This window comes from Schistocerca piceifrons, chromosome 5 (genome assembly GCF_021461385.2).
Source record: "Schistocerca piceifrons isolate TAMUIC-IGC-003096 chromosome 5, iqSchPice1.1, whole genome shotgun sequence".
Taxonomy (NCBI): domain Eukaryota; kingdom Metazoa; phylum Arthropoda; class Insecta; order Orthoptera; family Acrididae; genus Schistocerca; species Schistocerca piceifrons.
The window spans coordinates 347720776-347864954 of NC_060142.1; positions in this window are offsets into that span (position 1 = coordinate 347720776).

Consider the following 144179-nt stretch of genomic DNA (forward strand, 5'->3'; position numbering starts at 1 on the left):
ACTAATACTTCTTACGTCCATACATATAAATCTTATCATCAATATCATTTACCTTACCTCTTGTCCACAAAAACTCCAATAATCATGAACTTCATATAATCTCTATACCTCAATAATACCTCTTTAATACGTCGATAAATATGAACCTTATTGCCAATATCATCTCACTTCCAACACAACTCTGTCCTCTAGTCAGTCTCCTCGAACAAGTACAGATAAAATCCTAATGCAAACCTCATCATCCCATACAATCCGAAGACACATTGTCAACACACAACCTCTGTGTAATCCATCTGAGCCCAATCTTCTACTCATTATGAATTATAAACAAAAGAAATGCATACATGACCTCTAACAGACTTAGTTCGAATAACTCTCAGTAATTAAGTACGATTACGGAGTGTAAATGATCATAATATTTCACAGTGTGTACACCACTTCAAGAATTACGGCAAACAGAAGCAAACATGTGGAGTATTTTTTGTGTCAAGTGTCACTTACTATTTCAATTGCTCACGAAAAATGCAGTGTAATAACTGTCAATGGTCTAAACCTAGTTTTGGTATGTCATGTCGTTAGCTTCCTTCCTATTAGCATACATTTATACAGCTTCCATAAAACCTCAGCTCATGTCACTTCTATGAAGTTTCTTGTACCAATGTCGTTCGTCGAATTATAGCAGTTCATTTTCTTATCTTAAAATATAAGGCACTGAGCGTAAGCAAAACATGCAATAGCGAGTAAATATACCAGTAGAGAACAGAATATCAACAAGTGTATGCAGCACAATTCTTACAACGAGGCTCTGCCAAGCGAACAATCTATAATTAATACCATAGTGTGACCTAAACTCTATGTTTGTACACCTTATATCAGCATTTCTATATACCAAATTAAAGAGCAGTTATGACAACAAAACAGAAATGTGTAAATATGCAATCCATACGCATAGCAGTAAACATATGTTATCTAACATAATAAACACGTCATTAGCATCATATCAGCATAAGCAAATAAATGTTCATATGTAATCTTAATAAGTAAACATGAAGGCGCAAGCAGATAAATCACAAAGTATAACTTACATACCTAAACACATCAGCACAATAAATCAGGTTACAATTATAATTTAAATAAATAAGCACAGCAGGAACAAAATTAAAAAATATGACATCAGTGAAAAAGCAGTGCAGCTAAGCGATGCGTAATATATACAAATAACAATCCTCTTCATTAATAAAACATTGACAAAAATCAGAAAATGTACGCAAGCACGTCACTTCACAAGTAAATTCATAGAACATGAAAGTAGCATAAAGTATGAATCACGTAATCGCGAGCAGCAAATTACGTCTAAAGTACGTACCTAAGTGGAAATATGTTACCTGAAAAATGAACTCAATTAATAGTTACCCTTTTTAGTTTATTAGTTTCTTCTTTGAAATTACATTCTTCCTGAAAATTTCTCGATAGCAAGTCCTCTTAACGTCGGAGACACACAGAATTTACCTGAAGTTCTTAAATATTTTATAGAACCGTATCCTGAAAAATACTGAATGTTAATAACATAATTCATCAAGTCACTATAGCTTTATACTGAATTTAATCGGAGAAATTAAACTGTGTATTTGTTTACGGCTGTCAGTGCATTCGCACTGAGCACTCGATCAGCTGTAGGCGCGTGACGTAGGAAGCAATTGTTCGCGGTCAACGACTGCCTTGTGCGGCGCGCAGACTTGACTGTTGCTTTGAGTATGTGCCGCCGCCAAAACACAGCGCGGTATCCTTGTACTCTCCGCATGTTTACATCTAGCTGTTGGTTTCTCAAAAGTATGTCATTCCACAAAAATTTTGACGTTTGATATATGATGTATTCCCTTAGAGCGTCGTGATTTAAGAGTTTCTACTTCAACAGTGTTATCATGTATAATTTTGCGAATTCTATATGGACCGTTATAAAGCAGAAAAAATTTGCGACACAAGCCTTTTCCTTTGTGAGACAAACGGTGGGACTTAATTAACACCTTCTGACCAACTGACAAGATTTTTGAACGACCAGGACGCTTAGCTGATTTCTCTCTTCTAGCAGCCGCAGAGGCAATATTTTGTAGAGCCAGGTTGACAACTTCAGAATGTCACAGTTTCCGTAAAGGCGGAAAAGGAACGATTTCAGATATGCGATTTGTCGGAGCTTTATTTTTTAATACCAGTATAGGCGGTAAAGAAGTTGAATCATTAGAGAGTTCATTCAGAATGTTTTGAAAAATATGAAGATACTGATCCCAAGTTCTGTGATTCTGATGACAATAAACACGACACAATTTATTGATTTCCTTCATCCATCTCTCTGAAGCGTTAGATTGAGGGTGAAAAAGTCAAATGAAGATTGGTTTAATTTTACGACGCTGTAGAGTACGAAGCCAAATTTTAGAACGAAACTGTGATCCATTATCTGATATAACCTTATCAACATGACCAACTTCTTTAAGAAAATGTTTGATGAAAGCGTTAGATACTGAACGAGCTGTTGCTTTGCGTAAAGGTGTAAAACACACATATTTTGACGTCAGTTCCACTGCTACGAAAATGTACGCAAAACCATTAGTAGATCGAACCACTGGACCGAACAAATCGACTGCAGCCATCTCCTTTAATTTCGCTGGAATGATAGGAAACAACGGTGCTCTGTGAGAAACTGTTGGCGGCTTAGCCTTTTGACATAATTTGCATTTGGCCAGAACAGATCGAATACGTTTTTCCATATTACTAAAATAACAATTTTCTCGTAATTTGTGAAAGCATTTTCTGGGCCCAAAGTGTGCATAACTGAAATGCGTATACCAAATCAATTTATTGACCCACTCATCAGGAATACAAACTAACCAAACGGAGTTGTCGACCGATTTTCGTTTAAAAAGAATGTCATTGCGGACTAAATAATGCTGTCTAATCGCTACGCTTTCTTTTCTCCTCCACTTCTCCTTAATGTCCTTCCAGATTGGATCCTTATTTTGCTCCTTAGCGATGTCCTGGAGCGAAGACGAAATAAAGTTCTCAAACGCAACACCTTGAATATACATCAAACAATAATTGTTTCCTATGCAATCCTCTTCAGCACTTTGTTTCAAATCCATAGGTGCACGTGATAAAGCATCAGCAACAATGTTTGAAGAACCCTGTATGTAAACAATACTAAAATCAAATTCCTGTAGATACAACGCCCATCGTGACAATCTGCCGTGAGTTAATTTTGTTGACATAAGAAATTCCAGAGCTCGATGATCGGTGTAAACCTTAGTATGTCTGCCAAACAAAAATGTCCGAAATTTTGTAAAAGCCCATACAACAGCCAAAGCTTCAAGTTCCGTAATCGAATAATTCTTTTCTGATTTAGAAAGAACACGACTTCCAAATGCAATAGTTTTCTGTACTACAACGCCGTTTTCTTCTATCTCTTGAAATAAGTGTGCCCCTAGGCCCTTGTATGATGAGTCCGTTGCCAAACCAAATTCTTTAGATAAATCCGGATGTGAAAGAAGTGGAGCAGCAACTAAAGCATCACGGAGTTGTTCAAATTCTAACTGAGCTTCCTCATCCCAACACCAATTAGATTTCTTTCCGGATAGTTCACATAAACGAGGTGTGGCCAAATCGTCCAATCTAACAAAGCGTCGAAGAAAATTACAGACACCAAGGAAACTACGAACATCACGTTTTGTAGTAGGAACAGCATAATTACGAATAGCGTCTAATTTCTCTGGATCTGGAAGAATACCTTCTGTAGAAATAATGTGGCCGAGAAATTTCACCTGAGAACGACCAAATTCAGATTTTTCCAAGTTCACAGTAATGCCAACTCTTGCAAAAATACGTAACAATGAATCCAAAATTTTGTTGTGCTCACCCCAAGAATGTTTAGCAATAAGAATATCGTCAACATATGAAGTAATGTTGTCACGAAGATAAACAGGTAAAATTTCATTTAAACTACGAATGAATGCTGCTGAAGATACAATAAGTCCAAATGGTAATTTCCGAAGTCACTTTTGGGTAAAATCGTCATATCCGGTTATTGTTTACTTACTCACTAGATAGATTGATAGTCGAAGAGTTGGTTTGACAGATGCAAAGAATAGTAAAAGAGTAGGCAGCGGTGCAGAAAACTAAAAGGGAAATAGCACCACTACAGCTCGGGGCCCTATGCTCGCTACGGCACATATTCACTTAGAGTAGTGAATCCCCTGAGGACATTAATAGCCGCACATAATTTCTAGTTTGTGACTTAATGGCAACTTTGGCGGGATTGCGTACATAAATTTATCTAACCATGCACATGGATGTATGTCATTCTTAGAATTGCGGAAGATCTTAAATTTCCGGACAGTCAAAAAGTGTTTATAGTCAAAACTTTCGCCTCGTGGCGACAAAGACCTACCGCGTCTGTCCCAGTCCGAATGACGATTATTGTTAAGTTCACGCGCCAGGCGCTCTCTTATTGCATCCCGTAAATGAAACAAATTATTTTCTGCAAACCCCTCTGCTAAACTAACACTTGTCAATTTATCTGAGATCTCCTCAACTCTTTCCGATGAGTCACTTAATTGTTCTTTCTGTTTATTTATGTCTTCTGTAAGTGTCGCGACTCGGGTTTCGGTATTGTCACATTTAGTAGTTAACTGTTCACACTGTTGCGTTAAGTTATTTATTCTGTCATTTGGTACGGATTCCTCGATTCTTTCAAATATTTCCTCCTTACCGTGTGCACATTGTAAATTTAACTCTGAAAATTTTTGTACTATCACGCGATCTTTTTCTTCCTGTTCTCGGTCCTCTTCCTCTTGTCTAATCTCTGTTGACATTAAGGTATTATTGTGAGCCTTCAAAATCGGTTGTATTTCTTCTCTAATCTCTTTATTTGATTCGTCTTTCATGTATTTGCAACATGTCCCTGTTCGTGAGCCTAACCGTGTTTCCATTGTTCCCATATCAGTTTCTAATTCAGATCGTAACTGTGTTTCCATTGTTTCCATCTCGGTTTTACTTGTTCCTATTTGTGAGCCTAACCCTCTTATCACTGCTTTCATCTCAGTTCTAAGTGTTCCTAACTCTGTTTTTAATTCAGATCTTAACTGTGATCCCAATGAGTCTAACCGTGATTCCATTGTTCCCATCCGTGTTTCCATTGTTCCCATCTGTGTTTTTAATTCAGATCCAAACCGTGTTTCCATTTTTAATATAGCACTCATCAACTGCCCCATAGTAACTGATTCGAAACTCCTTTCGCCCCTAACATTTCCCACAAAACCAGTTTCCTTCGTCATAGCTGTAAAGCTATCTGTGTTCGATACTATTTCAGAATCTTCTATCGTTAATCTCGTATTCTGTGAATTTTCTGATTGAGAAAAATTTTGAAATGGTTCCGGACTATTTTCCCGACTTATTACATTGTTTTCCACTTCATTATTCATCGCACTGTTTTCCTCTGTTGGCGAGTTCGCCATATTAACAATTTCGTCATTCTCACTATTCATCATTTTTGCCTTTTTCATTGATCGCGTAATCATTTACAAAACATTAAAAAAATTCGTCACTGTACGAAAATTACACACAATGACTCCTTATCTCCAACAATACCATTCACATGAAATGTTTCCCTCAAACACGATTAACAAACAATTGACATAATTGCACTAAATTGTCAAACCCGTAGACAAGACAACAAATCAAATTCTGAGAAAAAAATACCATTAGAAGAATGACAATTACCAAATCTACACATGCAAAATAGACTACAATTACTAACTACAAATTACTACAACAATACTACTGTCTACTATTTTTACAATCAGAAAAATTCCAAGGGACGATCCGAAGCAGCGGTCGCCACGTGCATGGGGGGCTTAATTAAATATGATGAAATTATTTTTAGTAGCTGTTATGTCCGATTACACTGTTTCGTAAACGGCTGGCCCTGACTAGTATTATTACGCTATCTGACTGCAAAGAACAACAACAAAGAATGAAATGAAAATTTTCATAAACACAGTTAATTAATTAAGTCCCCAGCAACTATAAAACCTACAAAACCCAAGCACAAATGTAACTGTTCTGTGTGTGGGAGTGTGACTCAACGTACACATCTGGCACGGTTCTTCTTCAACAAGACAAGAATTTTTAAATACCAATTATACTGACGTGATAAAAGAAAATTAGAAATACCATAATTGCTGAAGAAAACCAGAATTACACTCTAATACAAGATCACAAGCCAGATGCTTTGTTGACTGAACCTGTCATGACGCATTATTTAAAACATGGAAATAATGAAAAAACACGCAATATTTTACCTTCATATACACTCCTGGAAATGGAAAAAAGAACACATTGACACCGGTGTGTCAGACCCACCATACTTGCTCCGGACACTGCGAGAGGGCTGTACAAGCAATGATCACACGCACGGCACAGCGGACACACCAGGAACCGCGGTGTTGGCCGTCGAATGGCGCTAGCTGCGCAGCATTTGTGCACCGCCGCCGTCATTGTCAGCCAGTTTGCCGTGGCATACGGAGCTCCATCGCAGTCTTTAACACTGGTAGCATGCCGCGACAGCGTGGACGTGAACCGTATGTGCAGTTGACGGACTTTGAGCGAGTGCGTATAGTGGGCATGCGGGAGGCCGGGTGGACGCACAGCCGAATTGCTCAACACGTGGGGCGTGAGGTCTCCACAGTACATCGATGTTGTCGCCAGTGGTCGGCGGAAGGTGCACGTGCCCGTCGACCTGGGACCGGACCGCAGCGACGCACGGATGCATGCCAAGACCGTAGGATCCTACGCAGTGCCGTAGGGGACCGCACCGCCACTTCCCAGCAAATTAGGGACACTGTTGCTCCTGGGGTATCGGCGAGGACCATTCGCAACCGTCTCCATGAAGCTGGGCTACGGTCCCGCACACCGTTAGGCCGTCTCCCGCTCACGCCCCAACATCGTGCAGCCTGCCTCCAGTGGTGTCGCGACAGGCGTGAATGGAGGGACGAATGGAGACGTGTCGTCTTCAGCGATGAGAGTCGCTTCTGCCTTGGTGCCAATGATGATCGTATGCGTGTTTGGCGCCGTGCAGGTGAGCGCCACAATCAGGACTGCATACGACCGAGGCACACAGGGCCAACACCCGGCATCATGGTGTGGGGAGCGATCTCCTACACTGGCCGTACACCACTGGTGATCGTCGACGGGACACTGAATAGTGCACGGTACATCCAAACCGTCATCAAACCCATCGTTCTACCATTCCTAGACCGGCAAGGGAACTTGCTGTTCCAACAGGACAATGCACGTCCGCATGTATCCCGTGCCACCCAACGTGCTCTAGAAGGTGTAAGTCAACTACCCTGGCCAGCAAGATCTCCGGATCTGTCCCCTATTGAGCATGTTTGGGACTGGATGAAGCGTCGTCTCACGCGGTCTGCACGTCCAGCACGAACGCTGGTCCAACTGAGACGCCAGGTGGAAATGGCATGGCAAGCCGTTCCACAGGACTACATACAGCATCTCTCCGATCGTCTCCATGGGAGAATAGCAGCCTGCATTGCTGCGAAAGGTGGTTATACACTGTACTAGTGCCGACATTGTGCATGCTCTGTTGCCTGTGTCTATGTGCCTGTGGTTCTGTCAGTGTGATCATGTGATGTATCTGACCCCAGGAATGTGTCAATAAAGTTTCCCCTTCCTGGGACAATGAATTCACGGTGTTCTTATTTCAATTTCCAGGAGTGTATATTGACGAAAAGCACTCTGATCGTTACAATATCTTCATTAGAATAACATCTGCTATCTCTCCCATCAAATAACTGGATAAAACATGGAACAAGCACTCCTTACTACAACATCTCGATAAGCCTTGCCCACTCGCACATCTCAACACGAACTGTCTTCTACGAGCTCTCGACAAGCACTCACTCTACGAGCTCTCAACAAGCACTGACTTCAACGAGTTCTTAACAGGCACTCACTTCTACGAGCTCTGCCCACGCACTGACTTCTACGAGCTCTCGACAAGCACTGTGGAGGCGGCTTAATAATACTCTTTGGCGCAATCTCTGGCGCAGTGGCTCAGTGTAGCCACCTTTCAGTGTGAGGTGGGCTCCGACAGAGTTAATGCCTTCCAGCAACAAGGCTACTGCAGTATAATGAGGAATATGCTTTTTTTTTTATATATGTTACATTCTAGCATCACCGGTCTATTGCGGTCTAACTGTGTTGGTGAGGCAGTAAGTTTCCACAGGGCAGTGACTGCATCACTGCAATTCACTTTGGAGGTGTGGCGGTGGGACTTGTAGTCCCGTACCACCCTCTGACGGTGACAGTACTACATGAGTCAGGCAGAAAAATTTAGCCTAACATGGGCAGGTATGATTGGAAAGTATTGGACGTAGAATGGGGGCTAGTCCCGCCAAAGGATGCGTCCGTGGTGGACGTGCCAGACCTATCGTTAGCCATGGTCGGAATCCGTTTCCTCTAGGATGGTTAGGGGAACCGGATGTCGATGCCAGCGGCGTGGAAGTGTGGTCCCAGCGTGGCGTAACCCATGGACAGTGTCCCGCAAGGCATCCACTTTCTCATAGAGCCGCCGCGCGTTGTTGCGTATGGTCGTCTTTAGGGGGACGATATCCGCTTCCTCGTGGAGAGTGACAATTCTCGTGAGTGGCGGGGCGTGCAGGCTCCACCTGAGCACCTTGTTCTGCAGGCGCTGCAACGTCCGCATCCTGGCGACACTAATCGTGGCCCGTGCAGCAGATCCATACGTGAGGGCAGGCAGGATAACTGTTCGGTAAATGCGGAGCTTGGTATGCAGGTTAAGTTCCCTACTGCGAAAGAGCGGGTACAAGGCCCTGGTTAGCTTTTGCCCCTTGTTGGTGACATACTCCGCGTGACAGTGGAGGAGCAACTTGTGGTCCATCTGGGCCCCGAGATGGGTGGTTGTCGGGGACCAGGGCACCTGCACACCTGCAATCGAGATATTGCGGCGGAGGACTGGGTGCCGTTTCGTGAAGTAAACCGCCGTAGCATAGCATAGCATAGCATTGAGAGCTAATTTGTCTGGCGCCAGGTGATAGTGACGTCCACCTGTCGCTAGAGGCGGGCGACGACGGCGTCAGTATTGCGGCCAGTACTGTATAGCGCTGTGTCGTCAGCGTATTGTGCAAGTGTTACATGTTGTACAATGTCTGATTTGTGGCTGCGAGAGAGAAGTTGTGCGGTCTGCGGAGCGGAGCGCTTCTCTGGAATTTGCAAATAAGCTACGAAGGAAGGGAAATAATTCACTCTGGTGTTAATTATCCCTCTAGTAGGAAGTGTAATGAATTACATGTGACGCTAATTGAATCTATTCTTGTAAATCAGTCATTTTGTGAATTTCTGAAATTCAGGAAGATTAATGATTGGAGAAAGTCGAAATAAGTTAAATGCTAAAGATAATTATTAGTGTATGATGAAAAAATATATCACTGTATAATTTGAAAAGGTAATTGCTATAATTTCTTTTTAAAGTGAAACTGTGCATATGACTCTCGACGTGTTGCTCATCGGAATAGACGTTCGGCCGGATGGACTTCGGTGGAAAACACGAGTCTGGGCACGCTTAGAACAATGCTGGGAGAAATTTTGTTCACCGCGGAAGTGTTTCCATTCTTTTGGAGATTTTTCTAGGATGAATAGTACTACCAGCTCCCACTCTTGAATGGCGTCATTATATAAACAACTTCAGAACACTATACTGCGAAGAACAATTTCTTTTGGAGTTGTAGCCTACAGCGAGCTTAGCAGCGAACTGTTAAGGAGCAGAAGACTTAAATATTTAGCCATGTTTCAGTAAGCAAATACCAGACGGAAGTGTCAATAAGGACACTGATAATGACACGGACTTTACCTGAATACTTCGAACACTATCACTGATATTACAGTAAATTTAAAAAAATTAAAAATAAAAGAAATTTGCCGCATTATGGAAACAACAGTGTCCATATGAGAGGATAAAAGCTAGGAAAAACAGAGAGGTGTTGTGTTGATTGTAAAAAATGGTGTGTGATACAGCTTCTTTGTTATCAGTTCTGCATTCCACACGAAACCACAAGAATAAGCCGCTTCATTAAAAAAAAAAGATTTTTCAGCTGTGCCCTCGCAAGCTGTCAGGCAACCGCGACCCTTTGAAATCCGCGCCACCGGCGCGGTATTGATGTTAAGGTAACTCAATGACGGCCCTGCACCGCGTCCTTCGCGACATGGGCACGCTGGAGAAGAGGGAGTGGGATGGAGTCTTGAAGAGCGAGCGAGCACCAGGCAGCGAGCGGATACTGATAGAGAAACCAATCGTTCGATTTTATTTCACGCCATGGCTGCTTGTGGTTGAACAGCGGCACAGGGAAGAGTGCACTAGCCGGACACTTGCGACACGGCAAGGCTGGGCGCAGTTTGATTCTGGGCAATCTGACTGGTCATTACCGTAGCAGAACCTGGGTACATCGAGTTTTTCGGTATGAGTGTGTTGTAGGACGGGGATGTTATCGGCTGGTTAGATGTCTGCAAGTGTTGTAAATTAGTATGAGCTGCTGTATAGACTGTGTGTAATTCAGCCTGATTAACATACATTGTACGCTACTGGCCATTAAAATTGCAACACCAAGAAGAAAAGCAGATGATAAACGGGTATTCATTGGACAAATATATTATACTGGAACTGACATGTTATTACATTTTCACGCAATTTGGGTACATAGATCCTGAGAAAAGAGTACCAAGTACAACCACCTCTGGCCGTAATAAATAACGGCCTTGATAGGCCTGGGCTTTGAGTCAAATGGTTCAAATGGCTCTGAGTACTATGGGACTTAACTGCTGTGGTCATCAGTCCCCTAGAACTTAGAACTACTTAAACCTAACTAACCTAAGGACATCACACACATCCATGCCCGAGGCAGGATTCGAACCTGCGACCGTAGCAGTCGTGCAGTTCCGGACTGAGCGCCTGAACCGCTAGACCACCGCGGCCGGCAACTTTGAGTCAAACAGAGCTTGGGTGGTGTGTACAGCTACAGCTGCCCATGCAGCTTCAACACGATACCACAGTTCATCAAGAGTAGTGACTGGCGTAATGTTACGAGCCAGTTGCTCGGCCACCATTGACCAGACGTTTTCAATTGGTGAGAGATCTGGAGAATGTGCTGGCCAGGACAGCAGTCGAACATTTTCTGTATCCAGAAAGGCCCGTACAGGACCTGCAACATGTGGTAGTGCATTATCCTGCTGAAATGTAGGGTTTCGCAGGTATCGAATGAAGGTTAGAACCACGGGTCGTAACGCATCTGAAATGAAACGTTCACTGTTCAAAGTGCTGTCAATGCGAACAAGAGGTGACCGAAACGTGTATCCAATGGCACCCCATACCATCACGCCGGGTGATTCGCCAGTATGGCTTGCAATGTGCGTACACCGCGATGTCGCCAAACACGGATGCGACCATCATGATGCTGTAAACAGAACCTGGATTCATCCGAAAAAATGACGTTTTGCCAATCGTGCACCCAGGTTCATCGTTGAGTACACCACCGCAGGCACTCCTGACTGTGATGCAGCGTCAAGGGTAACCGCAGCCATGGCCTCCGAGCTGATAGTCTATGCTGCTGCAAACGTCGTCGAACTGTTCGTGCAGATGGTTGTTGTCTTTCAAACGTCCCCATCTGTTGACTCAGGGATCGAGACGTGGGTGCACTATCCGTTACAGCCATGCGGATAAGATGCCTGTCATCTCGACTGCTAGTGATACGAGGCCGTTGGGATCCAGCACGGCGTTCCGTATTATCCTCCTGGACCCACCGATTCCATAGTCTGCTAACAGTCATTGGATCTCGATCACCGGGAGCAGCAATGTCGCGATACGATAAACAGCAATCGCGATAGGCTACAATCCGACCTATATCAAAGTCGGAAACGTGATGGTACGCATTTCTGCTCCTTACACGAGGCATCACAACAACGTTTCACCAGACAATGCCGGTCAAGTGCTGTTTGTCTATGAGAAATCGGTTGGAAACTTTCCTCATGTCAGCACGTTGTAGGTGTCGCCACCGGCGCCAACCTTGTGTGAATGCTCTGAAAAGCTAATCATTTGCATATCACAGTATCTTCTTCCTGTCGGTTAAATTTCGCGTCTGTAGCACGTCATCTTCGTGGTGTAGCAATTTTAATGACCAGTAGTGTATTACCGGTACTCGCTGTGTGACTCACGTTCTCTTCCAGATATCGTCATTTACAGAACAGCCAAAACATCATGGCCACTGCCCACGGCGACGTTGGGTATTGTTCCGGTGGCGTTGCGCGCACATGATGCAATACTAAAAGTATGCAAGCGGAGCAGACGCAGACGGGGGATCAACCTAGCGAAGATATGGGCTGCAAATAGGAAAATCCTTTGAGATAAGCCACTTCGACATGGGGCAGATTATTACTACGCAGAGCCTGCGGACGAGCATCTCGAAAACGACGAAGCTGGTCGAACGTTCACGTGCTACTGTCGTGAGCATCTACGTAAAGAGGTAGAAGGAGAGTGAATCTGCCACTAGGTGCTAAATATTTGAACGTCCACGGCTCTTCACAGAACGGGGAGTCAAGCGGTTTGTCTGCTCTGTGAAACAGGACAGATGGTGATCTGTGGCCTCTCTGGCGAAAGAGCACAACGCTGTTGCACACACAAGTGTTTCGGAATACACCGTTCGTCGTTCGTTGTTGAACATAGAGCTCCGATGTAGACCACCTCTACGTTGACCCAGCGACATCGTCAGTTACGATTGTAGTGGGCACGGAACCATCGAGAATCGACTGTCGATCAATAAAAACGCGTCGGCTCTTCGGGTGAATCACGATTTTGCTACTCTAGATCGTCTCAACAAACGCCGTCGTCGAGGTGAACGGCGACTCGAAACGTGCAGCGCGCCACCGATGCAGGCTGCTGGGAGCAGCATTACACTGTGGGAGACGTTCTCCTGCGCTTGCATGGGACCTGTGATAGTAATCGAAGACACGCTGACAGCTGCGAACCACCTGCATCCCTTCATACTTGGCGTCTTCCTCGACGGTGATGTCTCCGTGTCACTTACCCAGAACCGTGCTACAATGGTTTAAGGAGAATTATAGTGAACTCACGTTGATGCCTCGGCGAGCAAATTGGCCGGGTGTATATCCTACGGGACCCATGTGGGTCACTATCGGGTGCCGTCACCGCGTACGCACGCCAGCGGCGCATTATTTACGCAAACTATGTGACCTGTGCGTAGACATCTAACGCCATATACCTCCACAAACCTACCAACATACTGTCGGACCCCTGATAAGTAGGATCGGTCCAAAGGCAGACAAACACCCTATTAAGAGGTGGTCATAGTGTTTTGGCTCATCAGTGCGTATATTGTTTAAAGTTGTCAGATGCCTGTTCAGTTGGTAACTCTCAGTTTGACGTCATTTGAGCTTGATTTATGTTTCTGTAACCAATTAGTTTGTTATTTATTGTGTATTTCCCTTTAAGATTCGAAGCAGAATTGGCCCCTTTGCATACTGGTTTCAGTGCCTGATAAAAATTACCGACAATTTGTGAGCAAGTTACTAGGTGAAATCATTTAATTCTTTGCAGTCTACTTTGTTTTAATTGATTTTAATTGCGAAGCTGCACTGTTGTTTCATGTACGATATTTTCCAATGTAAATGGTTTTTACGCTGTTTATCGCGCATCTAGTTGTTTTTGTAAATTTTTTCTATTCACTTTACTCGTTATTTCATGATGCACTAGGTTTTTTTCCTGAAGATACAAATGCCTTAAAATAAGCTTGAAACTGTACTGTAAATTTGAGCAAATAAATGTCTAGAGTTTATTTTGCTGGCCGCGCGGGATTAGCCGAGCGGTCTAGGGCGCTACAGTCATGGACTGTGCGGCTGGTCCCGGCGGAGGTTCGAGTCCTCCCTCGGGCATGGGTGCGTGTGTTTGTCCTTACGATAATTTATGTTAAGTAGTGTGTAAGCTTAGGGACTGATGACCTTAGCAGTTAAGTCTCATAGGATTTCACACACATCTGGACATTTTTTTTTTTAAGTTTGTTTAGCTCAAATAAAAATAATTTTAGCAAGGGACAAGAACCATTCACAGCTCAACTCAATGTTGCGACACCGTCTAGCGATATATGATCGCTGGCTTTGTAATTGGACACAATAGTCAGGAACTCTTATCAACTCACTCTTCAAATCTAAGGAGTTTCGACATAACCGCTTACATTAAATTGTAATAAACACACTAAGAACCTTGTTATAAGTGGAACTGGAGCACGGATGTGGCAGTAAACTGCAACGGTGATACCTTCTACTAGATGCCGGAAGTTGCGGAGAATATCCCGCTGACTGCCCGGGGCGTACGACACTGACTGCTGACTGCCCAGTCAGCACCGGCATCGGCACGGCGTCGCCGCGGGCCACCAACTCGAGACTCCTTTCACGTGCTGGAGCGCGGCGCATAACGAACACACAGCCGGCGGCGAGCAGCGCGCGCCAGTTTGAATTATGAAAGAGGCGCAAGCCGTAGCGCCTGAATACGCAATCTGCGTTGCAAATACGAGCTCGGTGGGCAGGTTAAGTGGCGGCTGACACGTGGGACCACGGCCGCCGGCGAGGGAGCGGTTGTGCTTGTGGTTAGCCTTCCCAGTCACACCAGAGTCCTCCTCTGAGGAACAGTTAACACGTTGCGTACTGGAAAACAACGCACCAAAACCGCCGTGTATGGGGTCGCTACACGCGCACGATATCTGGTGATTGTTATCCAGCAAGACAAACAGGCAATCTCACCTTAAGACATCCAACTTGCAAACAGTACTGCACCAAAATTACAGAAACTACCAACGAGAACAACATAGCGATTACTACCTTCCACTATGTCCCAAAGATAAAAGTCATAATATTATCTGTGTGTTACCTTTTCTGGCTGATATATTTCGATGAAAGTGAATTTCATTGAAAGATTGCTCATTTTCAAAGAACTTAGTTTGTTAAGTAGTTCTTTTTTTTTTTTTTTTTTTTTTGAGCATGTTCGTAATGAACGGCATGAAAAGTTTCAGTTGTACATCTACATCTACATTTATACTCCGCAAGCCACCCAACGGTGTGTGGCGGAGGGTACTTTACGTGCCGCCGTCATTACCTCCCTTTTCTGTTCCAGTCGCGTATGGTTCGCGGGAAGAACAACTGCCGGAAAGCCTCCGTGCGCGCTCGAATCTCTATAATTTTACATTCATGATCTCCTCGGGAGGTATAAGTAGGGGGAAGCAATATATTCGATACCTCATCCAGAAACGCACCCTCTCGAAACCTGGCGAGCAAGCTACATCGCGATGCAGAGCGCCTCTCTTGCAGAGTCTGGTACTTGAGTATGCTAAACAAAAAAAGTTTGCAGACAAGATACCTGCGGGGTATTTCAGTTAAAGTATTTTTCTCTGAATTACAATATATTGGGTTTGTACATAGCTTCGTAGCGTTTTTCCACGGACTTATAAACACAACAGATGCACGTAACACAGACGTTAGTCATCAATAATACGTTATCCTTCATCATTCGCAAGAGTCTGCCAACCCTGGGGTAACTTTTCCATTCCGCGACTGTAGGAATTACGTTTTCAGGTGAAGAACTCATAGAGCTATATTCGGAACGCGTTTTCATCCGGAAAGGAAGTTCCTTGATGGTTCTTCCAAAGAGAGGAGAAAAGGTGAAAAACCGAGAGCGCAAGATCGGGTGGATAAGGTGGGTGCGGAATGACTTCCCAATCCAACTCCTGTATAGAGTTTTTTTGTCAGTGTAGCAGGATGCAGGCAAGATGTTGTCGTGGAGTAGCACCACTTCACGAAGCCTACCTGGTCACTGTTCATGGACTGCGTCTGCGAGATGTCTCAGTTGTTAACAATAAATGCCAGCAGTGATTGTCACACCTCGGGGGAGCGACTTGTAATATAACACACCGTCGCTGTTGCACCAGATGAATCACATCTTTTTTGTACACGCGAGCAGGTCTTTGTACAGAGAGTTGCTACTTTGTTTGGGCTGAATCATTCCTTTTTTTTCCTTATGTTAGCATGAAGCCACCAGTTTTCGTTACCAGTAACGATATAGGGTAGGAATAACCAGTGTTTTTCCCGAATTAGTTGATGATGAGCAGGCAGAGATTTATCCTCATTGCATACATATTACGCACGATGGCGGAATGATCATGTCTCATCACATATGCCAGTTCCCGAGTACACTGATGTGGATCATTGTGGATTAGTGCGTTTAAACCACATTCATCAAAACCCGAAGGTCTTCCTGAATGTGCAGAGTCACTAATGTCAAAACGATCCTCCTTAAACGAGAAAACCATTTTCTTGCCGTACTCAGTCCAATGGCATTATCCCCATTCAAGGCGCTAATGCTTCTGGCTGCCTCCCCTGCTGTCACTCGTCTACTGAACTTAAACACAAGAATATAATGAAAATGTTCCGACTTTCCCGCTTGGTACTCCATTTTCTAGCGTCCGCGGCTCCAGTCATTATCTCTAAATAACAAAATTTCAAAATAGCAACAGTGAACTATAAAAATTACAATCGATAAATAAACCCATAGCAGCCGGAATAGCAACGTGCAAACCAAACACACTACGAACTAATAGACCAACCTAAATTAAGTGAATGGAATATTTATTTAGACACATAAATGTAAGAAACGTTGCTCTTCCTGTGGAGTTCTGAACACAGTTTGTTTAAATTTATTCCTGAAATTCAGCGTATGTGTAATAGGTATAGAGGTACTTACCTAGAGCGACATATGTAAATTTATGCCGATTTGGGTCGGTTCGGGGAGCGTACTCCGATAGCTTACAGTGGTAAGGCGAAGAACGCTCGCGATAAGGGGGGAAACCGGAGTTCCCATGCGACACAAAATTCCGTATATCGCTTTAGATAATGTACCTATTACAGTTAACTTATATCTCAGGAATAAATAAAATCCCCAGCAGGCTCTGAAGAGAACGCGGTAGTCGACCGACTGCCGTGGTGTCATCCTGAGTCATTCAGCATCAGATGTGGAACGGAGAGGCATAGGGTAAACACACAACACTCCCGGCTGTAGTCAACGTTTTGACGTTGGAGCTGTTATCTCTCAATCACGTAGCACCTCAGTTGGCCCCCGAGCCAGAATACACTGCAGTGCAGTCATCCAACCAAGGAAGAAAAATTCCGTGCGAGCACTTTGAGTCGAACCCGGGGCCCCAGCATGAGTGTCTGCCGCGTTGATCACTTCTTTTTCATTTATTTACTGACAAAAAATTAATCCGTCTTTTCCGTGACTTGTCCTTTATTTCACTTATTTATTGACAAAAAATAAATCCACCTTTTCCATGACTTGTCTCTGTCGCCAAGATTTTGTAAGAAGGGTACGTACTACATGCGTGAAAAAAAGAAAAATAATTGTAGCCCTTCTGGAAAACGCGCTTACGACGTCTATACTGCACGGACGCCGTCGCCCCATTTTCACTGCATTTCTTCTCGTAGTGTTGTGTAGGTACTATTATCTGTTTAATCTCCTACGCGTGAATGTATCAAATTTATCTCCTGGCATGAATGATCCGGCTACGGGGCGGATCAAGGAAGATGTTCGCAAGAAGTTCGAAAAGTGTTAGCTGAGAGTTCTCCACAATACGGCAATGACGATCGTTTAAACAGTTCCAAAAATCCGTGAGTCCTCTCACACCACCTCCGAACAAATAATGATTCGCTTGACCTCTGATCCAAGTGACAGCGTGGTGTTTCGTCCTCGGATAACAATCAGTGTCCGGTTAGAGAACAGTGTGTGAGTCCACATAAGCGGGCGACATCCGCAAAAAGAGAGCCAAAATTTGACGCACAAAATACCATATCCCTTCCGCCGACCCACAATGTAGCTGGTGTTCGTCTGTATCTGAACGTTGCAGTTCACACATAGAGGCTAATTCGCAAGATGGATCCAATGAAGAGCTGCCGGACGGGGTAGCCGCGCGGTCAGAGGCGTCTTGTCATGGTCCGCGCGGCACCCCCACGTCGGAGGTTTGAGTCCTCTCTCGGTCATGTGTGTGTGTGTGTGTGTGTGTGTGTGTGTGTGTCGTCCTTAGCAATGGTTAGTTTAAGTTAGATTAAGTAGTGCGTAAGCTTAGGAACCGATGACATCAGCAGTTTTGTCCCATAAGACCTTACCACAAATTTCCAATGAAGACTCTCTCGAGGTATCTGTTTTTTGTTCACCGTCACGTGCCAGGTAGAACGTACGTCAGAATCTGGCGTTACCGCGTTGACAATGCGTCATACTACCTTCCAGTGCACGGTGGGATACATCAGTTCAACGGCATAAGGCGACCGTCGACGAAGTCGGGTGCGATAGATGCCACTGGCCGATGGTAAGCAAGAGGCAGGGATATCGTTCCGTAGGTAGCTATACTCCAGATGACACCTGATGTGAGAAAATGGCACCAGCCTGTCAGTAAACTCACGGTCATAAACCCGAGATTCCCACTGCGTAGGCATAAATTAGTTCTGCGTACTTCAATAGATACTGCTCATGGCAAATAATGTACAAATAAAATACAATGACAAAATCGACACGCGATATAAGATGAACTTTCGGCCTACAGAATTGGTAACTACTATAAATTAACAGAGTTCAGTAACATCCTAAAGCGAGTCTTTATAGGGTCGAAGCTCGCGCCATATTCGGGCATTCTGTTCATTTCGCTTTCAGTTTTCTGCTGGTACAGCCAGTCTCTGATGAAAAAGGTGATTAAAGACTAGTCATTTTTGAGAACATTTCTCGTGGAGAACAGCAGTTTCTCTTAGTACTTGAAGATGAAAATAAACAATCTCGACTGCAAGAAACCTTTATTTTTGTTTCTACCGATATCGGTCAGTTACTGACTATCTTCAGACTTCATTCTGAAATATGAACGTAGAATGGACTTAGAGGGATATTTGAAAATAGTAGTAACGTGTAAAATATATCTTATATAAGAAACAATAAAAGAGGAAGTTATACCCGCGATGGTCGGCGGTGGCGCAGAACGGAGCAGGATTTACAAACTCCACGAACGTCAACCGCTAAGGAGAGCATTGCAGCTGTTGCGATGGTCCGCCCACTGGACACAGAATAACATCAACAATAGCAATCAAGAGTACAGGACGTAAAACAATTGTTATGATAAGGTATGTACAGAATGATAACACAAAAGCTAATAACAAATGAAGAAATAGGTGCCTCACATTACATAAAGTGACTGACATAAATAGCAAATGGCTCTGAGCACTATGGGACTTAACATCTATGGTCATCAGTCCCCTAGAACTTAGAACTACTTAAACGTAACTAACCTAAGGATATCACACAACACCCAGTCATCACGAGGCCGAGAAAATCCCCGACCCCGCCGGGAATCGAACCCGGGATCCGTGCGCGGGAAGCGAGAACGCTACCGCACGACCACGAGCTGCGGACACATAAATAGCATATATCAGTCTGTGATAAATATGTATATAAAAGAGATGTCGTCGTTGTTGTTGAGGTCTTCAGTCCAGAGACTGGTTTGATGCAGCTCTCCATGCCACTCTATCCTGTGCAAGCTTCTTCATCTTCAGGTAACTAATGAAACCTACATCCTTCTGAAACCGCTTAGTGTATCATCTCTTGGTCTCCCTCCACAATTTTTACGATCCACGTTTCCCTCCATTACTAAATTAGTGATCCCTTAATTCCTCAGAACGTGTCCTACCAAACGATCCCTTCTTTTAGGTTGCGCCACAAATTCTTCTTCTCCCCAGTTTAGCTCAGTGCCCCCTCATTAGTTACGTGATCTACCCATATAATCTTCAGCAGTTTTCTGTAGCACCACATTTCGAAAGCTTCTATTCTCTTCTTGTGCAAACTATTTATCGCCCATGTTTCACTTCCATACATGGCTACACTATAATACAAATAGTTTCAAAAAAGATTTCGTGACACATCTATTCACGATGTTAACAAATTTCTCTTCTTCACAAACGCTTTCCTTGTCATAGCGAGTCTACATTTTATATTCTCTCTACTTCAACCATCTTCAGTTATTTTGCTCTCCAAATAGAGAAACTTGTCTACTACTTTAAGTGTCTCATTTCCTAATCTGATTCCCTCAGCATCACTTGATTTAATTCGACTACATTCCATTATCCTCGTTTTACTTTTATTGATGTTCATCTTATATCCTCCTTTCAAGACACTGTCCATTCCTTTCAGCGGCTCTTCCAGGTCCTTTGTTGTCTCTGAGAAAATTACAATGTCGTCGGCAATTCTCAAGGTTTTTATTTCTTCTCCATGGATTTTAATTCCTACTCCAAATTTTACTTTTGTTTCCTTTACTGCTTGCTCAGTATACAGACTGAACAACATCGGGGATAGGCTACAACCCTCTCTTACTCCCTTCTCAACTACTGCTTCCCTTTCATGCCCTCGACTCTTATAACTGCCATCTGGTTTTAGTACAAATTATAAATAGCCTTTCGCTCCATGTATTTTACGCCTGTCAACTTCAGAATTTTCAAGAGAGTATTCCAGTCAACATTGTCAGAAGCTTTCTCTAAATCTACAAATGACAGAAACGTAGGTTTCCTTTCCTTAGTCTATCTTCTAAGGTAAATCGTAGGGTCAGTATTGCCTCGCGTTTTCCAACGTTTCTACGGAATCCAAACTGATCTTCCCCGAGGTCGGCTTCTACCAGTTTTTCCATTCCCTTCTAACAGCCGTGTACCGCAAGTCTCTAGAGGAACGGAAGGTTCCAAATGTTTGGAAAAGAGCACAGGTAGTCCCAGTCTTCAAGAAGGGTCGTCGAGCAGATGCGCAAAACTATAGACCTGTATCTCTGACGTCGATCTGTTGTAGAATTTTAGAACATGTTTTTTGATCGAGTATCATGTCGTTTTTGGAAACACACAATCTACTATGTAGGAATCAACATGGATTCCGGAAACAGCGATCGTGTGAGACCCAACTGGCTTTATTTGTTCATGAGACCCAGAAAATATTAGATACAGGCTCCCAGGTAGATGCTATTTTTCTTGACTTCCGGAAGGCGTTCGATACAGTTCCGCACTGTCGCCTGATAAACAAAGTAAGAGCCTACGGAATATCAGACCAGCTGTGTGGCTGGATTGAAGAGTTTTTAGCAAACAGAACACAGCATGTTGTTATCAATGGAGAGACGTCTACAGACGTTAAAGTAACCTCTGGTGTGCCACAGGGGAGTGTTATGGGACCATTGCTTTTCACAATATATATAAATGACCTAGTAGATAGTGTCTGAAGTCCCATGCGGCTTTTCGCGGATGATGCTGTAGTATACAGAGAAGTTGCAGCATTAGAAAATTGTAGCGAAATGCAGGAAGATCTGCAGCGGATAGGCACTTGGTGCAGGGAGTGGCAACTGACCCTTAACATAGACAAATGTAATGTATTGCGAATACATAGAAAGAAGGATCCTTTATTGTATGATTATATGATAGCGGAACAAACACTGGTAGCAGTTACTTCTGTAAAATATCTGGGAGTATGCGTGCGGAACGATTTGAAGTGGAATGATCATATAAAATTAATTGTTGGTAAGGCGGGTACCAGGTTGAGATTCATTGGGAGAGTGCTTAGAAAATGTAGTCCATCAACAAAGGAGGTGGCTTACAAAACACTCGTTCGACCTATACTTGAGTATTGCTCATCAGTGTGGGATCCGTACCAGATCGGGTTGACGGAGGAGATAGAGAAGATCCAAAGAAGAGCGGCGCGTTTCATCACAGGGTTATTTGGTAACCGTGATAGCGTTACGGAGCTGTTTAGCAAGCTCAAGTGGCAGACTGCAAGAGAGGCGCTCTGCATCGCGGTGTAGCTTGCTCGCCAGGTTTCGAGAGGGTGCGTTTCTGGATGAGGTATCGAATATATTGCTTCCCCCTACTTATACCTCCAGAGGAGATCACGAATGTAAAATTAGAGAGATTAGAGCGCGCACGGAGGCTTTCAGACAGTCGTTCTTCCCGCGAACCATACGCGACTGGAACAGGAAAGGGAGGTAAAGACAGTGGCACGTAAAGGGCCCTCCGCCACACACCGTTGGGTGGCTTGCGGAGTATAAATGTTTTTGGAAACACACAATCTACTATGTAGGAATCAACATGGATTCCGGAAACAGCGATCGTGTGAGACCCAACTGGCTTTATTTGTTCATGAGACCCAGAAAATATTAGATACAGGCTCCCAGGTAGATGCTATTTTTCTTGACTTCCGGAAGGCGTCAAGAATTCGTGGTAATATTTTGAAACTGTGATTTATTAAACTGATAGTGCCGTAATTTTCACACTTGTCAACACCTGCTTACGTTGGGATTGGAATTATTATATTCTTCTTGAAGTCTGAGGGTATTTCACTGTCCCATACATGCTGCTTACCAGATGGAACAGTTTTGTCGTGCCTGGCTCTTCAGTAGTTCCAATGGAATGTTGTCTATATTCTTCTTGAAGTCTGAGGGTATTTCACCCATACATGCTGCTCACCAGATGGAACAGTTTTGTCGTGCCTGGCTCTTCAGTAGTTCCAATGGAATGTTGTCTACTCCCAGGGCCTTGTTTAGACTTGGGTCTTTCAGTGCTCAGTCAAATTCTTTACGCAGTAACATACCTCCCATTTCATCTTCATCTACGTCCTCTTCACGTTCAATAATACTGCCCTCAGATACATCGCCCTTGTGTAGATCCTCTATGTACTCTGAGCCGTGTGGCTCGATCAGCGATGTTCCCGCCGCCGGTATGGGTCATCTTCCGGTGTTGTGCGCAGAGCGCGCGGTGGCGCCACCAACCAGGCCGATCGGAGAGCGAGGGGTAAGTAGCGAGGATTTTGCTTTGGGGCGCCTGGCGGACAGTACAGACACCGTGCGAGGCAGCAGGAAGAGCACATCTAAAAGGGGCCGTATACCCGGGTGACAGCGCCGTAGCAATTATCGCCGGCGTGGAGCATTCACGTTATTGGGAAGCCGTTGGTGTATTTCGCTTCCTGCATGCTTCCTGGCACCGGGATCTGCGGCGGCTGGCTTCGTCGAACAAGCAAGGGGGTCTTGCATGTGATGTAAATTGTGGCCGGAATCGACTACTGGGTTCAGTGCTGTTGACTTCATTTTCTTGGCCAACCGTTGCTACTCCTACTGAGTCTGTCCTCGAATGTGTTAATTTTAACTTGCTTAGAACGCAAGGTTCTAGTGAGAGCTGTATGTGACGTGAGGATTAGCATTTACTAGGGCCTGGAGTGCTGATACATTCTGTTTGTAAATTGCTACTGTCAGTGTTGGCCGCCATTGAAAACAGTTTGGCTGGTCTTTGTCTAAGTGCCGCCTGGTTACTGTATTTATATTACACGACGGAGTTAAGCTGCCCAATTGCCATAGATATACATGGATAAAATTTTCCCTGGATATATTTTGCTGCGAATTGAAATAACATTACTGTTACGTTTCTATATGAAGTGACAGTGTGTCTGGGATACACGTATCTAACTCTAAATGAGTAGTTTCATAAATGCTTACAAGTTAATGTGAGGCCAGTTGTTATTGTGTGTTTAAATAGTTTGAAACTGATTCTATTAATTAAAGTACAAGAATTCCTTCAATGACAGTATGTGGATATGGTAATTAATTCTTATTTAATCACAAATTTAAGTGTGGCTATTTACTGTAAGTCGCCTTGTGTTTTGCATCGGGGGGGGGGGGGGGGGGGAGGGAGGTCTCGATGTACCGTTAGACTTCTCGCTAGTTACGTTCATTTGATTTCGTTTTGTCGGGACTTCTGCTGTTTGTCTCGGTAGCGGGTGCGGTATCCTGGATTGCGTCCTGCTTGTGCTGCTGTGTATTCTCCGCCCCCTTTGCCCGCACGTGCCGGCTTAATGTATAATTGGCCTTACACACATAAGATAATAGATTTGTACTGCTTAGGTAATGGTCATTAACAGGTTGATTAATTCTAAAAATGTGCGCTGTAATGAATTATTGTGTTTCTAGTTACTTAAGGCAGATGTCAGTCTGTTGTAGATACCCAGTAGTTCTGGGATCTTTCGTGCCTATTAGTGACCGTTGCTGCTCCTGTTTGGGAGTCCATGCCGAGTCTGTATTGGAAACAGCTGAGTGGGCGGGCGTCGGCTTCTGGGCGTAGTTTGTTGAATCCCACGATGTTGCTTGCTCACATGAAATTTTATATTTTATATCCTACACGGTAGGATGTCTGCCATTTAAGTAACGTGGTTGTGTGCCGTGGTATCCGACATGTTGTTGCCTGTACTCTGAATTACTTTTGGTAATACCAATCACTGCAGTAAAGAAGGACTACATTTCCTCATTAAATTTTAGTAAACTGTTCTTCAGGTTGATCATAGTTTTTCAGTAAATAATTTTTGACTCATTTCACTAAATGTGTAATTGGCCATAAGTGCCGTCGTTTATGAATGTTTAAATTTTGAAGTTCTAACATTCTGCGTGGTGTCTGTTTGTTCTAAGTCGTGTCTCCCTACCACTTTCGCGCAGCGACGCTCTGAGCGTGTTTTTTAGGGAATTGACTAGTTTGAACCTGGGACCTGTTGCTGGTGAGGAGACGCCAGACCACACATGACATGTAGAGTTCAGAAGAGTTCAGTGAGACTAGCTATGATATAATCAAATACTTAATGATTTCAGCGTCAGATCCACTGCACTTCCTGTAAAAGAATCTTAATACTAACTAAATTTAGTGGAAAGGGTTCAGGGCTTTCCTATTTTTAGTTAGCTGGTAATATAACGTCGAAAAAGCAGTTAAGTTTACCATTGGAAATTTTATTCTACTCACAAAACATTGTTTATAAATTGCACTATTGATAAAAGGAAATATTTTAATACAGGATGGTATAAACCAACTGCGTTCAACAAAAATGTGAACGAATATTCCCCGAATGGGTTTCCAAGTTCTACAATGGAGCGAAGGATGACCTATGCCATATCACATCAATAATCTAGGTTTAAAGTAAGTTTCACAAAAGAGAAAACTATCAAAATGGTCTACAGTGACCCTCAATTATCTTTAATTACTTATTTAACTTGTCGTAAATTACAGTGGCTGATGTGGCTTCTCAATAACTATATAACAGAAAAATCATCACGTTTCAGATTTTTGCTTCAAGTGGCAAATGTGAACACCATGAGCTTTAATTGACGATCGACACTAGTATTACGCAAAAAGGGGTTGTAACAGATGAGACTTCTGCAGTTCTGAGTGAAGCTTTATGCGCTGTTATGCGGCATCGCGTGCGTTCATTACCTTGTCGTTGGTTAGGCGGCGTCAGTCAGCACAGCTCCACGCACCTCGCCGACTCGGAAGCAACTCTCTCCTAACTTCTCCTTACTACAATTTATCGAAGTTGGTTTAAAAAAAACTATCTGGCTGTGTTTTCATCAGACCAATCAGGGTCTCAATGTTAACCTTAAGCTCCACCTACAAAAATTCTGTCTAACCAATGAGAAACGTTATACTTTTCATGGTGGGGCAATGTTTTTAAAGTTTGCGACGTAACAGAGACGCGAAAAAGTCTCACGCTAAAACTTGCAGCTAGTGTGGTGCTTTAGTGTTATCTTAAGATCTATACTGTTCTTCTGGAGGGCTCTAGCTTTTAACATGGGCTGGGGGTGGTTCTGGTGGTTAGCTGGAGACGTGGGTGTCCGTCCCTTATCGTAGGGCCTTCTAGCTTAACACGGTTCTGCTCTCGGCTTCTGTTCTCGTTTCTCCCCTCGGAACTGTGTCTGTCTCACGGTGGGAAGGTATGACATGCATTTAGGCATTCTTGTGTTAGTCTGTGGTATTCCATTTGCTCACTCGTTACTCGTATTACTTTGGTTAATTTAATGTCACGATTTATTCGGAGGCTATGTGACATACTACTGGATTTGCTTATGTCAGGGTTTTCATGGAAGGTGTTTTATTTGCCTGACACCTTACAAAGTAACTTGCTCTCACCTAAATGGTAATTTTAAAAATGTGTTGATGGTTTTATTTATTTGTCTTGTTTAAATGAGCCAAATAAATGTTCAGTGCAACTGTCAATGGTGATTGCCTGATGTGTCACCACTTGGTCCAGTCCTACCCCCCCCCCCCCCCCCCCCCCCACAGCCTATTGTGCTGAGCTTGTCGCTGTGTTGAATTCCATGCTGTGCTGACACATCATACTCCTTCCACCTGCCTGCTTTCCCTTGTTTTCTTAGGACTGGTTTTACATCTGAAATCTTGATATTCATACAGATGGTTCTCTTTTCTCCAAAGGTCTCTCCGATTTTCCTGCAGGTAGTATCTATCTTGCCCCCTAGTGACATATGCCTCTACATCATTACATTTGTCCTCTAGCCTTTCTTGCTTAGCCATTTTGCACTTCCTGTAGATCTCATTTTTGAGGCGTTTGTGTCCCTTTTCGCCTGCTTCATTAACTGCATTTTTATATTTTCTCCTTTCATCAATTAAATTCAATATCTCTTCTGTTACCCAAGGTTTTCTACTAGCCCTCTTTACCTACTTGATTCTCTGCTGCCTTCACTATTCCATCTCTCAAAGCTACACATTCTTCTTCTACTGTATTTCTTTCCCCTGTATTTATCAGTCGTCTCCTAATTCTCTCTCTGAAACTCTATGACCTCTGATTCTTTCAGTTTATCTAGGTCCCATCTGCTTAACTTCCTACCTCTTTGCAGTTTCTTCAGTTTTAATCTACAATTCATAACAAGAAATTGTGGTCAGAGTCCACATCTGCCCCTGGAAGTGACTTACAATTAAAACCTGGTTCCTAAATCTGTCTAACCATTATATAATCTATCTGAAATCTTCCAATGTCTCCAGGCCCCTTCCACGTATACAACCTTCTTTCATGATTCTTAAATCAAGCGTTAGCTATGATTAAGTTATGCTCTGCGCAAAATTCTACCAGGCGACTTCCTCTTTCATTCCTTACCCCCAGTTCATATTCACCTAGTACTTTCCCTACTATCGAATTCCAGTCCACCATAAATACTACATTTTCGTCTCCCTTAACTATGTGAATAATTTCTTTTATCGCATTATACATTTCTCCAATCTCTTAATCATCTTTGGAGCTAGTTTGCATATAAACTTGTACTACTGTAGTAGGTGTGGGCTTCGTATCTGTCTTGGATACAACAATGCGTTCATTAATATTTATAACCCTGCATTCGCCTGATCATCTTGCCACCTAGCTTAACTAATTCCCACTATATCTAACTTTAACGTATTAATTTCTCTTTTTAAATTTTCTAACCTACCTGCCCGATTACAGGATCTGATATTCCACGCTCCAATCCGCAGAACGTCAGCTTTCTTTCTCCTGATAACGACGTCGTCCTGAATAGTTCCCGCCCGGAGATCTGAATGGGGACTATTTCACCTCCGGAATATTTTGCCCAAATGGACGCCATCACTATTTTAGCATACAGTAAAGCTGCATGTCCTCGGGAAAAATTACGGCTGTAATTTCCCTTTGCTTTCAACCGTTCGTAGTACCAGTACAGCAAGGCCGTTTTGGTTAATGTTACAAGGCCAGATCAGTCAATCATCCAGACTGTTACCCCTGCAACAATTGAAAAGGCTGCTGCCCCTCTTCAGGGACCACAAGTTTGTCTGTCCTCTCAAGATATACCCCTCCGTTGTGGTTGCACCCTACGGTACGGATATCTGTATCACTGAGGCACGCAAGCCACCCCAGCAACGACAAGGTCCATGGTTCATGGAGAGGATAAGAGATAACCAATCATAATCGGTTATGAAAACACTGATAGCCATCTGTGTGGAGTTTATCGAAAACTCATAGATTGCATGGCAGCAAAGTTGGCGGTTAAACGACGATAATGGTTGCCACGGAGATGCCGTGGTTACATCATTGTGCGCCATACAGCAGAAGACGATTTCAGAGCTGCGACAGCGGTTGGATGTCAGATACGTACTGGCCTGCTGGTCGACATTCAGAAATGTATGCCAAGTGTTGCGTATTGCTCTTAGATAATATGTTGGTGAAAATACTGTTACGCGCTGCTACCAGTGTCAGCGTTTCAATCACACACGACAGTCTTGTTCCAATGCGGCTAAATGTGTCACTTGTGGCAGGGATGCCCATGAGGTGACTGTCCATCTCCGTCTCCTCGTTGTGTGAACTGTCAGGGTGACCATGCCGCATCCTCCCGCGACTGTCCTGTCTATAAGGACGAACGCTGTATCCAAGAAATTCGGGTCAAAGAAAAAGTGTCCACCTCGGCTGCTCGCAAGCTATTGGCTAGTAGGAAGCCCACGCTGCTCCCAGCGGGGAAATACAGTATTGTCCTCGCCTCTCCTCGGACTACCAGGGAGGTGGCAACCCAGACATGCGATCTGACCTTCAGCACCACGGTCGTCCGTTCGGCCAGTGCTAAGATCGCGCGGTCGACGTCTCCTCTTCCTTCCATCACCCCACAGACACCAGCCCCTTCATCAGCTTCTGCTAAGACGAAGACCCAGAAGTCAGATGCACAGGCCTTCAAGAAGGAACCGTCCAGTGCCGACTTCCTACGTACCTCGACCTCCCAGCCTTCGACCGGTACTTCCACCAAACGACCTTCCAAGAAGGCTCATAGGAAGCACAGTTCTCCTTCTCCGCCACGGCGCATTTCTTCTCCTGCGCCACCCAGCGGTTGCCGCCCCAGGCCGTCATCCGTTTCGCCTGGCCACACCGCTGGTAGCGGAACATCTGGCCGTTCACCGGCGGAGGAAGCTCCCCCTCCCGGCCATCTTACCAAGATGGCCGATGAACCTATAGACCCAATGGACGATGACTGTCCGCCTACTGATAGCGGCGGCAGTGCTCTCTCGAAGCCAGGCCCTCAGCGGCCTTCGAGGTGATCCCTTCTTTCATCTTCCTTTTCTTCTTACGACGGCACTTATTCACTGGAATATTCGCAGCATTCGCTCCAACCGAGAGGACTTGAAGTTGCTGCTCCGCTTGCACCGTCCGCTCGTCGTAGCCCTCCAGGAAACGAAGCTATGCCCATGCGATCAAATTGCCTTGGCACACTACACCTCTGTGCGTTTTGACCTACCCCCTGTGGTAGGTATTCCGGCTCATGGAAGGGTTATGTTGCTGGTCCGGGATGATATTTACTACGACCCCATCACATTGCACACCGGCCTGCAGGCAGTTGCCATCCGCATTACTCTCCCCGCTTTTACATTTTCCATTTGTACCGTCTACACTCCATCGTCATCTGCCATTACCAGGGCAGACATGATGCAGCTTATTGCTCAGCTACCTGCCCCATTTTTGTTAACTGGAGACTTCAATGCCCACCATCCCCTTTGGGGCTCTCCGGCATCCTGCCCGAGGGGCTCCCTGTTAGCAGACCTTTTCAACCAGCTCAATCTTGTCTGCCTCAATACTGGCGCCCCTACTTTTCTTTCGGACACATCTCACACCTATTCCCATTTAGACCTCTCTATATGTACTACCCAACTTGCACGCCGGTTTGAGTGGTATGCACTTTCTGATACATATTCGAGCGACCACTTCCCGTGTGTTATCCATCTCCTGCAGCATACCCCCTCCCCGTGCTCATCTAGTTGGAACATCTCCAAAGCAGACTGGGGGCTCTTCTCTTCCAGGGCGACCTTTCAGGGTCAAACCTTCACAAGCTGCGATAGTCAGGTCGCCCATCTCACGGAAGTCATTCTCACTGCTGCTGAATATTCCATCCCTCACCCTACTTCTTCTCCACGTCGCGTACCGGTCCCCTGGTGGACCGCAGCATGTAGAGACGCTTTACGTGCTCGTCGACGTGCTTTACGCACCTTTAAACGCCACCCTACAGTGGCGAATTGTATCACTTATAAACGAGTCCGTGCACAGTGTCGTCGTATTATTAAAGAAAGCAAGAAAGCCAGCTGGGCTGCTTTTACAAGCACCTTCAACAGTTTTACTCCTTCTGTTGTCTGGGGTAGCCTGCGCCGGCTATCTGGCACTAAGGTCCACTCACCAGTTTCTGGCTTGATGGTCGCGAATGACGTCCTTGTGGCCCCGGAGGATGTCTCCAATGCCTTCGGCCGCTTTTTCGCAGAGGTTTCGAGCTCCGCTCATTACCACCCTGCCTTCCTCCCCCACAAACAGGCAGAGGAGGCTAGGCCACCTAACTTCCGCTCCTCGAATCGTGAAAGTTATAATGCCCCATTCACCATGCGGGAACTCGAAAACGCACTTGCCCGGTCACGGTCCTCCGCTCCAGGGCCTGATTCTATTCATATTCAGATGCTGAAGAACCTTTCTCCTGCGGGTAAAGGTTTTCTTCTTCGTACTTACAATCGCATCTGGACTGAGGGACATGTTCCCGCATGCTGGCGCGAGTCTATTGTCCCGATTCCTAAACCGGGGAAGGACAAGCACTTGCCTTCCAGTTATCGACCCATCTCGCTTACCAGCTGTGTCTGTAAAGTGATGGAGCGAATGGTTAACTCTCGTTTGGTTTGGCTGCTCGAGTCTCGACGCCTACTTACCAATGTACAATGTGGATTTCGTAGGCGCCGCTCTGCTGTTGACCATCTGGTTACCTTGTCGACCTTCGTTATGAATAACTTCTTGCGGAAGCGCCCGACCGTGGCTGTGTTCTTTGATTTGGAGAAGGCTTACGACACCTGTTGGAGGGCGAGCATTCTCCTCACCATGCATACATGGGGTCTTCGCGGTCGCCTCCCTCTTTTTATTCGTTCCTTTTTAATGGATCGACAGTTCAGGATACGTGTGGGTTCTGTTCTGTCAGACACCTTTCACCATGAGAATGGGGTGCCACAGGGCTCAGTTTTGAGCGTCGCTCTCTTCGCCATAGCGATCAATCCAATAATGGATTGCCTCCCAGCTGATGTATCAGGCTCCCTTTTCGTGGACGATTTTACCATCTATTGCAGCGCGCAGTGTACACGTGTCCTGGAGCGCTGTCTTCAGCGTTCTCTTGACCGTCTTTACTCCTGGAGTGTCACCAGTGGCTTCCGTTTTTCTGCCGAGAAGACTGTCTGTATTAACTTCTGGCGCTACAAAGAGTTTCTCCCACCGTCCTTACGACTCGGTCCCGTTGCTCTCCCAATCGTGGAGACAACAAAATTTTTAGGTCTTACATTTAACAGGAAACTTAGCTGGTCTCCACATGTGTCATATTTGGCTGCCCGTTGTACCCGTTCTTTAAATGTCTTCCGTGTTCTCAGTGGTATGTCGTGGGGAGCGGATCGAACCGTCCTACTTCGTCTATATCGGTCGATCGTCCGCTCCAAGCTGGATCATGGGAGCTTCGTATACTCCTCTGCACGGCCATCCATCTTACGCCGCCTCAACTCCATACAACATCGGGGTTTACGACTTGCGATCGGAGCGTTTTATACTAGTCCCATAGAGAGTCTTCATGCTGACGCTGGCGAATTGCCACTCACCTACCGGCGCGATATACTGCTTTGTCGGTATGCCTGTCGGCTACTGTCAATGCCCGACCACCCGTCTTATCATTCCTTTTTTGACGACTCTCTCGACCGTCAATACTGGTTGTATGTCTCTGCCCTGCTACCCCCTGGAGTTCGCTTTCGTCGCCTCCTTCAACACCTTAATTTTTCACTCCCTGCAACCTTTCGAGTGGGCGAGAGCCACACGCCACCTTGGCTCCAGGCTCAGATCCGCGTTCACCTTGACCTCAGCTCGCTCCCAAAAGAGGTTACCCCCGGTTCGGTCTACCACTCCCGTTTTGTTGAACTTCGTTCGAAGTTCATTAATATGACCTTCATTTATACAGATGGCTCAAAGACTAATGACGGGGTCGGGTGTTCCTTTATTGTCGGGGCACAAAGTTTCAAATACCGGCTCCATGGCCATTGTTCGGTCTTCACAGCTGAGCTCTTTGCCCTCTACCAGGCTGTTCTTTACATCTGCTTATGTCATCTGCTCCGATTCCCTGAGCGTCATCCAGAGCCTCAGTGATCCGTATCTGGTTCACCCTTTCGTGCACCGGATCCAACGCTCTCTTCAGCAGCTGGTGGACGTCGGTTCTCCGGTTAGCTTTATGTGGGTTCCTGGCCATGTCGGTATCCCCGGGAACGAAGCTGCAGATGCCGCGGCCAAGGCTGCGGTCCTTCAGCCTCGGACAGCTTCTTGTTGTGTCCCTTCGTCGGATTGTAGCAGGGTAATTTGTCGGCGCATTTTATCGCTGTTTCATGCCGATTGGGCTGCACTTACAGACAACAAGCTTCGGGCCTTGAAACCTCTTCTCGCGGCTTGGACGTCCTCCTCCCGCCATTCTCGGCGGGAGGAGGACGTTTTGGCCCGGTTACGCATTGGACACTGCCGGTTCAGCCATCGCCATCTGCTGACGGCTGCGCCGGCGCCGTTCTGCCCATGTGGGCAATTGCTGACGGTCCGCCACATTTTAATGTCTTGTGCGGATTTTAACACACTGCGTCTTGATCTTGGCCTGCCATGTACTCTAGATGCTATTTTAGCGGATGACCTACGAGCAGCTGCTCGCGTTCTTCGTTTTATCAATTTGACAAACCTCTCTAAAGACATTTGATGATGCTGTTTTTTAATCCTATGCCTTTTATCGTGTTTTCCCTTTTAGTTGTTGTTTTAAACTTGTGCCTCGCGGTGCATTCTTAACGTAGTCAGGGCGCTAATGACCACTGAAGTTGTGCTCCCTAAAACCACAAAAAAAAAAAATAGGGACTCACCACGAGAAGAACCACGCGTTCACAGTGGAGCTTAGGAATGGACATTCATGAAGTTCTCAGGGATATTTGTCAAACCTGTGTCTGACATTTAGTTTATTGACAGTTTCTGAAATATAAAAACGAGCTTCGTCTTAAAAGTAACACTGCTATGGGATGAATGTCTATACGAATTCCTTGACAAAAGTTTTTGAACTCCAGACTATTATCTTTCTCTTATCTACCTCTTGAAGTTAAAGGGACTTTTTTAAGTTTTTGTAAAGAAATGAATTTTAATGTATGAAACTGATCAAATGTATAAGAGTAATCTGGTTTCTAGTAAATCCATCTTGTGTTACATCAGTATGTACAACACGACATGTAAACCAAACTAGTTTCTGACCTATTCCTGATTATCATTGTTTGTGGTTCACAGCAAGGTAGTCAAAAGCATTACATTTCTCACACACATACGGACAAACTCTAAATATCTTCAAAAGGCACAAACACTTACAGTACACTATATATGGCTGTTACCTCGCACTGTGGTCCAGACCTCCAAGGACTATGGTTATGGCTTCACCGTGTTGGTGCCTTGGCTAGTGGTCTAGTGGTCAGGCCTACGCCTGGAAAGTGACAAGTTGTGGGATTGAATCCTGTGATCATAGATGTCCCTTGTTAATTCGTGAATACACCACAGAATACTTCAGTTTGCCTCGACTCGGCCTTCACTTGTAAATGACGACACTCGGTTCAGATTCGACACTAAACTGTAGGACCCGTTTCCCTGGTAGGATTACTGGGGCAGATTCGGACACGCAAGTCGCCGGAGTGACCAGTCGTATGAGCCAGGCGGAATTATTATTGCTGCGTTGCTATGTTCATAGAATTAGTAAATGGTCAGTTAGAAAGGGGCATAACAGCTCAGTTAAAGAACTGATGTCGTTATTGGATTTTATGATCACGTCAGAACCGCCACAGTTACGTTGGTAATTAAAAGTGAATACTCTCACCGCACTCGCAACATTGTGATCGTTTCTAGCCCTTACTGGCGCACATTATTCTTTTTCTATTAATGACAGTCACTTCGAGCGTATTACCTTTATTTTATAATTACATGTGTTTCTTGTTGCAGACAAGAATGTTTTCTACTTCTAAAAAGGAAGGAATATGTCTCGGTCCATGTGGAATCCTACACAGTGAAATCGATTTCTTGAAATCTGTTCTAGAAAATGTGGAGTTTAATATTTGCGTATTCCTATATTCGAGCATTTTATGGGTAGTTTGATGCTTTCATGTACGTAGTAAGATTTACACACACATTTATTTTCCTTATTCTGTAGCCCGATTTTTGTCGTTCACTTACTGCACTGGCCCATGGAACAAAAAACTGGATCACTTCTTCCGTATTTATTATGCTTTTATAGTCAAACGCAATAGTAATTAGAACAAAGCAGTTGTTTGCATCACACGATGCACTTGTCACCCCTCCTGTGGTGTAACTTGGAACTATTTGCGAAGTGTGGTATCTTTTATTTAAAGAATTCGTAATCGCGATCTAACAGATATTATGCCTAAATTCATGGAACTAATATCTAGAGAAGTGTTAGGAATTTTACTAGTGATTTTATGGACCAGGTCAAAATTAATGGAATAGGTCAGGAAAATTTCGTTTTGTCGAAGTGAACTTTAGACATTAATTGAAACCGTCGCTTCGCGTTGCAGTAGCCGCGGGGTTTAGTATTATTAAAGTGTGGAATAGACAGCAGTGAAGCTGTCAGCCTCCACAGCAACGTTTGCCCGGGACAGCTGCTGAAAAATCTCCGCTCCCGCTCATGGGCGAACATCGGTTTATGGTTTTTAAAGGCTCTGTGTGCACAGCCACAGCAAAATCTCCTTGCCAACCACAGGGTAATCCTCTTTGCATGGAGCGCTACTCGCGGCCGCTCGACACAGCGAATCGCGCAGACCCCCTGTGCGGCAGCAAAACAAGCGACCGAGGCTGCCTGCAGGACCTCGCGACGTCGGCCGTGGACCGTATTACGCGGGGCAGCTGCGTCCCGCCGCCCAAATGAGGATCGTTTAGACCGTCCATTCACGATCGAAAGTTTCGCTGGCTTCAATCAAGCTGCAAGAGAACGGCATCATCTTCTCTCGTACTCGCTATTTCAACCATTTTTAATTTGTATACTGAGAGATTCACAACTTACGCCTGTCAAAAGCTTCGGGAGTAGCCAAAAAGTAAAATATTTGCATTACTTTGCGTCCTCTGTAATGATACTTTCGGAACATGAGTTATTCTAAATTGTATAATGCTAATCATTGTGGCAAATCTTGGTTAAAGGTAGATACAAATAGCTATTTTCTAGCCTCTCCGTAGAACATATTTAACACGGAACCCTTTGAGTGTGAGGTCGCAAAAGGCCAATGACGTCTACGGCATTCGCTGCACCATGTCTTGTCTACCAACCACAATATTGGTTGTTATTGTCAGGCTGGACTGGAGGTATCCAATGGTAAGCACAGCATGAGGCTACGGAGCGTAATTAAAAGGCTTAGTCGACGAGTAACTCAAAACTGTACTATAGCGCTGATGGTATTGAATCTTAGCAGAGCAATGGCAACGGTTAACAAAACAAACATTTCATTCTATCTACAACATCAGTTGCCAAAGTTGGCATCTCGTCACAAAGTAACCAATTAATTTCGCAGAGTGAGAAAGAAGTGGCAGATTGCATATTAGTCTGTATGCAAGATGAGTCAGTTGAATGTGTGGGGTCGTATACGCTCGACTGTGTGCACAACGTACATGAGGAGCTCAATGATGCTGATACGTGCTTAACAAGTGAAAGCGATACTGAAACAGGTGTCGAGCCATGTAGTTCATCATCTCTTCTCCAGTGAAACGTAGTGGAGGACAGTTGTTGTCCAAGGAGCGGGACTAAACATAATTACGTACGAGTGAGATCATCCCCAGCGTAGTAATATACTAGTGAGGAACAGATTTCGAATAAGTCCGCAGTAATACGACCGTGTAGTGAATAAGACAAACTATGAATATTCAAGAGACAACTAGGCGTATTTGTTACAAAAACTGGCGTTAGCGCGTTTCAAGAATACTCTATAAAATTTACAAGATGTACATGATAATAACCTACTACCCCCCCAGGGGGTCCACAACTCTTTTGTGGACACGTGCGTAGCGAGCACGGGACCCCGAGCTAATGTGGCCCTCCTTCCTTTCCGGGCCGCATACCTTCCCTTTCCGCATCCTTCCCCGTCCCCCATCTTCGCCCCCCCCCCCCCCTCACCTCTGGCTCTTTCCTTCCCCTTCTCCCCCTCTGGGAGTATGGTTTGTGCCTACGTCCGGAGACGGACGCTCGAAACTGTTCCAAATTCCTTGCTTTCTATACTTGCAAGTCTTCGTCCTTCCTCTGTCCTTCTCTTTTCCTTCCCTATTCTCTTTGCCCTTTTCTCCGCTGCGGCGTTTGAGACCCCTCTTATTTCCTTACCCTTTCTCTTTTTTCCTCCCTGTGCGTGTCTGAAGGCCGACCCACGCACTTCCATGCGTAGCCGGTGACGGGGTAACGCGTAATTCCCCGCCCCAGGTAGACAGGTAGGACACGTACGTACCCCCTGGTAACGGCCAGGCCCAGGGAGGGGTGATTACCCGAGCTGATACCTTCCGAAAGTGCCGATTGGTCCCTCCGTCCGTTTGTCGGGGGGTGTGACCTGAGGTGTGAACAATCACCTAAGGCGGGAGTGCCCTCAGTGAGGGCCCCCACAAGGGAGGAGCGCGCCATCGAAGACGCCGGTAATCATGGGGGATTCTTCCGCAATGGTTTCCTCACTTTCCACTATGTCTGCTCACAAACGTAAGTTCACTGAGTCTCAGCCACAGACAGTTCTTCCATCGTTGCCACAGTTCCTTGTTGTTTCTCGGTCTGACGAAGGTCACGACTTCTCCACGGTCAACCCTTTCATTATTCAGAAAGGTGTCGACGCAATTGCAGGTCCTGTAAACTCTTGTTCCAGATTACGGAATGGCACCCTGTTGTTAGAAACAAACAGTGCCCTCCAGGCACAAAAATTGCTGCGTACTTCTCTGCTCCACACATTCCCTGTCCGGGTGGAACCGCACCGTACCTTAAATTCCTCGCGTGGAGTCGTTTATACACGGTCCCTCGATGGATTGTCTGACGAAGAAATTCAGCACTACCTGTCTGACCAGGGTGTAACGGCTGTTCATAGAGTTATGAAAAGGGTTGACACGAACATCATTCCAACCCGCACTGTCTTCTTGACATTTGACAAAGTTCAACTCCCATCGAAAATCAAAGCAGGCTATGAGATAATTTCCGTTCGCCCTTACGTCCCAAACCCTACGCGTTGCTATCGATGTCAGCGGTTCAATCACACCAGCCAGTCCTGTTCCAATCCGGCCAAATGTGTTACGTGTGGCAAGGATGCCTATGAGGGTGCTTGTCCACCTCCATCCTCTCGCTGCATCAACTGTATGGGTGACCACGCTGCTACCTCTCGAGATTGCCCTGTTTTTAAGGACGAAAAGCTCATCCAGGAAATAAGAGTGAAGGAAAAGGTGTCGACCTTTGCTGCTCGAAAATTATTCGCCAGTCGACAGCCCACCGTGCCTCAGACAGGAAAATACAGCACTGTCCTTGCTTCTCCTCGGCCAACAAAGGAGGCGGCCACGCAGACTTGCGACCTCACCTTTAGTGCCACAGTCGTCAGATCGGCCAGCGCAAAGATCGCCCTTTCAACCTCACCACTTTCGCCTGCCCACTCTATGGCTCACCCTTCATCGGGTTCTGCTAAATCTCGAGCCCAAAAGTCAGACGCCAAGTCTTCGAAAAAAGAGCATACTCGTGAAGAGTTTTTACGTACCGCAACTTCACAACCATCGGTTCCTCCTTCATCTAAACATCATACTTCCAAGAAGGCTACAAAGAAACCCAGTTCCTCTCCTTCTCCGCCAAGGCGTGTCCCATCTACAGCTCCACCTGGCGGAAATCGCCTTCGGCCGTCTTCTGTGGCGCCGAGGCGCACTGCTGGTGGCCGGTCAACCGGCCGATCGCTGGGGGCAGGTGCTGCTCCTGACCAACCTATGGATCAGGATCTTCTGCCTTCGGCTGAATGCCATTCCATTCTGTCGGTCGCAAGCTCTGAGCAGTCGTTGAGTTGACAGCACCCTTGGTCACATTCCTCCATTTTCTGTTCACCCTATGTCCATTATCCACTGGAATATCCGCGGCATTCGAGCCAATCGGGATGAATTGTCGATCCTCTTACGACCCTACTCGCCAGTCATCTTCTGTCTTCAGGAAACAAAGCTGCGTCCCCATGACCGCTTTGTTCTCCCTCATTTTCAGTCCGTCCAATATGACCTCCCATCTGTTGAAGGCACTCCAGCCCATGGAGGACTCATGATTCTTCTCCATGATACTCTCCATTATCACCCAATCCCCTTAAACAGTTCCTTCCAAGCTGTCGCCGTCCGTCTTTCCCTTTCTGGAGATACCTTCTCTCTATGTGCTGTATACATTCCATCGTCCACACCAATGGCACGAGCTGATCTCCTTCATCTTCTTGGTCAGCTTCCACCCCCCTATTTGCTGGTTGGGGACTTCAATGCCCACCACCCGCTTTGGGGATCTCCACATCCTTGTCCACGTGGCTCACTATTGCTAGACGTCTTCAACCAAGCGGATCTAGTTTGCCTCAACACTGGGGCCCCCACATTTTTGTCTGCCTCCACGACAAATTTATCTCATTTGGACCTTGCGGTCGGTACTGCTCCGCTAGCTCGGCGCTTCGAATGGTTCGCCCTTGATGGTACACACTCGAGTGACCACTTTCCATGTGTCCTTAGACTGCAGCCTCAACTGCCATATATGCGCTCGCGACGCTGGAAGTTTGCCCAAGCCGATTGGACACTTTTTTCGTCTCTAGCGACATTCGATGACCGTCGCTTTCCCAGCGTCGACGATGAGGTCACACATATTACCGACGTTATTCTTACGGCTGCGGAACGTTCAATACCACGCACCTCCGAATTGCCCCGGCGCCCCCCAGTTCCTTGATGGAACGAGGCATGTCGTGACGCAATACGTGAGCGGCGACGTGCTCTTCGCATTTTCCGTCACCATCCTACTTTGGCCAACTGTATCCGCTATAAGCAGCTCCTAGCGCGATGCCGTCGCGTCATCCGCGATAGCAAGAAGGCAAGCTGGAAATTCTTTATTAGCTCATTTAACACCTTCACTCCCTCCTCGGAAGTTTGGAGTCGGCTTCGACGGTTCTCAAGCGCGCCTAGTTTCTCCCCGGTCCCTGGGCTCACTGTCGCGCGTGATACCTTAGTGGACCCCGTCCCAATTTCTAACTCATTCGGTCAGCACTTTGCTGAGATTTCGAGCTCTTCAAATTACCCGCCGGCGTTTCTCCCGAAGAAACGTGCAGCGGAAGTGCGACATCTTGCTTTCTCCTCTCAAAATCACGAAAGCTACAATACTGTTTTCTCCATGCGGGAACTCCAACATGCCCTCTCTTCTTCTCGCTCCTCCACCCCAGGACCGGATGGTATCCATGTCCAAATGTTGCTGCATTTATCACCCCATAGTCTGCGTTACCTCCTTCGCCTTTATAATCGAATTTGGACCGACAGTACTTTTCCCAGACGATGGCGGGAAGCTATCGTCGTTCCCGTTCCGAAACCTGGAAAGGACAAACATCTCCCCTCTATCTATCGCCCCATTTCTCTCACGAGTAGTGTCTGTAAGGTTTTGGAGCGTGTGGTGAATTACCGTTTAGCTTGGTGGCTGGAATCCCGCAGTCTTCTAACACCTGCCCAATGCGGATTCCGAAAGCATCGTTCTGCAGTTGACCATCTTGTTGCTCTCTCCACTTATATCATGAACAATTTTCTCCGGAAACGCCAAACGGTAGCAATATTTTTTGATCTGGAGAGAGCATACGATACCTGTTGGAGGACAGGCATCCTACGCACTGTTCTCTTGGGGCTTTCGAGGCCGGCTGCCCCTTTTTCTTCGCGAATTTATTGCAGAGCGCACATTTAGGGTGCGGGTGAACACTACTCTCTCCCGTACTTTCTCCCAAGAAAACGGGGTACCCCAGGGCTCCGTGCTGAGTGTTGTACTGTTTGCCATCGCCATAAATCCAATTATGGATTGTCTCCTTCCTGATGTCTCGGGCTCCCTCTTTGTGGACGATTTTGCGATCTACTACAGCTCTCAAATGACCAGCCTTCTTGAACGACGTCTTCAAGGATGTCTCGATCGCCTCCACTCGTGGAGCATCGAAACCGGCTTCCGTTTCTCTCCCAGTAAGACCGTTTGTGTTAATTTTTGGCGACGTAAGGAGTTTCTTCCGCCCTCCTTACATCTAGGTCCTGTCAACCTTCCGTTTTCAGACGTCGCTAAATTCTTGGGTCTTATGTTCGACAGAAAACTGTGCTGGTCCTCCCACGTTTCCTATCTTTCGGCTCGCTGTCTGCGATCGCTTAACACCCTCCGTGTCCTGAATGGTACCTCCTGGGGAGCGGACCGAGTGGTCCTTCTCCGCCTCTATCGCGCCTTAGTGCGCTCGAAATTGGATTATGGAAGCATAGTCTACTCCTCTGCTCGGCCGGCTATTCTTCGGCGTCTCGACTCTATCCACCACCGTGGATTACGTTTAGTGTCTGGAGCTTTTTACACCAGCCCTGTGGAAAGCCTTTATGCTGAGACTGCTGAACCTCTGCTGTCCAATCGACGAGCAGTCCTTCTGAGTCGTTATGCTAGCCATCTGTCTTACATGCCTGCTAATCCAGCCCATGACCTTTTCTTCGACGCCTCCTTTGATGTAGGGTATGCAAGCCGCTCCTCCTCCCTACTACCCCCGGGAGTCCGCTTCCGTCAACTGCTCCATTCTCTTTCCTTCCGCTTTCCTAAAACCTTCTTGACAACTTGGGGTACAGCACCGCCTTGGCTCCGCCCCCGGATCTGCCTGCTCCGTGACCTTTGTCGATTTCCCAAGGATGGTACCCCTACACTTGTTTATCGTCGGGCATTTGCTGCTCTATGTGCACAAATGACGGACGCCACATTTATTTACACCGACGGCTCGAAAACATCGTTAGGTGTAGGGAGTGCCTATATTGTTGGCGACACCCCAAATCACTTTCGGCTTCCCGACCAGTGTTCGTTTTATACTGCGGGGCTTTACGCTGTTCTCCAGGCTGTCCACTACATCCGTCGCCATCAGCGGATACAGTACGTTATCTGCTCAGATTCTCTCAGCTCTCTCCTCAGTCTCCAAGCTCTTTATCCTGTGCACCCTCTGGTCCACCGGATTCAGGACTGTCTGTGATTGCTCCACCTGGGGGGCGTCTCGGTGGCGTTCCTCTGGCTCCCGGGACACGTTGGTATCTGTGGAAATGAGGCGGCCGATATTGCAGCCAAGGCTGCAGTCTCTCTTCTTCGGCCAGCTATTCCATCGATTCCTTTCGGCGATCTACGGAGCGTTTTATGTCGTCGTGTTGTTCATTTATGGCACGCGCATTGGTCAACACTTCCCCATAATAAATTGCGGGAAGTGAAAGCTCTTCCTTGCGCTTGGACCTCTTCCTCCCGAACGCGTCGTCGGGAGGAGGTAATTTTAACTAGACTCCGGATAGGGAACTGTCTTTTTAGCCATCGACATCTTTTAAGAAGCGATCCTCCCCCACTCTGTCCCCACTGCTCTCAGCTGTGGACAGTAAGACACCTTTTAATTGAATGCCCCTATTTTAATCCGTTACGCTCCCGTCTACAGCTATCGCCTGATCTATCGTCGATTTTAGCAGATGACATGCGCTCAGCCGACCGCGTTCTCCAGTTTATTAGTGCCAGTGAAATGACGTCAGTCATTTGAAGTTTTTTTTTTTTTTTTTTTTTTTGGGGACCACCAACCCCTTTCTGTAGTGGATTTTTAAGCCTTCCTTCTGCTTTTAGTTTCTCCAATTTTATGACTTTCGTTCCCATTGCTGCTGGTTTTCAATTTCGGTTTTTTACTGTTTCCTAAGTCACGGACCGGGCGCTAATGACCATAGCAGTTTTGCGCCCTTAAAACCAAAACATAATAAAAAAAATAACCTACTACGTTAAGCACATCAAACTGTGCGCGACATAATTTACAGTGATTTCAAGGGAAGCAGCGGATGACTGCATAACTTCAAACTGTGCTACAGAATTGGAAGACGTCAGATAACGAAATTTCAAACAAAGCGTCAACTTGACGCTGCACAGCAAGCTGCGAAATCAGCCCGAAAATTTGTAGATGAGATAAACTTATAGGATCGATCAGAAAGTATTTTTTTTTCTATTCTGACCAACCAGGTATGAACAGGAAATGCGTATGAAAGGAGCCCTGGAAATTAGAGGTACCAAGAGAGTTGTACCAAGATCAACCAACATCAATGCCTTAACGCATTCGTGTATTATTATGCCGACTGTTAATCTGGATGGTAAATTCGCTGGAAAGTTATTTATTGTCCTGCGAGAAGTTGGAAGCGCTCTGCCATCTATGATTCTTTGTCGTGTGTGTGATCATCCAAGAGCTGTAGGGAATATTTACGTCAGAGTACGCAAGAGTGCGAAAATGGGCGTAAGAAAACAACTATGCTACGAACACTGCTTTTGGTCAATAGCTGGTCACAGTAACTCGCTTTTGTAAAAAATGGTTCAAATGGCTCCGAGCACTATGCGACTTGATTTCTGAGGTCATCAGTCGCCTAGAACTTAGAACTAATTAAACCTAACTAACCTAAGGCCATCACACACACCCATGCCCGAGGTAGGATTCGAACCTGCCACCGTAGCGGTCGCTCGGCTCCAGACTGTAGCGCTTAGAACCGCGCGGCCACTCCGGCCGGCTCGCTTTTGTAATTCTTCAGGTTTTCCCGGAAAGGCGTTGTCATTTTGAGTAATAGGGTTTCTGCAGGCTATTTGCGTATTTCCTGCACGACATTTCGACTGCATGACTCGTAGTCTTCTTCAGGTGCTATCTAGTACTGATTCCAGCGCGGAATGAGTCCGGTATTTATGCCTATGTTGCCCATGCCAAAGTAGGCAGTGCGGAACGAGTCCGGTATTTATGCCTATACTGCATATGCCAAAATATACATAAATACAGGACTCATTCCGCACTGGAATCGGTATCAGACAGCACTTAAAGAAGACTGCGAGTCACGCAGTTGAAATATCGTACAGGAAAGACCCGAATAACCTACATCTACATCTACATCTATACTCCGCGAGCCACCTTACGGTGTGTGGCGGAGGGTACTTATTGTACCACTATCTGATCCCCCCTTCCCTGTTCCATTCACGAATTGTGCGTGGGAAGAACGACTGCTTGTAAGTCTCCGTATTTGCTCTAATTTCTCGGATCTTTTCGTTGTGATCATTACGCGAGATATATGTGGGCGGTAGTAATATGTTGCCCATCTCTTCCCGGAATGTGCTCTCTCGTAATTTCGATAATAAACCTCTCCGTATTGCGTAACGCCTTTCTTGAAGTGTCCGCCACTGGAGCTTGTTCAGCATCTCCGTAACGCTCTCGCGCTGACTAAATGTCCCCATGACGAATCGCGCTGCTTTTCGCTGGATCATGTCTATCTCTTCTATTAATCCAACCTGGTAAGGGTCCCATACTGATGAGCAATACTCAAGAATCGGACGAACAAGCGTTTTGTAAGCTACTTCTTTCGTCGATGAGTCACATTTTCTTAGAATTCTTCCTATGAATCTCAACTTGGCGCCTGCTTTTCCCACAAACAGACCCGAACTTTTCGAATCTGTATGTACAGAACAGGGAATCAGTGATCATAAGGCCGTTGCAGCATCCCTGAATATGGAAGTTAATAGGAATATAAAAAAAGGGAGGAAGGTTTATCTGTTTAGCAAGAGTAATAGAAGGCAGATTTCAGACTACCTAACAGATCAAAACGAAAATTTCTGTTCCGACACTGACAATGTTGAGTGTTTATGGAAAAAGTTCAAGGCAATCGTAAAATGCGTTTTAGACAGGTACGTGCCGAGTAAAACTGTGAGGGACGGGAAAAACCCACCGTGGTACAACAACAAAGTTAGGAAACTACTGCGAAAGCAAAGAGAGCTCCACTCCAAGTTTAAACGCAGCCAAAACCTCTCAGACAAACTGAAGCTAAACGATGTCAAAGTTAGCGTAAGGAGGGCTATGCGTGAAGCGTTCATTGAATTCGAAAGTAAAATTCTATGTACCGACTTGACAGAAAATCCTAGGAAGTTCTGGTCTTACGTTAAATCAGTAAGTGGCTCGAAACAGCATATCCAGACACTACGGGATGATGATGGCATTGAAACAGAGGATGACACGCGTAAAGCTGAAATACTAAACACCTTTTTCCAAAGCTGTTTCACAGAGGAAGACCGCACTGCAGTTCCTTCTCTAAATCCTCGCACAAACGAAAAAATGGCTGACATCGAAATAAGTGTCCAAGGAATAGAAAAGCAACTGGAATCACTCAATAGAGGAAAGTCCACTGGACCTGACGGGATACCAATTCGATTCTACACAGAGTACGCGAAAGAACTTGCCCCCCTTCTAACAGCCGTGTACCGCAAGTCTCTAGAGGAACGGAGGGTTCCAAATGATTGGAAAAGAGCACAGATAGTCCCAGTCTTCAAGAAGGGTCGTCGAGCAGATGCGCAAAACTATAGACCTATATCTCTTACGTCGATCTCTTGTAGAATTTTAGAACATGTTTTTTGCTCGCGTATCATGTCATTTCTGGAAACCCAGAATCTACTATGTAGGAATCAACATGGATTCCGGAAACAGCGATCGTGTGAGACCCAACTCGCCTTATTTGTTCATGAGACCCAGAAAATATTAGATACAGGCTCCCAGGTAGATGCTATTTTTCTTGACTTCCGGAAGGCGTTCGATACAGTTCCGCACTGTCGCCTGATAAACAAAGTAAGAGCCTACGGAATATCAGACCAGCTGTGTGGCTGGATTGAAGAGTTTTTAGCAAACAGAACACAGCATGTTGTTATCAATGGAGAGACGTCTACAGACGTTAAAGTAACCTCTGGCGTGCCACAGGGGAGTGTTATGGGACCATTGCTTTTCACAATATATATAAATGACTTAGTAGATAGTGTCGGAAGTTCCATGCGGCTTTTCGCGGATGATGCTGTAGTATACAGAGAAGTTGCTGCATTAGAAAATTGTAGCGAAATACAGGAAGATCTGCAGCGGATAGGCACTTGGTGCAGGGAGTGGCAACTGACCCTTAACATAGACAAATGTAATATATTGCGAATACATAGAAAGAAGGATCCTTTATTGTATGATTATATGATAGCGGAACAAACACTGGTAGCAGTTACTTCTGTAAAATATCTGGGAGTATGCGTACGGAACGATTTGAAGTGGAATGATCATATAAAACTAATTGTTGGTAAGGCGGGTACCAGGTTGAGATTCATTGGGAGAGTGCTTAGAAAATGTAGTCCATCAACAAAGGAGGTGGCTTACAAAACACTCGTTCGACCTATACTTGAGTGTTGCTCATCAGTGTGGGATCCGTACCAGGTCGGGTTGACGGAGGAGATAGAGAAGATCCAAAGAAGAGCGGCGCGTTTCGTCACTGGGTTATTTGGTAACCGTGATAGCGTTACGGAGATGTTTAATAAACTCAAGTGGCAGACTCTGCAAGAGAGGCGCTCTGCATCGCGGTGTAGCTTGCTCGCCAGGTTTCGAGAGGGTGCGTTTCTGGATGAGGTATCGAATATATTGCTTCCCCCTACTTATACTTCCCGAGGAGATCACGAATGTAAAATTAGAGAGATTAGAGCGCGCACGGAGGCTTTCAGACAGTCGTTCTTCCCTCGAACCATACGCGACTGGAACAGGAAAGGGAGGTAATGACAGTGCCACGTAAAGTGCCCTCCGCCACACACCGTTGGGTGGCTTGCGGAGTATCAATGTAGATGTAGATGTAGATGTATTTGTTTTATGTGATCATTCCACTTCAGATCGCTCCGGATAGTAACTCCTAAGTATTTTACGGTCGTTACCGCTTCCAATGATTTACCACCTATGGCATAATCGTACTGGAATGGATTTCTGCCCCTATGTATGCGCATTATATTACATTTATCTACGTTTAGGGAAAGCTGCCAGCTGTCGCACCATGCATTAATCCTCTGCAGGTCCTCCTGGAGTACGTACGAGTCTTCTGATGTTGCTACTTTCTTGTAGACAACCGTGTCATCTGCAAATAGCCTCACGGAGCTACCGATGTTGTCAACTAAGTCATTTATGTATATTGTAAACAATAAAGGTCCTATCACGCTTCCCTGCGGTACTCCCGAAATTACCTCTACATCTGCAGATTTTGAACCGTTAAGAATGACATGTTGTGTTCTTTCTTCTAGGAAATCCTGAATCCAATCACAAACCTGGTCCGATATTCCGTAAGCTCGTATTTTTTTCACTAAACGTAAGTGCGGAACCGTATTAAATGCCTTCCTGAAGTCCAGGAATACGGCATCAATCTGCTCGCCAGTGTCTACGGCACTGTGAATTTCTTGGGCAAATAGGGCGAGCTGAGTTTCACATGATCTCTGTTTGCGGAATCCATGTTGGTTATGATGAAGGAGATTTGTATTATCTAAGAACGTCATAATACGAGAACACAAAACATGTTCCATTATTCTACAACAGATTGACGTAAGCGAAATAGGCCTATAATTATTCGCATCTGATTTATGACCCTTCTTGAAAATGGGAACGACCTGCGCTTTCTTCCAGTCGCTAGGTACTTTACGTTCTTCCAGCGATCTACGATAAATTGCTGATAGAAAGGGGGCAAGTTCTTTAGCATAATCACTGTAGAATCTTAAGGGTATCTCATCTGGTCCGGATGCTTTTCCGCTACTAAGTGATAGCAGTTGTTTTTCAATTCCGATATCGTTTATTTCAATATTTTCCATTTTGGCGTCCGTGCGACGGCTGAAGTCAGGGACCGTGTTACGATTTTCCGCAGTGAAACAGTTTCGGAACACTGAATTCAGTATTTCTGCCTTTCTTCGGTCGTCCTCTGTTTCGGTGCCATCGTGGTCAACGAGTGACTGAATAGGGGATTTAGATCCGCTTACCGATTTTACATATGACCAAAACTTTTTAGGGTTCTTGTTTAGATTGTTTGCCAATGTTTTATGTTCGAATTCGTTGAATGCTTCTCTCATTGCTCTCTTTACGCTCTTTTTCGCTTCGTTCAGCTTTTCCTTATCAGCTATGATTCGACTACTCTTAAACCTATGATGAAGCTTTCTTTGTTTCCGTAGTACCTTTCGTACATGATTGTTATACCACGGTGGATCTTTCCCCTCGCTTTGGACCTTAGTCGGTACGAACTTATCTAAGGCGTACTGGACGATGTTTCTGAATTTTTTCCATTTTTGTTCCACATCCTCTTCCTCAGAAATGAACGTTTGATGGTGGTCACTCAGATATTCTGCGATTTGTGCCCTATCACTCTTGTTAAGTAAATATATTTTCCTTCCTTTCTTGGCATTTCTTATTACACTTGTAGTCATTGATGCAACCACTGACTTATGATCACTGATACCCTCTTCTACATTCACGGAGTCGAAAAGTTCCGGTCTATTTGTTGCTATGAGGTCTAAAACGTTAGCTTCACGAGTTGGTTCTCTAACTATCTGCTCGAAGTAATTCTCGGACAAGGCAGTCAGGATAATGTCACAAGAGTCTCTGTCCCTGGCTCCAGTTCTGATTGTGTGACTATCCCATTCTATACCTGGTAGATTGAAGTCTCCCCCTATTACAATAGTATGATCACGAAACTTCTTCACGACGTTCTGCAGGTTCTCTCTGAGGCGCTCAACTACTACGGTTGCTGATGCAGGTGGTCTATAGAAGCATCCGACTATCATATCTGACCCACCTTTGATACTTAACTTAACCCAGATTATTTCACATTCGCATTCGCTAATAACTTCACTGGATATTATTGAATTCTTTACTGCTATAAATACTCCTCCACCATTGGCGTTTATCCTATCCTTGCGGTATATATTCCATTCTGTGTCTAGGATTTCGTTACTGTTCACTTCCGGTTTTAACCAACTTTCCGTTCCTAATACTATATGCGCACTATTTCCTTCAATAAGAGATACTAATTCAGGAACCTTGCCCTGGATACTCCTGCAGTTTACCAATATTACGTTGACTTTTCCTGTTTTTGGTCTCTGAGGACGGACGTTCTTTATCAACGATGATAATGTCCTCTCTGGTAAGCCGTCAGGTATTTTATCGTTTCGCCCAAGGGGGGGTCCCTCTAACCTAAAAAACCCCCGTGTGCACGCCACACGTACTCTGCTACCCTAGTAGCTGCTTCCGGTGTGTAGTGCACGCCTGACCTGTCTAGGGGGGCCCTACAGTTCTCCACCCAATAACGGAGGTCGATGAATTTGCAACCATTATAGTCGCAGAGTCGTCTGAGCCTCTGGTTTAGACCCTCACACGGCTCCAAACCAGAGGACCGCGATCGACTCTGGGCACTATGCTGCAGATATTAAGCTCAGCTTGCACTCCGCGTGCGATGCTGGTTGTCTTCACCAAATCAGCCAGCCGCCGGAAGGAACCAAGGATGGCCTCAGAACCCAAGCGGCAGGCGTCATTCGTTCCGACATGTGCTACTATCTGCAGCCGGTCACACCCAGTGCGTTCAATAGCTGCCGGAAGGGCCTCCTCCACATTACGGACGAGACCCCCCGGCAAGCACACCGAGTGCACACTGGCATTCTTCCCCGACCTACCCGCTATTTTCCTAAGGGGCTCCATAACCCGCCTAACGTTGGAGCTCCCTATAACTAATAGGCCCGCCCTCTGTGACTGTCGGGACCTTGCCGGAGAATCGGCCACTGGCCCAACAGGCGAGGCATCCTGTGGTGGCTCGGAAACGATGTCATCACCACTAGGAAGCACCCCGTACCTGTTGGAAAGGGGTAAGGCAGCTGCCACGCGGCCAGATCCCACCTTCGCCTTTCGGCCAGGCACGCGCGAGCCCACCACTGTCCGCCATTCACCCTGGAGTGATTATTCTACTGTTTTGGTTATTCCTGGTCTTCGTTCAAAAATCATGTTCTTTTAGAGCAAACGATCCCTCCTAAAAAGTATCTGACATTGCAGTTCATACCACCAGGAACCACTGGACAAATTCAGCCTCTGGACGTTTGCTTTTCCCTGCCTATGAAACATATTACCGTACTATCGGCATCTAGGCCTTAAAGGACAGCCAGATTCACTACAAGCTCCACGACAGACTGTTTCAGCATTCGGTTGCATGCCATCACATTCCATCAGTTCTCATTACCTCGCCACACAAATAAGATTCTATATGCATTCTTTAAGAGAGGATACCTAACTGAAAGTCCTGCATTGTTTGTAACTCTCAAGAAGTTCTCCTTCGATCTCGATGATGCGAACCTTTGTGATCACGGTGGAGCTCTATTTTTCTTTCGCTGACTATGGTGCAAGTTAATAGTTTGTTTTAAACATTTCTTGGATGTCGAAGATGACTATTTTGTGCGGTGTAAAACACACACGCCATAGGAGGTTGATCTCTTCACCTCCCGGCCACTTATTTTCTGTCGTCGTCCTGATGCACATCGTGAGACACTGGCAGCTAATATTTTTCCTGTCATAACACATTCCAATGAGCCTTGCTAAGGGTTGAACTCTCGACCTCGCATTCGAGAGGTTCCTTCTCAGACCGTAAGGTTATCTACACATATCATTAGCTCACCCATCACGTTTTTCTGTCTCAGTGTGAAGGCTAACCTTAGAAACTGCAGCAGGGATTTTGATATGAGTTTCACTAATAAACAAACTGATCTACGAAAAAGGTTTGTGTATATAGTTTATCATCGCTATGTCACACAAGTCGTCTGATCGTAAATCCTTTATGCTGTCCGTGCGAAGACGGGGCCAGCAGCTAATAAGATAAACTGTGATCAAAAGTATCCGGACACCACCAAAAGCATACGTTTTTCGTATTAGGTGCCTTCTGCTGCCAACTACTGCCAGGTACTCCATATCAGCGACCTCTGTAGTCATTAGACGTCGCGAGATAGCAAAATGGGGAGCTCCGGAGAACTCGCGGACTTCGAACGTGGTCAGGTGATTGAGTGTAATTGGCGTCACACGCCTGTACGCGAGATTTCCACACTCTTAAACATCCCTAGGTCCACTGTTTCCGATGTGATAGTGAAGTGGAAACGTGAAGGGACACGTACAGCACAAAAGCGTACAAGCCGACCTCGTATGTTGACTGACAGACCGCAGACAGTTGAAGAGGGTCGTAATGTGCAATAGGCAGACATCTGTCCAGACCATCACACAGGAATTCCAAACTGCATCGGGATCCACTCAAAGTACTATGACAGTTAGGCGGGAGGTGAGAACTCTTGGATTTCAGGTCGAGCCACTAAATGCCAAACGACGTCTCGCTTGGAGGAAGGAGCGTAAACATTGGACGATTGAACAGTGGAAAAACGTTGTGTGGAGTGACGAATCACGGTACACAATGTGGCGATCCGATGGCAGGCTGTGGGTATGCCGAATGCCCGGTGAACGTCATCTGCCAGCGTGTGTAGTGCCAACGGTGGTGCCAACGGTAGTGCAGTGGCGTTATAGTGCGATCGTGTTTTTCGTGGACGAGGCTTGCACCCCTTGTTGTATTGCATGGCACTATCACTGCACAGGGTTACTTTGATGTTGTAAGCACCTTCTTGCTTCCCACTGTTGAAGAGCAATTCGGGGAAGATGATTGTATCTTTCAAAACGATCAAGCGTCTGTTCATAATGCACGGCCTGTTGCGGAGTGGTTACACGACAATAACATCCCTGTAATGGACTGGCCTGCGCAGAGTCCTGCCCTGAATCCTACAGAACACCTTTGGGATGTTTTGGAACGCCGACTTCGTGCCAGGCCTCACGGGCCAACACTGACACCTCTCCTCAGAGCAGCAATCCGTGAACACTGGGCTGCCATTCCCCAAGAAATATTCCAGCAGCTGATTGATCGTATGCCTGCGAGAGTGGAAGCTGTCATCAAGGCTAACGGTGGGCCAACACCATATTGAATTCCAGCATTACCGAGAGAGGGCGTCACGAACGTGTAAGTTATTTTCAGCCAGGTGCCCGAATACTTTTGATCACATAGTATATAAAACATTTACTTGATGTTATTTTTCTTTAATACAAGTTATTCCTGTTATTGTCCAGAGATCGTGGTGCCACACAAAAGCGGCAGCTCTATCCAGTAGCACAGACATTACCGAGGACTCACCACAGTCCACAACAGCCAATGGGAGGCACTCCAGAAGACACGTGTTCCCTCTCAGTATAGCAGAGCCCTCGCAATGAGGTCTGTATAGTGTCGATCATGCAAGAGCTTTGTGATAAGAGTCAGCATCACAATGTAGGACAGTATTGAAACAACCTGCATTCTGCGTCAAAGTACCGTTATCCAAGAAGGCGGCGATGACGTCACCCAATATGGCGGCCACCCAAGATGGCGGACTATGGCGGGAAGTTTGAATTTTGGCGGGAAAGTGCCTACACCAGAAAAATGGTGGGAAGTTCAAATTCCAAGAGGATAACAGACCACACCATGGTTATCTCTATTAAGCAAAGAAAATCGCGGGAAGATAGCTCACTTGGTCTACCTCCACTAAACTATGTCACCCGACTGCCACTTCCTCCTATGAACAGGAATTTTGGTGGAAAACGAAGCTCACTTGCGGTTTCGCTGCAAATTTAAGAAAATGACACCAAAGAAAGGACACTTGTACTAACCTCAGTAACCCGACCGCCACCTCCTCCTAAGGATTTGTGGGAAGAAAGGACTTGTCATTATTATTTAACCAATTTCAAGCAGGTGTGTTCGTCACTGGGTCCAGAGCCCAACTGACTTAGTACATTTCGTCGCCGCCAGAGGGCGCTACCTTGACGTCAGCTGTTGACGCAAGTACCATTATTCAAGATGGAGGCAGCCAGTGTATTCACCACGTGGTCTAGTTCATATTGCGTCCACCAGACAGCGCTGTAGTGACGATAGCTGATGACACAAGTACCCTTATTCAAGATGGCTGCATACATTTTGTTCGTCATGTGCTCTAAGACACAGCCACTGCACGACCCCATTACATAATCCAAGACTGTCGCTCTCAGTATGTCAAACAAACGTCACCCATGTAGTCAAGCACAAAGAAAGAAAGAAGAGAGAGAGAGAGAGAGAGAGAGAGAGAGAGAGAGAGAGAGAGATGCTGTAATGCTTTCTCTCTCACGCGTCTATAACGGCGTGTGCCATGCGTGTGGAGCCCACGGGCGCCACAGGTAGTCTTCTGGAAGTATGCTAGCGAATGTAACTGAACACGTGTGACACCCACATCGCGCATCTAACGTATCAATTATCTTACATTCCATTCCATAAATATCAATTACCTTCCATTCCATAAAAGAATGTACCATTTCGATATTCAATTGTGAAATGACAATTTTGACGTTTTCCCACTAGTAGCGCATTGTTCATTCATTCATGACGTAACACCCCCACCCATAGAATGTTGCACTCCTTTTGGCTACTGCATTAGTCACGTGATTCTACATCACAGAACCCCAGATGGTCGTTTGCAGGGGGAAAGTGGCGCGAAAATGACTCAGGCTGCGCTGGGTTCCTGGGGAGAGTAAGGAAGGAGCGCACTCTATTTTCGAACATTTTATTTATCACACTGATACAAAACACGTGCTTGGGGTCACACCACACAGCCCACAGATCAGTAAACTACTCCTAAATAACGCTCTCCAGACACATGCAAACACCACCCAAATAATTTAAGTACCGACATGCGGACTCCTCCCAAATAATACAGCACAGTGACGTGTAGAAAAGCTCAGTTCAACGTAAACTGTCCAAATAACGCATAGCACAGCCTACAGACCTGCTCACAAAGTAATGCAATCAACGTGTACAAGCACCTTCCGCCACCCCCGTCCAGTAGAGCGCACAGGCAACCCCAACGAAGTGACACGGCCGACAGCTGTCAAACCACGCACAGGCCCCTGCCCGGATCCCGCATGCATGAGGCAGTGACATCTCATTCATACTTCATTTCTGAGAAATTTCTGTCTAAATACGTGTTCCCCTAGACACACGCGCTGGCGTGATCGGGCGGGAGCGCAAACGCGAGCCACCGCCAAATGCAGGTAAAGTTGTGTCTAGGCGCCGTGGTTGACGCGATCAGATACACACTCCAAGCAGGGCCGCGCACGTGGTTTCATCGCTACCCTCGCTCTAATTGCAGTCCGGTGAAGACGTTGCAGAAATCCATTCCACAATAGCACAAGCTGCTTTGTCCTTAGCGATTCTAACGGACCATGCATCACGGTTGACTGATCTACGCCGCGCATAGCTACTTACCATGGCAAGTGCATCTAGCAACGTTCTCAGTGTTATACTGAAGCCACATTGCTATCTAAAATAACCAAGTGGAACTCTAGTAAATTGCATAGTCACCCAGAAATACTTAACGTGCACTTTTGTAGTAGTTTTCGTCTTTTATCAACTTGCATGCACGAAATTTGTTGCCCTAATACAACCTCTTTAAGAAAATAGCGCAGAATAACATCGAATACAGTCTTCCTCGCGGACCTAATGTGCTTCCCACTCCGTCACGTGCTACCCCTCCCGCTTTCAACATACGCATATGTTCTCACAGCTGTGTAGAGGCTCCCATATCCCAGCACAAAGGATGTGAATGAATAGAGCATTACGATTGGCTCTTATCGAATTTACTCGCCGGATTACTAATGCCATCAATATCCAAGCACCATCCACCTCTTCTTTCTGGGACCTTCAGCGCTAAAATTATTTTGCACAGATCGCTAAAGTGCATTGACAGTTAAACACACAAATTTGTCTATAGATGATCAAATACATACCAGACTCACAAGAATATTGGAAGCCAGGAACATATCTACCAGTGTAACTACAATTAAATATTACCATTGCTGCTACAGTCTGACACCGATCTATGTACAGGTAATGTCTTCTATTCACAGCTGTTGTTCTTGAACCAATCTCATTATCTATAGTGCACGTAATTTTACACATAAAAAATCTCTCCCTTTTATCTATGTGCTGCATCTATATATCCCTCACGATAGCACGCACAGTCATCCTCTCTAGTCATGAAACAACATAAACCACGTTAACTTTACAATACGTTATATACACATTTTACTCAACATAAGCCACAGCAACTTCACAATGCTATATACACACATTTTACGCAAACAGTGCAGTTATCTTCTATATCTGTTCAGCTCCTGAAAAAATTATCCTATGCCTACACTCACATAGGCCATATGTCACTATGTTCCCCAGTCCTAGGAAAGCACCATCCACCTTTTCTTTGTTTCCATAGACGTAATGTTCAGCCGCAATAAAGTATTTCACACTAGTCGCCATATTGCAGCGACAACTAAACCTCAGTGTCATACATATCGTCAAAGACGGAAAGACTCTTAACGCAACTACACTGTTCTCCCACTGAGGACAGGAGCTTGAATATTGACCTACAACGGTTACACAACAGAATGAACTCCAAGTGGTATAAAAGGTTCAAATGGCTCTGAGTACTATGGGACTTAACATCTATGTTCATCAGTCCCCTAGAACTTAGAACTACTTAAACCTAACTAACCTAAGGACAGCACACAACACCCAGTCATAACGAGGCAGAAAAAATCCCTGACCCCGCTGGGAATCTAACACGGGAACCCGTGCGTGGGAAGCGAGAACCCTACCGCACGACCACGAGCTGCGGACCAAGTGGTATACTTCAAGGGAATATTGTCACGTGCACTCGTTTCTGCTCGGCACAAACACATTACTGTTTCTGCTTCCTTGCTTGCTCGCTTTTCTATGCACGTCTCCAAACTCGGGGATTACAAGAACACATGTATTTTCGCATGGTCTGCCATAATATTATACCATTTTCGCTGTACTTCTCGATATCAAGCGCACAGCAGTAGCCTCCCGACCGCTCACGCAACATAATTCCCAAGATATAGACTGGTCAGTCAAACGTGATACATGGTCCATGAGAATCGCTGAGGAGAAAGCAGATTGTGATATTGTGGAATGGATTTGTGCAACGTCTTTGCCGGACCTCAGTTAGAGCGAGTGTAGCGATAGACCCATCCGCGCAGCCCTCTGTACATAAGTCTTTGCCCCCGCCCGATCGTGTCATCAACGGCGCCTAGATAAAACTTTCACCTGCGTTTGGCGTTGGCTCGCGTCTGCACTCCCATCCGATCACGCCAGCGCGTGTGTCTAGGTGAACACATATTTAGATATGAATTTCTCAGAAATGAAGTATGAATGAGATGTCTCCATCACATGCTTGCAGGACCCGAGCGGGAGCCTGTGCGTGGTTTGACGGCTGCGCCACTTCATTGGGGTTGCCTGTGCACGCTACTGGACAGGGGTTGGCGGAGGGTGCTTGCACGCATTAATTGCCCTATTTTGTGAGCAGGTCTGCAGGCTGTGCTATGCGTTATTCGGACAGTTTACAAGTACTGAACTTGTCTACACATCACTGTGCTGCATTATTTAGGAGTAGTCTGCATGTCGGTACTTTAATTATTTGGGTAAAATAGGTGGGGTTTGCGTGTCTAGAGAGGGTTATTTAGGAGTAGTTTACTGATCTGTGGGCTGTGTGGTGTGACCCCAAGCACGTGTTTTGTATCAGTGTGATAAATAAAATGTTCGAAAATAGAGTGCGCTCCTTCCTTACTCTCCCCAGGAACCCAGCGCAGCCTGAGTCATTTTCGCGCCACTTTCCCCCTGCAAACGACCATCTGGGGTTCTGTGATGTAGAATCACGTGACTAATGCAGTAGCCAAAAGGAGTGCAACATTCTATGGGTGGGGGTGTTACGTCATGAATGAATGAACAATGCGCTACTAGTGGGAAAACGTCAAAATTGTCATTTCACAATTGAATATCGAAATGGTACATTTTTTATGGAATGGAAGGTAATTGATATTTATGGAATGGAATGTAAGATAATTGATACGTTAGATGCGCGATGTGGGTGTCACATGTGTTCAGTTACATTCGCTAGCATACTTCCAGAAGACTACCTGTGGCGCCCGTGGGCTCTACACGCATGGCACACGCCGTTATAGACGCGTGAGAGAGAAAGCATTACAGCATCTCTTTCTTTCTTTCTTTCTTTCTGCTTGACTACATGGGTGACGTTTGTTTGACATACTGAGAGCGACAGTCTTGGAATATGTAATGGGGTTGTGCAGTGGCTGTGTCCTAGAGCACATGGCGAAGAAAATGTATGCAGCCATCTTGAATAATGGTACTTGTGTCATCAGCTGACGTCACGGTAGCGCCCTCTGGCGGCGACGAAATGTACTAAGTCAGTTGGGCTCTGGACCCAGTGGCCAGCACACCTGCTTTAAATTGCTTAAATAATAGACAAATCTTTTTTTACCACGAATCCTTAGGCGGAGGTGGCGGTCAGGTGCTTGAGGTTAGTGCAAGTCTCCTTTCTTTGGCGCTGTATATGTATAGAGAGTGACGGGGTGCGGGGGAGGGGTAGAGCGAGAAAGAAAGAGAGCGCGACACTACGATTGCAGACATAAATTTATTCTATGGAAACCATTTCGTTACACGAAGGGTCAATATTTATAAAGTCTACCTGCAAATGAATAAATTACAACTACTGGCACCAAATTCAATTTGAATGAATCAAGGTTTCCTAACCACGACGGTAGTTTCTTGGCACTGCATTGATTACAAAGATATCTTTTGTAATATATTTGTTATGTATATCCCATTTTTATATTTTTTTGTGCTCATGTGGTTCTGTAATATAGTTATTTTTGTCAGGTAATGTATTACTTAAATGTTTTGCTAGGCCTCAGTGAAATCGTTATTCTTACCTCTGTCAACCTTGAATGGTATCATTTAAAAATTTGAATCATTTCTTTTAAAACTCACGTTAAGATAGAGAGGTTTTAGTTGTGTCATTGCACTTATATTTTATCAGGACGTCGTGTGTCCAGTCGGCCTCCAGTCCACATCCCCTACAAGTTAATAGGAAAGGTGATTCCAGAAAACTTGTCGAACAGTGGCTGGTACATTTCAACGAGTGGAAAGAAGATTTTTTTCAATTAGAGTTCAAATTTACGAAGGACAGCTGCCCAAAACAGACACAAATCATAGGCCACTTAAATAATAAACACGTACAGTTCCCTCTGTTGAAGAAACATCGTGCGATACATTTTTCCTTCTACACCATTCAGTGAAGAAAAAAAGGATTATACACGATGATAATCAGTTGAGAACATTGCACTTCAGAGAATGGTTTGTAGGGCCACAACGCACTTTTATGTTATTCAGAAGTAATCTGTAAACACTACCAGTCATTGTAGATTTCAGCCTAGCCTACCTACAGTTGCTGTTGCATCGGAAAGAGTGGGATCTCACGACTTTTCTGTGACGTATTCACGAATTCGCAAAGGAATTACCACTTCACACGAGAGGATCTCGTAATTCTACACTAGACTACTTTTCGAACGTACCTGAAGCTTGTTTTCTACTGTGACCATGCTAAAAAAAACACTCTTGACACAATGTGCAAAGAATATTTTCCCTCAGCAGCTTCACTTTTCGAGGAGAGCATGTATAGTTACGATTTTGTAGTAAGTGCTGACCACGTGATCAATTTCAAGTTTAGAATTCATAGGTTGCAACAGTGGCTGAAGCTCAAACCAACTGACTGAAATACACTGAAGCACCAAAGAAACTGGTGTAGACATGACTATTCAAATACAGAGATATGTAAACAGGCAGAATACGGCACTGCGGTCGGCAATGCCTATATAAGACAACAGGTGTCTGGCGCAGTTGTTAGGTAGGTTACTGCTGCAACAACGGCAGGTTATCAAGATTCAATTGCGTCTCAACGTGGTGTTATAGTCGACACACGAGCGATGGGACACAGCATCTCCAAGATAGTGATGAAGTGGGGATTTTCCCGTACGACCATTTCACGAGTGTACCTTGTATATCAGGAATCCGGTAAAACATCAAATCACCGGTATCGCTACATCTACATCTACATGATTACTCTGCAATTCACTTTTAATTGCTTGACAGAGGGTTCATCGAACCACAATCATCTCTCTACCATTCCACTCCCGAAAAGCGCGCGGGAAAAACGAACACCTAAACCTTTCTGTTCGAGCTCTGATTTCTCTTATTTTATTTTGGTGATCATTCCTACCTATGTAGGCTGGGCTCAACAAAATATTTTCGCATGCGGAAGAGAAAGTTGGTGACTGAAATTTCGTAAATAGATCTCGCCGCGACGAAAAACGTCCTTGCTTTAATGACTTCCATCCCAACTCGTGTATCATATCTGCCGCACTCTCTCCCCTATTACGTGATAATACAAAACGAGCTGCCCTTTTTTGCACTCTTTCGATGTCCTCCGTCAGACCCACCTGGTAAAGATCCCACACCGCGCGGTCGGAAAAAGATTCTACAAGAATGGGACCAACGACGACTGAAGAGAATCGTTCAAAGTGACAGAAGTGTAACCCTTCCGCAGATTGCTGCAGATTTCAATTCTGTACCGTCAACAAGTGTCAGCGTGAGAACCATTCAACGAAACATCATCGATATGGGCTTTTGGTGCCGAAGGCCCACTCTTGTACCCTGCACGACATCAAGCTTTACGCCTCACCTGGGCGCATCAACACAGACATGGGACTGTTGATGACTGGAAACGTGTTGCTTGACCGTACGAGTCTCGTTTCATATTGCATCGAGCGGATGGAGACAATGTCAGGAATCCATGGAACCTGTATGTCAACAGGGCAGTGTTCAAGCTGGTGGATGCTCCGTAATGGTGTGGGGCTAGTTTCAGTGATATGGGACCCATGACACGTCTGGATATTGCTCTGACAGGTGAGACGTATGTAAGCATCCTGTGTGACCACTTGAATCCATTCATGTCCATTGTGCCTTCCGACGCACTTGGGCAATTCCAGCAGGACAATGGGAGACGACACACGTCCAGAATTGCTACTGAATGGCTCCAGGAACACTCTTCTGGGTTTAAACATTTCCGCTGGCCACCAAACTTCACAGAGATGAACATTACTGAGCATATCTGGGATGTCTTGCAACGTTCTGTTCAGAAGAGATCTCCACCCAGGCGCTCTCATACGGAATTAAGGACAGCCCTGCGCGATTCCTGGTGCCATTTCGCTCTAGCACTACTCTAGACATTAGTCCATTCCACGTCGTGTTGCAGCACTTCTGCGTGCGCGCGGGCGCCCTACACGGTATTAGGCAGGTGTACCAGCTCTTTTGGCTCTTCAGTGTATTGCAGTGTGAAGTTAACGGGAAACACTGCCGTTACGTGGATACTAGGAATCCGTTAGGACATTCGACTAAGACATTCAGCATTGTCTACCAAAATATCACCGACAGTGGTGCAGAGCACCCTGGTACCAATCGTGAGGTAATTGTTAAGTACTGGCGAAACTCTAAGATAATGTGAACATGTTACCTCTTGGGTCCTTCATCCTTAAAATGCAATGCTGGCCACAAAAATGGCCACACTACGAAGGCGACAACGAATGTCAATCTAGCGTGAAGTTCATGCTTGGATATGTAAATAATTAGTATTTCAGCACAAACACACACAGCAGATGGACGCAACGCCATCTGAACTACGCAGTGGATTTCTCATTTAGTCATTCTCAAATCGCATTTTATTCTTAATTGTTTTTTAGATCATCATGGCCAGAATCTCATGATTGTCATGGAAATATCGAATCGATGGGTTCAGGAGGGCCATACTCAACGCCATGTAAGTTCTCAAAAGTCCCAGATGGCTAACGCCCGAGGAAAAAACGTATTGTTCGTTCGGACATTCTGGATCGCGCACCTTGAGTCAGATAATGCCTTTATTTGCAGCAGTACATTAATCCACACTGACAGTCACGAGATTTGGGGCACCACTTGACGTGACAACAGAGAGTGCTGTGCCGACAGTGGCGTGTCCGTCGACATTGGATTCAGGAGTGGTTCAAATGGCTCTGAGCACTATGGAAATTAACTTCTGAGGTCATCAGTCCCCTAGAACTTAGAACTACTTAAACCTAACTAACCTAAGGACATCACACACATCCATGCCCGAGGCAGGATTCGAACCTGCGACCGTAGCGGTCGCGCGGTTCCAGACTGTAGCGCCTAGAACCGCTCGGCCACTCCGGCCGGCGGATTCAGGAGTGGCACCACGTCATCTTTCCAGGTGAGTCACAGTTCTGCGTATTATACCAAGAGGAACGGATGTTACCAGATTGGATTTGTCGCCATCATACGAGCACAGCACCGGGCATGGAGTCCCATTGGGAACACATCATGATCACTGTGGTTCTCGTAGCCAATAATTTAGACAGGTGTTACATTTCTGATATGACGGTATCCTGTCGTCGAAGTCTCTGTGACGTTATGTTTCAACAAGATAACGCAAGTCTGCACATTACCTGTGCTGCCCTGACCTGCTTCGATACAGAGGGTGTATAACTGTTTCTCTGGTCGAACTGTTGTCATGGATTGTCAAGAAGCTGACATGTCACCTCTCATCAGCCCGTGCGATTGATGAACTCGGGCACAGAGTAGAACCAGTATGGAATGACATACCTATATCTGTCAGTCAAGGTAAGTTCGATTCGATTCGTAGCCTACTTGGTGCCGTAGTTGCTGTCAGAGATAGCAACTCCATGTACTATATTAGCACCCTGTGAACCTCCAAATCATATACTCCAGGTCATATACTCTTCACGCACAATAACTAAATTTTCGTTATTAAATATTGACCTGTGGCGCGCCATTTTTCGATTAGGCTTGTACTAAGAGGGACTTGCTCTTGATCGATGGGTGTATTTTCTGTGGATGTATCCAGCGGGCATGCGGAATGAGCCGTGCGTGGCTTATGTGCCCGCCATCACGCATTTTACACCCTGTTTTTAACGTACATCCACCTCACTACGTTAATTTAAGTTACTACTGTCACTGAGTTGTTGTTTTACCTGACCGTGAGCGGTGTAAGCAGCGCGTATCGATATATCCCCTCTCGTAGTATCTTTGCTTGACTGCTATTACTTCCCGGTTGCCGTTTGTCGTGCAGTTAGTTGGTCGCAGTTCGGGTTGCGAGTTCGGGTCCGCAGTCAGTTGGAACGTGTCTGGAGCACAGTCCGGACCTGCCAGTAGGGGAGTTGCAATGCAGCACTAGTGCAGTCGGGTTGGAGCAGCAGTAAGCTCCGCGGCGACGTGGCTCGCCCGACCATTGCCGCCACGCATCACTTGAGCCGGGCCACGGTCTTGGTGGATCGTTGGTCGGTCGTCCTAGCGGACGACGTGTTTTGGCTCGCCGATCGTTCATGAGTCGGCTATGTGTGCGTGCATTTACTCCCGATTTGTCTTCGTGTGTGTTTAGTTACTGTTGGGTATCGTTCAGGTCTTCGTACAGTGTTGTCAGGTTGTGTGTGTACTTCGCGTTATTTCCTTGACGAGTTACCTTAAATGTTGCCGGCGTACTGCCTCTGAGAGGTCGGTCGTCTCATTGGGCAACGTGTAACTGGTTCTCAGAGCGCTTCTGGGCCCCTCAATTACTATTTTGTGGAATTTGGGTCGGCCCTTTCCTGGTGCAGGTATGTCGTTTAGCCAGTGGGCGTGTTTCCTCTTCATGGTTGGGTCCAAGCCAGTATTTCCGCCGTCGTGTGCCTGGAAGTGAATGCGGGCAGGTTTTCCGGTGAGCAACACCGAGTGGTTCTACTGCTGAGATTTAGCCGCCATGCGGTGCGATTAACTATTTCGGTCGACTACGATTTGAGCGCACCAGTGGAATTTTAGGTCTTGTGCCGTTAGTGTTCTGGTTACCTGCCCTGGGCACTAACGTAATTTCAGGCAGCGTCCTTTCCTCACCTGTTGTCACTGTCCAACATGGTGTGTAATTTTGACAGCTAGTACATACTCCATTGTGGATTATAACGTTTGTAACACTGCCGGTTTGAGTTCTCATGTGCTGATTGATGGGAAGCAAGTCGTTGTGTCGGTCAGTCCGTGGCTGCCTTCTGGTTGGGTTCGGACGGATCAAGTACAGTTGGGCTCACCACCTGCCTCACCTAAGTGAACGAGGGCAGACCGACCTCCCTGGGGGCCTTCTGAGTGCCATCGGTGTTTATCTGTTGTCAGCTATTTTAAATTTTCGGCTTGTGGTTACTTGTTTGTTTTCTTAAAATTGTGCAAAATTAATTTTTAAATTTGTGTTTCAAGCTTAAACACTATGGCCTTCTGCCTTTAAAGATTATGGTAATATATTTTGAACTTTTGAAGTTTAATTGTGGCCCTCATCCATTTGTATTGCACTTTGCGTATGTTTTTTTTATTTTATTTTTTATTGCTATCTTAATTGGACTTTTATCTTGTTAAGATTTCTCGTTGGAGGCCTTCAGCCGTGAAAGAGTTGTACTCGGTAAAGATTCGGCTATGTGCCGGTTTGGTTATAAAGGTTGTTAAATTAAAATAAATGACAATTAGAAGCAGAAACTGACCTCAGCCCTTGACCCTTTCCACAATCCTATTACCTGTTCTGCCCTGCCGGTATAGTGGGCGTCTCACGGAAGATGGGGCACCTAGAGGCGCGCATGTGCGGGTAGTGTTCTGTGGCGACAGTGGAGTTGCTACAAGGAGTAGTGCTTTGGTCTGCAATCACTGTGAGCATGGTGGGCTCAGCAAGAACGTTCAGCTGTTTCCGGGTTTGTCGGAGTGCAGGAGAGTCCAGTGCAGCGTAGAGGGCAGATGATAGTCGGCAGTAAGCTACAGGGTTCAGTCTCTCATCAAGAGCAGTGATTCTTCGAGAGAGTTCGCAGTCAGTGGCATAGCGGACAGCCCGGCAGTTAGCTGTACATTCGAAGTCGCACTCACTCTCGCTGTAGAGCTTACAATGGTATTTGACCAGCTTACTTAGAGAGGAATACGTCGTTGTTAGAACAATTCTTTCAAGAATTTACTCGGTCTACCAGTCTGTATCAGTCTGGTTTCCTATTTGTTGTATTGTGCTTTACCAAGACCTCACCGAGAATGCAGCGCAACATAAGCCGTATTTAGAATAAAGAATAATACAAAATAATTTGTTGCGCGGCTTTACACGTAAGAAAGCATTGTTATTTATTAAAAGTCGCTGTTCTGACGCTGGTGAGGACGAATGCTGTTGCCAATTTTTTTTTAAAAAAAAAGCGTATTTTTGAATCTGAATGCTCGTTCTTTTAAAGTTCATCAGTATCATTTGCTGTACAAATGATTTAAATAGGTCAAGGTCAGCAGTGAGCCTAATAATTGCTTTCGGTTGGAGTTGTTTCTAATTAAATTAATTCTGATCAAGATTATTATTTCAGTCAAGAAATGAACAAAAGAATCCAATTTGCTCGTCAAGTTGTTGGAATTGCAATAAACTTTTATTTTCAGTAAAATATATAATTGAAATTTTGAGCTAGTAGCTAAATCGAACATACAAATCTTTGGAATTTAATTTTGATACGTGTTATTTGAATATTGTAGTAATTACCACTTCTTACTTCTACATACAACTACAAAGTTCATCTCCCTTTCATAAATATTCTTAAGTTAATTACCAAGGTCTACATCTCTTCGATGTAAAAAACACCATGTGTCTCTCTCATTTGTTCTTCCAAAAATTTCACTTTCTCTGAGCCCTTCAGTCAAAGATTCCGCTGTTCATTCCTCTGTGGAATTCTGGCGAAGGAGTCGGTATTTATTGCCTTTGGCCACTACGTTGTCCTGTGTTGGGTAATATGGTTCTCTTCGCTCTACTCTACTATGACTTTCTCAGAGCACGCCTCCTTCATCTACTCGTAACATTTTACATTGCAGACTTAGTGACAACGTATCAAAAACAGAAAAACAAACTTTAGAATCAATTTTTTGGTCTTCATAGAAACATTCTTCACTCACTACCAAATAAAAGTGAAAAGGTGATAAGATTTTAGGTAATATTTACTCACTCCATGGCAAGGTATGACCTGAGAGTCCGAACAGACTGGTTCCCGTCAAGTAGGTCATTCTTCCGCGACTGGCACTTCTAGCAATACTTCCGTGCTTCAGTGAAGTGGAGACGATAGACGATGGTCTTGTCGCACTGTGGCCTTAAATTAGAACGGATGTGACACTAGAGCATGGACAACCTTAATATTCAATGGTGTTACAAGACTGAGGAATGCACTGTAATGGATGCACTATCATCTCCCCTTGTAACTATAGCAGTACACTGTCAGGCATGATCCTGCTAGACTCCTTCCTCTGATGAAAATATTGTAATATTTATACAGCTCGCAGGAAGGTAAGTATTTTACAAAAACATGTTTCAGAAATACGTCTTTTACGACATTTACCTATCTAGCACGCATGGAAGGAAGAATTACGGAAATCTCTAATTGAATCCATATGTGGGTTGAGAAGGAGGAGGCCAGAAAGAGAATAGAATTTTGGTGAGAAGAATCGTTGGTCAAAACATTCCGATGGAAGGAAAAGGATAAACGACGATTCTGTACACACAATAATTTTAGAAATTCCCCGTCGATTAAAACTGTATGCTTGACTCGGGACCTTCTTTCTGGAAATAGTGATTTTACGTTGAACAAATTTATAGAGAAAGGGGAAGAAGCTTCACTAAGACATTCATACTGCAGTTCGTGATTTTCAACAGGTTTTCTATCAGAAAATAGGAAAAAGCCGTGGAATGTAAGTAAGCAAGACTTTCCAAAGCACGTGATACGATCTCCCAAAGTCTTTATACTAGTACTATCATCTGAATAAAACTAGACGTACACCAGTCACAGGAAGTTAGAACTAATCAAAGCCTGAAGAGAAATTGTGGTGTTGTTCTGACATTATGGAACATTTACGCTGATTTTGAGTGTTAGGCCTAACCGTGAGTGTCAGCTGAGATAAACAAGTGTAACGAGTCCAAGTATTATCTCCCAGTGGTCTTCATCTAAACTGGATGTAACCCCAGTTGCCTCAGTGTGCCGGCCAACGATGCTCATACTTCGTTTCATGCCCAACTAAAACATGGCTAGTGTCGCTAAGAAGGAAAAGAAAGTAATTTCGAGTCCTGCAGTCACAAGAGCCTCCCACATGGCATTTACCAGACTTCTAGAGAAGAAAAGGATGACTCGCGAGAAAAACAGATCTGTTGTACCATTTCAAAAATATCATGTGGCATGACATACTGATAACAAAATTGGTTCTAAACCAATGTTCTACATTACTTGTGATTTACATATACATCTCGATGTCGTACTAAAGAATCCATGAGATACAACGGAAATCAACAAATGACTTAGAGCAGAGCTTAGTACTTTCGAATATTTTAATCCCTATCATATAAGATCAATATATGTTCTTATCCCAATTTTAAATGATAGCATTTATTTTCGGTGTGCTACAGACTTTTTCTGAAATTAAATAAATTACCTAGAAAAATAAGGTTTTTCAAACGTGAAAAATATTCGAAGGTATAATATGCTCATGCGCTTTGGGACATATATTTAAACTGAAATTTAGAAGTGTGCAATCGAGTAAATCTTGCCAATACTGTTTTCAAAAGTCTACCTGTTACATTACTCTGCTAAGTACCAATCAAACTGTTGCAGATGCAGACAGAGAACTAGGAGTAATATGGAGATAAAGAAGGGAGCAGTTATGTGACACAGAAGATGGAAAGAATATATTGAAGACCTGTACAGTGGTGCGGAAGTTGGAAGTTTAGATGAGTGTATCGTAGATGAAAAAGTAACTGATGCAAATATAAAAGACCCTCGATAGCAAAAGAAGCACTAAATAGGTTGAGATCAAATAAAGCAACAGGTGTGAATGGAATCTTCACAGAACTCTTATAAAATAATATAGACAACATCAAAAGTAAATTATTTAGTGTGGTATCTAGAAGTTATGAAACGGGTATCATACCATGGTTTCAAAGTAGTGTAACAAATATTACTGTCAGTAACTACAGAGAAGATTGAAATGCAAATATATCTGAACTGAGCCAAAGATCAATATGCCTTCAGATCAGGGAAAGAAACAAGAGAACCAAAACTGGCACTACGTTAGTTTAGAAGTAAACAGGAAAAAACATATATAGCATTGGCAGACCTAAGGGAAGCATCTGGTGTGGTTGATTAGAAATTATTACTTGTACTTAAAGTAATTCGCAAAGGAGGACTTGACTGGAAGGGCAGGCTATTTATTACTGAGGATATGCAAAAGTCAAAGTACTAAACTGTACATAATTAGAAGCAACAAATAAGCAAAAATCAGAAGAGAAGTGCCCTGTATCACCTTAATTCTTTAACATGTTCACTGAGAAGGCAATAACATAAATGAAAGAAGACAACTCGAATCAAAATTATTCACTGCATCGGATTCGCCGCTGACAGTGCAACAATGACAGACTCATAAGAACTAAATAAAATGCTTAAGGTCTTAAATCAAGAGACAACAATTCTGAAACTAGAAATAAGTACCAAGAAGCCAAAGCCATGGTTGTAGACAAGAACAGAGACGGAGTCAAGGCTGTCACAAAAAAAAGGGCAGTGAGAAACACGAGGAAGTAACTGAAATTCGCTATCTCGGGAGCATCATGGAAGAAAACATTACAATGCCCCAAGTAATTCGAAAGAATAATGGCACTGGCCAAGAGTGCCAGAGTGCCTTTCAAAATATGAACTTTCAACTGAAGAAGAAGATCGGCTTCCACACTAATAAAATATTTGTAAAGACCTTAGTTTGGACTGTCCTTACATACGGATGTGAAAACAGGACGCTAGCAAAGCAGGAGAACCTCTCCTCGAAGCTGCGGAAATCTGGTTTTCGAGGAGAGTACAAGAACTACAAAAACGAATGAGTTGTTTCTGTAAGAAATAGCAGAGAAGATAGAATTACAGAAAGTTATAAACCAACGCAGAGCAGAACTCATTGTACACTTAATTAAACATGATATTTATCCACAAAACACTTTCGAAAGCAACATCGCTGGGAAAATAAATGAGTAGACGACTGAGAATATGTTATTTAAAAAATATATGATCAGTGAGATGGAATGTTCTTCATACATTGAGATGAAGGGAACTGTTGAAGAGAGGAAGCTGTAGCTGCAGAGAAAAGTCATAGCCTTTGAAGAAGAAGAAGAAGAGGACAAACCAATAATCAGTAAGTGATACCAAATTAAATAAATGTACAAATGAAATTCTTTCTGAAATAAAAGCTATTGAAAATCAACAGAATCCTCCATTTACAAGAGAGGTAAAATTAAGACATTAAAGAAACAGTTCATATACAAATATCACGTGTTCCACAGTAAAAGACATTTCAGGGTACAAGACGGTGCATGATCGAGGAAGTATGGCTTAACTGTCCACACGTTACGTAATAAATTTACGCAGTTATTAAGTGCAAACTGGTATTAAGACCTACATCTCAGTCTAAAAACTAATACATACTTACAAACTTGATATCTGATGTGATGCACTATGAACTAGCATTTTTGCTGCCGCTTAGTGCCATACATACACATATTGTAAATGTGATATTACATTTCTTTCAACAGAACATAAAATATCGAGTTTTTGCAGGGAAATTATATGTATTTATAAGTGGCACATGTGCTTTATTTTGGCTACACAGATACTTGTACAAGGTAACAGATAAAGGACTTCGGGAACTATGTTGCAAATGCTTGTCAGTTTCCTGCAGTATGTTGGCAGTAAACATACAAAGTGCACAAATATATCTGGTGCGCTAAATTTTTTGTTTGTAGAAGCAAAACCACGATAGTGATTATAAAATTCGTAGGTTACATATAAGAAGCAACTATTCTTGATACATAAGAGTCTTCTCATGAAGTTAAAATCTCGTGCTGACCTGATAATTCTCAGCTTCACTCACTGTTATAGTCCATCACATACGGTTTACGGACTGAAATGTGTAAATAATTCTTAATCATGTAGAGAACGATTAAATGTTTTGCCAAGTTACACATGGTAATCGGTGCAGGCGACATGTGTCTACAGGCAGTCCGGCTGAGGTTCTGCATCCACGCAGTACAGCGATCACTGATGTCTCCACTACGATAATCAGACATCTGCACATACATCACTTGGTGTATTCATTTAAAATTTAAGGAACGTAATGATTCTTTCTAGTTAATGTGTAACTTACAGAACAGAAGGCGAAAACAAATCGTCGTGTATCAGAAATTTTATAGTATCTTGGGTGCTTTCTTTTCAAATTGGTAAATAATATGCATACCATTATGTCGTATGCACATTAAACAGTTCACTACTAATACACTTCTATATGCAGAGGCTTAGCGTTAACAAGTGCAAAGACTTCATGAAATGAGAATGCTAACAATATCAGCGAATTATATAGAGCAAATATCTCTACTTTTATTCTGTGCATATGAGGAAGTGTGTGTGTGTGTGTGTGTGTGTGTGTGTGTGTGTGTGTGTGTGTGTGATCTACAGGAGGGTGACAATCCCTGTGATATGCATAGATCTGGAAAATGGATTTCATCTCAAAAGCAAAAGGCAACTACGTTGGTATCTTCAGTTAAGTAAGAGAAAGAAAGGGGAATAATGAAGAAAACGTGAAAATCTACGTTCTACATGACAAAATGGGACAGCAAATAGAAAAAAAAACATTGGTATAGTATGTACAGTGACCATCTAACTGAATAAGTGATGCATGCTTCACTATCTGTGCCAGAGGAATGCAGGCACACCACATTGAAATCTGATCAAACTATCAAGCATAATTTCCAAAGTGCACAAAAATCAGCAGGCGATAAAGGAAGATCGAATGGTAGGAAAACCTAATGTGCTACCCTTTAGCATTATCACAGTTCTTTCAGACATTAATCCAACAGCATTTCGTCATGCATCTGCAGAAAAAACACTGCACAAGTTTATCTACAAGATCGGCATTCGCCAGAAACTGCTTTACGGCACATAACCATATTAAACACATATCTCAGTGCATTATTTATGTGCCATCTACTTTAATCAGTGAACTGTGTGTGTTAGTTATTTGACGTGAATGATGCCTCCTCGCCAACCCAATTTTCCAACATGCTCCCATAGGAAACATTCAGTTGTCGTGGTCTCAGTTAACACCTTTTGCACTGCTTGGTTGCGTTTAATGACTGAAGCATTACGCAGGATATTGTCAAACATACATCAATCTCAGTTCAAAGGTTATACATCTCTACGCTGTCCGGCGGGCAGTCATGTTCGAATCATACTATGTACTCCTGCACATCCAGTGTACAAATCATTCGTTCCTCCTTTTGCAATTTCATTCACGCGATCGTTGTGTATCCGTAGCATGTAAATTCGTGGTGTCTCAGAGTTTCTGCATTATTTATTGTGGAAATAATAGCAGAATGTACACAACGAGAAGGAAAAACATTGGGGAAATTAAGAAACCGCGAAGAGAAGAAAGATGCGTAGCAACTGCCCAACTCTCGCCTAAACTTATTCTGAACTCGGACAACGCAGTTGGTACTACATCACTTGTATATCATTTCCAAGCAGTTAATTTAACGTTATGTGAAAAGTTTCTCCATTAGTCGGATGCGACAGGGTCAGTTTTATTCCTTTGCAAGTCCGGTCATTGACTTCTGGACCCTGGCCCTCCGCTTCTCTCATTCTGGCAAAATTCAACTAATTCTTTCTTTTTACCTTTTACAAACATTTCCGAAATATTTTACGTGTCTAAGAAGGTGTCAACAGTTTAAACATCATTTAAGAATTACTTATTACCAAAGTCATAACTTCGTGAAACTACTTTGCTATTTAATATGTATAGAAACAAGAAGACAGGCAACAGCTGTTCTCATTAACAGCTGTACAGTTATGTTGCATAATAAAGAATTTAAAATTGTTCCGTAATGCGTAATAAATAGGAATAACTAATTCTGCGATCACTTCTGTTCCTACACTAAGCAAAACGAACAATAGAAATGCAAATTCATTATCCTCAACATCGCTAGACACAGAGGTTCCACAATGCTGCGTATTTTTTCCCGCCAGTTATCTAACGACTAAAGCGACATGTTAAGGACATTAGGTAAAAAATATCTGAAGATTAAATATACTGAGAAAACTGAAATAACAGGTGAAGTTACACAGACCTATCGCAATGAATACAGAGTATAAATCTATTTTTCTACATGTGTGTGTGTGTGTTGAAATGCAAGTATCTGGAGTTACACGGACCTATCGTAACGAATAGAGAGTATAAATGAGACAAACTTCGATTTGAGCTGATATGAAAATATATATTTTATTTTACAAAAATGCAATGTTCTTTCAAACTAGAACAAAAACATGTTTATTGCGATTCATTATATGTTTGATCATGTTAAGTTGAACTTAAATTAGCGATGTTTCATATCACTACAATAAATGTCGAGAAAAGTAAGCGAAACGATCCACAGATTTCCTACAACAATGGCGAAGAGTGTGATATACCCATGAAATAATGATGACGGTTTTACATTCTAACATTCTGCGTGGTGTCTGTTTGTTCTATTTCGTGTCTCCCTACCACTTTCGCGCAACGACGCTCTGAGCGTGTTTTTTAGGGAATTGACTAGTTTGAACCTGGGACCTGTTGCTGGTAAGGAGACGCAAGACCACACATGACATGTAGAATTCAGAAGAGTTCAGTGAGACTGGCGATGATATAACCAAATACTTAATGATTTCAGCGTCAGCTCCACTGCACTCCCTGTAAAAGAATCTTAATACTAACTAAATTTAGTGGGAGTGGTTCAAGGCTTTCCTATTTTTAGTTAGCTGGTAAAATAACGTCGAAAAAGCAGTTAAGTTTACCATTGGAAATATTGTTCTACTCACAAAACATCGTTTATAAATTGCACTATTGATAAATGGAAATGTTTTAATACAGGATGGTAAAAACCAACTGCGTTCAACAAAAATGTGAACGAACATTCCTTGAATGGGTTTCCAAGTTCTACAATGGCTCGAAGGATGACCTATGCCATAGCACATCTATAATCTAGGTTTAAATTAAGTTTCACAAAAAAGAAAACTATCAAAATGGTCTATAGTGACCCTCAATTATCTTTAATTACTTATCTAACTTGTCGTAAATTACAGTGGCTGATGTGGCTTCTCAATAACTATATAACAGAAAAATCATCGCGTTTCCGACATTTACTTCAAGTGGCAAATGTGAACACCATGAGCTTTAATTGACGATCGATACTAGTATTACGCAAAAAGGGGTTGTAACAGATGAGACTTCTGCAGTTCTGAGTGAAGCTTTATGCGCTGGTATGTGGCATCGCGTGCGTTCATTACCTCGTCGGTGTTCGTCAGGGGGCGGCGGACAGCACAGCTCCGCTCACCTCGCCGTCTCCAAAGCAACTCACCCCTAACTTCTCCTTAGTACAATTTACCGAAGTTGGTTTAAATAAACTATCTGGCTGTGTTTTCATCTGACCAATCAGAGTCTCAATGTTAACCTTAAGCTCCGCCTACAAAAATTCTGTCTATACAATGAGAAACGTTATACTTTTCGTGGTGGGGCAATGTTTTTAAAGTTTGCAACGTAACAGAGATGCGAAAAGGTCTCATGCTAAAACTTGCAGCTAGTGTGGTCCTTTAGTGTTATCGTAAGATCTATACTGTTCTTCTGGAGGGCTCTAGCTTTTAACATTGGCTGGGGGGTGGTCATAACGTAACAGAGACGCGAAAAAGTCTCACGCTAAAACTTGCAGCTGGGGTGGTCCTAGTCGTTAGCTGGCAACGTGGGTGTCCAGTCCGTCCCTTATCGTAGGGCCTTCTAGCTTAACATGGTTCTGCTCTCGGCTTCTGTTCTCGCTTCTCCCCTCGGAACTGCATCTGTCTCACGGTGGGAAGGTATGACATGCATTTAGGCATTCTTGTGTTAGTCTGTGGTATTCCATTTGCTCACTCGTTACCTGTATTACTTTGGTTAATTTAATGTCACGATTTATTTGGAGCTATGTGACATACTACTGGATTTGCTTATCATGTCAGGGTTTTCATGGAAGGTGTTGGATTTGCCTGACACCTTACACATCACCACCCTTCGATCTTAATTTTTGCACTGAAGTTAGGCAATGATTGAATCGTTGTCTACATCAGTCAAAAATTATTCTGTTGTCTAAATTTTGTTGCCTACTGTTCAGCCACATTATTCTGTTCTATGCTAGTTTGTATTACTAATTTATATTTTTATATTCTTCCACATTATAATTAGAAATGACAAGAGAAGAATACTTTTATGCTATTATTAATTTTTAATTATTTTCTTTCTTTATTTAAGTGTGAAGATAGTTTTTTAAGAAGTTTGTTATCGAAAGTGAGGAGTCTTTCATATCGATTTTCTTAGAAATATTGTTTTTATAAATGTAGTAATTAAGTAAAATCTATTCCTAACACATTTCCTAAATATCATGTACAAGTAAAATGTTTTTGTTTCTAGACACTCGTTTCAATATTGTTACACTAACAAATAAGAATTATTTCCAAGAATTGCTTTGACAAAGAAATATACATACACAAGTATTGAGATATTATGCTAACAAATGGTACAAATGTTAAAAAAAGGGAAAACATCGAACAAGATAATTTTTTATTCTTTGTTTTATAAGGAGAAAATAAGTAAAATATAGTTATTCTTTTATTTTTGTGAGGAGAAAGAAAGTAAAATATAGTTTTAGTGTTTATTATGCCTTACCTTTGTTCTTTACATACTGTCCATTTCGGAACTAGTCCATAGTCAATGACTGTTATTTTGTAGTTTATTAGCTGTGTGGTGTGCTTAACTTATTTAGTTTTTCACATGTTTCTTTTGCACAATTCCTACATCACATAATTTCATTTCACACATTCACACAATCCTATGAATGTTTAAGCATGAGGTTGGCGAATGTTTTTTGCACGAAGGTGATGGACTTGAGTGAGATGGATGTGGGCAAGTATTTGATGTACAGCTTCATTCGTCGTTCCTTGTTGGCTTTGCAAGTGTGTGTTGCTGTTGTGGAGGTCCCATAATGGAATGGAGCTGTGAGTGCAGAATCTCATGGTTTACTGGCTTTGTATGTGTGAAAGTCATCATTGTGTGTCGCTGAAAGCTGTCGTTTTTCGTTGTAGTACTTCGCAGACGACTAGTTTACGATAGGATAGGGATTTGGGAAGGTATGTCGTCTATTCTTCACCCATCTTCTTTCTTGGTCTCAATCTTGCTTATCTTCAACTTCCATTCTTCCTGCTTTTTCTCTGCTTCTTACTTGCTTCTTGGTTCTTTTCTGGGCAGGATATGGAAATATTTACTGATAACTAGTCGCTTTGAAGTTCTCCTCGTAGTAACAGAGTAACAGTTTGATAAATGGTTTGGGCATGTCATTTTTACTTTGTGGACGTTTTTTTCAGTTTCGTGCATCAGCGTGCTGTTTAATAGCGGTAGTGTAACTTTTACACATATTTTTTGCCAGTGGTGGCTTGCCCAAGCGGTCTTCTCGTCGGGACGTTTTTTGCTCGCTCCGCTGAGTGGGGGCGCTCGGAGACCGTTCCGGCGTTGGGCGTCCCGTCGCGTCTCTGCAGGGCTCCGCTACTGTGCAGCTTGTGTTCCGTCCCAGCAGGGTTCCGCCTAGTGGGCAGATTTATAGCCCACTCTATGACGGCCCTCTGTTGGTCTCGCTGTCCTTTCCCTTATCTCGACGCTTCTGCCTTGTAGGAATCGTGTCTTGCTAATTACGTCCTTTTCTTGCTTGATACTTCTCGCGTTGCAACTTGTGGGTCGTTGCATCTCGTCTTTGCTGGAGTTTTTACAATGGTTCTTACAAAAAGTTTTACTTATAATCATCTAACATATGTCTAGTACCTACATTGTTTTACGCCTTCTTAAAAGCTTTACAAATTTTGGCGCCCTTTCCATGTTACAATTCTAAGATATTTTGAGTCTTAACTTCTACAAAAATCATCAAATTCGTTTTTTTTATTTTTGTGTAGTGTCGTGGTGTATAGTATTTTAGTATTTCATGCTGTTAGACTATCTACGCTTTATCCCTTCACCTTAATCTATGGTACTATTGGTGTTATTTTTGTTTTTGTTTTTATTGAAACTACTTTCTTTTTCCCACCTTCCTCTCTCTTCATTCTTCTTTCTCCTGACGATCTTATCTGCAACTTAATCTCTAAATATTGTGCTGATTATTTACCAGTAATAAAATTAATCTTCAAATTTGTACTGAAAGCGTTTAATACTGCCAGTCTTAGATAAAAATACCTCTGCTTTATCTCGTAAAATACCCTCTAATTCTTTTTTACTGTGTTCTGAAATACCTTGAACTTCTTGCAATTTTTCGTCGATTTCTTTATGGGCTTCTAACATGAGTTGAGGCGATTCCCCCTTTTGTGCATACCATTCTAATTCTTCATCTTCTTTATCTCGTGTCGTTCTTAATTGTTTGTTTATAACTGGTACTTCTTCTAATTTTAGCTTTTGCTCAAAGAGAAGTGTGACATTCCCGAATGTTACGCTACCTTTCCCCATATCTATTATCGCTCATCTCTCATTTAAAAAATCTGCACCCATAATCAAATCTACAGTTAGTTTAGGTATAATCACGAAGTTGGCTTCGATCTTTTGACCTTGGCACGAAAGAGTTAACCTTGTTTGTCCCGTAACTTCCGCAGCATTGCTTCTAATAGGACCTCTTACTTTAATCTTACGTGTTTTCAGAACTGGCAATTCCTCATTGGCATTACACTGCATGAATAAATTTTCTGAGATCGCAGTCAGTTCACTTCCGCTATCAGTTACAATATTGACTGGGATATGCTTTACCATGGCCTTCACAATCGGTTGAATTTGAAAGGGTTGGTTCTGTTCTCCTTCTTCTTGTATCAACGAATCCTCCACTGAATCATACATGAGTCTTTTTAGGAATTTCCCTTGTGAATTCGAACTTTCTGTAGGATAAGCTTCGACTTCTACTTCTCTGTCTTTTATTTCCTCTTCTCTATTTCTTCCTTCATTTACGCTTTCTTCAACATCCTCTACTTTTTCCTCATCATCGTCTATCTTCTCCCTCTTCGTCGCTACTTCCACATAATCGCATCTAAATGCTCTAATTATCGCTTCATAACTTCCTTCATTATATACATTGGGTTGTGTGCCCACTCGTAACTTATTTTCAACTTCTGTCGACTGCACATTATCCTCATTGAATTCGCTTTCCCTGTTTTCCATCTCAAATAGCTCTGCAATGCTCATTACTTCGTCCTTTCCTCCTACGTTCGTTGTGCATGCCTCTGGTAATTCATCTTCCTCGTCAGTATTCTCCCAGTTAATTTCGTCCCAACATGATATTGTTATTTTCTTGTCTTCGTTTTCATCTGGTCTCTGCGGATTTGTTTCTTCCTTCTTCTCTTCTCGTGATAAGATTTTTACTTCTCTGTTCAAGGTGCTGCAATTATCCTGGGACGGTGCGTCATACTCTTTGGAATGGGCGCTTAGCTGTCAATTCGAACGTTTATCGGGGTTTGGTGGCCTTACCTCCACCTCTTATATCTGTATTCTCTTTTCTTGTCCAGCTTGTTGATAGTGGTTTCTTTGTTGATAACACTGTTCGACATGGGTTCTATTTCTGATATTAAAGTATGTGCTTCTAGACCATTTTACCGTGGGCAATTCAAATATGTAAACAAAATATCGTTGTCAGGGATACTTTTTATGTAATATGCATATATATGTATATTCACAATTCATGGCAAACACAGAGATGTTATAGAGAAATGCGGGTATGGTGCCGCATCCAATAGTGATAGAACGTGATAATTTCTTGTGCAACAGCAGGTGGGAAGAATCAGACATCATTAGGTTATCCGCCGCCACACCTATGTTATTAAGACCACCTGAAACATCTCATTAACTCGAACGGCGACAGCCGGTCGCTGCCTCGGCAGTAAAGCTTCACGCCTCCTAGGGGCAGGTGCATCGAGTTTACAACAGTGGTGTTAGCCGCAATTTGTGTCAGTCTTAACGAGTGGGTGTTTTGGCTGACAAGCAACTGTCTGTCATATTTCCGAGCACGGTTGAATTTTTTAGTTCCTGTGTGTAAACTGATTGAGCCTGGTGCTGAAGGTAGAATGACTGCTTGTTTTTACATATCAGCGTTCCTCTAGTTCCCTTCTATTAATTTAATACAGGTGTATTACCAAAGTGGTATTTTTAAATTTGCAGAAATGCCATGTCATCGTGGAGGACGATATAAGCCAGACAACTTCTGCTACATCTGTGGGAAGTTCACTTTTGCCAGAAATAGGAAGAGCATTTCTTCAGTCATAAAGAAAGCATACAAACATTACTTTGGAGTAGAGGTAGGAGACCAAGATAAAGAATGGGCACCACATTACTGTTGTGCTACATGTTACTGCTAACTAATTCAGTGATGGAAAGGTAAAGAGAATGTGGCGTTGTTTGCTGTTCCCATGGTGTGGAGGGAGCCTAAGGACCATGTTACTGATTGTTATTTCTGTCTAACAAAAATTCAGGGTTTTACAAACAAAAAGTCAAAGAGGCACATTGTTTACCCAGTGAGAATGCCAGTGCAGCATTCCGACAACCTTCCAGTGCCTTCAAGAGCTCGAGGTCAAATTCCAAGTGACAGTGAAATAAGTAGTACTGAAGAAATCACAGATGATGATTCTTTATATTACTGCACAAGTGAGTCATCACCACATTTGTTAACACAGGCAGATTTAAATGATTTAGTACGTGATCTAGGACTAAGTAAACAAAAGGTGCAGCTGCTTGGTTCAAGATTACAAGAGTGTAATCTGCTGCACCAACGTACTAAAATCAGTGTGTTCAGGCACAGAGAACATGCCCTTATTTCTTATTTTTCAACTGACAAAGCACTGACATTTTGCAATGACGTTGCTGGCCTGATGAAAATGCTGAACTTCACTTATATTTCACAGGAGTGGAGACTTTTCATAGATGCATCGAAAACAAGTCTGAAGGGTGTTTCGCTCCATAGCGGAAATAAAATACCCTCTGTTCCAGTAGCTTTAATTACGAATTCGTACAAAGGATGCTAAATTCATTAAAAGACAATGAACACAAATGGAAAATATGTGCAGATTTCAAGGTAATTGCTATGGTACTGGGAACTCAACAAGGCTACACAAAGTATGCCTGTTTTCTTTGCGAGTGGGATAGTTGAGACCGAAATTCTCACTACGTGAAAAAGAAATGGCCTAGGTGAAGATGGAAAGTTGGCGAAAAGAATGTACAATGTGAAAGTCTGGTAGCTCCTGAATATATACTACTTCCACCGCTTCACATCAAACTTGGCCTGATGAAAAAATTCGTGAAGGCCATGGATCCAACAGGCTGTGGGTTTGCATATCTAGCTACCAAATTCCCCCGTCTTTCAGCTGCAAAAATAAAGGAAGGTGTATTTGTGGGCCCATAAATCAGGGAGCTGCAGAAAGGTGCAAATTTTGAAGCATGTTTAACTGATAAAGAAAAAACTGCGTGAGACTGTTTCAAGATGGTGTCAGAAAACTTCCTCGGAAGAAGAAGAGCTACTAACTACAAAGCAATGGTGAAGGATATGATCAAAGCATATCAGGATTTGGGGTGCAATATGTCTTTGAAGGTACATATGATGGACTCTCATCTGGACTACTTCACAGAGAGTTGTAGTGACGTATCGGATGAACATGGGGAAAGATTCCATAAAGACATTTCTACCATAGAAAGGCGCTATGAAGGGAAGTGGGTACCTTCTATGTTAGCAGATTATTGCTGGAATATCATTCGAGAGAAGAAAGATTCACAATACAAGAGAAAAAAGTGATGTGCATTAAAAGGCAGTGGCTCATTGTTTGTCAATTTTCTGTAATTTCTCATGTCAAATAAATGCTTCGAAGTGTATACACAAAGGTTACTGTGTTATATGTTAGATCCCACCCTCCATTAATGTGCTGAACTTATAACATCATAAAGATGTGCATTTGTTTGTTGAATTTCACCTCACGTTTGCTGCACTATATCAGAAACTGAAAAGAGAAATAAAATTGCGATTACTCATAAACTATCCCTGACAGAAAAAAATCAAAAACAGTTTTCAATTCAGCACTCAAAATACAACTAGGATCACAATATTTTTTATCAGAAATAGAAAAAAAGTTTTTTTTTTTTTTTTGTAGAACAGTGTAATTTGTCGGTCTATTGGTTCTCCAGTACCCGTTCCGGTTGTCGTTATTCCCTCTGTAATAGTTGTTGCCGTTCCTGGGTGAATTATAGTCATTGCCATATTCTCTTCTAAATCCATAACCGGTTCTTTGTTGAAATCTATTGTCGTTTCTTGGTGCGAAGTTATCACATGGTTCGTAATTATTGTTTCTTCATACTGTGTCTTGTGGATTCCACTGCTTTTTGCTTCCGTTTTCACGTGCGCTTCGTCTTTTTCTTGCGTCATCTTCCGAAAATATGAACTCTAGTTCCCTTAGAATATCTTTAAATGCTTCGACGTCATTGCCTCCGCGACCCCGCCGGCTGGTGTGGCCGAGCGGTTCTAGGCGCTTCAGTCAGGAACCGCGCGACCGCTACGGTCGCAGGTTCGAATCCTGCCTCGGGCATGGATGTGTGTGATGTCCTTAGGTTAGTTAGGTTTAAGTAGTTCTAAGTTCTAGGGGACTGATGACCTCAGATGTTAAGTCCCATAGTGCTCAGAGCCATTTGAACCATTTGAACCTCCGCGACCTACTAATGATTGCTGGTATCTCAATGGTAGCTTCATCGCGCATAATTTAATCAACTCTCCGTCACTGTATGGTACATCTAAGCATTGATTTTTCTTTGCCATTAATTCGAAAAATTCCACGAGACTCTTCTCTCCTGAATTTTCAAAATATGGGTTCTGTAATAATTCGTACTTCACTCTGTTCTGTGCTTCGCTGGACCAATATCGTGAGAGAAACTTCTCTCTGAAATCTTCGTACGATCGGCATGTCGCTGCAACATTCTGCATGGTTTCTGCGACTGTTCCTGACATGTGTGCACATATAAAGTCTAATTTGCGTGATAGCGTCCAGTGTTCTGGTAATCCTACTCGGAATTGATCAATAGAAGTTCGTGGATGTAATGAGTTTCCTTCTCGAAAGTGTTGAAATATTCTGACTGTGAGGAAATGATCGTTGTCGTACTTCGTCATAGTTCCATATGAAATTCGCGATTCTTCGCCACTTTTGTTTCTGATCATTTCTCCCGTCGTTCTTTCTGGTTGTGGTAGATCCATTGGATATTGTCCACTGTAACTTTCGCCTACCCTTGCGTAGTATCGTTGGAGTGGTACGCAATAATTTTCTTCCATCGGTTGTGAACGTGTAGCTGAATCCATTGCACTGTACTCTTCGCGACCTGGCTTTCCATTGTCATATATTGGTTCAGTATTTTGTCTGGCTAACCTTGCTGCTTCATTGCACGATCGAAACTGTCTTGAAACATACATTTGTGGTTCCGCATGCGTTTGTGATGACTTTTGTTCATCAAGAATTTCGAAACGTGTTTGTTGCTGTGCAGGCTGTCTGATTTCACGCATGTTAGTTTCCGCCTGTGATTGGAATCGCAAATGCGTAATATCTTCGTTAATTGCTTGTTTTTCCGGTGCTGTTACAGATACGGATGTGGTTGCAGACTCAGTGCTTGTTCGATCCTGTTCACTACGCTCTTCAATGGTTTGCAACAACTCTGTTCGCAATTTCTGAAATTGTAGCTTCGTTTGCGCTTCTATTTTGACTATGCGGTTATCATATCTTTTCAGCGCTGCTTTTGTGATACGTTTGTGTAACACACTGTTTTCAACAACTTCACGCGCTGTACCTGCTGCTTGTCTAGTAATTACGTTTATCTGTTTCTCTAGTTTCTTGACTTCTCCTTGGGTGTTGTTACGTAATCTTTTGATCTCGTCCTGAATGTCATTACACAATGTTTGTACGTCCTCTTGTACCTTGTCAATGTCTGTTCTCAATTGATTGTGACCTGTTATTAAGTTTCCTATCACTTCTCGAGATTCTTTTGCCTCGTCTTCAATACGACTTAGGTGTAACTGAATTTTTTTGTTTTGTTCTTTAATCTCACGCATTTGTCTCGTGGTTTCTGGATTCTGAATTTGAATTCGGTTCACTATGTCTTTATTTTGCCTTGTCATGGTTTCCGTAATTTGTTGTAATAATTCTGCCAGATTGGTGGGTCCTATTGCGTTTTCTTCCGACGTCCTACGCTCTGTGTTTTCGCCCAAGTGTTGGTTCGCAACGATTGCATTGAACTGTGCTGTGACACTTTTCTGCTCGCATTCCTTGTACTCTGTGGTGAAGGAGCTCTGATTACTTGTACTATGAGTTCTACGTATTCAAGATGCATGTTAGAATCCTCATCGACTGTCTCTCTACTTTCCTGCTCCTCTGTCGTATGCTGACTTATGTTTTCTGTGCCTTGACGTACATTATCCTCGTTATGGTGCTTTATATGTCCTATTTCTCGCGATACTGCATCGTCTGCTGTACTGTCCTCTATTCTCTGTCCATTTTCATGCTGGGTCCCTACCTCAATTCGGTCAAGGTCTCGATCTGCCATTGCTAATCTTTCCGAATCCCTTATTTTCTGTTTTAAAAGCAATTCACGCGCGCTACTTCGAGTCAACATGCGCTCATACGATCTCACGCGTTTCATAAACTTTTTGTTCACACGACTTGACAAACCATTCACTTACTTGTTGGGTCAGAACCAACTTGTCAACGATGTATCCGCCACCTGTGCGCTTGCATTGCAGAGAAAACTTAATTCTAACAATATAAAAATTCATAAGTTAATTATGCTATTGTCCCTGCTAGAACGTCTAGCTATTGAATACTTTATTACTATCTATCGCTGCAGCTACTGTTTTCGACTATGTATAACTTTAAGAAAAAAACTTGTTTACTACGAAAATTTTTCAGCAGGATATTTTTCTGACCTAGTTAGGCATGTGGTCGACCATCAATCATGGTATTTTACCATACTGAAGGGTGGCCATTTTCTGACATTCTGCGTGGAGTCTGTTTGTTCTATGTCGTGTCTCCCTACCACTTTCGCGCAACGACGCTCTGAGCGTGTTTTTTAGGGAATTGACTAGTTTGAACCTGGGACCTGTTGCTGGTAAGGAGACGCAAGACCACACATGACATGTAGAATTCAGAAGAGTTCAGTGAGACTGGCGATGATATAACCAAATACTTAATGATTTCAGCGTCAGCTCCACTGCACTCGCTGTAAAAGAATCTTAATACTAACTAAATTTAGTGGAAGTGGTTCAAGGCTTTCCTATTTTTAGTTAGCTGGTAAAATAACGTCGAAAAAGCAGTTAAGTTTACCATTGGAAATATTGTTCTACTCACAAAACATCGTTTATAAATTGCACTATTGATAAATGGAAATGTTTTAATACAGGATGGTAAAAACCAACTGCGTTCAACAAAAATGTGAACGAACATTCCCTGAATGGGTTTCCAAGTTCTACAATGGATCGAAGGATGACCTATGCCATATCACATCTATAATCTAGGTTTAAATTAAGTTTCACAAAAAAGAAAACTATCAAAATGGTCTACAGTGACCCTCAATTATCTTTAATTACTTATCTAACTTGTCGTAAATTACAGTGGCTGATGTGGCTTCTCAATAACTATATAACAGAAAAATCATCACGTTTCAGATTTTTGCTTCAAGTGGCAAATGTGAACACCATGAGCTTTAATTGACGATCGACACTATCATTACGCAAAAAGGGGTTGTAACAGATGAGACTTCTGCAGTTCTGAGTGAAGCTTTATGCGCTGTTATGCGGCATCGCGTGCGTTCATTACCTTGTCGGTGTTCGTCAGGGGGCGGCGGACAGCACAGCTCCGCTCACCTCGCCATCTCCGAAGAAACTCACCCCTAACTTCTCCTTAGTACAATTTACCGAAGCTGGTTTAAAAAAACTATCTGGCTGTGTTTTCATCTGACCAATCAGGGTCTCAATGTTAACCTTAAGCTCCGCCTACAAAAATTCTGTCCATACAATGAGAAACGTTATACTTTTCGTGGTGGGGCAATGTTTTTAAAGTTTGCAACGTAACAGAGACGCGAAAAAGTCTCACGCTAAAACTTGCAGCTAGTGTGGTCCTTTAGTGTTATCGTAAGATCTATACTGTTCTTCTGGAGGGCTCTATCTTTTAACATGGGCTGGGGGGGGGGGGTGGTCCTAACGTAACAGAGATGCGAAAAAGTCTCACGCTAAAACTTGCGGGTGGTGTAGCCCTTTTTGTATTATCGTAAGATCTATACTGTTCTTCTGGAGGGCTCTAGCTTTTAACATGGGCTGGGGGTGGTTCTGGTGGTTAGCTGGAGACGTGGGTGTCCGTCCCTTATCGTAGGGCCTTCTAGCTTAACACGGTTCTGCTCTCGGCTTCTGTTCTCGCTTCTCTCCTCGGAACTGCGTCTGTCTCACGGTGGGAAGGTATGACATGCATTTAGGCATTCTTGTGTTAGTCTGTGGTATTCCATTTGCTCACTCGTTACTCGTATTACTTTGGTTAATTTAATGTCACGATTTATTCGGAGCTATGTGACATACTACTGGATTTGCTTATCATGTCAGGGTTTTCATGGAAGGTGTTGGATTTGCCTCACACCTTACAACATTAATGATAAATGAAATGTATTATATTGATGGCTGGGATCTTATCTAGGGTTTTAGCGGCTTAAGTTCGAAGTATTTTCTTTATTCGTCCCCTTCTGACTCTGTGTATTGTTGCTAAGTGTAGCTAGGAAGCCGAGTGGACAAGTTGTGAGCTATAATTCCAAAAGTTCTAAATCCCACCCTTCCTCGGCGTTCAAGTTTTTTTTCCTTCAGTTATCGATTCTTTCCCTCCGTCATTGCAGATGAGGCAAAACTTTAGGTCCACTACCCACTGTGAGATACACTGCCGCCTGGTGACGTCATGGGCACATGATGCTGTAAGGAAAATATAGAGGCGGAGCAGAGATAATATGGACTCATTCTAGAGACGATACGGCCGCAAATAGGGAATTCCAGTGACATAAGCGACTTTGATAAAGGGCAAAATGTTGCAGCCAGGCAGCTGGTCGGCTGTTGGTGTGCTAGTGTCTTGAGCACCTACGGAAAGAATTTGGAGGATGGTGAAAGAACGAGTAGGAGACAAGGTGTTGGACGGCCATGCCTCATTTCCGAACGTGGAGATCGGAGGCTCTGACGATCGCTCTTAAAGCAGGATAGGCTATTTTCTGTGATAGAGCTGACGACAGAGTACAATGCTGGTGCAGACACAGGTGTTTTGGAGCACGCCGTTCAGCGCATATTGTTAAACATGAGGCACCGCAACAGATGACTCCTAATTGTTCCCATGCTGACCAAACGGCAATATTATTCTGGACTTTAAAATGGATGGTGCCATTTTGAAGCATATGTGGAGTGACCAACGCGAGTTCGTTACAGTAGAAAAGCGTAGTTTGAATTCTGGAATTATTTTCGGCAAAGGAGGCAAATACACAAGTTCTTCTACATAAATTAACATAAATAAATCTAAGGGTATAAGATCTGCAGATCTTAATGGCAGAGAGCAGAACACAGCGTCGTCATGTCTAGTACGAACGATCCAAAAGTTTAAAGATGCTTCAAAAATGCGCAAACCTCCACGTCTCGATGTGGCGGTGCCTCATCTTCCTCAAAGATGCAACCCGTGGAATCCGTATGAAGTTCTGCCATCAATCATTGCTGAAGCAGTCCAGGTTTGTTAGAACGCTTTCCTCGATGTAGAAATATGGGCCATAAACACAAAACACGTTAACTACCAGTGAGTCTACGCTCAAACAAAAGGCAAATTCCTTCAACGTTTTTGTACTGATATACCTGGCTGCCTGGTACTTGTTTCTTAGGACAAAACGTCAGGTCAGCATTCAAGGTTCGGTTCTGGTAGACGACGGGAATCGGGTAGCGGATGTGACAGTTCGTTACTGCCCATATCCCCCCACTCCTTCTCCCGACACAACTCGTTGGCAGCCCCACGTTTGACGTGCCACATGTCCCTACGGCTTAAGCAGTAATAATAACAATAAAACTTATTTAAGAAATAAATATAATAATACTAATTCGTTTGCATGAGTGTTTAGTACATCACTTTAGCATAACTGCAACAGGAGTAAATGCATCATCTGAAAAGCTTCATCCGAAAATGCGCCCGTTAATGTCACACTGGAAAAACATGTTGTCCTATCTCACAATAGAGACAACCTCGAATTTTACGCGATCTAAGAAAAGTATACACTGGCCATTATCGCTATTTACCATAGCACTACAGTATTGTGAATACTGGTTTTGCAGAGTATGACTATACAAGCGCATAACAGGGGGAAATGCTGGTTCTTTCCCAATCCGTTTCCGGAATTCAGTCTTTCTGTCACATTTTTCTTAAGGGCCCTTTATGCGCTCAGATATTTGCACCAATTTGCCTGTACAGACAGTGTTTGTACAGACAAATCGCTGTCTGTGAATTAACAACCGACTGAAAAATTCTGAGCAGACCGTGTTCGCAACGATCGCCTGCACATCTGGTCTGCAGTATTCAGTCCGCATTTACACCTTCCAACCACAATCAGCTAACACGCAATCCTGATCAGTAGCTCGAGAGTGCAGAATATTTCCTGGCCATAGCCACGGCCAAATTAAGTAAATTTGCTTATAAGATAACTATTCCTCCTAGTTTTATTACGTCAGACGTAATAAAAAGGAAAACCTTACATTTGTCGGCTCCACTGTCGACACGTGACCCGTTTCACATTTGTTGTTGTCAGCAGGTATGGTCAGCCTTTCCTGTCCGGAACGTTTGCTGCTGCCGGTCATGTCGCAAGTCCATCTACATTGTGGGAAATAGTCCTGCATGACCGAGTAAGCGAGCATAACATACGAGAGGGGGCGAGCACACCCTAACTGGATAGGCTGCCCGCATTAGTTCTAGTAACCGAGCATAAAAGCCGTGACCGAATACCTAGCACGTATCTTCAAACACATTACACGTGTCATTATCCGTGTGAGACTGCAGCCAGTACGGGCTTCTCATTTGTGGTGTGCCTCTCTCTGTAATCATGCAGCGCGAGGAAGCCAGTGCAGTGAAGACATAAGATTGAAACCAATGTTTACACATTGAAGAAGCGGTAACGTCTAAAAAGCCAAGTATGGAGTACCTTTTTGTTGGTTGTAGACGAAAACAGTGCGCCTACTTGGTACGTATCGCGCATTAACAGCTCCACATTATAGTGTTTACAGTCGAGAATCACTCATTTAAAGAAACACAGTTTCAAGAAACCGCACAAAGATACAGCTCCTTCAGGGACACCGGCAGTAATAAAAAATAGTATTACAGCAAAGTGTGTTGCAATGTGTGCTAAAGATATGAGACCTTTTAATGCTGTTTCCGGTGAAGGTTTCAGAGAACTAGGCCAAGAATTAATACATCTAGGTGCGCATTATGGAGAAGTTAACGTGGCAGATGTCATGCCACATCCCTCTACTATAAGCACACATGTCAAAGAACAAGCTGATGCAATAAGAAACAGCATAATGCCTTCTGTTATTGAGGAAGTTATTAATAAAACACGTGCTGCGACAGTTGATATGTGGACTGAATCGCATAATCAGGTGCACTATTTGGCGCTTACAACACATTACATTAACACAGATTGCCGGACATGTTGCACGGTTTTGTTTTTGTCTCCGACCAGGGTGCCAATGTACTAAAGGCTTTGGAAAATCACGAAAGTATTCCTTGTGCTGCTCATTGTATAAACACAGCTCTTAGCCATACTTTCGATGAAGATAACTTCTTGTTAAATCATGCCCCCAACATCGCATCAACAATAAATACTACAAAATGCATTGTAAGGTACATTAAGAAAAGTGGCCTCTGCTCGTCTTTGAAATCATCGTTGAAACAAGAGGTCTGCAAACGTTGGAACAGCTTGTACACTATGCTGGAATCCTTACACACTCAGTGTAACGAAGTTCCTGCTTTGCTGACGGAAAAGGACTCCGCCTACAGATTGCAAGGATATGATAATGAGCTTGCAGGAAAAACTGCGCATTTTCTGAGACCATTTAAAGAGGCCACAGATGAATTAGAAGGCGAAAAAGAACTGACAATCCAGTTAGTTCTTCTTTGGTTTCACAAACTGCAACAATTTTGCAGTGTCAATGACACTGACTGTCAGGTGAGTAATAATTGCAGTTAATAGCACTGTTTCATTATGATAGATTTATAACTAACTAGCGTAATTGATATGTATTTTTTAACGAGAGGTACAAAGGATTAAAAATCGAGCCTTGACCTTCGTTTGTGAGAAGATTGTGATCACTTCCAGACATAAAATTGCTGCGTTGCTTTGGCCGTCTTTCCTGCTACGTTTCTTTGGCCGTCTTTCCGTGATCTTAATATGCTTGAAATAAATGAAAAGGAGGAAATTCTTAGCAAGGTGCGGCAAATGTGTGCTACTTACGCAGGTACAACATGCAATCATTAACATAATCGTTTTTGCATAGTTAGTAGATAGTGCATCGTAGAGAAACGGGAATGCAATAATTCGTATATTTCATTAACGTAAAACACCTCGTTTTTACGGGAACGTTTCGATGATTTCCACATCAGTTCTGTATTACTTGTCTCTTTTGTTTATTATCATAGATCCTTCAAGTACTGTGTCTTCACCACCCACAAAGAGAGATCGTTTCAAGGAATGGAGGAACAACGGATCATCCGCAGCAGATGAAGTAGATCTCTACATTTTAATGCAACATCTTAAAGTGGTGGGGCAGACATGAAACAGATCTGCCAGGCCTTGCTGCAGTTGCAAGATGTAGTTTATGTATCCCAGCAACAAGCTCACCGACTGAAAGACGCTTTAGTAAAGTCGGCATGTAACTAACAAATCGCCGCAGCCAATTAAATCCGGAATGCGTTAGTGATTTATTAATGATCAACAATAACTATAATTTTGTTTCTGTTGCAAACAAGTGTAAAGTATGACAAGTTACATCTGTAAATGTTTAATATTCTTTGTATGCTTTCTTCATGAAAATGGTTGTCTTCTAGACTACAGCGACAGCACTTATTTAATGTTTCCTATTAATGAAAGGAAAAATATATCTCCAGTTAGGAAATGAGACTCGTCTTCTATCCGCGATTGTATTGAAATATCATTTCACTTTCCAAGTGCTTTATGAATTTAGCTGTGTCACGTACCCGTTCTTGGAAACGTTATTTTTGTGTTAAAAGAGAGAGAGACAGTGGTAAATATTCTTTGTGTGTGTGTGTGTGTGTGTGTGTGTGTGTGTGTGTGTGTGAATCCGGACAAGAGACATGGGGCGAGTACGTGACCGAACCGAGTCGTGTGGGGCCGGACACAAGCGGCTCGGTCCCCCCACCCCCGTCAACAGGCGAACCGTGACCGGTCAAACATGTAGCGTTGCAGCACTCTAGTACATAGCCATGCGGGGTAGCCGCGTGGTCTCAGGCGCCTTGCCACGGTTCGCGCGGCTTCCCCCATCGGAGATCCGAGTCCTCCCTCAGGTATGGGTGTGTGTGTTTTCCTTAGCGTATGTTAAGTTAAAGTAGTGTGTAAGGCTAGGGACCGATAACCTCAGCAGTTTGGTCCCATAGCAACTTACCACAAATTTCCAATCTTCTCCTTTTTAAATAAAACTACGACACTTAATGAATTTCTTTATTTATTAAACCGTTTTGGCAATTATTATCATCATGCATCTGCGGTTGAGATTAAAGAAAAGTACAGAACGACATAAAATAAAATTTGTAGGCAACGTTCCCCTTCACTCTAAGCTGTAATTGCGTCTCAGTATATTTTTTGAGCCAAGTTGTTAGTTAGCGTCACTATTGGCCGTAGGTTTTTAATACTGACACTAAGCCATGTTTTGCAGATTCTAAGCTATTAGGTAAGTGAACTTTTTAAAAATATGTATACATTTTTTATATGGATTTTGCTTGATGTTCATAAGAAACCCCTGTTGCTGTTTCTGCTCCTTTAATGTTATTTGCAGATATCTGCTGATGGCAGTAGCCAAAGCGGACTAGTAAGTAAATAAATTTATCAACGTATCGATGAGCTATGCTCGGACCACAACGCTGTGCTCAGAACACCGCACCCGAGTACAGCTTGTGCCACCTATCGCTCAAAAACTGAGCTCAGTTTTTTATGAGAACAGTGTGAGGACGTCTTGCTACCTGTGTGTCTTTGTAGGTGATGCCTTCTGTTGTCAATTTCTAAAATAATTATAAAGAAACAGTGGCGAACGTAAAAGATGTTGTCGTGACTGTCTGAGCCAATGTGTGCTCGCTTTGTTGTGAGTTTCGTAAGTGTACTCGTTAGGTCTTGCTGTATGCTGCAGACGTGTCACGTTTGTGAAGTGTGAAAGATAATTTGGAAGCCTGGTAAGGAGAGGGGAAGGAGAATTTAGTAATAATGAATTGGAGGAAGAAATATCTGGAGAAAACTCATATTCAGGTAAGCTGCGGTCTACAATTTTTCGTCGTTCATATTGTTGCTATAGGTGCTGCTGCTGTAATTACAGTCTAATTCTGTTTTATCTGTCTTAACCACATCTTTCTATAGATGAATCTCATGACGAAACAGCATACAAAACGACATAGAACTCCAAGATTTTATTGCACAGGAAAAGATAGTTCCCTGCCAAACCAGACATAAAAGAAAGAAACTAGTATTGTCCTGATTGCGACACATGTCTCCCCATGTCAAAATACTTCAGATTCCCCATCCAAGGCCAATTAGGTTTATAATTGTTCAAGTCCTCACCATACTTGCTCGATAGGTTTCCCGGGAATTACGCCGGATAATATTGGAAAAACCGCACAATATTTCAGCGAAACAACTGTCCGCCATCTTCAGGTGCTACTGTCGCGTCGCTGAGAAGCTCGCCAATTTATACGTTGGCTTTTTAGAACAGCGCAGGCGCCAGCGGGGGCATAACGTCATCTAAGACCACTCGTAGACGGCGTCGAATACCAGAGCCCTCTGCTGTAAAAACGGGTCGCGTTCTGCGGCGCGGGAAAATGCGGCCGGGAGCGACGGACCCCGTTCACGCGCCCGAGGTTTTGGCGCGCGATTTAAGTACCTGCGCTAAGATTTCCCATCTGCGTTGACTCGGTGCAGTTGCTAATCTGCGACTGACGATTCCTTAGTGTCGCCAAGGCTGGCTCCCAGGCTTTGCTCAGGTGAAACCCCGTGTCTCTGTTTATTAGGTCACTGCTTATACGTATTTCGACCGCCTCTTTGATATGGAGTCCCACTATGTGGAAGCACACGAGAGCATCTTGGTTTCTTCATAGTTCATGCCGTGTCCCGTGTCAAGGCAGTGTTCAGCAACCGCAGATTTCTCTGGCTGACCCAACCTCGTGTGACGTTTATGTTCGTCGCATCTGTCTTTAACCGTACGACACGTCTGGTCAATATAAGACTTCCCACAGTGGCACGGGATTTTATATATTCCTGGTCTCCTCAGGCCGAGGTTGTCTTTAGCAGAGCCCAGCATTGATTGCACTCGTGCTGGAGGCCGGAAAACACATTTAATCCGGTATTTCTTGAAAATACTGCCCATCTTAAAAGACACGCCACCGAAGTACGGTAGAAAAACCAACGCCGTGGTGTTCTTTGCTTCTTCAGGCTGTTCTTGAGGTTTGGAGCGTGCTGGTCGAAATGCATTCCGGATCTGCTTCTCGGAGTACCCGTTCTGGGCAAACACAGAGCGGAGATGGCTAAAGCTCTGCCGATAAGCTGTCCTGATCTGAGATGGCTCTAGCCCTATGCACTAGCGTCCGTAATACACCACTGCGCTGTGAGGGATGATGACAGCTCGTAGCTTGTAAATACAAGTCTTTGTGCGTAGGCTTTCGGAACACACTGTGACCCAAGGAACCGTCTCCTTTTCTACGAACCAAAACATCCAGAAACGGGAGCTCACCATCTTTCTCTACCTCCATGGTGAAACAGATGCTTGGATGGAGGGAGTTCAGATGTTCCAGAAAAGAAGGAAGCGTTGCTGTCCTATGCGGCCATACCACAAACGTATCATCTACATATCTCCAAAAACATTTGGGTTTCAAAATCGCCGTCTGAAATGCTTTGTCCTCGAAATCTTCCATAAAAAGATTAGCTACTATGGGACACAGAGGACTACCCATAGCTACACCGTCAGTCTGCTCAAAATACTGGTATTTGAATTAAAAGTAAGTCAAGGTAAGCACGTGTTTGAAAAGGTGTAAGATGTCCTCTTCCAGCTTAGTTCCTATGAGTTGTAATGAGTCCATCAGAGGCACTCGTGTGAACAAAGAAACCACATCGAAACTCACTAGTAAATCGGTAGATTCAAGGCGCAGGTTCTTCAGTCGCCGTATAAAACCTTATGAGTTTCGAATATGGTGTTCACATTTCCCCACCATGGGACTCAGAAGAGAAGCCAGATGTTAATAGTCTGTCTGTAAACTCAAGAGCGAGCAGCACTTTTGGTGGGGGAAGTGGCCTTTCCCGGAGGAACGCTGCCACCGGCCTACTGGGGCACCCAAAATCTGTTGCCCGTTATCTGTCCAGCAGTGTAGATCGGCGTGCAGTGATATACGTCGTTTCTGTTCGTGGCATCTTAAGTTGTCAGTGTCAATCAGTTAACTTTGTCTGCTTACTGATGTACTTCGATATCCGGAAGTGATGCATAATCGTCAAGCATTGCAAGAAAATGTGCAGAATACGAAGAAGAAGAGGAGGTATTTGGGAAGTAACGAGCGTTCGATCGTCTCTAATGTTATTACAGCGTGTATTAAAGAGGCGACCCAAAAAGAACTGTTGGCTAATATTACCAGTACCAATCAAAGGGCTGCAATTTATGCAAACGTCAGCCTCACCTAATAGGACGCATAAGTAAGGAATGGAAAAATAAGCCGCATGGTTTACTGGAATCGCCACGAAGGAAAACTAATAATTTTGGGAGGAAACCCATCTTTATAGACAGTTTCCAAATCACGTAAACCCTTTGATGCTTATGGAACACTAAATCTCTGTCTAGATCACTATTCACCTGATTCTAAGACATATTGCTTAAAACATGTGCGCAATAGCTATTCTAAACACTGCTGAAATTTCCTACAAAACATGTACACCGATTCTGGACTTCTAAGCAAAAAGCTTGACATATGAGGTGTGTTCACAAATTAAGTTTTATTTTTTGGTAAGAACTTTATTTGTTAATCTACAGTAATGTTATCCTCTTCAAAATATTCCCCATTACATACTATACACTTATGCCAGTGCTTTTTCCAATTCCCGATACACTTTAGGAACTGTTTCTTAGGAATACACTCCTGGAAATGGAAAAAAGAACACATTGACACCGGTGTGTCAGACCCACCATACTTGCTTCGGACACTGCGAGAGGGCTGTACAAGCAATGATCACACGCACGGCACAGCGGACACACCAGGAACCGCGGTGTTGGCCGTCGAATGGCGCTAGCTGCGCAGCATTTGTGCACCGCCGCCGTCAGTGTCAGCCAGTTTGCCGTGTCATACGGAGCTCCATCGCAGTCTTTAACACTGGTAGCATGCCGCGACAGCGTGGACGTGAACCGTATGTGCAGCTGACGGTCTTTGAGCGAGGGCGTATAGTGGGCATGCGGGAGGCCGGGTGGACGTACCGCCGAATTGCTCAACACGTGGGGCGTGAGGTCTCCACAGTACATCGATGTTGTCGCCAGTGGTCGGCGGAAGGTGCACGTGCCCGTCGATCTGGGACCGGACCGCAGCGACGCACGGATGCACGCCAAGACCGTAGGATCCTACGCAGTGCCGTAGGGGACCGCACCGCCACTTCCCAGCAAATTAGGGACACTGTTGCTCCTGGGGTATCGGCGAGGACCATTCGCAACCGTCTCCATGAAGCTGGGCTACGGTCCCGCACACCGTTAGGCCGTCTTCCGCTCACGCCCCAACATCGTGCAGCCCGCCTCCAGTGGTGTCGCGACAGGCGTGAATGGAGGGACGAATGGAGACGTGTCGTCTTCAGCGATGAGAGTCGCTTCTGCCTTGGTGCCAATGATGGTCGTATGCGTGTTTGGCGCCGTGCAGGTGAGCGCCACAATCAGGACTGCATACGACCGAGGCACACAGGGCCAACACCCGGCATCATGGTGTGGGGAGCGATCTCCTGCACTGGCCGTACACCACTGGTGATCGTCGAGGGGACACTGAATAGTGCACGGTACATCCAAACCGTCATCGAACCCATCGTTCTGCCATTCCTAGACCGGCAAGGGAACTTGCTGTTCCAACAGGACAATGCACGTCCGTATGTATACCGTGCCACCCAACGTGCTCTAGAAGGTGTAAGTCAACTACCCTGGCCAGCAAGATCTCCGGATCTGTCCCCCATTGAGCATGTTTGGGACTGGATGAAGCGTCGTCTCACGCGGTCTGCACGTCCAGCACGAACGCTGGTCCAACTGAGGCGCCAGGTGGAAATGGCATGGCAAGCCGTTTCACAGGACTACATCCAGCATCTCTACGATCGTCTCCATGGGAGAATAGCAGCCTGCATGGCTGCGAAAGGTGGATATACACTGTACTAGTGCCGACATTGTGCATGCTCTGTTGCCTGTGTCTATGTGCCTGTGGTTCTGTCAGTGTGATCATGTGATGTATCTGACCCCAGGAATGTGTCAATAAAGTTTCCCCTTCCTGGGACAATGAATTCACGGTGTTCTTATTTCAATTTCCAGGAGTGTAGTTTACAGGTCTCTTAAGTATGCATTTTTAATCTCATCCATGTTTGTAAAACCGCTGTCCTTTAAGGTCTGCTTTGAAATGTTTATACCACTTGTCTGCCCTTGGTTAACTCATAACAGGCTCACCAAAAGCAATATTTACCATTTCTAAAAATTTCATACACTTTATTCCATTCTTATAACAAAATTTAATACAGATTCTCTAATTTATTTTTATACAAAACAAATAATCGTTGATGCTGCCAAAACACACGTAACGTTTATGACAAATGACAACAGAGTAAATAGCCAATATGCATAACATTGAACACATGCTTTTGAGGCATGTTTATGAAGACAGTGACAAAAAGGTAGTGCAAATCGGACTAATACAACACACAAAATTATAAATTTCTGCTTACTTTTTAAACACTCTTCGTGTTGCAAGAATTATTAAGTTCTAACGCAGTACTTCAAAGAAAACTTCTACCTCTTAGTAGAAACACAAAGTAAGAACAAGCCTTAAATTCTACAGACTGATCTCATCATATTGGGTTCGTTCTACGAATAGCACTAGAGGAACATTCATTCATATGAACAGGCATTTGGTTCTATGTTTGTAGTAGAATCCTGACTCCGTTCTTATGTTAATATTATTTACTCTATAATGTTGTGTTTCGGAAGAAGCTATCGTTCTTTGTATTCCTTATGGGCTTAATGCATTTGTCTAAAAATAAACGCAGCCGAGACGTGTCTTTACACGGCTTCGCCACAGATTTGAAGCGAGCGTCGCGGCAGGACCGGTACTACGTTGTGAAACAGCCCGTAGAAGCGCCTTGTGACGTATATGGGTTGACAGAGTGGGGACTCGCTCGCTCGCTCTTCAGTTTACCGATAGACTATAGCTAGGTAGTATGTTGGGGCACCTATATTACTGACGTTAGGGCGAAGCAGAACATTCTCCTTATGTATCTTTGGCAGGCCATAAAGTCGTAGTGGAACTGGTGCTCGTCCTCTTCAACTCTTCTTCAGATGGTCAGGAATTTGGCTGGATTTGAGGAGGGCGGATGTCTTCCGTTGTACGGCATCCGTCGGATCTTTCTGGAGACGACGATACGCTGTATCCTGTAGTAAGTCCATCATCTTGCCAAAATAAGATGTAGCAAGCAGAAGAACAGTGGCGTTACCCTTGTCAGCTGGTAAAATTACTATATCATTGTCTTCTTTCGAAGAACGGAGCGCTCTTCTTTCTTCAATGGCGACGTTGTGCTTGGGTGCAGGCATCCTAGTTATTGATAACAAGCCTCTCGCCTTATTTCTTCAGCAGCATCAAAACACCTTGTTCAACGGCATTGATGAACTCCTTGATGGGCAAGGTCTTGGGAGTAGGCGCAAAATTAAGTCCCTTTTCTAACACTGACATTGCACCGTCACTCAGTGGTTTATCTGTGAGATTAAGCACAGTCCGTCTATTAAATTTCTATTCTTGCAATGTCCAGTGTGTAAGGCGTTGGAATTTAGAAATTTGACGAGCCGTGATTTACAGAAGAACAGGAACTTGAGCTCCTTAAGTACTTAAAAAGTATGGAGGCTAGGTTATTCGGCATAACAATCAAAGACTTGCGTAACCTAGCTCATCAGTTGGCTGTAAGAAATAGCATTGTTCACAGATTTAAAAATGAAATTTCTGGCGAAGATTGGGCCAACGGATTCCTTGAGACATCCTACTTTATCTGTTCGCAAACCCGAAGCAACATCTGGTGCAAGAGCCTTGGGTTTTAATGAAGTAGCTGTCGATAGGTTTTTTCTTTACTGACAAATGTAATTGACATTCACAAACTAATGGCTTCTCAGATATTTAATTGTGATGAAACAAGCGTTTCGGTTAACCCTAAAAACCAATCAAAGATCGTAGCTTGCAAGGGGAAACGTCAAGTAGGACCGTTATCATCTGCAGAAAGGGGCGATACTGTAACCTGCCTCATTTGTATGGCGGGAAGCGGAGCTTACATGCCTCCAATGCTTATTTTTCCACGAAAGAAGAAGCAGAACGAATTTGAGTTAGGACTGCCACCAGAAGATTGGGCTGAGGTCCACAGCACCGGATGGATGACCAGAGTCATTCTTTGTACGGTTTCGAAAATTTGTGGAATTTTCTAAGGCATCACAAGACTTCCCAGTTCTTCTTATATTAAATGGCCTCTCAACACATACAACAACATTGGTGTTATAGACTACGCGAGGGAGGGTGGCGTTTCGTTGCTATGTTTACCAACACATTGCTCTCACAGACTTCAGCCGCTTGCTGTTTCTTTTATGAAGCTTTTAAGTCTTCATTACAGTGATGAGCTTCGAAAATGGCTACGAAGCAACCCAGGGAAAGTTGTAACTCTCTTTCAAATTTCAACCCTTTTTAGTTTAGCTTTCATCAAAAGTGCAACAATGAAAACCGCTATTAAAGGTTTCGAAGCTACTGGAATGTGGCCCACGGAATCCATCCATATTAACCGATGCAGATTTCCTCCCGGCAGACGCAACTGACATCGGACTTGATACGCCGTCAGATAAAATTCAAATGGCTCTGAGCACTATGGGACTTTACTGCGGAGGTCATCAGTCCCCTAGAACTTAGAACTACTTAAACCTAACTAACCTAAGGCCATCACACACATCCATGCCCGAGGCAGGATTCGAACCTGCGACCGTAGCGGTCGCGCGGTTCCAGACTGTAGCGCCTAGAACCGCTCGGCCACATCGGCCGGCGGCCGTCAGATAAACAGGTTTTTATTTCTGGAGCTCAACAATTGGAATTGCCTTCACCTAGCACACCAGCTAAAAAAGACGAGTCCAACGGGTTGGACGATCAAGCTAGTGAGGTTTCAGCGAATTGTAACAATGAACTGCCGCCTAAGAATGACAAAGTTATTGAGGCTAATTGTTCTAGTCCTGGGTGCTCTTGGATGACAACTGACAACACGGCCTCCTCATGTCATATTTTACCTGAAATTCTGATGCCCTTGCCAAAAGTTAACGGAAGCACGAAAAGGGCGAAACGGAAGAGGGGAAGACGGTTAACTGATTCGCCGTACAAAAAATGATTAGGAGCCATTATTAAGGAAAAAGAGGAAACAAACTTTGCCAAAGAAGAAAGAGCAAATAAAAAACTGTTTGCGAAAGCGAATAAAATAAAGAATTCAAAAAAGAAAGGAAAGGGCCTGAAGATAAATGGAAAAAAGGATAGAGCATCCAATACTAACGAGAGTGATAAAGAGGAAAGTTCTGACTGTGAATATTTATATTGTGGTGAGCTTTATTCAAAATCAGTTGAAGTTGGGTCGCTTGTTCGAGGTGCAAAAAATGGGCATACGGTTCTTGTGCAGGAATAGATAGCGAATATGAGTCTCTCCTCGTGTGTGAATTTTGTAAATAGCCTAAACAAAAGAATACAATACATGAAAACTGTAGTTTAACATTAACATTCACTTTAAACTAAATAAATACCGAGCAAGCCAATATTTTCTGCATTTCCGATAATTTTATACGTCTTTATAATCACTTGTACTTGTACTTACCACTTCAATCTGCCCAGTGCACGGGGCCGAATGGTGCAAATGACATAACTTTCTGTTTTTGAGTGAAAAAATATTGTTCTTTTATTTTATGGCAATGTTCTTGTATTTTTGTGATTAATACGTCATAATGTGTTCATATAAAATTGGTAACTCTTATTTAACAGTTTTGTACTTTTAATCAATGTTTTCAACTTTGTACCCCGTTCTACCCAGGGTTCCCCTATATCATTGAAAATATGGCATTGACATTTTAAATAATAACATAAATGGTTTTCTGGACCCGAAATTTTTCTAAGTGGCGTTATCTTGATGTGTTAAGCTATCTGGACTGTTTTATTCACAAATGATTAACTGTGAAATTTTGAAATTGGTATATGTGAAAACATAGACGCTTTGAATACAATGTTCTCTTGGAGGTGGTGTCATGACACCCTTGATCCCCTTTGATCTGAGCCTAGTCAATACGCAGTTTCTTCAAACTGGCGACATCATCTTCGAATGTCGTTGGGTTTTCTAGTTGTTTTATTGTGTCGCTGCGCCGCCGAATTTTTTTTTTTAACTACAGTGACAGAACGACATCTGCTTTGTTCTAACTTCGCAATTCATTCTGCTCCGGATCTGCCATTTTCACTTACGAGAGACAACTTTACTTAGACATCACCGCGCATTTGCGGTCTGTTGATTCGCTGCGCTTGCGCAACGCTCGGTTGCGCTAATACTAAGCATTAAATAGTTACAACCGTTTGAGGTCGCTATACTCATTTTGTATTGTCCTGTATGCGCTACAGTGAGCGTAATTATTAGGTAGTGCATTAGTTCGTAGCGTTTCTGTTTTGCATGTTGGTATTCCGGTTGCTATAGGTTTAATTATCTATTGTCATTTTTTACTTGCAGTTAACTATTGCTATTTGAGTTTACGTATCGTCATTTTGTCGTTTGGAGATCGCAAGTGGAGCTGTGGACGCTATCTAATGGAGTGTCAAGTGTAAGATTTCCGACATATTCTTCGAGGTTAGTTCAGTAGGAGGGTGACAGCAGCGGATGCAGCCAGAAACATTTGCGCCGTTTGTGGGGACAAATGCCATTGGACAGGGCACGGCAAGAAAATGGTTTTTCTCTTTTTAAGGAGGATCCTTTGACGTTAATGGCACTGCACATTCAGTAAGACCTTCGAATTTTGATGAAAATCGTTTAAATGCACTAATCCGTAGTGATCCACGTCAGTGTACTCGAGAACTTGCAAATGTGATGAACTGTGATCATTCCACCATCGTAAGACATTTGCATGCAATGAGAGAGGTTCAAAAATCGGGTGTGTGGATACCGCATGCTCTAAGCCAAAATCGCAAATATCACTGGGTGGTCCTATGTGCATTTCTGGTTGCTAATCATCAACTGGCTCGTGTACAACACCGACCATTCGTATCCTGTATCATTACTGGTGACGAGGAATGGTGTCTTTATGCTAACGTAAGGAAAAGAAACGAATGATGCAGCCCAAACAAAGCAGCAACTCCCAGCACAAAGGCCCGCACGCATGCGCAAAAGATAATGTTGTGCTTCTGTTGGAGCAGCGACGATGTGGTGAATAACGAATTTCTTCCGCGGGGTACAACCATCAGTGCTGACATTTGTTGTCAGCAACTGAGACGTCTTGCAGACGCAACCCAAAAACGACTAGAAAGACTGCATGAAGTGATGCTACTCAAAGAAAAAGGCCTCTCGCATTCTGCCACACAGACAAAGCCCTCTATACAGGAGTTGGGTTGGGAAGTCATCCCGCACTCATCTCATTCATCTGATCTTGCGCCCTCAGATTTTCATCTTTTCCGCGTGTTATGAAACAACTTTCAAGGAATTTCCTTTCCGGACAGTGCGCTCGTACATGGATCCTCAAAACCATGTGAGTTATACAGTCGAGAAATCCAAAAGTTAGCACAGCGATGGGAAACTGTTGTAAATTGTGAAGGAGAACGCATTATTGATGACAAATGTATCTTAAAAATAACTGGATGTTCCATCGGTGCTTGGCAAAACATGATGGAAATACGTTCTGCAAAATTATATTTATTTGGGCACGAATCGGCTTTCGGCTTCTCAGGCCATCTTCAGGTAACAACTAAATTTCACAAAAACGGATAAACATGATATGCGACTTACAAAGATATTATTTGTACAGAAGTTCCAAAAAAATGGTTCAAATGGCTCTGAGTACTAGGGGACTTAACATCTGAGGTCATCAGTCCCCTAGAACGTAGAACTATTTAAACCTAACTAATCTAAGGACATCACACACATCCATGCCCGAGGCAGCATTCGATCCTGCGACCGTAGCGGTCTCGCGGTTCCAAACTGCAGCCCCTAGAACCGCTCGGCCACACCGGCCGGCCAGAAGTTACAAAATGACAACGTATTTACATAGAAAAATATTGCAATAATTACATTAACTAAAAAAGAGGGAAGTAAACAAAGTTTTTATTTGGAAATACATATAACAAATGATGAGAAATAAAATGTTATTCCACCACTCATTTTATTTCTCATCATTTGTTATATCGACTTAAAAACTTTATCATCTTCTTTATTTAACGTAATTATTACAATATTTTCCTATGTAAGGACTTTGTCATTTTTGTATCTTCCGTACAAATAACATCTGTGTGAGTTGCACATCGTGTTTATCTGTGAAATATACACTACTGGCCATTAAAATTGCTACACCAAGAAAAAATGCAGATGATAAACAGGTATTCATTGGACAAATATATTATACTAGAACTGACATGTGATTACATTTTCACGCAATTTGGGTGCATAGATACCGAGAAATCAGTACCCAGAACAGCCACCTCTGGCCGTAATAACGGTCTTGATACGCCTGGGCATTGAGTCAAACAGAGCTTGGATGGCGTGTACAGGTACAGCTGCCCATGCAGCTTCAACACGATACCACGGTTCGTCAAGAGTAGGGACTGGCGTATTGTGACGAGCCAGTTGCTCGGCCACCATTGACCAGACGTTTTCAACTGGTGAGAGATCTGGAGAATGTGCTGGCCAGGGCAGCAGTCGAACATTTTCTGTATCCAGAAAGGCCCGTACAGGACCTGCAACTTGCGGTCGTGCATTATCCTGCTGAAATGTAGGGTTTCGCAGGGATCGAATGAAGGGTAGAGCCACGGGTCGTAACACATCTGAAATACAACGTTCAAAGTGCCGTCAATGTGAACAAGAGGTGACCGAGACGAGTAACCAATGTCACCTCATACCATCACGCCGGGTGATACGTCAGTATGGCGATAACGAATACACGCTTCCAATGTGCATTCACCGCAGTGTCGCCAAATACGGATGCGACCATCATGATACTGTAAACAAAAAGTGGATTCATCCGAAAAAATGACGTTTTGCCATTCGTGCACCCAGGTTCGTCGTTGAGTACACAATCGCAGGCACTCCAGTCTGTGATGCAGCGTCAAGGGTAGCCGATAGTACATACTGCTGCAAACGTCGTCGAACTGTTCGTGCAGATGGTTGTCTCGCAAACGCCCCCATCTGTTGACTCAGGGATCGAGACGTGGCTGCACGATCCGTTATAGCCATGCGGATAAGATGCCTGTCATCTCGACTGCTAGTGATACGAGGGCGTTGGAATCCAGCACGGCGTTCCGTATTACCCTCATGAACCCACCGATTCCATATTCTGCTAACAGTCATTGGATTTCTGACAACGCGAGCAGCAATGTCGCGATACGAGAAACCGCAATCGCGATAGGCTACAATCCGACCTTTATCAAAGTCGGAAACGTGATGGTACGCATTTCTCCTCCTTACACGAGGCATCGCAACAACGTTTCACCAGGCAACACCGGTCAACTGCTGTTTGTGTATGAGAAATCGGTTGTAAACTTTCCTCATGTCAGCGCGTTGTAGGTGTCGCCACCGGCGCCAACTTTGTGTGAATGCTCTGTAAAGCTAATCATTTGCATATCACAGCATCTTCTTCCTGTCTGTTAAATTTCGCGTCTGTGGCACGTCATCTTCGTGGTGCGGCAGTTTTAATATGTAATTAAATCAAGATCCTAAACTGTCGACACGCGTTGATATACATCAACGGGAACAGTTGAAAATGTGTGCCTCGACCGGACTGGAACCCGAAAGAACAGATGCCATCTTCATACTTCATATGTGTTTATCTGTGTTTGCAACATTGTGTTGGTACCTGAAGACGGCCTGAGAATCCGAAAGCCGGTTCGTGACCGAGTAAATGTGGTGTCACCGCCAGACACCACACTTGCTAGGTGGTAGTTTAAATCGGCCGCGGTCCACGTAGTACATGTCGGACCCGCGTGTCGCCACTGTGATCGCAGACCTAGCGCCACCACCAAGGCAGGTCTCGTGATACGAGAGTGGACTCGAGCCCAGTTGTACGAGAACCTAGCTACCGCCCAGTTGTACGAGAACCAAGCTACCGCCCAGTTGTACGCGAACCTAGCTATCGCCCAGTTGTACGAAGCCTTTCTCTCTCATTAGCCGAGAGACAGAATAGCCATCAGCTAAGTTAATGGCTACGAACTAGCAAAGAGCCATTTGTATCAGTGCCTATAGCTTACGAGTAATCAAGAGAGATGTATTCCAAGGAATTATTAAAAGTTAAGTAAAAAGCATCTACATACTTTTCTTCTTATTCATTCATAAGTTTTTATGTTCCAGACTTCACGCCCGTATGCTTATTGCCGTGCGTGCACTATCGGCCACAGCGTTAGTTTAGCATTCCTTTTCAGCAATCCACATCACGGTGTCGGTCCAGCTACCGACACTACAGTAAATATAATTTTACAGAACGTTAGGATGTGTTTCCCTTTTTAATTCCTGAATTTCTGTTGTGTGGATCTTACGGATAAGGCTACGAACTTCTGCACCGATCTAATAATTTCATCGGGCTATGTACTGGGACAATATTACACACGGTTTCACCTCAAAAAGACAAATTCTTGCAGAAGAGATCTGTGCTTGGACTCCGTGTTGCTTGCAGGGGAAAGTAGGACCCAGGTGGTTGTATAATGGTGAAGAAATAGTGCGGCGGCGTGATCTCCTTGGCTGTGCGGCACGCGTCGTCCGCTGCGGGATTCGGCAGAAGCGCCGGCCGCCGCTCAGCGTGCCGGCCACGGCCGCGTCGCTATGGCGCTGCGTGACCCGGGCGCGCAGGCCGTGTTCATAAAGAATTCACGCCGCCCCGCCGCCCCAGCCAGTCCCGCCGCCCCAGCCACCCTCGCCGCCGCCCACTGCCGGCCACCGCTTCGCCGCCCAACTCGGCGCGCAGCCTCCGTCAATCTCGTTAGGCGTTTCTCCTGCCGGCCAGACAGTTGGCCGAGTTAGCGCGCCTAACGAAGCGGCCCGGAGTTAGCAGCCGGGATTATTGACTAAACTCGCGCCGTCCTAAGCGCTCGTGTTCTGCCGCCAGTGTCAGCGTAATGGGCTGCGATACTCCCCGGGGACGGCCGAGTTAACGAAATAATATTAACAGTTTTTAACGTTCGCCAACTTCTCGGCAATTTCTGGCGCGTGGATATTAAATCGAAAATGGAGTGGATTTCTTATTTCTATAAATTTTAAATTTGTTCTGCGTATAGGTACTAACTGATTAGTAAGAGCAAATTTCGTTTATCTTCTCGTTTATATTTCTATGGAACATTCAACACATTCGGGGTGTAATCGAATAAACGGTTGTAGAAATTTCGTATTTGGTCTGCTTCCGTGAACTATTCGGCCTCTACTACGTCATCCCCCTCCATGAATCAAAAACTAAGCACGTAATATCGGGGAATACAGGCTCAATATATAGTAACCAGTAAAACAATGAATTTTAATTGTTAATGATAATAATCCGCTGTGATTAAGGTTTATTTTTCAATTAAATGGTTTGTGAAAGCCTGTGACGGGGAAAACAATTGGTTTGTTCCTAAATATCTTTACTGCTACTAGTCACGATTTTGTTTTATTCATATTTTACACGACACGTATTGGGAAATAATTCCCATTTTCAAGAGCGTTTTATATGTGTACTATGCCATTTTTTCTTTTATTCATATTTCACAGGTCACATTTCGGGAAATGAGTCCTTTCTTCCGTTTTCTCATTGTTTGAAATAGCAGCAGACAATGGCTATCCTCATACCTTAGTGGACTCAATAATACACAAAAAGCGGGAACAACAGGTGTACTCTCTTCTTTACCCTGTCCTTGACCCACCATCTCAAGAACGCAATACATGGTGCACTGTCCCATTCTTAGGAAAAGTCTCACTGGATGTAGCCAGAAAGCTTGGGTCCAGGAACATAAAATTTTTTTGTGCACAGCACTGCTGGACACTTCTTGCCCAATGGTAAAGACAGCACTCCAGTTTTGGAAATATATAAATATGCAAAGCTACCTGTAATTGCGGCAAATTGTATACAGTACAGGTCAGTCTAGCAGAGCAATATGTACCCGCTTGAAAGCACGCAACAGAACTTGGAAACTTAGAAAAGGAGACTCTACTTTTACAGACCATCTGCTTAGAGAAGGCCATAGTTACAATGTGAAACATGAAGTATTACATCACATCCATAAAGGAAGGAAGATGAACTATCTTGAAAGTTTGGAAATTAGTAAACGCACGTCCATTAACCCAAGCTTAGTACTGAATGACCAGACACAGTGCCCTTACTCGCCACTTCTAACTGCAGATACTTCTCATAATCTCTTCCAGACCATGTCGTAAATTATCCCTCTTACTCACATGCCACATTTTCCTTTATTTCAGTTACTATAATTTCTCTCATTGTGTTAAAAGATTTTACTTTGTATAATCACAGTTGCTTCACTCACCTACTTATTATCATTATTATACCATTTAGGACCAATTAAAGACAAGATTAATTTGTTCGGCCGTATCTTTGAAATATGTCACCAAAGTTTATTGTTAAATTATTTTTTTCTATGTACAACTAGATTCTCTATAGTTCATTAGTTACTGTGTCACATATATTAATTAAATACACAAATATCGCATTTGCGCTGAAATACTCCCCATTGTTTTATTCCTAATTCTACCATTAATATTTTTCACCTCTGGAAATCAAGATACTCTGTAAATGCACTAGTTTAAAATCAAACCGAAAACCAGTTCGTGTAACAAATAATACATACATTTTGTTTATACCAGACGGAACAATATTAAAACGACCGGAGGCTCCTGGCCGCCAAAAAGGCACATTCGAGACTGGAGGTGCTGACAAGAAGGAGGGCAAATCGGAACTGAACATCCAATGGTTCAAATGGTTCAAATGGCTCTGAGCACTATGCGACTTAACTTCTGAGGTCATCAGTCGCCTAGAACTTAGAACTAATTAAACCTAACTAACCTAAGGACATCACACACATCCATGCCCGAGGCAGGATTCGAACCTGCGACCGTAGCGGTCGCTCGGCTCCAGACTGTAGCGCCTAGAACCGCACGGCCACTCCGGCCGGCGAACATCCAATGAATTTCTATAAATGTCAAAGAACCATCTTCGATTAAAGTTGATTATTTGCTCGAATACGAAGTTGTGAGCGCCTCAGAGAGAACCTGCAGAACGTCGTGAAGAAGTTTCGTGATCATACTATTGTAATAGGGGGAGACTTCAATCTACTAGGTATAGAATGGGATAGTCACACAATCAGAACTGGAGCCAGGGACAGAGACTCTTGTGACATTATCCTGACTGCCTTGTCCGAGAATTACTTCGAGCAGATAGTTAGAGAACCAACTCGTGAAGCTAACGTTTTAGACCTCATAGCAACAAATAGACCGGAACTTTTCGACTCCGTGAATGTAGAAGAGGGTATCAGTGATCATAAGTCAGTGGTTGCATCAATGACTACAAGTGTAATAAGAAATGCCAAGAAAGGAAGGAAAATATATTTGCTTAACAAGAGTGATAGGGCACAAATCGCAGAATATCTGAGTGACCACCATCAAACGTTCATTTCTGAGGAAGAGGATGTGGAACAAAAATGGAAAAAATTCAGAAACATCGTCCAGTACGCCTTAGATAAGTTCGTACCGACTAAGGTCCAAAGCGAGGGGAAAGATCCACCGTGGTATAACAATCATGTACGAAAGGTACTACGGAAACAAAGAAAGCTTCATCATAGGTTTAAGAGTAGTCGAATCATAGCTGATAAGGAAAAGCTGAACGAAGCGAAAAAGAGCGTAAAGAGAGCAATGAGAGAAGCATTCAACGAATTCGAACATAAAACATTGGCAAACAATCTAAACAAGAACCCTAAAAAGTTTTGGTCATATGTAAAATCGGTAAGCGGATCTAAATCCCCTATTCAGTCACTCGTTGACCACGATGGCACCGAAACAGAGGACGACCGAAGAAAGGCAGAAATACTGAATTCAGTGTTCCGAAACTGTTTCACTGCGTAAAATCGTAACACGGTCCCTGACTTCAGCCGTCGCACGGACGCCAAAATGGAAAATATTGAAATAAACGATATCGGAATTGAAAAACAACTGCTATCACTTAGTAGCGGAAAAGCATCCGGACCAGACGAGATACCCTTAAGATTCTACAGTGATTATGCTAAAGAACTTGCCCCCTTTCTATCAGCAATTTATCGTAGATCGCTGGAAGAACGTAAAGTACCTAGCGACTGGAAGAAAGCGCAGGTCGTTCCCATTTTCAAGAAGGGTCATAAATCAGATGCGAATAATTATAGGCCTATTTCGCTTACGTCAATCTGTTGTAGAATAATGGAACATGTTTTGTGTTCTCGTATTATGACGTTCTTAGATAATACAAATCTCCTTCATCATAACCAACATGGATTCCGCAAACAGAGATCACGTGAAACTCAGCTCGCCCTATTTGCCCAAGAAATTCACAGTGCCGTAGACACTGGCGAGCAGATTGATGCCGTATTCCTGGACTTCAGGAAGGCATTTGATACGGTTCCGCACTTACGTTTAGTGAAAAAAATACGAGCTTACGGAATATCGGACCAGGTTTGTGATTGGATTCAGGATTTCCTAGAAGAAAGAACACAACATGTCATTCTTAACGGTTCAAAATCTGCAGATGTAGAGGTAATTTCGGGAGTACCGCAGGGAAGCGTGATAGGACCTTTATTGTTTACAATATACATAAATGACTTAGTTGACAACATCGGTAGCTCCGTGAGGCTATTTGCAGATGACACGGTTGTCTACAAGAAAGTAGCAACATCAGAAGACTCGTACGTATTCCAGGAGGACCTGCAGAGGATTAATGCATGGTGCGACAGCTGGCAGCTTTCCCTAAACGTAGATAAATGTAATACAATGCGCATACATAGGGGCAGAAATCCATTCCAGTACGATTATGCCATAGGTGGTAAATCATTGGAAGCGGTAACGACCGTAAAATACTTAGGAGTTACTATCCGGAGCGATCTGAAGTGGAATGATCACATAAAACAAATAGTGGGAAAAGCAGGCGCCAGGTTGAGATTCATAGGAAGAATTCTAAGAAAATGTGACTCATCGACGAAAGAAGTAGCTTACAAAACGCTTGTTCGTCCGATTCTTGAGTATTGCTCATCAGTATGGGACCCTTACCAGGTTGGATTAATAGAAGAGAGAGACATGATCCAGCGAAAAGCAGCGCGATTCGTCATGGGGACATTTAGTCAGCGCGAGAGCGTTACGGAGATGCTGAACAAGCTCCAGTGGCGGACACTTCAAGAAAGGCGTTACGCAATACGGAGAGGTTTATTATCGAAATTACGAGAGAGCACATTCCGGGAAGAGATGGGCAACATATTACTACCGCCCACATATATCTCGCGTAATGATCACAACGAAAAGATCCGAGAAATTAGAGCAAATACGGAGACTTACAAGCAGTCGTTCTTCCCACGCACAATTCGTGAATGGAACAGGGAAGGGGAGATCAGATAGTGGTACAATAAGTACCCTCCGCCACACACCGTAAGGTGGCTCGCGGAGTATAGATGTAGATGTAGATGTATTCATACGATGTTTGTAAATTTCAAGTTCTTCAGGTATATCTAAACCTATACCTTTCGACTCAGAATGCAAAATGGACATCGCACTTTCAATTGCTCCTAGAGAATGATTCTCGTTACCTAAGTGACAGCCAAGGGCAGAAGCGTTCTTACCATTGAGCTCTATAAATCTACTACTGAAGTCATGACCAGTCTGCTCCACGTATATACGATCGCACGATCCACATACAATTCTGTAAACACCTGACTTCGATAATTTCTCTACGTTTTGGTCTACTGAGGTGCATAAGACGGAACTCAGTTTCTTCTGTGTACGGAAGCCAATTCGTACTTTAGCTTTTCGAATAGCATTAGCGATTCGTTCACAAAACTGACCCGAATATGAAACGGAGGCGTACCCAATGTTGGAACAGGACTGGAAGGCCGCTTATCAAAAACAGGTTGGCCTATTTTACAAAGAAACTCTTCCGTACACCCATTGTCCAAACCTATTTGCACAATAACGTCAACTTCCCTATTATGCATTCCCTATTAAGGCTCGGTTTTGTAAGTCTATATAACACTGGACGAAAAAATGCTCGTTTGCGTACGCACAGGAAGCACGAATCAGCACCAGTGATTATGTTTGTAGCAGTAGGCTTGCGAAAAAAATTTCTAAACCAAAACCTGAGTCTTCCCTTTTAACTATCAGCTCAAAGTGGTTGACGCATCCATTACTTACTATTTCAACAATAAATTGTGCAAATAGGTTTGGACAATGGGTACACAGAAAAGCTTATTCGTAACATTGGCAAAACTGTTTTGGTAAGTAGACTTCTAGTCCTGTTACAACTTATGACAACATTAAGTATGCCTGAGCTTCGGAGGCGAACATTACTGTAATAGGGATGTCGATAAATTTATTTCAACAGATCTCATGACGGCAAACGCCGAAACGGTTAATACTGGATTAATAGAGTCATTTTGCATTCAGTCAAGGACTTTTCTCTTAGCGACCTATTCATTAAATAAGGATGAGGCGATAGCCGCTAGAGCAGTCGATATATCGATAGTTCAGACCTATCGATGGCCCTATTAAGCACCATAGTGCTTATACTTTTACGCCGTATTATTGAAAATCGAAAAGTGTTTGAATTTCGCTACAAGACAACTATGTCTTGTGTAATTTCATTTCGGCGATACGACGGTCCAGATCCCTCGGACCCCTACTTTGGCTGTGTCCTTCAGTCCTTCGATCTGGTGTTAACACGAAACAGGATTCTCCCGACCGGCTGATACGTTTCCAAGTGTAATATTGAATGGAGCGATTTTTTTCCGTGGATGTCGAGTTAGTTTCAGTCTTGACGTTGCCACTGTGAGTAATGGTAGTGGATGGTTTACTCTCGCCATCGTCCGATGTGAGAATGCTTCTCTACCTGGACTCGAATCATTCACTGACCGAGATGTCACAGCTAACAAGACCTGGCGTTGTGGAATAGATGCTAAGACCCAATCTAGACCTAGTTTTGCTTATAGTAATATGCCTTTTACTCTGTATACCCGTTCGTGTAGGAAAGTTTCCTTTGATCGACAGTCCGGTTTGAAGATCCCGTGCCCATTGCAATCGTAATCGATATGTCGCTGGATCGGCGTGGGAACACGGAGTCCCATGTTTAACAAAGTGCGAAGGGTGTTAAAATCCTAAACACATCCATGTTTGCCTTAAATGCAGCTGAAGATGAACACTAAGTGACAGAAATAGTACACAATTGATAAATACTTCACCTGGCCAGCAAAGGTAAGAGAATGGAACTATGAGAAGAAACCGAAATTTATTCTCACAAATGCGCATCCCCAAATCACATTCTAAATGACTAGAGTGGCTCAACAGTATTTTTCTAAAAATTTCCATAATTTATATACATACTCACACACCAAATAGAGCCCGAAAAATCAATAATTCTAATAATAAATAACAGACATATGTTTGTGTTCCCTCAAATGTGAGCCCATACACTGTATGTAGTAACTCTATATAATGCATGTCTTTTGTTCTGCCTTTAATCATTCGAAATGTTAGCCCGTAACATCAGTTATTAATTATGATAAATATAAATCTAAAATGTGCTGCATTACTTCTGCAATAATTCAAAATAATATAATTAACAATGCGTATCAGTTGTTAAAGTCATATTTAAAAGAGATCTGTAAAATAATGTCGACTAGCTCAGTATACTGCATGCTAAGCAGTTTAAACTTTTTAGTCAACGGAAGCTTAAATTATATTTCGAGGGCAGCAATATTTAATGTATTCACCCAATTAACTTCAGAAATATTAACCTGTAAGCCAAGTGTGAATTTGACTTGAAACGTAATTTTCGATGTAACAAACATGTCAGTCGGCAACCTGGTGAATGCTGCGCCTACTTTGTGCATCAGACAAAGAAAACGTGTTTGTTCCACTACGATAAATTCGGAAAATTGGAGTGACAACAAGCAGAATAGGAAGTACGCGTATCTGGTAATAAATTGTAGTACCTAAACAAACTGTTATTTTGTTAAGTCGATGTGTTAATGTGTTGCTGAAGAAGATTTAAAATTATGTATTATACCAATTGATTGGGCGAAAGCCCACAACTCGAGTTGGGTTAAACAAAAATATGTAAAAAAACGTGGGTGGTTGTTGTATTTCGTAAAGTAATACACAGAATTAAAAAAAATTGCAACACCAAGGAATAGTTGTGCGACATAAACGAAAGTTGGTGGGCGGGTTTCTACTTCTGGAAGGCGCTAGTAGCGCCACACGAATACGGAAATCAGATATGCTTTAAATACACGCTGTAACAGTCGTAGGCATTAGTTACCTCTGAGACTGAGCGTGGTGAGTTGATGTTGGTCAAGAATGCCTTTAAGGCGACAAAGACACCGTTATCAGCATCTCAGTGAGTTGGAACGAGGTCGTTAACAGGGTTACGAGGAGCTAGATATTCCTTCTGCAATGCAGCAGAGAGTCTTGTCAAGAATGTAGCCATAGTACGTGATTATTGGCAGCGGTGGTCACGTGACAGCACCAAGACAGAAGAGGCATTCGGCGTATGACCCTGGCTCATCGTACTACATCTGTAGCAGCAATCTGAACAGCAGTTGGCATCACAGTGACGTAACGAACTGTTGCAAATCGCAGTGGGGTCAAGCGAGAGTTCATTGGAGGGCACGGTGCAGGTATGTTGCGATTTCTGATGAAAGCTGGTTCTACCTAGACGCAGATGATGGCCATGTGTTGGTCAGAAGGGGACAGTTGAGGGCCTGCAATCAACCTGTCTGCTTGCTAGACACACTGGAGCTACACCTGGAGTTGTGGTCTTGGGTGCCATTTCGTATGACTGCAGGACGACTCTCGTGGTTATCCCAAGCACCCTAATTGCAACTTTGTACGTCAGTCTGGTGATTCGAACTGTTCTGCTGGCATTCATGAACAGCAGTCCAGGGGGTGTTTTCCAACGGGATAACGCTCGCCCACTTGCAGCTGTTGTGACCTAATATGCTCTACAGCGACATGTCGCCTTTGCCTGCCCGATCATCAAATCTATTTCCAATCGAGCACATAAGGGACATCATCGGACTACATACTGACACAAACTGACGTTCGGCACCTGTAGAGCATAATGCATGCACGTTTCCATGCTTCTATTCAACACGCTGGTGGTTACACGTGTTATTAATGTACCAGCATATCACGTTTGCAATGGCTTATCTCGCGCTTACGTTAATCTGTGAAACTGTAGTGTTACACACTTAAGTGTGTTACCCAGACAAATGTATCCCCGAAGTTTCATTACTCTACATTAATTATTTTCTGGTGTAGCGATTTTTCCGTCAGACACGGAGCTCAACAACCAGTAAAAGTGACAAATTCAGTCGGGAATGGTGTCACAAGTTAATATAATCGAGCTTTCCTTCGTCACTAACATAATTTGTAAGAGAAAAGAAAAGAGGCAATCTTTCAAACGCAGGAAAGAGGTTAATGTACACTATTTGCTAAAAGTATATGAATAAAAATATCAGTGGCTCCACAGATAAGAGCACACTGTGCCAGAACGCAGCAGCGTAGCTTGTTAGGTAGAACTAAGAAATATAATACTGACAACTCGATGTCAAATGGTTAGATATTGAGAAGACATACTGAACTACAGTGAGAGAGGACTGGTTAGAATTTGAGGCTACTACTGTTTGATGTCTCATCCTCGTTTTAGCTTACAGATACACACAGCTGTGCTTTTTCACTTTAAAAAAAGGCAGTAAAATGCATTGTGTTAATGATTTAGCACATTTATAACAATAGTTTGTGGCTTTATAATAGCGAAGCACTCCTTTGTTTGGAAGAGTAATTTCGTTGTTCGGTCAGAGCAGGTAGAGCGCCAGCTGGCAGTGCCAGTGCGCTGTTCTTGGTGAGCGTCCAGCGCGGGACTGTCCTTCTCTATCTAGCATCTTTGGCCACCGATCAACCACGTCACAGTTTTCAAAAACCGTTGACTGAAACCGAAACATTGCCTAAAATCTGTGAATGATTTTCTTTCCTGAATGTCTTCCCAGACTCACTCCAAAGCTTGTATCCTGATAACGAATCACGTATGTCGATGGAATTTGTGTTTCCAGACAGCTCATGACGATTTTGTTAGGTACTTCAGGTTATTGTTTAACGATGCCATGGTTACGACCACTACTTATTTACTGCTTTTAAATTTCTAGTGATCTTTAGAGTAGCAAATATTGTATAAACCATGTAAAGATTGCTGGGTCCTGCCCACTCGTCTCGTATATGCTGTCCAAGGGATGCTGCGTTCTCTGAATGCTATACAACAATTCAAGCAAATAACATTAGTACTTTTATTTCTATAAATCAGATTGACAAAACTTAACTTGAATGAACAATGGTGTCGCAAGCTATGGGCGACATGCAACATAAATCCGAGTCCTTACTATACACAATGTCGAAACTAGCAATGAATGTGGGTCATTACAGCCTGATATCGTAGCACTCTCTGGTAGGCCGTGCTAATACTCGGCGAATCCTGTCCACCAGTGCTCGTATACCGAGCCGATCTGAGCGGCCGAGGCTGGCACGAGCCGATCTGAGCGGCCGAGGCTGGCAGGAGCGGCGCTTATATTCTTTTGTTGTAGATCCCGCTCCTGTCGTGGTGCGGTCCTATTCCGCCTACCACTGGCCGACGTCGTTTCGCTGCCTTCTCTGGTCTTGCGTTCTTCGACTTCGTTCCGGCGCTTGTGGTTACGCCAAAACGAAAATAACGACTATCTCTCCTCATTTTGTAGACTCTACTCCTTTGTTGCTATAACAGCAAAGTTCTGTTTTAGTAAACTCATTGACCCACTGTAAAATTTGAAGGTTTGTCAGGTTCTACGAAAATTTCTATCGCTGTTTCAATACAGAGAGAAGAGACAATATTGTTCTGAGTGAAGTGGGTACTTACAAAACCGATACCGCTGATCTGAAGTAACTACATATTGCCGTATATCTTGGAAGATGAAACGTAATTTTTCAGTATGCAGCCGTTTCTGACTGTCTACATCGCCAGCACAGCAAAAGTCTGTGGTGGTGTCTTAGTGAAGTCTACCAATCGTCTGTGTGTGACTAAAAACAGCGATATGAAATTTCAACAAATTACGGCTCTGTCAACCCATTGATGTGGTTGTGCATAACTATTTCTCACATTGATTTCATAAAATGTGGGCTTTAAATATGGTATTTTCCACTGCATTTTTTGTTGTTGAACACAGTGAAAAAAAAACATGTACAAGATATATTTTTTTTCCTTTTAATTCAGTGGATATGTACGACGGTCACTCCAAAAGAAATGTACACTATTTTTTTAAATCCATCTTTTATTCTACATGTTCGAAAGTTTTACAGTGTGTAGATACATCCTTTAGGAACAATATTTCCATTTCTCCACATAATTTCCATCCCTCTCAACTGCCTTACGCCATCTTGGAACCAGCGCCTGTATACCCGCACGGTAAAATTCTGGACCAACCTGTTGTAGACACTGTTTGGCAGCGTGCACAAGGAAGTCATCTTCAAACCTTGTTCCATAAAGAGAGTCTTTCAGTTTCCCAAAGATATGATAGTCACATGGAGCCAGGTCAGGACTGTAAGGCGGGTGTTTCAGTGTTGACCATCCGAGTTTTGTGATCGCTTCCATGGTTTTTTGACTGACATGTGGCCGTGCATTGTCGTGCAACAGCAAAACATCCTGCTTTTGCCAATGTGGTCGAACATGACTCAGTCGAGTTTGAAGTTTCTTCAGTGTCGTCACATATGCATCAGAATATATGGTGCTTCCACTTGGCATGATGTCCACAAGCAAGAGTCCTTCGGAATCGAAAAACACCGTAGCCATAACTTTTCCAGCAGAAGGTGCGTTTTGAATTTTTTTTCTTAGGTGAATTTGCATGACGCCAATCCATTGATTGCCTCTTCGTCTCTGGTGAAAAATGATTAAGCCATCTTTCATCACCTGTCACAATTATTCCAAGAAATTCATCTCCACCATTCTCGTACTGTTCCAAAAGTTCGCTACATACCATTTTTCTTGTTTATTTGTGAGCCACTGTCAACATCCTGGGAACCCACCTGGCACAAACCTTTTTTAACGCCAACACTTTCAGTATTCTGCTAACACTTCCTTACCCATTCCCAACGTAGCGGGACAATTGGTGCACTGTGAAGCGTCTGTCAGCAGTCACCGATTCGTTAACTCTCTGCACACTGTCTGGAGTGTGTGCAGCACAAGGTCTGCCGCAGCGACTACAGCCCTCAATATTGCCTTGCCCGCTTTCATCAAGTAACCTGCTTGCCCACCGACTAACTGTACTGCAATCGACAGCAACATCTCCATACACCTTTTTCAACCTCTTGTGGATGTTTCCCACTGTCTCTTTTTCACAGCACAGGAATTCTATGACAGCACGTTGCTTGTGACGAACGTCAACTGTAGCAGCCATCTTGAAGACATGCTGTGACGGCGCCACTCACGGGAACAGATTGAACTAAGGTTGAAAACAAGCGGGATGGATGTATCTACACACTGTAAAACTTTCACTCACGCAGAATGAAATCTGTATTTTTCCAAAAATAGTGTGCATTTCTTTTGGAGTGACCCTCGTATATTTCAGTTGCATAGTGCTTCCTGAACGTATGACAGAATGCATCTTCAGGAGACTATAAGAGACGTCCCGTCTGATGGACAGATAAGATACCACTGATCCTTAATACAAAGGTGACCTGCACTTCACATGCCTATGGCTCCAATGACATAGTCTTATTTTTTTATTATTGGCATTTAACCATCTCTATACGTATAGCCATCCAACGGGCCTATACAGGATGATCCTTTGATGATATTACAAACCTTCAGGAACGACAGGGAGCGGTAAATGTGTCAATTTGAGGTAAGGGTAGCTGGTCCGGAAACGACCGAGTTTAAAGTTATAAGTGAAAGTCTTTCTGATACCTCTGACAGTGGAATAAATGTATCGGTGCTGTTGTTACTAACATTGTAGTATAAGGTAACCAACTTTCAGAGACGATACTATGGACCAAAACAAGAAACAATGTCTAGTAGACATGGATTCTAAAATGTATACCTTAAGACGTATAACTACTCCACCGTCGATGCTGTGAAACACATCTCTTCGGATGCAAGATCTTTGGCTTCCAAATTTTTCAGGAGGTGGTGTGGACCAAAACAGGGAACAAATGTACAGTAAACAAGGGCTCTGAAGTCTACACCTTGAGAGACGAATGTGCAATCAGCGGCCCGCGGACCGAATGCGGTCGGCAATTAGTTTCAATCCGGCCCTCAAAAGAGATTCTTGGAAGAGAGAACGAGGCACTCGCATTGTACTTCGCCCAAGATGCACTTTCAGATATTTCGGCCGACGCTCGGCTTACCTCGGGTTTGCAGCTCATGACACAGACCAGTGAACGTTCTGCTTCATCTGCGTATGCACAGTGCCATTTCGTCGCCACTGATACCTCTGAACAACTAAGAGAAACACGTTTCCAGTCAGCGCGAAGTTAAGGCCCATGGGCTTAAGAGCGTGCACAGAGTGGTGGAAATAGCTCGTTTGAAGGTTTGCAGAGAGAAGTATTATCACCTCAGGATCAGTGCTAACAACACACACACGTTATTTACTGCTTATTGCCTATCTCTGTGCGCTTTAACGGATCTCAAACGTTAGTAGTAAGTGACAGTGGCATGGAAATTACTGACTAGTCGTGAAATGAAATGTGCCAATTTGAACAACGGCAACAAGAGCCGTAACTTGGGGAACACTTTATAAGTTATCGCTACACATGGGAATACCATGACTCGGCGATGCAATGATGTTTGTAAAAACAGTGCGCTTCTGTGCGGGGTGATGATGGCTGATTGGCGTGCAAGCACAGATCAGTTTGAGTATGTGTTCTATAGACGCCGGGTTCAAATGGTTCAAGTGACTCTGAGCACTATGGGACTCAACTGCTGAGGTCATAAGTCCCCTAGAACTTAGAACTACTTAAACCTAACTAACCTAAGGACATCACACACATCCATGCCCGAGGCAGGATTCGAACCTGCGACCGTAGCAGTCGCGCGGCTCCGGACTGAGCGCCTAGAACCGCTAGACCACCGCGGCCGGCTAGACGCTGGGGCCAAGGTATCTATTTCGTTCGTGACGGCCGAGGGCGTCGAGGGAGGGCAACGCATTGTCTTTTTCTACCCTCAGGACGAATCAGATGTTGCTGTTAATGCTGCTGAGATGTTCCAAGAAGCCGTCGAGTTTCACGCGTCCGTGGAGCCAAGTGAAGAACAAGTCGTCAACCTATCGGAAGAAACAACTAGGCCTTAATGGCGCCGTATCGAAGGCAGTATCTTCGAAATTTTGCATGAAGAGGTTTTCAACAGCTGGGGCATCTTACGTTAAATGTTGAAATTCGACAGGATACAAAATATATTAAATCTGAGTACAAGAGGGCAAATAATCCGGCCGGCTCTAAAAATAAACCATGGATTACACAAAGAATAAAGATATCATGTGGGATAAAAAGGAAACTGTACTATATAGGAACACCTCTGATGTTAGCATTGTAAAACATTTAAAAGAATACTGCAAAATACTGAAGCAAGTTATCCCGAAATCTAAGCAGCTTTGTTATGAGAAAAGCATAATTTCATCAAACAACAAAATAAAAACTACATTGGGTACAGTGAAGACAGAGACAGGTGAGGCCAGAAAGGAAGAGGAACAGATAGCTCTAAAAATAAATGAGACATTCGAAACAAGTGCATGTAGTGTTGCAAACCTCTTAAACAAGTACTTTGTACCTGTTACTGACAGCTTGACGTCAACAGATTCAGTAAAGAGTGCAATGGAAGAAGCATCCATCATAAAATCCTTACAATCAAGGCATTCTGTTATGGTAACATATCAACGAAGTTAATCAGAGTGTTCATGTGAATTGAGCTCTGTCTTAAGTTATTTCTGTAATCAATCTCTCACCAGTGGAACATTTCCAGACTGGCTAAAATGTGATGAAGTTAAGCCCCCTTAGAAGAAGGGGGATAAAGAGATACCGTCAAACTATCGACCAAGTTCATTTTTGCCGGCTTCCTTTAAAAGTTTTTTTGAAAAGTATGTGCTCAACCATCTTCTTAAGAATTTGACTGCAAATAATATATGATGCAAGTCACAGTTTTGGTTCTTTAGGGTTTCCAATATAGAGAAGGCTATTTACATATAATGTGAGAATGTACTTAATTCATCAGATAACAAATACTGACATTTTCTGTGTCCTGTCAAAAGCCTTTGATTGTTTGAATTACAGCATTCTCTTAACTAAACTAGAATATTATGGCTCATTGGCGGTGCTGCAAGAGTCTTAACGAATTAACAGGAAACAAAGGGTGTCGTTGCGAAATTCGAGTGGAGTAAGCAATCAGTCTTCAACTATTGGAAATTAATCGCAGTTGTTGTTCGTCAAGGTTCCATCTTGGGTCCATTGATTTTTTTTGTGTACTTTAAAGACCTTTCGCCTGTTACATTGCCAGATGCTAAGGTTGTTACGTTTGCACGTGATAAAAACATTGCCATAAATAGCAAGTCAAGTACAGAATTAGAAAGTGTTGTTAATCAAATTTTCACTGATATTAATAAATGGTTTAAAGCTGACATTAAACTATAAAAAGACTCACTATATGCAATTCTGAACCAGTAAGAGATTTCCTTCCAGCTTGTGTATAACATATGAAGACATGCAGATAGAAAAAGTTGGCAGCGTTAATTTTCTGCGACTACAACTCAATAATAAATTCAGTTGGGAAGGACATACCAAAGAATTGCCGGAGCGCCTGAACAAATCTGTATTTTCATTGCGAATGATGTCAGATGTAGGAGACATGAATATAAAAAAAACTTGCTTACTTTGTTTTCTTTCATTCTATTATGTATTTTGGGATCATATTTGGGGTAACTCGTCAAATCAAGCAAATGTTTTTATAGTTCACAAGCCCGTAGCAAAACTCGTTTGTGGTTAAATTCAAGAACGTCATTTAGAAACTTGTTCGATGAACTGGGTATTCTAACCACTGTTTCTCAGTCTATTTATTCTTTAATGAAATTTGTTGCAAATAAGTCTCTATTTCTAACCAATAGCTCAATAAATAGTATCAATACTAGGAATAAGAAGAATCTACATAAAGACCTAAAATACCTTATCTTGGTCCAAAAAGGGTCCAATATTCAGGAAAACACATTTTCAATAAATTTCCAGCAACGATTAAAAATTTTGTCCCAGATAAAGAATAGTTCAGAGTTTGAAAGACTTTTTGTTAGTTAACCCCTACTCTGTAGATGAATGTCTTAACAGCTACTGTTAGACAAGCTTAAGTAAAAATAACTGTTAGATTTCAGTTTCGACAGCACTTGGTCCCAACAGACAAGATTAGGCATTTTGTGTATGATAAATTTATTAAAAGTGCATAACTGTGTTTCCTTCTGACAGTGTATTAATTATGTAAATATTAGCAGTTCCAGTTTATTGTAATATATCCACATATTTTGACAATCTACTGACAACTGATCAGGGATGTAAGTTTTATATTCAAAGGTTCTACGTTTTTATGTTAGACTTTCTGACATGTTCCACATCCAAGAGAATCATTTCAGTTTTGGGTTTATGCAACGAAAACTGAATTTAATCTAGTCTAATCCAAACAGGGCTTCTCGTCGCAAAGTCGTCCATGTGATCCTAATGCTGACCGTTGTACAGGAAATAAGAAGACGGAAGAGTGTGCCTAAATAGCTCGACCACGTCACTTACAAAGAACTGGGCTACTAGGTCCAAAGAGTCTTTGATAGGCACATTGGTAAACTGCGCCACCACATCAAAGCCTACCATAATGTCACCCTCACGTAGTCGAAGACGGTTAATTCAGATAACCACCACCATACAGCAGACCTTCAGAGGTGGTGGTCCAGATTGCTGGACACAGCGGTACCTCTAATACCCAGTAGCACGTCCTCTTGCATTTATGCATGCCTGTATTATTCGTGGCATACTATCCACAAGTCCATCAAGGCGCTGTTGGTCCACATTGTCCCACTCCTCAACGGCGATTCGGCGTAGAACCCTCAGAATGGTTGGTGGGTCACGTCGTTCGTAAATAGCCCTTTTCAATCATTACCATGCATGTTCGATAGGGTTCGTGTCTTAACAGCCACTGTTAGACCAGCTTAAGTAAAAGTAACTGTTAGATTTCAGTTTCGACAGCACTTGGTCCCAACAGACAAGATTAGGCATTTTGTGTATGATAAATTTATTAAAAGTGCATAACTGTGTTTCGTTCTGACAGTGTATTAATTATGTAAATATTAGCAGTTCCAGTTTATTGTAATATATCCACTCTAGTCGAACGATGTCGCTATCCTGAAGGTAGTCATTCACAAGATGTGTACGTCGGGGGCGCGAATTTTCGTCAACGAAGAACGAATGCCTCGCCAATATGCTGCCGATATGGTTGCACTATCTGTCGGAGGATGTCATTCACGTATCGTACAGCCGTTATGACGCCTTCCATGACATGCGGCGTACGTCGGCCCCACATAATGCCGCCTAAAAACAGTAGGGAACCTCCACCTAGCTGCACTCGCTGGACAGTGTGTCTAACGCTTTCAGCCTGACCAGGTTGCCTCCAAACACATCTCCGACGATTGTCTGGTTGAAGACATATGCGCCACTCATCGATGAAGAAAACGTGATGTCAATACTGAGCGGTCCATTCAGCATGTTGTTGGGCCCATCAGTACCGCGCTGAATAGTGTTGTGGGTGCAAAGATGGATCTCACCACGGGCGTCGGGAGTGAAGTCGCGCATCATGCAGCCTATTGCGCACAGTTTGAGTCGTAACACGATGTCCTGCGGCTGCACGAAAAGCATTCTTCAACATGGTGGCGTTGCTGTCTGGGTTCCTTCTAGCCATAATCCGTAGGTAGCGGTCATACACTGTAGTAGTAGCCCTTGGCCGGCCTGAGCGAGGCATGTCATCGACAGTCCTGTCTCTCTGTATCTCCATATCCGAACAACATCGCTTTGGTTCACTCCGAGACGCCTGGACACTTCCCCTGTTGAGAACCCTTCCTGGCACAAAGTAACAATGCTGACGCGATCGAACTGCGGTATTGACTGTCTAGGCATGGTTGAACTACAGACAACACGAGCCGTGTACCTCCTTTCTGGTTGTATGACTGGAACTGATAGGCTGTCGGACACCCTCTGTCTAATAGGCGCTGCTCATGCATGGCTGTTTACATCCTTGGGAGGGTTAGGTGACACCTCTGAACAGTCAAAGGGACTCTGTCTGTTATACAATAGCCACAGTCAACGTCTATCTTCAGGAGTTCTGGGAACCGGGGTGATGCAAAACTTTTTTTGATGTGTGTGTAATATTCACAGGGTTCCACATGTGGAGCGAGGAGAACTGGTCCAGTACTTCGCCAGTTTGTATGCTGGTGAACCAGTGGTGGATATGATGAGGCGGAAGGGTGGGTAAAGCAAAGCATTAGGTGATGTAGCTGCCTGCCGGTGTAGATTATTGACCACACCATCTTGCGCCGAAAAGTGCTTATGAAGCTCCAGTGTCTTTCTTATTGTTCTGGATGTTGGGTCACGTGGGAGTTTCCAGTAAGTACCTTCGTTCAGTAGCGCGCAGATCTTAGAATCGTAATCAATGTATTCTATGATTATGGCTGCTTTGCCCTTGTCGTCAGGAAGGACCTCAATGCTTTCATCATTGGGGAGTGCACGCAGGCCATTCTGCTCAGCCCAGGTCATGATGGGTGCTCGTAGCTCTGCTTTCGTCAGAATACAGCCCTTTTCATGCTGTATTTCTTCAGCTGCTTCACCGAGGAGCTTGCAGACTGCCTGTTCGACGCTACTTATTATTTCACAGACAGAACTGTACCCCGGTTAATGTACGCAGTTGAGTCCTTTCTTATGAGCTGACGTTGCATCGGTGCCTATGTCTGTCGCCATCAAGTTGATAACGGTGCGTTCTGGGGAGCTGTGGTCCGCACTGTGTTGTTGTTGCGAAAGGTGGCTGAACTTCCGTTTCTGCGTCTCTGTAGTTCGTTTCTGTAACCACGTGTGGTGAGAAACCATAGCTGCGTCGACCCAGTCCGTGAGCATCCTTTGTAGTTACAGACGCAAGGCCATAAGAGCTCGTCCATCTATATCGAGCTGCTGCCTAGTGTTGTATATCCTTTCTCGTAGTAGGGCGAAGCTGGCATGACGAAATATCCTCCTGGAGGTGGCGGCGTTGATGTGATGGGATACCGTAGCAAATAGTGGAATAGGCTTTTCGTCATAGCAGAGCAGAAGGAAGGCTAGCGAATTCAATAAATAATGCTTATGGTGTGCAGTTTCCCCAGACGTTTTATGCCGCAACACGTTTCCTCACCATAGAGGTACGTACACTAAGAATGCAGTCTCGTGGCGGTAACACAATAAAATGCTCTCGGCCCTCTTGACGTGACATCCGATTAAAGTTTCATGAGCTTTCGACCAAGAAAACTGTAGCCTTTGTCAAATAGTGGGCTGCTGGACGCCCTTATGTACGCTAGCTGCTCGCCGCGTCGCCTTATGTGGGCATGTTCGATGTGCTCACTTTAACTTCGCAATCGCTTGACTCCACACCGTGATGAGCTACAGGGCACCGTCTCTGTTAAGGATGTTGCCGGTGGTTTTTATTCCGATGGCTTCATTAATTGCACAGTCCCCGAAGCTGTTAGTGCGAGCCACAACAGAGGTTTCGTCAAATTTTATCCGGTGACTATACTGTAAAGTGTGCTTCTTGGACTTCGCAGATGTACTGTGTCCCGATAAAGAAACGAGCTCGAGCAAATAAGTTTATCGCGACGAACAGTTATTGGCCGAATTGGTACGATATCTTATGCCATTGTAAAAAAGTTTGAGTGATAGTGCTGTCATATTCGAAGCATTTGCGATAGCTTTGGACGAGAGCACTGATTTGTCAGACACAGCTCTGTTAGCAATTTTTGATTGTGACGTAGACGTTAAGTTCGACATAACGGAAGAATTATTAGAAATTACAGCCAGTAACACGAACATCGTTTCTTTACCAAGGATGATGCAGAATTTTTCATCGGAAGTTTTTAAGGCAGCTGTTGAAAACGTAAGTAAAAAAAACACACTCTTCTCGACGTGTAAATAAATGTAAATATCTAAAGGTGGAGTGAACATGAAATGAATGTACCCCCAAAATGCGGGGGGGGGGGGGGGGGGAGGGGGGGGGTCGGTCCACCACCGGGGGGCCCGAACCGCACCACCACCGGGGGCCGAACCGCACAACAGCCCTGAAAGAATGCTTCGGTGTGGGGCGGCGGAGGGGTGAAGCAGACTGCGGTAGCCATCGTGGGGTTGTGGACCACTGCGGCTGCGGCGGGGACAGAGCCTCTCCGTCGTTACTAGGCTCCCGGTTAAGATACGATACAATACAGTACAACGCACGATACTGAGATATGTGTCCGACTCTCCGGAACGCCCGAAACAGAGTGACTAGCGCAGCCGAAGTACTTAGTCTCCCAGGCGCACCAAAGCGACCCGAAAGTATCCGAAGCACTTCGGTTGCAATATAGTTACTCTTACGTTTCTCGTAACTAAAATTTAATAAACAAAAACGATATACTCGTAGGGTAACAACGTGAGACTGTCGTACTAAAAACGGGGTTAAATACAGTGAAAAGTATATAAATAATTAATAAGAGAAGTTAGGCGTTTTGGCGCCTTGCACCCGAACTTACCAACCAGTCAGAAGCAAGTTCAGTACAATTGGCGGACTCGCCCACGGGACCGGTACATACTGTACCATCTGTCGCTTGTACCTCACTCCACTTTTGTACCATATACTACTTCACGTCTATCGAGCTGCATCACGGCGAGCTTCTAGTAAAATAAGATACTGGCGGCCAGAGCCAGGAACGTCACTGTATGTAAATGATTAGAGTAGCAATTATTTGTAAGATATGATGGCTATGAGAGTGCTTTAGTATGTTAAGTGTTTAGTATTGTTAACAGGCTTGGTAGAGTATATAACAGGCACGAACAGCGTCATATGATGAGTGGACACTGAAGGACACTGAGATACCGTGTACTCATGTGATCCAGGTTTATCAGTACCTGACATTATTAGAAATAGACCCCATTGTGGATTTTCTTTTGGCCGGCTGGTCGATTAGTCCAGTATCCAAATTTTTGGGGAACTCTGGCGTGACAGTGGCCCATTATTGAACTGCCTAGGAACGTGAGGGCATGTATACTTGTAAAGGTACCAGCTGACCACGTCTTGACACCACAAGAGCGGGTCTTAGTACTTTGCACCAAGCAAACTGTAGCCTCTCTACACCTGTGCAGCCATCCGAGAACAAGCAGCATTCTGTGTCATCTCATGCCACTGCTTGGAGACTATCAGCAGCCAGACTAGGAAATTACCGTCCCGTCCATAGGGTGCTATTAACACAGGGAAGCATGGATTGCTGATGTAAGGCGTTGTATTGTGCTCATTGATGAATGGGGTTTGCACTACATCTTCTGCGAGTGTGGTGGCGACTTGGGTAGAGGTTCCACCCTTCCAATCTTTTGGAGAGGCACAGCGCTATTACTCTTGGCGTCATTGTGTGGGGAGAAATCAGATATGGCTTCAGGTAATAGCTGGAGTGATAGGGAGAACTCTGACAGCACGACGGTTCGTCACAGATATCCTACGTCCTTTGAGTCACCTATGGTGTGGCAGTATCGTGGTGCAATTTTTAAGACGGGCAACGCCAATCCACACTCGGAACATGTCCCTATGGACTGTCTGCTTGATGTCTGCATGCTCCGTGACCAGCAAGTTCCCCAGATTTGTTGTCACCCATGTGTGAGACCGGTTCAGACGTCAACCTTCTCCCAGTGCCAGTACCCATGGTGTATAGCGTTCTATCCGGGGCTTCCCACAACTCCACCAGCCCGCAACGTCGCACCGCTATGCGAGTCGTAGCTCCAGCTCCGCGGGCGCACTGGCCGAAGTCAGACGGACTTCACCTGGTCTGCAGGAAGCAGGCTATTCTCCGTTCGTCGTAAGAGCAAACCTGATGTAAACATTATGCCATGTATTCTTCCGCATTTGCTTGAATCTCATTGGATTTCGTTTCACGTGGAGCGGAAACCAATTTGCGACCAGTACAGTCAAGCACGATTATAAGGGTACTTTTTGTGTTGTGTTACACGCACATAGACTGAGCGATAACGCAGAACAACAGCTTTACCGGCGCATTAAACTTTGACAGCACTGGCCAGCCAGCGGTCCAGGTAACCTGCAGTGGTATGAGCAGCTGCAGCGCAGACGTAAAAAGAGACGAGCAAAGAACCAACACAGCTTCGAATGCCATTTAGTTTTTAAAAAGAATGAAATAGTATTCGGAAAAACTCCAGCACTGCACTTCTTAGATGACCAGACAGAAAGCATTAAATGCTCTCGTTCTCACTTGAAATAGTATTCTAATTACAAACAAAAGTGATGAAATTCCTACAAACACAGGCTACGTGTGATGCAAAATCGTACTGCAGCGACTTCACTGTAATGTTGAATACTGAAGCCAATTAATGTATTAATTACAGTCAGTCGTAAGGTAATCTCTTAGCTCCTTGCTTATCCGAATCCGAGAAATACATTTCCGGTCTGGAAGTGTCACCTGCTACGTTGATAACGAGCCTGTCAACAACAGAATCCACGAAGCCAACCAGGCGCAGCGTTTTCTCTTCTTCTTTTATGACGAGCCGTTCTATATCCCGCTAGCGTTCGGCAGTGACGTGTGAAAAAGCTTGGTGCGTTAGTTCCAGTACGTCTGGCAGCTTAACAGTCTTGTTACTTCTCGGGCCAAATCCCGTAGCTTGGCTTCAGATCAGTTTTGTTGTGCTCATATTGTAATGGTAGAGTGGCAAATGTAAAAATGCAGCATTTGTACAGTGTGCTCGATGCTGTGAAAATGATTGCTTTCCATGTTTCTACAACACTTATGTACATCTGTGGTATAAAACAATGGACATAGTCCAAATAAAGAGCATCTGGGTTTTCAATTTTGGATTAAAAAATTAAATTTTTCTGATTTCTTAATTTAAGCAAATGGAAACAGGAATTTCGCGTGCAATATGTGATTAGAAACAAGCCGATGTTCATTATTCATAAAAATGATGAATTTTATAACTACGAGATGTAGGTATTTCAAATTGAACGAGGAAAAAAATGGCTCGGGTGAGCTTTTTTCTTTTCCATTTTTGTTCGTCGTTGTTCATTGTATTTGGTCGTAGCGGACGTCACCTGACATCCGTTGAAGTTCGTTGTTGATCCTTTCACTCAGTTTTTTTTATTAGAGAGATTAGCCAAGTCTCCGACCGAACACGCTGAGCTACCGTGCCAGCTGGCTTTGAACCAGCGAACCATGAACTGCAGAAATTGTTAATGTACTCTGCTACCGATACCGATATATTCCCAACCTATGTTTCAGTCTTTACTGTACATAATACTCCCTCGGAAAACTTCAGAGCCGATTATCACTGTAAATTTATGAAAAATATTAAGAACAATCTATTTCTCGGCACTTTTTAACCATGTTCCACACGCGTGTTTCACTACGGAACTTAAAGCAGTCATTTTCATGCTTCGTATTAACAGCGCAACAATCAGAGCACAACAGCGCAGAGACTGTGACTGTACACGAATTTTTAAATAAAAGCAACACAGCTTAATCATGATTAAGAAATACGTTGATGGCTGTTAATACGAGGGTTAAATGAAAAGTAAGGAACGATCGGTCGCGAAATGGAAACCACAGTGAAAATCCGATGTAGTTTTGCACAGATGTGTTGGGCAGTGTCTCTAGTATGCCTGTCGATCGCGTTACGTCGTTCTTTTTAGTTCCGAGCACACAGGGAGCACATAAAGATGCCTAGAACAGGGCCTGGTGACAAATTTCGCCTGAAGCTATGCAGCCAACATTGCATAATTGTCGTGCGTTTTCTTCTTCAAGACAATTCTCAGCCGCATTCTGCAGGGGCAATGAAGATGCTCATGCATCATTTTCAATTGGAAATGCTTGATTACCCACAATACAGCCCGTAATCGTCTCCCTCTGAGTTTCATCTCTCCCCACACGAACTGCTGGCTATGAAGACAACATTTTGGCACAGACAACGAGCGGTAGGCCAGCGTAGAGAATTGGCGGAAAGCACTGGCGGCTGCCTTCTATAACGAGGATATTGTAAAGTTGGTACAACGCTACGACAAACGTCTAAGTCGGATCGGCGACTATAGAAATAAGTAGCTGGGAGTTGTAGCTAACTGTTGCAAATAAAACAGTTTTGATTTTCACTGTTGTTTCCATTTCGCGACCTATCGTTCTTTACTTTCCGAACAGCCCTCGTGCATTCGAATACCTTAAAGTTTCATTTAATGTAGCTTAGTAATAATATATCTCATACATAAGTAGGTCCTACTTCCAAGAAAGTAACGCCACCAGTATACATGTGTTGCGGCTTTTGGCCAATCATAGCGTGTTTGTTTACATCAGGTTTATTCTTATGATGAACGGAGTATAGTTCAGAGGGCTCGCACAAGAGCCGTAGAGGCCGCCATGTATACGGATCTTTCGGTGCATCTGCCGCCTCTTTTTTCTCAGCCAATCCAAGCCCACATAGATAGGCCAGTAGCTACCTAGTAATCACCTGCCACGTGCCGCCGCCCGGATTAAACGTCGCCCTTGTCACCCGGGACCACCGCGCATGGCGACTCTCTGCTGCGGCTGTGGACTCTGAGGCTGGGACTCCTTTAATTTTCTGCCTGCTGTGTGTGTCTAAGAAGATAATCGCTTTCGTTTTGCAAGAGAACTTTTCAGAGGATAGTCTCACGCAAAGCATTTATTTATGTTGTTTTCCAATAACTTTAAGCTGTCAAATAAGTCATTCCTTTATTTTCAAGAAGTATTTTACCTTTTTTAGAACTTCTAACAGAGCACAGAACTTACGTTTGTGAACATAAACTGCTTGTCTCAATAACTTGATTTTTGAGTGTAATCATTGACTTACTGTAAAAGTGCCCCAAGCCGGGACACATCACTATCGAAGAACAAATGCAATAGTTGTGGGCTAGTTTCCCTCAGAAGAGGATAGAATGACTTTGATATCCTTCCCAATCGAATCAGTGAATCAGTACAGACTGGAGGAGTTGCACTGTCATACAGATAAGTGGGCTCGTACTGCTAAGGTCCTTATACATTTGGCTTGGTTTAATAACTGCAATGACACCACATTTTTTCTCAACCCGTTACGTTTCATTTCTTTTTCTCTCCCTTTATGGGTGATTCACTTTTTTTGTCAGGCACTGCATTATCCTACTTCCACCCACGCCGGTTTTTGCTATTAATTGTGAAATACCCTGTATATGGGCTTTTACATAGTGAAGGGACAGGTAATTGGCTGTGGCGCTATAGAAGGATACATCCCGGCATTTACTTGAAGCATCCAGGGAACCACAAGAAAATGTGAGCGAGGATGTCCAGATGGGCATTACAGTATCCATGCCCCCAAATACCAAGCTCATCTGTTTTTAACAGCACGACCCTTTTCGGTTTAACTCTAACACACATCGATGTCTTCTTTATGGCTCATCGCAATAAAGTTATTTTATAACGTAAAAATCTAATAGCACAACGTTCATTCATTTCTCAGAATCAGTCTCTGCACGTATTACATGATTTTACAATTTATTCTGTGTGTTGCAACTTCCCATTTGCTTGTTTTAAGTATGAGTGAGATATTTTATTATTACTATCTACTGTTGTATTTTTCTCTCAAACTCCCATTACCGAGCGATGTGGAGCAGTGGTTAACACACTGGACTCGCATTCGCCAGGACGACTGCTCAAAGCCGCGTCCGGCCATCCTGAGTTAGGTTTTCCGTGATTTCCCTATGTCATTTCACGGCATGGTTCCTGTGAAAAGGCACGGCCGATTTTCTTCCCCGATCTTTTTAATCCGATGTGACCGATGACCTCGCTGTTTGGTCTGCTTCCCCGAATTAACCAACCAACCAAATTCGTATTTTGTGTTATTTTTGTAATCGTGCACTACATACAAGTTATTGATTAACACGTGTCTCTCATCTTCCATTTTAAATAAGTGTGCTTTAGGTAATTTAGTGTACTTTTATTCTCTCATACAAAATGGTGTTTTCATTTTTTGTTTATTACTTCGTGGTAAATGTAAATTCAATTTCTATCTTGTTGCATAGTCCTCTCGCGAGTGCTGTCTGCACAGCAATTATGAATGTTTTATGAAAACAGTGTTCCCATTTTATACGTTTGTCCCCCCCCCCCACTCCCTAGAATAAAGGGACGAAGGAAGATTGGGTTTAACGCCCCGTCGACATCGAGGTCATTACATACGGAGCAGAGGATCGGATTGTGTCAAGAATGGGGAAGGAAATCGGCCGTGCTCTTTCAAAGGAAGATCCCGGCATTTGCGTGGAGTGATTTAGCGAAATCACGGAAAACCAAATACGAGCCCAGTGCGATAAACAGTGGTTACTGCGCACCTGTTTCAGTCTGACATCTACTTTTCATACTGTTTGTTTTATGTTTTCATTCCACTTACGGTAGCACCGGATAGTTATTCCTATATATTTTATGGTAGTCACTGTTCCCAGCAATTTATCATCTACAGTGTTATGTACAGTAACTGATTTTTTTTCTCCTATGTATACGCAGTAAGTTGCATTTATTTACGTTCAGTGTCAACTGGCAGTTCATGCACCATTCGTCGATACTCCGCAGGTCCTTTTGCAGTTCGCTGCAGACCTGTGACGTTGTTACTTTCTTACAGGCAACTCCGTCCGTCCAGATAGATGAGTGGTCAGCGTGGCGGATTGCCATCCTACGGGCCTGAGTTCGATTGCAGTCTGGGTCTCCGTTCAGGGATTGGGTGTTGTGTTGTGTTTTCTTCATCATTTCATCCCCATCCGGCGCGCAGGTCGCCCAATGTGGCGTCAAATGTAATAAGGCCTGCACCAAGGCGGCCGGGCAGAGACCTGCGCCAAGGCGGCCGGGCAGAAGGGGCCTCCCGGCGAATGACGCCGAACGCTCATTTTCATTTCCATAGACAACTCCTGGAAACAGGCTCTTGGAGTTTCTAATTTTATACACTAGATCATTTATGTGTATTGTAAACAGTAACAGTCTTATCACACTTCCTCGGGGTACGCCTGAAATTAATTTTACACCTGCCTATTTATTTCTATTGAGAGCGACGTGTTGAGTTCTGTCTGCAAGGAACTCTTGAATCTGATCCGTTAGTCGCTAAGCACGCAATTTCTTTACTAAACAATAGTACGGGACTGTATCAAATGTCTTCCTGACGTCAAAAAACATGGCATCAATTTGAGGGCCGATGTCTACAGTAATATGGAACAGAGTTAGTTGAGTTTCACAAGATCTCAGCATGCGGTATCCACTTTATAGGAAAGATTTTTGCTCTCTAAAAAGTCATAATACATGAACACAAAACACATTCCATAATATTCTTCAAGAGATCGACGTCAGCGATATAGGCTTACGGTTATACGTGTCTATTCTACGACCCTTCTCGGAAACAGGAATGACCAGCGCTTTTTCCAGTCGCTAGGTAATCTTCGTTGGTCCAGCGGTCTACGATAAACTGATGCTAGAAGAGGAGTAAGTTTTTCCGGATAATCTCTGTAGAATGTTACACTACTAAGCGATTGTAATTGCACTTCTATTCCGCCATCACTCATCTCAACACCTGCCATTTTGACGTTCAGTGGAGGGAAACAATTTTTGAAGCTCGAATTCATTATTTCGGGTTACTCTCTGTCGTCTTCCACTCCGGTACCAGCATGACCACCGACTGACAGAATAGACAGTTTCGATCGGCTTACTGACTTAATGTAAGACCAAAACCTGTTAGGGGTTTTAGTCAGATCGTTTGGCACTATTTTACTTTCAGAGTCATAGAAAACTGCTCTCATTGCTCCCCTTACTCTCATTTTGGTTTCACTCAGTTTTTGTTTGTCAGATAATGTTTGAGTTTCCTTCAATTTGTAACGCTCTATTCGTTTATGTAGAAGGTTTCTATCGTGGCTATTAAACTACGTCCCACCTCCTTCTACAGGTGCGAGTTTACAGAAAATTGCTGTATGTACAGTGCTGAAGTAGTATTGTATTTCTTGTTAAGGTAGCCACGAGCTGAGAAACTAAGGGTAGATTGGAATCTGTTGCTGAGTTGACCAATACGACGTGCATTTCACATTATGGTCCACGCCCACTAAAATTTTCCAATCCCTTTTTGCTTCAATGCAAAGAGTGTAGCCAAAATCACTCTATGGTAGGGGAACGTCGGTGGGATGTACACTCCGTATCATATGCGCCATTTTGTCTGCACGTTCGTTGTCCCTTGCCATTACCGGTATCCATTGCAGATGAATAAGTTGACTGATACAACTCTTTCACTCTGTTGGGACTTCTTAGTATATCATGTTCCAACGGATTTACTGTATATCTTTCGGCTGCCCTGGCAAGAGACCATAGGGCACTCGTCGGGTCAGTACACACTTCGACCTTGTCGAATTGTATATCGACTATTGAAAGGATACCTTGACAAATGGCAATTAAGTCTGTAGTTAATACCGACACTTCTGTAGGTGACAAGAGAGATTGTGAGCACTGTTCATTCATCAAAAATGCGCCTGCTGCAGCGACATACGATTTTTTGTAAGCATCCGTAAACAATTTGTACCAGTCACGCCAATAATGATCCAATTTTGACAACGTAGAGACTCAAAATTCACGTGAGGATACGGATCCTTTAGTTTCTTCCCCGTCATATTACCACATTGAATTGAGAAGAGATATCGTTTGTCTGACAAACATGTCTCCGCGAAAGTGATGTTATCATTGTGTTGTGGTGTTCCCAAGATTTCACCTTACTACACAAGGAGGAATTGTGCGACATAAGTTGGTAGGCGTGTTCCTGCGACTGAAAGATAAGGTTTATTCAGATTTCGCACCAGCTGAGTAAGAGTGGCGCTGGTAGCACAACTACACTCCTGGAAATGGAAAAAAGAACACATTGACACCGGTGTGTCAGACCCACCATACTTGCTCCGGACATTGCGAGAGGGCTGTACAAGCAATGATCACACGCACGGCACAGCGGACACACCAGGAACCGCGGTGTTGGCCGTCGAATGGCCCTAGCTGCGCAGCATTTGTGCACCGCCGCCGTCAGTGTCAGCCAGTTTGCCGTGGCATACGGAGCTCCATCGCAGTCTTTAACACTGGTAGCATGCCGCGACAGCGTGGACGTGAACCGTATGTGCAGTTGACGGACTTTGAGCGAGGGCGTATAGTGGGCATGCGGGAGGCCGGGTGGACGTACCGCCGAATTGCTCAACACGTGGGGCGTGAGGTCTCCACAGTACATCGATGTTGTCGCCAGTGGTCGGCGGAAGGTGCACGTGCCCGTCGACCTGGGACCGGACCGCAGCGACGCACGGATGCACGCCAAGACCGTAGGATCCTACGCAGTGCCGTAGGGGACCTCACCGCCACTTCCCACCAAATTAGGGACACTGTTGCTCCTGGGGTATCGGCGAGGACCATTCGCAACCGTCTCCATGAAGCTGGGCTACGGTCCCGCACACCGTTAGGCCGTCTTCCGCTCACGCCCCAACATCGTGCAGCCCACCTCCAGTGGTGTCGCGACAGGCGTGAATGGAGGGACGAATGGAGACGTGTCGTCTTCAGCGATGAGAGTCGCTTCTGCCTTGGTGCCAATGATGGTCGTATGCGTGTTTGGCGCCGTGCAGGTGAGCGCCACAATCAGGGCTGCATACGACCGAGGCACACAGGGCCAACACCCGGCATCATGGTGTGAGGAGCGATCTCCTACACTGGCCGTACACCACTGGTGATCGTCGAGGGGACACTGAATAGTGCACGGTACATCCAAACCGTCATCGAACCCATCGTTCTCAAATGGCTCTGAGCACTATGGGACTTAACTTCTAAGGTCATCAGTCCCATAGAACTTAGAACTACTTAAACCTAACTAACCTAAGGACATCACAAACATCCATGCCCGAGGCAGGATTCGAACCTGCGACCGTAGCGGTCGCGCGGTTCCAGATTGTAGCGCCTTTAACCGCTTGGCCACCACGGCCGGCGAACCCATCGTTCTACCATTCCTAGACCGGCAAGGGAACTTGCTGTTCCAACAGGACAATGCACGTCCGCGTGTATCCCGTGCCACCCAACGTGCTCTAGAAGGTGTAAGTCAACTACCCTGGCCAGCAAGATCTCCGGATCTGTCCCCCATTGAGCATGTTTGGGACTGGATGAAGCGTCGTCTCACGCGGTCTGCACGTCCAGCACGAACGCTGGTCCAACTGAGACGCCAGGTGGAAATGGCATGGCAAGCCGTTCCACAGGACTACATCCAGCATCTCTACGATCGTCTCCATGGGAGAATAGCAGCCTGCATTGCTGCGAGAGGTGGATATACACTGTACTAGTGCCGACATTGTGCACGCTCTGTTGCCTGTGTCTTTATGCCTGTGGTTCTGTCAGTGTGATCATGTGATGTATCTGACCCCAGGAATGTGTCAATAAAGTTTCCCCTTCCTGGGACAATGAATTCACGGTGTTCTTATTTCAGTTTCCAGGAGTGTATAAGAACACAAATCAGGTTTGCTTTAAATACACGCTGTAACAATCGTGAGCGTTATTTACCTCTGAAATTGGACGTGGTGAGCTGATGTTAGTCAAGAATGTCTTTAAGGCGACACAGACGCCATTATCAACACCTCACTGAGTTTGAACGAGGCCGTGTAATAGGGCTGCTAGAAGTTGGCTGTTCCTTCTGCGATATTACAGAAATACTTGTCATAACTGTAGCCACTGTCCATTATTGCTGGCAGCGGTGTTCAAGAGGATGTACTTCACAAGAAGAACGGGTCCGGACAGCTAAGTGCTACTACCGAGAGGGAAGACCATCGTGTTCGGCGTATCGCTCTGGCGCATCGAATTGCATCTGCAGCAGCAATTCGAGCAGCGGTTGGCACCACTGTGACACGACCAACTGTTACAAATCGGTTACTTCAAGGACAGCAACGAGCCAGACGCCCTGCAGTGTGCATTCCACTGATCCCAAACCATCGCCATTTGCGATTTCAGTGATGTCAAGCGAGGGCTCATTGGAGAGCAGTGTGAAGTTTTTTTGCGTTTTTTGAGGAAATCTGGTTCAGCCTCGATGCCAGTGACGTACGTGTGTTGGTTAGAATCAACCTGTCTGCGTGCTAGACACACTTGACCTAAACCTGGAATTATCGGCTGAGATGCGATTTCGTATGACAGCAGGAGGACTTTCGTGGTTATCCCACGCAGCCTGAGTGCGAATCTGTACGTCAATCAGGATATTCGACCTGTTGTGCTGCCGTTCATGAAAGCATTCAAGTTGGTGTTTCCAAAATAATAGCGTTCGCCCACCTACCACTGTTGGAACCCAACATCCTGTTACAGAGTGTCGAGATGCTGCCTTGGCTTGCTTGATAAACATATGTCTCCAGTCGAGAACATATGGAACAACATCGAACGACAATTCCAGCGTCATCCACACAGGGCATTAATCGTCCTTGTACTGACCGACCTAGTGCAACACGCACGAAACTCGATCCTACACACTGAGATCCGGCACCTGTACAACACAATGCATGCACGTTTGCATTCAACATTCCGGCTGTTACACCGGTTGTTAATTACGAGCATTTCACATTTGCAATGACCTATCTCCCGCTTACATTAACCTGTGATCTTGCAATGTTAATTGCTTAAATATGTAACCTACACGAACGTGTTACTGAATTTCATTATTCTAGACTAATTATTTTTTGGTGTTGCGATTTTTTTTCGTCTGTGTATTTGATCTTGATACCAGGGCGTTGAGTATCTTCACCCAACGTGAGAGTTTCAGATCTAGTAATCGAATTAATTTCCACTGCATTGAATAACTGATAGAGTGTCTCACCCTCGATATGTGTCGGCCACAACGTGGTTTCGTCTCGTAACGAGTGTGGGAATGGCTCTTCCTCTTGCACGGTAGAAGTGTATGTCATTGTAGACTCCACATGTTTCTGTTTCACTCATGTCAATTTTCGATGTTCATTATGATACATCCTGTACAAGATTGTTTTTGTTCTTAATCTGCCCTACCATGACGTGTCCAACATACCTGCAAAAGTGATCAGCGAATAAATCTGCCAGAACTACTACTATCGTTGCTGCTGCTGCTGCTGCAACTGCTACTAGTGCGCAGGCTGTATGGGTGAGGTTTTGTGTTACAATGTACAAAAGAAAGAAGCCTAATCGATGCATACAGCTCTCAAAGGCGCAGCCAGTCTGAAATACGAGTTCCCAGCTCTCTTGGAAACCATTGTACTCTTTGCAGCAAGTGCGTGGGCGCACCGTTTGTGTCTAGCGACCTACAGAAACACTGTGAGCCGAGAACAGAGGAGCATACTTCTAGGATCGTCAGGTGCTTTTGGCTTCACATCAATAGAAGCCTTTTGTGTGGTTCTGGAGACTTGCCCTATCGATATCACTATCCGCCACAGAGCAGCGGCTGAAGAGGGGCAGAGACGAGGAGGTTCCAGAAATAACATGGGAAAACATTGTAGACATGCGTCAATTAAACAACTGGTGCCTTAACACACGGTAACGGGAGTGGGGGACGATAGACAAAGGCCATCGCGCTTTCTCCTTCTCGTCCAGTATACGGGAGCGGCTGAATCTGATGCATGACCGGTCACGCCCCATACCCAACACATATAAGTCGCGTGGGCCTTAGCCAGAGTACTACGTACACATGCGGGCCACACGGTTCTCCTGAACACGTGGCATTACACTGCAGCACCCTCACACATGTAAGCCCTGTGAGAGAATGTAATGACACCAAAGAAATATTACGTGACCCAGACAACTGGTGTGCTCCAAGTAACATACACTACTGGCCATTGAAATTGCTACACCAAGAAGAAATGCAGACGATAAACGGGTATTCATTGGACAAATATATTATACTAGAACTGACATGTGATTACATTTTCACGCAATTTGGGTGCATAGATACTGAGAAATCAGTACCCAGAACAAACATCTCTAGCCGTAATAACGGCCTTGATACGACTGGGCATTGAGTCAGAGCTTGGATGGCGTGTACAGGTACAGCTGCCCATGCAGCTTCAACACGATACCACAGTTCATCAAGAGTAGTGACTGGCGTATTGTGACGAGCCAGTTGCTCGGCCACCATTGTCCAGACGTTTTCAATTGCTGAGAGATTTGGAGAATGTGCCAGCCAGTGCAGCAGTCGAACATATTCTGTATCCAGAAAGGCCCGTACAGGACCTACAACATGCAGTCGTGCATTATCCTGCTGAAATGCAGGGTTTCGCAAGGATCGTATGAAGGGTAGAGCCACGGGTCGTAACACATCTGAAATGTAACGTCCACTGTTCAAAGTGCCGTCAATGCGAACAAGAGGTGACCGAGACGTGTAAGCAATGGCACCCCATACCATCACTCCGGGTGATACGCCAGTATGGCGATGACGAATACACGCTCCCAATGTGCGTTCACCGCGATGTCGCCAAACACGGATGCGACCATCATGATGCTGTAAACAGAACCTGGATTCATCCGAAAAAATGACGTTTTGCCATTCGTGCACCCAGGTCAGTGATTGGGTACACCATCGCAGGCGCTCCTGTCTGTGATGCAGCGTCTAGAGTAACCGCAGCCATGGTCTCAGAGCTGATAGTCCATGCTGCTGTAAATGTTATCGAACTGTTCGTGCAGATGGTTGTTGTCTTGCAAACGTCCCCATCTGTTGACTCAGGGATCGAGACGTGTCTGCACGATCCGTTACAGCCATGCGGATAAGATGCCTGTCATCTCGACTGCTAGTGATACGAGGCCGTTAGGATCCAGCACGGCATTCCGTATTACTCTCCTGAACCCACCGATTCCATATTCTGCTCCTTACACGAGGCACCCCAACAACGTTTCACCAGGCAACGCCGGTCAACTGCTGTTTGTGTATGAGAAATAGGTTGGAAAATTTCTTCATGTCAGCACGTTGTAGATGTCGCCACCGGCGCCAACCTTGTGAGAATGCTCTGAAAAGCTAATCATTTGTATATCACAGCATCTTCTTCCTGCCGGTTAAATTTCGCGTCTGTAGCACATCGTCTTCGTGGCGTAGCAATTTTAATGGCCAGTAATGTAGTTGATAAGGTTTCAAGAATACTGCATGACGCCTACAGACAAGAAAATCCGTCGTGCAGATCTCGAACAGACACACAACAAACACGACACAAACTCAGTAGCAGCCTAGCAGCCACAGACACAGATATAGATGCAGACGGAGAAAATGACACAAACACAATAGCAACATGAGACACAAAAAGTATAACACCTAAAATAGATAATTATAAGTTAAGCAGACATGGCACGTTATTGGTTAATGTATCCAAACTGCGTTTTAAATATAATTACATAATGTTAGGGGAAAACGGCTAATGTAAGCAACGAGACAATCATTACACCTAAGGAATACGACATAGGGGAGGCGAGGCTCTAAGTTAAAATTCCAAGACTTCTCTCCAGCCTATGGCCCTGCTCATGAACTCAATCATACAACATAAAAGCACAAAAAAATGTCAAATGTGTGTGAAAGCTTATGGGACTTAACTGCTAAGGTCATCAGTCCCTAAGCCTACACACTACTTAACCTAAATCATCCTAAGGACAAAGACACACACCCATGCCCGTGGGAGGACTCGAACCTCCGCCGGGATCTTCCGCACAGTCCATGACTGCAGCGCCTCAGACCTCTTTTTTTTTTTTTTTAATTGTTCTCATTTTGTTCAATATTGTTCGTTGCATTTGTTCGATGCGGATGTCCCATGACACCCCTTCAAGTTCAGTGTTGAGCCGTTGACTCAGTTTTTTTATTACAGAGGGCAACTAACCCTCCGACCGAACACGCTGAGCTACCGTCACCGCTCGGCTAATCCCGCGCGGCAGAAAAGCACACATAGAACGTGTAGAACTACATTTATATATTAACACAAATAGTGCAGTGGGTATTCGCTACATTGTGCTACTTTCTTAGACAGTAGAAACAATTACACACAGAGTCACACACGATGTATTTCATTTAGTAATGTAAGAAGATAAAGTTTGTACACTACTTCACATTGGACAGGCTCGGTGTTCCTGCCGAGGCCCTCTCATATGAAATAGCAACACGAAACATGATTTATAACAAATGATAATTAAATCGACACCATAGCTGCGAACAGGTGTTGATATACATCACTAAGGAGATGTTGAAAATGTGTGCCCCGACCGGGATGTCCTGCTTACATGGCAGACGCTCTATCCATCTGAATCACCGAGGACAGTGCAAGGGATAAGTCCCTGCAGGTGCACAATCCTCTGTGCCCTCTGTGGCCTGCCATGTAAGCAGGAGATCCTGGGTTCGAGTCCCGATCGGGGCACACATTTTCAACATGTCCCCAGTGATGTATATCAACGCCTGTTCGCAGCTAGAGTGTCGATTTAATTATCATTTCATCCTAGAGAAGCTGCACGGTCATCAATGGTATCTGTTCTTTCGGGAACAGATATTACCTTCATATGATTTATATGTTATGTTTTGTTTGAGCGGTAAGAAAGATGCTGATCGCCCATTTGCTGTCTTCCTATTATTTTCTTATAAATTACTAACACTTATTATTTTAACACTCCGTTTCCTACAACTAATCTAATTTTCTTTGTAGCTCATTGTTATTACCCTTGTTTTATTGTTCAAAACAAATTTTGCTGCTAATGAATGTGTGGTGTCACCGCCAGACACCACACTTGCTAGGTGGTAGCCTTTAAATCGGCCGCGGTCCGTTAGTGTACGTCGGACCCGCGTGTCGCCACTATCAGTGATTGCAGACCGAGCGCCGCCACACGGCAGGTCTAGAGAGACTCCCTAGCACTCGCCCAGTTGTACAGCCGACTTTGCTAGCGATGGTTCACTGTCCACATACGCTCTCATTTGCCGAGACGACAGTTTAGCAAAGCCTTCAGCTACGTCATTTGCTACTACCTAGCAAGGCGCCATATTCAGTTACTATAGTCTGAACAGATAATATTGTGAATCATGTACCGTCAAGAGCGACGTTCATCATTAATAGATTAAAGTTAAGTATGAAACTAATTACGTCCGCTTTCTGAATTCTCATTCCTTCTCATGTTCCAGACCTCACGTCAGTATAGTTCTTCCCTCCTCACGCCAGCCTGCGTGAGCTAAAACGCGTGCATTTCGGCCTCCACTAATAACACGGTGTTGGCTCTTCTGCCAACACAACTGTGGTGTCACCGCCAGACACCACACTTGCTAGGTGGTAGTTTTAAATCGGCCGCGGTCCATTAGTACATGTCGGACCCGCGTGTCGCCACTGTGTGATCGCAGACCGAGCGCCACCACAAGGCAGGTCTCGAGATACGGACTAGCACTCGCCCAGTTGTACGGACGACGTAGCTAGCGACTATACTGACGAAGCCTCGCTCCTTTGCCGAGCCGATAGTTAGAATAGCCTTCAGCTAAGTCAATGGCTACGACCTAGCAAGGCGCCATTAGTAACATTGCATGTATCTAAGAGTCTCACTTGTATCGCCACAATCTCCAGATGTACCAAAAGGATGGATTAAAGTTAAGTATTCCAGAAGCTACGTACTTTTCTTTATAGCATTCATTACGTATCCTGTTTCAGACCTCACGCCACCCTGCTTTAGCTAAACGCGTGCCTTTCGGCTTCCTCTCATTGTGTCTAGGCTGTCTTGTCTAGACACAACAACAACAACAGAATGTAAGACTGTATTATGTACAACCTGCTTTCTAAGCTCTCAGGCAACAGGTCTTAAAATATGCAATACATGAAATGAATACTCAGTGAACTGAACTGGTATCGCTCCTGTCTCCGCGTAGACAGCGGCAGCCGTGAGGGCGAGACGGCGTGGGTGGAGGAGCGGGCGCCAGCTGGGCAGTGTTCTCCGTCCGCCGTGTCTTGCCCGGACTCGGGGCAATTACGCCCCAGTTAGCGCTTCGCTGAAGGTGATTTAATTGCTCGCCCGCGGCCGACAGTTCGTTCCGCGCGCCCAACTTGTGCCTGCAGCGCCAGCCGCGCGTAACTGGAAGACGAGCCGCGGCTGAAGTTGCCGCCGCGTCGCAGCGGACCGGTGCCCGCGAGCGCCGTGTTTAATTACGGCCACCCTGTCTTCTCGTGCAAAACAATAATTGCAAGCACCAGAGATTGTTTTCAGTAGCTGTCTCACCCGTTCCTTGTGACCTCTCTTCTGTTCTTATACGCACAAGGGGAGGCCACGACGTTTGGATCCCAGATTTACTTCAAACTCAGTACGACTTTAGTAGGCCATTAATGCAAGATAAATTGCAAGTAGTAAGGTGCACTACTCTGGCAATTTCGAGAAAAGCGCACGAGACGTTTTAAGCGTCCATCATGTACACTACTGGCCATTAAAATTGCTACACCAGGAAGAAATACATATGATAAACGGGTATTCATTGGACAAATGTATTATACTAGAACTGACATGTGATTACATTTTCACGCAATTTGGGTGCATAGATCTTGAGAAATCAGTACCCAGAACAACCACCTCTGGCCGTAATAACGACCTTGATACGCCTGGGCATTGAGTGAGACAGAGCTTGGATGGCGTGTACAGGTACAGCTGCCCAAGCAGCTTCAACACGATACCACGGTTCATCAAGAGTAGTGACTGGCGTATTGTGAGGAGCCAGTTGCTCGGCCACCATTGACCAGACGTTTTCAGTTGGTGAGAGATCTGGAGAATGTGCTGGCCACGGCAGCAATCGAACATTTCCTGTATCCAGAAAGGCCCGTACAGGACCTGCAACATGCGGTCGTGCATTATCCTGCTGAAATGTAGGGTTTCGCAGGGATCGAATGAAGGGTCGTAACACATCTGAAATGTAACGTCCACTGTCCAAAGTGCCGTCAGTGCGAACAAGAGGTGACCGAGACGTGTAAGCAATGGCATCCCATACAATCACGCCGGATGATACGGATGATACGCCAGTAACGCGATGACGAATACACGCTCCCAATGTGCGTTCACCGCGATGTCACCAAACACGGATGCGACCATCATGATGCTGTAAACAGAACCTGGATTCATCCGAAAAAATGACGCTTTGCCCTTCGTGCTCCCAGGTTCGTCTTCGAGTACACCATCGCAGGCGCTCCTGTCTGTGATACAGCGTCAAGAGTAACCGCAGCCATGGTCTCCGAGCTGATAGTCCATGCTGCTGCAAACGTCGTCGAACTGTTCGTGCAGATGGTTGTTGTCTTGCAAACGTCCCCATCTGTTGACTCAGGGATCGAGAAGTGTCTGCACGATTCGTTACAGCCATGCGGATAAGATGCCTGTCATCTCGACTGCTAGTGATACGAGGCCGTTGGGATCCAGCACGGTGTTCCGTATTACCCTCCTGAACCCACCGATTCCATATTCTGCTAACAGTCATTGGATCTCGACCAACGCGAGCAGCAATGTCTCGATACGATAAACCGCAATCGCGATAGGCTACAATCCGACCTTTATCAACGTCGGAAACGTGGTGGTACGCATTTCTGCTCCTTACACGAGGCATCACAACAACGTTTTACCGGACAACGCCGGTGAACTGCTGTTTGTGTACGAGAAATCGGTTGGAAACTTTCCTCATGTCAGCACGTTGTACGTGTCGCCACCGTCGTCAACCTCGTGTGAATGCTCTGAAAAGCTAATCGTTTGCATATCACAGCATCTTCTTCCTGTCGGTTACATTTCGCATTTGTAGCACGTCGTCTTCGTGGTGTATCAATTGTAATGGCCAGTAGTGTAACTGGTGTGTCAGTGCGCAGGCGCCGGAATGACGAGCACCGCCTGGTGTGCAGTTCGGCGAGAGGTGTCTGGTTCTCGGTGCGGCAGATGTTGTACCTAATTACCCGTACGACTCGTCATCAGATACCTACTCAACTGCTCCTCTTCCGGACGCGGGATACTTCCCGCAAGCGAAGAGCAGATTCAATCCCATGAACGTCGTCCCTCTCATAGTAAGGTAATTTTAGAGCTACAGAATGATTTTAAGTTATTAAGAAAATTAAATTATTTGGATAGGTAAATTACATAATGTGGTAAAAGCAGTGAAGCCCCAGCCATTTTTGGCACCAGCCGCCTCTGCTTGCACTTTGTACCCTACCACAATGGCCACAGGCTCGAACGGGTCTTCTTTGACCACAGCAAAGGTTACACTACTGTTGTGATTATGCTGTGCATCACGAGGTGAGTGTGTCTCTGTGGGAACTGTGACTGATGTAGGCCAGGTATGCTGTTATCACGTTTCTGTTGTGCAGGGAACAGGAGCCCAAAGTGGAGCGCAAGTGTACAGGTTCCTTTCTGCAACTCGAGGGCTGTAAGAGGAAAGGGCAGAGAACGGATTAGGGACTCTATTTTGGAAATTATCTGTAAATATGCACATCTGCTTGACTGCTGGACGGCGCTGAAACCACCGTCACTCCAAGAACAATGCGTTAATTCAAGTAAACAGCCTGACAACCTAACAGACTCACGTTATGTGGTGACCGTGAAAGGTATGTGCTAAGGTGTGATCAGCGTAGCTCCAGAAAATAGTCGGTAGTTGCCAACCGCAAGGTGGAACGTGTATAATGTCTTTGAGTAGGAGGATCTTCGATGGTTAAGAGAGCCGGGCGCGTGCAGTAAAAAACCAGGGAGTCACTGGTAGGTGCCCGGAGGAAGCAGACGTGTGGTGACAGCGTTAAGGTAGGCCGCTGCCCCTGACCAAACTTTAGCACGTAAATGAGAGAAGATATATAATCATTCCAAATTGGTTTTTGTTAGATAATGTTCAGAGTTAGGATTTGTATGTCCAAGGTTTGACGCAGTAAGCGTTTTGTAAATTTTTTTGTAAGAGTGATTCGTGCTACGAAAATGTTTGAAATAATAGGTTTTGTGTATGACTTAAAATTTTAACAATATATGTATTGAGATCAGCACTGCGTTTAAATCTAACAGCCTGAATCATAATCCACATCCTTTGCTTGTATTGAATATGAAAATGAGTAGTAAAGTAAAGTTACCCACCAATGAAAGAACCAAGTAAACATCAGGGCCAAAAGTTAATTTTCCAGTACCATCTTAATGCCATTGCACGAACGGCATTATTCTCTTAAACTTGATTGCTGAGTCAAATACATGTTGCATTTCTGGCAAAACGGAGGAGTGCAAGAAACAAGATCACAGACGCAGTCAGATGCAGGTTTGTTGAATAATTAATTTAGAACAATCTTATCAATGATACTTTCACTGAATAAAAGGATACAATTTTGGTTAGATACTTTCAACCGCTAACGCCACTTTATTTTCCATCGCCCTGCACAACGTTAGAATTACTATCTGCAGGAAATGGTGTACAGTACCACATGTAGGACAGTTACCACAGAGTGTCACAGAAACACTGAAATCCAGCAACTATAGCATTTCCTTCTATGTGAAGAGCACATTTTCAATAGCAGAGATAAGGCCCAATTACTAAACATCAGTGGGGTATACAAAATTATTTGTCCTTGTAGTGATAAGTTTTGTACTGATCAGTCAGGCAGAAACATAGCAGCTAGGCTGGCTGAACATGAACGCAGCCAGACGTTGTAGAATTATGATGCCACTTTTGTTGAGCATGTACTAAGTGAGGGTCACAGCTACCAGTCACAGTCCCATGTCCTTCACTTAAGGCCTGGCCAGACAGAATGCGGCCTGGCCGTCCGGCCTGTGGCCTTGAACCGCAGCCGGCAGGCCGCACTGTTGAATCGCTCGTTACTGTATGGCGGCGGGCGGTCACACAGAATGCGGCTCTGACGCACCGGCACGCGGCCTGCCGCACCGGCCGCCGCCGGGTTGTCACAGATTACAGATTTGCCGCAAGCCGGAGCGGCTGCCTGCCACTGTTGGCCCACTCAACTGATCTGTTGTCAGATTGGAAGCAGCGGCGTGAGGCGGTTTTTGTCTTGCAGCTCGTAGTGCATGCACACAGAAAGACTTATAGAGGAGGTGAGAGAATACAACTTTTTGTATGATACGCGCGATCCTGATTTGGAGGTAGAATACTTTTTGTCCTCGATATACTCTTGATAGAAAGCTGAATAGTGTTGTCACTGTGACGTCCATAACTTCCAATATCAACTACTGTAAATTCGGTAGTATGGATCAACGATCGCCAGGAGAACTAGCGAAAAGAACTGTTTGTAACAGAAGAACTGGGATCCACTATCCTTCGGGCATTTTAACCTGATAGCCTTTCCGTCTGTGCTTCCAAGGCAGTTCGGAAACCCCCAGTTCTATAAATCCTTCTTGAGATTTCTTCCACATCTCTGTTGTAGGAGTAGGTAAATATTTGGGCTGTAGAACAGTCCATATTGCCTGGCACACTTGTTTCACAATATCTGAGACTGCTGAACGTACTAACCGAAAAGAAAAAGCTATGGTCTGGTGACTGTCGCCTGTAGTCAAGTATCTGGAAAAGATTAAAATCAATAATGCCGATAGAACGAATAGATAAGTTAACGACCAAAGATATGTTTGTTTAAATTCAATGACAATGTCATGAATACAATGTATCCAGCGGGACATACGGAACTAGATGTTACTATCGTTTGCTGTATTCGTAAACAATGTAGATAAATTTATCACTCCACTCGTAACTACGTTGTGAGATAGCACTTTCTTCCGCCGAACCTTTCATATGATACAGCAAAACTGAAATGGAATAATTTATATGACTTCTATTTCAAGCACAAAGAGGCCACAAACGATAAAACTTACCTCAAACAAACGGCTTGTCTGTGCCTTGTATCAATTGGCTTTCTCCGGTTCGTTGTGCACTTCTCGGTGCTACCTTTTTATCAGGCGATGCATTTCCTCGAAACATTCTCGCGACATACGAAAATATTTGAAGAACCTATCTTCGTCAGACACTAGATCAATACACAGACGATGGTATTCTCCTAAGCTTTCTCTCTTGCTATCAATGTGGTGCACCCAACATCTCCTCTTCTTGGTGCCATTTCGTATCGCTAGTGCAAGCTACTCATTTCTGCAATTAAAAAAAAAAATGAATTTGCACAAAGATAACGTGTCCCGCGTGAAGATTCCAAATCGTCTAACGCAAGACAATCGCGCTACGCATGCAAGCTTCGTAATGGGTTTCGGCCCCTTCCACAGTGTAACAGCTGACGCATCAAAAGTCGCTGCGGCCGGCCGTTGCCTGTGTGGCGTCCCTGGCCGCTGACGGGTCCGGTCCACCGCTGCGCCGTCCTTCGCAGCGGCAGGCCGGATTCTGTCTGGCCAGGCCTTTAGTAAACAGAGGACAAAAAACGCAACCTGATGGAACTCCTGGAAATCAACGAACGTCTGACCCATAGTCCTGAGTTAATATTAACTAAGCAAACACATATCAGTACTTCTTTTCTTCTAAACTTCATTTAATCTTTCTTTTCCATTACTTACCAAACTGTATGTTCCTTGCTATTCCTCAATTGGCCTGTTTTTATTTGTTTTCATTTTACTGCGATTGTCTATGAAGTCCACACCGTCTGTTGTTACAACTGTCAATTTCATCTTTTACTCTGTTTCTGTATCAGGTTCTGTACGTAACTCCTCTTCAACCTAGTCTTTCATAGTCTTTT